Source organism: Rattus norvegicus, chromosome 18 (assembly GCF_036323735.1).
Source record: "Rattus norvegicus strain BN/NHsdMcwi chromosome 18, GRCr8, whole genome shotgun sequence".
Taxonomy (NCBI): Eukaryota; Metazoa; Chordata; class Mammalia; order Rodentia; family Muridae; genus Rattus; species Rattus norvegicus.
Window position 1 is genome coordinate 16,031,993 of NC_086036.1, and position 143,796 is coordinate 16,175,788.

Genomic DNA, 143,796 nt, shown 5'->3' on the forward strand with positions numbered 1-143,796 from the left:
GACCACACACATAAATAATTACTACATATTTCAAGGCCCTCATGGAGTCTAGGCACACACACACACACACACACACACACACACACTCACATTATACACTCGCCCACGCACGTGCACACACACGCACATGCAGAATGAATGGACCCGGGTATTTGTAAATATAAACATTTACTGCTGGGCAAGGTGGCGCTCTCCTGTAATCCCTGCACTCAGGATGATGAGGCAGGAGGAAGGAGTATTAAACTGTCATAAAACAACAGTAGGGGTTGGGGATTTAGCTCAGTGGTAGAGCGCTTGCCTAGCAAGCATAAAGCACTGGGTTCGGTCCCCAGCTCCGAAAAAAAGAAAAAAGAAAAAAAAAAAAACAAAAACAAAAACAACAGTAGTGTGAATACCATGGAGCCCAAGACGCGTTTGAATAACCGCATTTGGCTTTAAGGCTCCCCCAGCACCGCAAGGAGCCTTACCTGGTCCACCATGTTCTAAAGATAAAAGGTCACATGCAAAGAAGAGCCACTTTCCTCTACAGAGTAGGTCACATTCCTCACCTCCCCAGGCCTGGGAAGCAGCAACTGTGCCCTTCAGCACTTCTCCTCATCAGCATCAGCCTGTGCTCCACCTTGGAACTGAAAGGGCCAGCCAGAGGCCAGGGATGCAGGAGTGTGGGGCACAGTGCCCCGGGAGTCCTGCTTTGTTCTGCTGGGCCGAGCTGGGGTGTATGCCATGCCATGCCAAAGAGTAAAAAGAAAAGAAAAAAAAAAAAACCTCTTAAAAAAACTACTTTAAAAATAAGCTTTTGTAACTAGGCAAGATGACTTATGTGCAAAATCCCAAATTGAGAAACTGAGGCAGAAAGATTTGTGCAGACTACAAAGTGAGTACCAGACACCAGTACTTCACAGTGAGACTATCTGAAAACAAAACACACATGTACACACACACACACTCACACACACACTCACACACACACTCACACACATACACACTCACACATACACACTCACACACACACTCACACTCACACACACATACACACACTCACATACACACACTCACACACATACACACTCACACACATACACACACTCACATACACACTCACATACACACTCACACACACTCACACACACTCACACTCACACACACTCACACACATACACACACACATACACACTCACACACACTCACATACACACACACTCACACACACATACACACTCACATACACACACTCACACACATACACACTCACACACATACACACACTCACATACACACTCACATACACACTCACACACATACACACACACACACACACACACACACACACGGATCAGGGTGTGCTCTGCTTTAAGCTACTCCATACTGTATATGGAGTGCATGAAAAACTGTTTCTTCAGGCTGTTTTTCCGACTACGTTGTGCAAGCAGCTTTTGACTCCGTTTAGAGTCTGGGAGATGTCTCTGCACTTGGGTAGATGTGAATGTCACTGTCTGTCAGGCACCACAGACTGATAAATGGCTTATTCCTGGGAATACCCCTTAAGTTTGTTTGGGTGAAATGAGACGTAGGTGTATTAAGATCATATCTGAAAAGCAGGCCTAAGAACTTAGCAGCAGGTGTAACGCCTTCACTTGATCCCATGAAGCAGTGGACAGCTAGCATTATGGCGGCAGGCAACAGCCCCACAAGCTGTCATCTGATCACACAGTGACAAGGACAAGGCAGAGAGTTACCAGCTGTCCCAGGGGCTCCCCTGGATTTGGTCCCTGCTGCTGCTGTGACACCAACTGACATCTGCCTGACGTCGTGTTCACCCACCTGGCCCTGTATATGGAGACATATCCACCCTTTACAGCTCTTCTGTAATCCAACATGTATGTATGGAGACATATCCACCCTTTACAGCTCTTCTGTAATCCACACATGTATGTATGGAGACATAGCCACCCTTTACAGCTCTTCTGTAATCCACACATGTATGTATGGAGACATATCCGCCCTTTACAGCTCTTCTGTAATCCACACATGTATGTATGGAGACATATCCACCCTTTACAGCTCTTCTGTAATCTACACATGTATGTAGAGAAACATATCCACCCTTTACAGCTCTTCTGTAATCCACACATGTATATATGGAGACATAGCCACCCTTTACAGCTCTTCTGTAATCCAACATGTATGTATGGAGACATATCCACCCTTTACAGCTCTTCTGTAATCCACACATGTATGTATGGAGACATAGCCACCCTTTACAGCTCTTCTGTAATCCACACATGTATGTATGGAGACATATCCGCCCTTTACAGCTCTTCTGTAATCCACACATGTATGTATGGAGACATATCCACCCTTTACAGCTCTTCTGTAATCCACACACGTATGTATGGAGACATAGCCACCCTTTACAGCTCTTCTGTAATCTACACATGTATGTAGAGAAACATATCCACCCTTTACAGCTCTTCTGTAATCCACACATGTATATATGGAGACATATCCACCCTTTACAGCTCTTCTGTAATCCACACATGTATATATGGAGACATATCCATCCTTTACAGCTCTTCTGTAATCCAACATGTATGTATGGAGACATATCCACCCTTTACAGCTCTTCTGTAATCCACACATGTATGTATGGAGACATAGCCACCCTTTACAGCTCTTCTGTAATGTGCAATGTGTAACGTATGACCTGAGAGTTACTATGTTCACCTCAGTCAGAGCTACCAAGGAGAGTAGGTATCTGGTAGGTTGGTCCCACTGTGAAAACACACACACACACACACACAGACACACACACACACACACACACACACACACACACACACACACGTTCACATGTGTGGCTGACAGCAATGAGGTTTGTATTGCAGGGTGACACACACAGGAAAGCTCAGAAATCATAATGAAAAAGAGCTAGGACACCCACGGCCCCCCATCCCTGCTTACAGAGCGTGGCCTACCCCCAGTGGTCCCCTTATGCTTCCCCTCGGCCACTCTTCACAACCACTGACACCTTTGACTACCAGGGTCACTGATTAATGAATACAGATAGTGAGTGTGAAGGGAAAGGGTCATTAGTACAAGACCAGAAAATGGGACAGACCCCTGTTACAGCATCTTTAGAAGCTTGGTCCAGACATCTCCAACTGCTAGCTGTGACCACTGTCACCTGACCCCTCCAGAGTAACAGCCACACACACACAGCCCAGGACCCACTAACTAAGGCTGAACTTTGATCAACCAGGACTGCCCATATTCGTGTGGCTCTTACTTGCACGGCACAGACTGCAGACCTGGAAATGCACTGTGGCTCACGCTAACTTCATAGAGCTGAACACTAGCCAGTTGTAGCGTCTCCCTTCACGTGGCACAAATTACATGTCAGGAAACTGAACAGAAATGCAGACACACTTCCACTCACTTCCCTCTAGCCCATTACCCTAAGCCTCAGGTAAAATTACTGGGCAGCCTGCTGTCTTCTCGGAGTCCAGTCAATAAACTACTCTTACTCTGTTCCAGAGGGTGAATTCATTCCCTGCCCACTGACCCTGTCTCCACTACTGCTAATCCCTGCAGTACATAGTGTGTTCAGTTCCTCCTACTCATGCCTGGGAGAGTCATCTACAGAGTGACACATAGGTCCTGAATATTCAGGCCCATTGCTGTACAATAACTGTTTTGCTGTTTAAATACATACCAGTGTGTTGAAAATTGTGCTTTTCTGACACTATGAATAAAGCTTTTATTACCATTTGCCTTAGTTAGGGTTTCACTGCTGTGAACAGACACCATAACCAAGGCAACTTTTATAAAGGACAACATTTAGTTGGTGCTGACTTACAGTTCAGAGTGTCAGTCCATTATCATCCTGGTGGGAACATGGCAGCAACAAAGCCAACATGGCTCTGAAGGAGCTGAGGGTTCTACATCTTAGTTCCAAAGGCAAAGAGGAGAAGACTGAAGACTCTTAGGCAGCTACAAGGAGGGTCTCAAAGCCCACTCCCACAGTGACACACTTCCTAATAGTGCCACTCCCTGGGCCAAGCATATTCAAACCACCACACTGTTCTAGCACATATTTAGGGTATGTGTGTGTGTGTATGTATGTATGTATGTTTGTATGTATTCATTATGTATCTATGTATGTACACTAAATATACCTGTATTACACTGCATTGCTTTATTAGATGTAGCTGTCACGTTTTTTTCCAGAGTAATTGTACTGAAATGTAACATTTTATTTATTCAGTTAAATAAACAAAACTCTTTTAAAGTGTAACGATCTGTGCTGAAGAAGTTGTGGCAGATCTGGTGCTCCAGTGTACACTCTGTAGCAGCTCTCCGTAATCTAATGTCACAGAGCCATGTGCAATAAAGAGACCTGCTAGTTCAAAATGAAGGTCTTAGGTTATAAGTCCAAAATGTAGAGGAGTAAATATTTTTTCATTCCCTATGCAAATAGGAGTACACCACCCGGGCTGTGACCACGATGGGGCTCGGTTTTCCGTTGCCAGCATTTATTGCGGTAAGGAACAGGAAGGGATGCTGTCCTCCAGACTATGGCTCAGTGCTCTGTGGCAGGGCATAGCCAACACATATAGATTAGTGAAAGCATGTAGAGTCTGGCTTAGAGAGGGGCAAAAGAGGAAATCAGTTTATGCTATCTGCAGATGACATGAGCTCACACCTACAAAAAGTGTTTAGCTCTACAAAGCCACCATCAGAGCGGAAGGAGATAATGCAAATCTTTCGAAGCGATAGCCTTCATACGTCAGGGGATGCAAGGCAAGAGAAAATCCCACCCGTAGACAGCAGTAAGGAATGAAGGGAAATGTGGAAGGGTAGGTGGTTAGAAACATCTGAACCTAAGTGAAAAACTTAGGAAGGAGACTGGGACAGAGGGGACTGCGCTTTGGCTCTAAGAAGGAAACTTCACATCCAAAGATGTCAGTTCTCATCTAACTAATGGACAAGGGTAATGAAAGGCCAGCTGTGATGATTTGAAGGAGAATGTCCCCATAAATGCATATGTCTGACCGCTTGTCCCCAGTTAGTAAAGACATCCACACATATAAAATGAAATAAAATTTAAGAGTGGTGTCACCACCCGGTGATGGTACACTTGGGAGACAGAGGCAGACAGGTCTGTGTGAGTTCAAGGCCAGCCTGGAGCAAGTTCCATGGCAGCCAGAGCTACACACAGAGAAATGCTATCTCAAAATGCAACACAAAACAAAAAACCAAAGAGTGATTCCCTATGCCTGGCAGAAGGGAGAGTAGTAGAGATACCGAAGAATGCCCAAGTGGGTCAGCCCGCACTCACTAAGCCCCGGAGAGCTGTGAGCCCAGCAGGACGTTGGGCCCCAGGTAGAAGAGAGGACTTGCCCTGTAGGAAAGAGCCTCTGGGTGACTGTCCTTAGGGCTGCCACTAACCCATGCCGCATAGAGACATGAATTATAATGAGGACTCTCTCTTGCATACACCCAGACCTCTAATAAGGGATACAACTTGGGTGAAGAACCTTGCCTGGACTCACCCTTACTTGTCCCTCTAGGCCTTTGTGCAAGCAGAAACTATGCAGTGGTGTGCAGCTGCCCTCACAGTTTCTGCGCTGCCTGGGTTTGCAGTCCTGCCTTTCTTCATCGGCAAGTGAAACCTAAAACCAGACAGAATAAGGACTCAGAACAGCTGCCCGTGCGCCTAGAGTCTGGAAACCCCACCACGTTCGGTGTTCACAAGTCAGCGCTTCTGTCCCACATCCTAGCCAACAGGCTGGGCCCAAGAACTGGAGCGTCGGCCCGATCTCTGTACATGTCCCAGGCAGATGAACCCAGGGCTGCCTGGCCAAGCAGGGTAGACGAGCTAAGGAGACACAGGAAGGTAAAGAAACCCCTCGCCCGGGGTTGGGGATTTAGCTCAGCGGTAGAGCGCTTGCCTAGGAAGCACAAGGCCCTGGGTTTGATCCCCAGCTCCGGAAAAACAAAGAAAGAAAGAGAGAGAGAAAGAGAGAGAGAAAGAGAGAGAGAAAGAGAGAGAGAAAGAGAGAGAGAAAGAGAGAGAGAAAGAGAGAAAGAAAGAAAGAAAGAAAGAAAGAAAGAAACCCCTCACCCTAGAACTGGCTGCGAGTCAGAAACTTCACCACGCCTCAGAGCTTGGACAGCTTCCAGCCCCAGCATCCCAGTTGCCAAGCCTATTTTTAAGCAAAGATGTTCAAAGCAATGAATGAACCACAGTAGCTTAAGGCCAGGGTGGTCGTGACCTTGAGTGTTACCACCTTAGCACTCCTTTCTCTCCCCAAACCCAAGCGATGCACTTCAAAGAACCACTTCACAAAGAAAAACCCTTAAAGGAGTCAGAACTAGCTCGTATAGGTCTACTTAATTTTTAAACTTAAAACTTAAGCTCTGCTTAACCTTTCAATCTTTTCACAAATTACATTCTTTGCGTAACTTGGCTTAAAAGCTACATAATTGTTTCTAAAAAGCCCACAGCCAAGCCCTGGGTGTACCCTGTCCTTTCCTTAACTCTTTCTCTCTCTGTATTTATCGCCCCCTCTCCCCCTCTCCCTCTCTCTCTCTCCTCTTCTCTACCCTGGGTATCAATCAGAAATATGCGTTTCTCTACCTAATAAACTCGCTAAGTTGGCTCACCCTGGTTCATCCTGAAATTCGTTTCCAGTGTAGTCTAGTATGCAGCTTTACCTGAGAGGCATGGGATCCCGTGGCTGGGACCGAAGCAGTGCTGGGCTGTGTCTCCCTCCCTGAGGCTAATGACAAGACAATCCTCAGAGCCTAGCATCCCTCCAGGTCATCCCTCTGTCTGAGCTGCTTCTGCAGCCCTGGCCTGCCCTTGGTAGCCTTGTTCCTAGTTTGTCCTCCCTGGAGCACCCCTCCAGTGAGCTCATCCCCCCTCACTCCCCACCCCAACCCCAGACAGGCGGTCCACACTCACTCATGTCCAGCAGTGTCCAATCTAGGTGCCCTCACTTACCTTGTGCTGTCACCAAAAGCACACTGGGCCCAACAAACACAGCAGTGGCACCGACAGGAAGATGTGCTAATATGTCAGCAGAAATTCCTGAGAAGGCGCTACCCTCCTGATGCTCCCAGCACCTGCCCCAGTGCTGAAACAGCCTGGGCCTCCTTGGCCTGGTTTTCCTTATAAGGATAATCATCAAGTTCTCAACTCCAGGGTGATGGAGACACTGTGTCCTCACAGCAGTGGACAAGCTCTTGGGATGTCCCCTCACCGGTCAGCACGTCCATTCTTCCTTCCCGGACTGTGTTTTCTTCCTAATGCCAGGACTTGGATATTGGAGCACATTGCCAAAGCTTCAGTCTGAAAAGGGAACTCAGAAAGCATACCCCACAGGCATCATGGTGCTCTGCAAGTGTAGGGCCCCCTTAGAAGCGCTCCCCTTCTCTCCAGCGGGGGCAGGGTGGTGGAGGTAAAGAAAACAGTCCTGAGGTGGGAAGGAACCTGTGTACTGTGAAAACAGATGGAAAAGACAATGAAAAGGAAATCTTTTCAAAATGGAGTCTGGGGATGTGGGAGGCAGAACTCCAGCAGGACTCCAGTCTGAATGCAAACTGCAGCTGCCTCTACCAGATGCACTGGGCCACTGCAGTGAGCCCAGAGGCCCCTGACACAGATGAAGAGGCTTCTGACTCTTACTTCACCCGTGTCTCCATTCTGTCCCCTCAGCCACTACTACAGGAGAGGCCCAGCCCTTCTCAACACCACAGCCCCTCAGCTCTCACTCTCCAGCTTCAGGGAGCTCACACACAGTGCTACCTGAACCCAGGCCTTCTGCCACAGCTTCAACCCCTAAGAAACAAGAAGAGGGTTTTCCTGACAGTTTCTGCGTCCAGTGGTGAGGCACAGGTGTGCTGAGTGTGTGTGTCAAATGTGCATTTCCAGGGTCCCCTTCCCTAGGAAGTCTGATGGTCCCTGACTAGCCATAAAGGGATATGGGGGGCGGCAGGGGGTGAGGAAGAAAAAAGGGGGGTGCTTTGTTTTGGGAGGTTGTTTGTTTAGTTGTTTGTGGGGGATTTTTTGTTTTTGTTTTCTGTTTTGTTTTTTGTTTGTTTGTTCGTTTGTTTTGTTTTTTGAGGCAGAGTTTCTGTGTGTAGCCCTGGCTGTCCTGGAACTCACTCTGTAGATGTGGCTGGCCTTGAACTCAGACATTCATCTACCTCTGCCGCCGCCGCCCCCCCCCCCCCCCAGCGCTGGGATTAAAGGTGTAAGCCACCACTGCCCAGCGGGAAAAGGTTATTTTCTAAAACAAACTGGAATAGACGAAAAAAGACTTCAACAGCAGCTCTTTTCAGAACTGTATGAGGTGCGAGGAGAGGGACACGGTCACATACACTTGTGGAAGTGAGAGGGTATCAAACTCAGGTCACCAGGCTTGGCAGAAAGCACTTTGCTCATGGGCCATCTCGCTAACCAGAGAAAGAGCCAAGATCCAAGTGTTGTTCCAGGTGGCCTGGAAGTGAGCCGGGTTGACCTTGAATCCCCCCTGATCCTCCTGCCTCCAGGAGGTCTCTGGCATGATAAAAAGACAACCTGCAGACTCAGCTACATCCTCAGTACCAGCTTGTTTTGCAACAGGGTTTCCTGTAGTTTAGACTGAGCTAACCTTCCTCCACCACATTCCAAGTGCCAGGACTCAAGACGTGCACCTCCATGCCCAACTCATCTCCTACCTCTAAACACCCTGGAGTGCAGATCTCAAGGGACTGTGGGTGGCTGGTGGGCCCACAGAACTGCAAAGCTCTAGGGTAAGAATATGCAAAGAATGTATGCAAGAAGCTTTACACACACACACACACACACACACACAGAGAGAGAGAGAGAGAGAGAGAGAGAGAGAGAGAGAGAGAGAGAGAGAGAGATTCTGGAAGAATCATGAGGCTCGTTCTTCCTGGAATCCTGGCAGAGTGAGGACTTCCAGATAACCTAGATGGAATCCTAGCTGACAGGTGCACACAGCCTTGGAGGAGCACACTGGGAATAGTCGTCTTCTTCTTCTCTCTTGGAGGAGGGGATGACAGGCCTGCCTCCTACCCTGCTCACCCAACTGTGGAGCACTGAGCTATGTATGGAACGACCATTGGGGTCTCCCAGCTTCACCTGAGCCTGACCTGTCCAGTTCAATCGAAGCATCTCTGCTCGTTTTATTGTGGTATTTGGTCCAGGGATAAATCCCTACAGAGAGAATGGCCCGTGCAGAACACACAGGGTCATGATCCAGCAGCTAGCTTCCAGCCTGAGGGAAGGCTAGCACAGAATTGTAGGTTGATGTCTATATTCAGGTAAAGGCTGGTACAAGTTAAGTCAAGGCCATGATTGGACAGTAAAAAAAAAAAAATAAGGCGGGGACAAAGCTTTTGTAAGAGGGGAGAGAAGGAGAAGGAAGATGGAGATGGAGAAAGATGACCCAGATCCGGGTGGTCTTGAACTGGTTTACATCCTTATCAGTTGGTTGTAAGTTTATTGCATGGATGTATTATGGGTTGAGAATTTAACATATAAATCTGATTGTGGGGTCACAGTTTGTTGAGTCATGATTTTAACAGGTTGTTGGGCGTTTATGCCATAACTATTAGGGGGTGGATTTGGGGAATGTAAACAGAGCAGTGGCAGAGTTATGAGAGGGTAGCTGCCTCTGGGACCAGGGGGTGGATGCTGGGAATGTGAGCAGAGTCCACAGTAGGAGAGCCTCAAGATAGGCGGTCTCTGTATGGAACTGGTGTGGCAGTGACCCGCCTGGTCAGAGTACTGGAGGCAGCATGGAGCTGCTGAGATAAATTAATGCTGGTTCCAGTGACCGGCTGGAGCCAGAACTAGTGAGGGTGACTGCCCTGGCATGGGTGGGAACCAGTCTCAACCTTTTTATTTTTTGCTGCAGTACAGAATAGAACCAGACACGTAGAGAGAGAACCAAGAACCCAGAACCCCGACCCAGCATAACTAGAGCCCAAACAGGTGTGCCATTAAAACCTGGGTCTAAGCTCAAGGCTGCATATGTGAGTGTATTTCTCATAATGGAAACCGGAGGGAGGCAACTAAAATGCCACGTATCCTCTGAATTGTTGAGCAACCATAGAACAGAAGCAGGCTGGGAGATGGTTATCTAACAGGGCTTGCTACGTAAGCATGAGGACCTAAGTCTGAGTCTCCAGCAGTCACAGAAAATGTAGAGCACAGCGGCACACACCTGTCATCCCAGTGTGAGAGATGGAGACAGGAGGGAGCGTGGGACTTGCTGGCCAGCCAGTCTAACTGAATAAATGAACTCCAAGTTCCCACAGAGACGCTATTTCAAAAAATAAGGACAGCAGTGGAGAAAGACGCCTGATATATACATGTGTGTATGCATATATGTATGCATGCATTCACACATGTGCATATACATAAATACATGTGCACATACATGGATATGTATGTGCAAACAAATGAACACATGTGAACATTTGTACACACACTTGAACGCTTGTACATACATGTGAACATGTACACACACACACACACACACACACCATCTCAGGTGATAAACTCTGGAAATGCTGACTGTGAGGGGTTATTCTCAAGATTGACCCAATAAACTACACAGACTATTTTATGAAGTGTTGATTGACTTGTCAAATCATTCATGCATTGTTCTCAACTCTCACACTGCTTGCTCCTCAGAGGATTCAAGAAACCTTGTAAGGGTTATGGAAGCTTAAAAGACTGGCCTATATTTGTGGGCAACTCAAATAAGAATTAATTATTGTGGTGGTTTGAATGAGGCTGGCCCCTATATGCGCATGTATTTGAAAGCTTTGTCCTCGGTTAGTTGAACTGTTTGAGAAGGATTAGGAAGTGTGGCTTTACTGGACAAGGTGTGGCCTTTGAGGTTTTAGACGCCCCTATCAGGTCCAATCCCCCTGCACCCCTGTGCCTGAAGGTCAGGACGTAACGCTCTTCTGCCTGTCTATTCCTGTCATGATGATCATGGGCTAACCCTCTGAAATTATAAGCATCCCATTAAATGTTTGCCTGGATTGTTGTTGTTATTGTCGTTGTTGTTTTAAATAAGAGTTGCCTTGGTCATCGCGTCTCTTCACAGCAATAGACAGTAACTAAGACAATTATCCAGGAAAAAGGCCGATGTACCATGAACCAAACATCAATAATAAGGTTTAGTTGGGATACTCACACAGTTAGCTGGGCACATCCTTCCGGCCAAGAAGAAGCTGTGATCTTCCTATCTGAAAAAGAGAGGAGGCTTTTCCCTGGCAGCCACTTTGTAAAGTTTAGGCCCTTAAATGCTGACATTAGCAGAACCACACTTCAGCTTATCTGTATTTCAAGCGACACCAAAAATGTCAACATTAATCTAAGTGCTGGCAGTGTTCGAATGTCACCGATCCTGGCAGAGAAACGCTCACATCAGCACTCGCAAGAAAGCACGGTGGGCAGCAGTGAGATTTTCAAAGGAAGCATAGCCTGCCAGAGGCAGCAGGGACAGTGAGGTAGTACAGGCTTTAAACACAGGGCGAAGGGGTGGAGAAGCAGGGGACAAGAACAGGGGATAACTCGGGGTGGGCTCTCAGCAGGACTGCTAAGCTCCTGATAATGCAGTGGGAGAGAGAAAGCGGGCTCCATGAGCACGTGTTGCTAGGGGACACCACATTCCCCTCCAGAACCATGGAAGAAATGCAGCAAGCTGCACACGATTGATTGCTATAGGAAGACCTTGTATAATCATAGCTAACCTTGCCCCAAGGTAAGTTTGACGATAACTTAACCCCATTACCTGAACGTGCTGATTGGCTATTTGCCTGAGTTTTCATAGCTAGGAGACTGGTCCGAAGGCCACCCGCTCAGCTGTGTGGCCACAGCCATCCTATCTACCCTTCGGATCTACCCTTCTCTGGGGCAGGTCCTTGTGAGCTGGGCTAGCAGCTCCACCCTTGGCTTCCGCTGAGCCTTTTCACATCACCACATGATCCCTCCACAGCGGCCCAAAGTGCAAACTAATGAGATGCTACACGCAATGGGCACCACGAGCTGATGAGAAACCTGCAGAAGGCTTTGAGAGCCGTTCTGCCCTGGGTCCTCCGCACAGCCCAACCAGAAAACCTTCCCCCGAATCTCCCAACCCCCATCATTCCCGTACCCGCCCCCATTCTCCATTTCCACATAAACCACATGCAGTAGAGCCTCTGCTAGAATAGGAGTGGCCCCCATAGGCTTGTAAATGTGAATGTTAGGTCATCAGGGAGTGACACTACTTAGGATGGTTAGTGAGACCTTGTTAAGGGAAATATGTAACTGGGCTCTGAGGTTTCAGAAGCCCAGGCTAGGCTGGTGGACCTCTCTCTTCCCGCTACCTCCGGATCCGGATGGACAACTCTTAGATGCTGCTCCAGCACCATGTCTGCCTGCCTGCTGCCGTGCTCCCCACCATGATGATAATGAACCTAACCTCTGAAGCCATGAGCCAGCATTAACTGCAGGCTTTCTTTTGTAGGAGCCGCCATGGTCGGGGCGTCTCTTCACAGCAGCAGAACACTAAGTTATAAACTAAAAGAAGACATCCTCACTGAAGAACAAACACCACAGGGAAAACCATCAGGACCCCAGCAGGTCCCGACCTTCGCTGAAGTCACTGACTGTTACCTGCCATGGACCGAGAAGCCACAGAGGAACAGGGCGCAGAAGGAAAGACTCCAGGCTGAGCCAAAGGCAAGGAATTCCTTGGACTACGGCTGCCAAGATACACATTTTCTGAAGGATGACTGTGCTTCAAAGTCAATCCCTGTAGGTGCCGCCAGACCCTGAGGCTGCCAGACAACGTGTGTAGGCCTCAGAAAAATTTATTTCAAAGCGTTCTTTCGCTCCTGGGCAGTTGTGAGAGGCCACTGAGATGGATCTGAGAAAGGGTGCTTAGTTTTCCAGTCAGTGGAGCCCAAGCCTCTCAGTTTACACAGGGAAAAAAAAATGACCCTATTGTAGCTATTAAATATGCAATGGGGGAGGGGCAAGATGTCTGAAGACATGAGCTTCCCCTTCAGGATCCTTAAGGTGGAAGGAGAGAACCAACACACACACACACACACACACACACACACACACACACACACACACACACACATATGCTACTCTGGTCCAAGCAATCTCCATAGCCAAGAGAGGCATAGAGTGGCCACATGACCTGTTCAGGCCTCAGGCCTATTCCCAACTTCCACTCCCACCCTAGACAGAGAATACTTGGGACACAGAAGGAGAGGAGACATGACCAAATAACTTTCTTCTGACTTCATGTTTTATTATTATTATTATTATTATTATTATTATTATTATTATTTCAGAAAGGATTTCTCTATATAGCCCTGGGGAATCCTGGAACTCACTCTGTAGACCAGGCTGGCCTAAAACTCAGAGATCTACCTCCCAAATGCTGGGATTAAAGGTGTGAGTCACATGCCCAGCTCTTTAAAAAGTAATTAAAAAAATAATATTTACAGTATTTTAGTTTGTTAAATGTGGTAACAGTGGCAATAACTTCGGTAGAAAAGAACTCTCAATTTTATAATGAACGTCTATTGAGGAATGTCTTTGGATTGATAGCTAAAGCTTTCACCAACATTTTTAGGGCTGGAGAGATGGCTCAGTAGTTAAGAACACATATTGCTCTTCCACGGAATCTGAGTTCGGTTCCCAACACCCTTATTGTCTCAGCCACCTACAACTCCAGCTCCAGGGATCTGATGCTCTCTTCCGGCCTCTACGGGTATGGGTGCTCAAGTGCACGTGCCCACACACAGCCCACACTCATGCACATCCTTCTTTAAAGGGTCTCAATCTATCCTTTGATAGCTTCGTAAATGTATAAAATATATCTTGGTCATACCCATTACCCGTTTCCCCACTCCTGCTGAATCCCTCACTCTGCCCAGTAAGCCCCAAATTAAGCTTCTTCTCCTGCTGCTGTGAAAAAACACCCCTACAGAGGCACCTTAAGGGAGAAAGGTTCCTTCTGGCCAAAGCAGCAAACACTGAAGCAACAGCTCAAATCACATCCACAGTTAGGAAGCGGAGGATGCTGAATGCTCGCTTCCAATCTCCATTTCTGCCACCCAGCATCCCAGCCAGGGACCACACACAAGAAAGATGGCTCCTGGGAAAGTGAGACAGTTCATGCGATGGAGAAACTTGCCGCCAAGCCTGAAGGTCTAAATCAGACCCCTGAGATCAACAGGGTGGAAAGAGAACAGACTCCTGAAGGCTCATGTCCCAAGTGAGTCTAGATTGTCAGGGTGATAATTAGCACTGACCATCACATCGCCCCTCCCACTTCCAAGTCTCTTTTATTGCTGTTGATGGTGGAAGAACGGTTTGTCTAATTAGGGTTGCTTCCATGAGCACAGTGGGATCACTCACAGGGACATGGGCAACTTACACCACTGGTAAAAACTCCTCTCCTGTCCCAGCAGTCACTAACCTCCAATGGCCCTTAAGGAAGAGGGACAGCTAACTGTTCAAGTAATACTGATTCTACAACCAACACACTCAACTGCTTACACAAGGTGAAATAAAAACAGTAAGGGGATGGCCCCTATTGCTGAGAAATTCTATACACCCTGTCTATTGATCTCACTGTAGCCCTCTGACATGAGTCCTGGAAGCCTCATTTTACAAATGTGGAAACTGAGGCAACAATACACACTCAGGACATGTGGCCAGGAAAAAGCTTATCCAGTTCTCTTGAAGCTCAAGAACACGTCTACCACACCACCGAGACATCCCTCTCTGCTCAGGCATACTCATAAAACCTCGGTGACTACGTTCACCACACTCCTCAAGGGAGCCTATGTCTGGCCCTTCCACAGCCCCATTATCATCAAAACTCACAGAGCTTCATCTCCTGCCACACCTGGCTGCAGAGGGCCGTGCAGACAATGCAGGTGTGGTCGTGACCAAGGCCAGATGACACAAAGCTTGTCCTGCGCACCGGCTGGGAACAGGAGCGAGGTGGCCAGGCACTGTGGCTGGAACTATGGACATGCCATGTGCCAGGGAAGAAGCCTGAGGATGGCACAGGAGGCCAAAGCCGGGTGGGTCTTGTGTCCTATGGGGCTGGGGCACCAAGACCGATGCCTCAGCAAGGGCAGCCGGAGAAGCTGGAGAAGCTGGAGAAGCTGGAGAAGCTGGAGAAGCTGGAGAAGCTGGAGAAGGTTAGGCCTCTGTCATCACGGCTATCCACAAAAAGGACTAGGCTACGGCTTTAACAGCAGCTAGATCCCATAAAGGGAACAAGAAACAGCAAGGCCTTGCTGGGCCTTTCAAAGCATCCTATTGGCCAAAGTGAGACACAGTGGACTATATAGTGAGTGGCAGGACAGCCAAGCCTATGTAGAGAGACCCTGTCTCAAAATACACTAACAACAAACAACTTTTTATTTAAAAAAAAAAAAGAAGCAGGTCATAGAATCAGCTCTGACTTAAGTAAATGAAAAATACACTCCACTTCTTGATAGGAAAAGTGACTTGTGCCTACAGGGGTTATTGGCAGCTATTCTTGCAGACAATAGATACAAGCAGCCCAGGTGTACAGACTTTTCTGCTTTGTTTCTCTTTATCCCTGCCTGGGATGCAGGTGTGGTGGCTGGAACTTCAGCAGCCATCTTTCATCCATGAGGTAACCTGGGTGATGAGAACACACACACACCAAGGAAAGGAGAGAGGGAGAGAAAAGGAGGAAGGTTCCCTCAGCAGAGGATCTGACATACCAGGTACAACTCTTCCCAGGCTCATCTGACATTATAGGTAACATGGCATGCTCCGATGTACATGCAGACAGCCAACAGAAGGAATTACACAGATGGCCTACACTGCAGCCTTTCCCAGTGTGAGAAGTCCGTACCAAGGACCTGGGGTGTTCGGGTGACAGAGTGTTTACCTACCTTACAAGAAGCCCCAGGTTTGAAAGCCTCAGCACCACATAATCCTGGGCATGGTGCTGCTCAACTGTAATCTCAGCTCCCAGAAGGTGAAAGCAGGATGTCAGGATCGTCAAGCCATTCTCCCTAACAATACACGGAATTTGAGGTCTAATCTGAGCTACAAGAGACCCTGTCTTCAAAATAAGGTGAGCTAGAGAGATGGCTCAGTGGTTGAGAGTGGCTGCTGTGCAAACATGAGCATCCCCAGCACCCATAGTAAAACAGGGTGCTGTCGCCTGGACAACACGTGGAGCTGGCTGTGATGCTGCAGGTACGAGTGAGCCAGCCCCAAGGGTGTGGGAGCAGGGGCCAGCCCTTGACTGGCTGCTCTACTTGGGAGAGTGGGCCCCAAGCCTCAACTAGGCAGTACAGTGGACATGGCTCTGGAGGTCTACTGTGCCTCTCCCCTTTGACAAACCAAATGCTTTGAAAGGCCCAGCAAGGCCTTTGATAGCACGGGTGGCTTAGCCAGAGCAGTGCTGGTGAGCTCACCCTGGTGATGTGAATAAGGGAGAGCCAGGAGGCTGACCAGCTCAGACACTACCAAGGCCTAGATTCAGGGCTTCAAATTGGCCCAGGCCAAAAATCTAAATCATCTGTAAACTGTTGGGTCAAGTGAAAGGGTCAGGCTCATCCTACTGACCCAAAGCTGCAGGATCTCCATGACACAGGGCAACAACAGGATAACTGGGAGGAGGCCCAGTGAGGATCCAGTATTGATGGTGTCACAGAAACCAGAGACCTCGAATGATTCATTGCAATGAACGTTTGCATGGGAAGATGTGTGGACAGAGGGGCATATTGTGGGACACACTACAGCTTCCAGGATGAGATGTTTTCTATGCTTTGGTGTGTGTGTGTGTGTGTGTGTGTGTGTCTGTGTGTGTGTGTGTGTGTGTGTGTGTGTGTTTTATTTGGGTAGGGGGAGGTTGCATGGGTTAAGGGTGGACACCGGGGCACGGGGAGATGAGTGAGATTGGGGTACATGATGTAAAACTCACAGAGAACCAGTACAACTAGGTGCTGTGGTAGGCACCAGAATTCCCGAGTGTGTGGTGTGGGGGCAGAGACATGCATCCAGGACTCACTGGTCTGCTGGCCAAGATGAAATAGTTCAGTGTTCGACTCGAGAAAGGAAGCGTGCCGGCAGTGGGGGTGCACACCTTTAATCCCAGCACTTGGGAGGCAGAGGCAGGTGGATTTCTGTGAGTTTGAGCCCAGCCAGGACTACACAAAGAACCCCTGCCTTGAAAAACCAAAGGAAGGGAGGGAGGGAGGGAAGGAGGGAGGAAGGGAGGGAGGAAGGGAGGGAGGGAGGGAGGGAAAGAAAAGAGTGGAGAGTTGCCTTAGTGGTTACGAGCACTGGCTGCTCTCCCAGAAGATCCAGGTTTGACCTCCCAGTACTACAGAACAGCTCATAATCACCTGTAACTCCAGGTCCAGGGGACTCAATGTCCTCTTTTGGACTCCTTGGGCACCGGGTATACATGTGCACAGACAAACATAAATAAGCAACACAAACTCCTACACATAAAATAAATAAATCTCTAGAGAAAATACTGTGAAGAAGAGATTGAGGAAGACATTCTGACATCAACCTCTGGTCTCCACATTCACTGATGGATGCACCTGCGCTCGCTCTCTCTCTCTCTCTCTCTCTCTCTCTCTCTCTCTCTCTCTCTCTCTCACACACACACACACACACACACAAGACCATCCTCAGCTACATAGAAAGTTCAAGGCTAGCCTGGTCTACATGAGTGATATTTACAATACATATTAGCTCTAATCCTGATTGTGAATTTCATTACCGTAAATCACATCCTAAGTTGAGGTTTGAGGAACGCCAGGGTTATAGGACATATATATATACAAGGCAGCACCTTTATACTTTCTTATACCTATTACATGAGGAGAGACTTCCTTATGACCTTTCAGTCACAACGGAGCTTCAGGGGCTCCCAGTATGGCACCTTTTAGGGAGAAACGGCACGGAAAAGTCAAGCGTGATAATCAAACCCACTCCCACATCCCAGGGCTTTCTCACTGACAACCCACTCCCAGCCCTGACCTCTACCGCCACCATCTGAGTAACTTCTCCTTCCAAATTCACACAGCAGGCAGACGGCTGAAGCAAGAGCGGGTGTGCACCGGGGACCCCACAGCTGCCAAGTCAAACAAGAGAAGCAAGCTGGGTGTTGCAGATGAAAGCAGGGCACACAGGAATGAGTCTGCCATGACACGTAGCCCCTCTACCCTCAAACACAAGGGAAAGGCCCGCTGCCCTGAACAAGATTTCTTTTGAAAAAGCCGAACTTGGCTCTGCTATTATTTTACTCGTTTGCCTGTAAAGTTTGGCAAAACTTCTGCATATATTTCAAGTTATTGAAATGTTTTATTGGCCTTATCTATTTTCAAGGAGCACTTAGCTATCAAAAAACAAATGGGCCCTTTCTGAATATATTTAAATATAATTAAGGAGGTACGGCTGCTGCGCATAGTATTACTGAGACTTCGTGTAAACAAATTATTCACTGCGCCGCTTTGGCAAGACCCTGGGGTCCTGACGTCTAATTTTTTAACACTAATGATATTTTAGAAATTCCTCGGGGCACAGACACACAGCACCTGGCGGCCGGCCTCCAAATCCCACAGAGCTCCTCGCCTTCCCTTTCTGTCCCGCCCGGAGCAGACCTGTTGCCTGCGCGCCCCGCCGCGGTTTCTGCTGCCGGGCGGGCCGGATGCTTAAAGCTTCGGTGGTAACAGGTGGATTCCGGACCGCGCGGACTCCGACTCCGCTGCCGGGCGCTGGCGGAGGTGCCGATCCAGCCCGCTGCCTCCAGGTCTAACCTCCCACCCCGCTGCGTGTTTCCGTTCTTTGCTTCCTGTGTGCAATCTAAGTCAGTTTCTGCTCCCATCCCCTGGGTCTGGAAAGGTCCCTGGAGCCGCTCTGTTTCTCCCTTTCCGCAGCTCCTTGACCCAGGCTCTGTCACTGCTCGCCACAGTCCAGCCGACGTAATTCTTCGCGTCCATTCTAATAAAATAGCCGTTCCCCAGTCCCCGCACTGCCCGGTTTACTAGAGTGACTATTTTTACAGTTCATGCCTCAGCCTCTTGGTAGAAGGACCTTTCCAGGATCTGTGCCTTCCTGCCGGGATCCTTCTACCCTCGGACTGACCGCCCAGCCCTGGCCACTACTCGGGGCGGATGGACTGGGCACCAGGGATGCTCCGTGAAGCTGGTGCGAGCTTGCCAGGATCGCGTTCGAACCAGGATTCTCGCCTGGATCGCGCTCGGACCCCAGAGGACGCTTACCTGGTTTGCATTCGGACCCGAATTCGGGTCCCCAGGATTGCACTAGGACCCGGGCTTGAGCTTCCTTGATTGCACCTAGACTCACCTCCCGGGTCCTCCCGATCGAGAGAAGGTTTCGCTCGGCAGCAAAGAAGTCCGAGGCTGGGCGGTCAGCAAGGCGACCCAACCAAGTTATCCATCTCATTTCATTTAAGGGGAGCTGCCGAGACTCTGTACGCTGACCTAGCGGGGCCTGGGCAGTCTGAATGACTCCTCCAGGCCAGTTTACCCGCCCATAGTCCAGGGTCTCCCGGGTGCTCTCCGTTGCTTCTCTTTAGTGAGAGAATTTGCGCCGCGCGGAGATCCACGCGAAATAAAACTACTTTTCCCTCTGCTGGTGACTGTCGGGAACTGCACTGCAAGTGAAGCTGAATGGTTTGCCTCTCCGCTGCCAACTCAGCTTAAGAATCTTCCCTCTACATAGGTTTTGGACCCGGCCCTTCCTTTAAGCAGTTTATTTTATTGTACCGTGTTCCGTTTTATATGTCATATTAAAACAAAGCAACTCATCTTAGGCTTTAGAGTCATTTCTCCACCTTACTTTACGTTAATTTTTTAATGTAGGAGTGTGTCACCTACGTGCTTGTCTGTGCCTTATATGCATGCCTGGTATCCAAGGAGTCCAAAAGAGGGCATCAGATCCCCTGGACCTGAAGTTACAGATGGCTGTGAATTGCTGGTCTGCAAAGCCAGTTCCAGGACTGCCGGGGTTACCCAGAGAAACTCTGTCTCGGAAAACAACAACAACAAAACAACAAACAAACAAACAAACAAAATAAAGCAAAACAAAAAATTAGTTTCCTTCTGGCATTTTTGGCCAGAGACCCAAGGACATCTCTGGAGAAGTCATATTTTTATTTTTGGGTTTTATTTTTTTCCTGACTCACAATGTGTGAGTTAACCCTCTGAGGAAATGCTGGGCCTAGTGGTGCAGAGTCATGGACTTTGTGGCTCGTTGCTGGGGAGCTTTTAACCTGAGGGCAGAGCAGTGGCAAGTAGTGGAAAGAGGAGTTAGGAGTGGGCTGGGGTCCGAGGCTGGAAGTAGACCGGGCATCTGGGCAGTTCTGTGTGGAAAATCAGGAGCGTTATTTCGGCAAATTTGCCACTTTGAAAATGAGAAACAACTCAAGCAAAGCGCTGAGGAGGCATCTGAATACACGAGTGTCTCTCAGAGGAGAGACAAGGGGCCGGTGAAGGGCTGTCTGGTGCAAAGGAAGCGTGTATTTCCCTTCTTTGCTTTATGAGTTGGTGAAACAGATCAAAGAGTCTGGAAACAGATGTAACCTGGTCGCTCACACTTATATATAATCTCAGGCTGTGGCAACAGGGTAAAATCAAGGACAGCCTGGCTTACATAGTTACTCTGAGACTATCCTGGACTACGCGGTGTGACTCGACATCAAAAAGGAATGAAAAAAAAAAGCCATTTCATCAAGATGAAGTGATATTGCTTTTATGCTCGGGGCTCATCATGAGGATTAATGAGCTAGCGATCTAAATTATGTTAAGAAAAGCGCCTGGGCGGGGTGTGGCAGCGCACAGCTTCAGTCCCAGCATTGGGGAGGTAGAGACAGGAGAATCCCTGAGTTCAAGGCTAACCTGTTTGTAGTTACAGGTCAGCCAGGGATATACAGACACACAGAGAGACTCTGTCTTGAGGAAAAGAGAAAGAGAGAGAGAGAGAGAGAGAGAGAGAGAGAGAGAGAGAGAGAGAGAGAGAGAGAGAGATTGATTGATTCCTGGGTATAATGCTCAAATCATTTCCTATTTTATTTCAACAAGTAAAAGCCAGGGTCTGTGGTAAATAACTTGCTGTTCATCTTGAAAAAAATATCAGATGCTCTACTTTACAAAAATAATCACAAAGAATGTGTGTGTGTGCCTGGCATGGTGAATTTGTCTTTAATACCAGCATTCAGGAAGTTGAGGCAGGCAGATCTCCGTGAGTTGGAGGCCAGCCTGGTCTATATGGCCAGTTCCAGGACAGCCATAGTTATGTAGACAGACTGCCTCAAAGAATTAAATTTGTAACGTGCATTCGTTTAAAAATGTATGTGAAATAAATTACACCGGGGTTGGAGAGATGGCTCGGTTACTAATGACACTTGGTGGCTTGGAATTTAAGAGCACTGATTGAGCCTGGTGATAACACACACCTTTAATCCCAGAACTCCAGAGACAGACGAATCTCTCCGAGCTCAGGGCAGCCTGAAACTTGCTACACAGAGAACACAAAACACTGTCTCGGAAAACAAAAACAAAACAAAGAAACAAACACCCGTTGAGTGTTCTTGCAGAGGATCCCAACACCCACATGGCAGCTCACAACTATTTGTAATTCCAGTTCCAAGGGAACTGCACGCACTGCATCCAAGTGAGTCACACATGCATAAGCAGGCAAAACACTCATCCACATCAAACCAAACTAGAAAGTAAAACATCTGGATGATAGTTAATTGATTAACCTTGATTACCCGGAAAATCTTGACCTGATGGTTAGAAGAGGAAGGAAGTCAGTGTTGCCGGTGGAGCCCTGGGCTCCGGAGCCTGTCACCATTCCGGGTACAAGAACTTAGCTCTAGATGTTGTGGCGGGGGTGGGGACAGGGACGGGAATAAGACGACAAGACCCAGGTCATAAGCCAGAGATGATCTCGAACTCCAGACACAATACGGAGGAGACCGGAACTCCTGTGTCGCGAATGCGTGTTTCCGGAGGGAATTTGAGGGCAGAGGCCTAGGATGGTTACACTGAGAAAGCCGACTTCCGGCGTGGCGTTCAATCGCAGCGTTTGGGCGACTGTGCTCTGGAGCAATGCGGCAGAAGTATTATATTGAAGCGGCTGCTCGGGGTCTGGTGGGAAGCTGCCCTGGCCAGGCCCGCTACCTCCTGTAAGAGGGGCGGAAGATGGGCGGGCGGGCTGGCGGCCGCGGTGCTGCGGCCTCACGCCCTTTTCTCTTTTGCAGGTGGGCCTACAGTTCGACACACGGTAGGAGAACGCCGCCTGCGGAGGCTTCGGCCCTTGTCACCCCAGTGGTCCAAAAGAGAAGGGTGATCGATTTGACTCATTGAAAAAAAAAATGTCCTAAACTTCTCAGTTGCACGAAAACCCTAAATTCTTTAATATGTCTTAATCCTTAGCATTAGACACATTAACCAGTCTTTGTTTTTAAAAGTGTTCTGGTGCTTTGCCTGTTTGTTTGTCTGGGCACCAGGTGCGTGCCTGATGCCGCGGAAACCAGAAGAGGGGGACGAATCCCCTGGAACCGCACTTAAAGCCGTGGGTGCTTGGAATTAATCCTGAGTCTCTGCAAAGAGCAACAAATACTCCTTACCCCTAAGCCATCTCCCCTGCCCCTCGGTCAGCTTTTATTTTAAAATTTATTCTACGAAGTGCATAAATGTTGCCCTCATGTCTGCATCACTTGGGAGCCTGGTGACCAGAAGAGGGTGATGGAATCCCCTAGTTGTACAGACAACTGTGAGATGCTCAAACAGGGTCCTGGATATTGAACCTGGGTCCTCTGGAAGAGCAGCCAGCAATAACTGCTGAGTCATCTCTAGCCCACACGTATTTTTGTGTTTGTGTGCCCAAGCTAGTGGGTCTGGAGAGAATGTCTGGAGGGCAGAGAACAACTTTTGGGAATCGTTTGGGAAGTATTCTGGCTTCCTGTGGATGGAACTCAGGTTATCTAGCCTAGTAGAAGTGCCTTGACCCCCTGAACCAACTCAACAGCTCCACATTGGTCAGGGTTTCAGTAGTCCCTCCTGTTTCCAGGCATCTAGCTTTTACTCCTCAGTGTACTTGGTTGGTTTTCCTAATCTTCCAAGATCCAAACGTCGTGCTGTTCCAGAACTCGGTTCATAGATGACATTTTTTTCATTCAGCCTTGGGGCTGGACACAATATACGGAGACCTTCCTGTCCTCACCTCTCCTTTTTTAACAACTAGGTCTCACCTTAGTAAACAATGATCTTGTCTTTACCTTGGAGCTATTTCTTGATACCTTAACAACAACTCTCCTCCTTGGTTCACCTTGTACCAGCAAATCACAGTGGCTTTAAAATACCTCCCAAACGGACTCACTTTTTTATATCCATTGCTTGCAACCTGGTCCTAACAACTTAGTGCATCCCTGCTGGATTGCTGCCAGAGGGCACTCTGCAGTCTCTTTGGAAGCTGGAATTGCCACGGAATTCTGTGACATGCTTCCAGTTGGTTCACTCAACTCCAGCCTGGGCAGACCTGCTTGCTGTTGTGTTCGGGGCTTTTGCAGATGCCTTATCATGCCTGGAACTCTACTGTCTACTGTCTTTTCTCTCTGCAGTTCTCATTTGATGAAGCTTCCCTAGACATCCTTCTTTAAATTACAATAACTTTACCAGCCTCTGATCCCCTTCCTTAGTCCCATCCCTTGGCCCAGCATTAGCATGTGATGTTGTATGTCATCTGGTTGTCCTCTGTTCACAGTACACGAAAATGTACTGGTTGTACCGATGGTGAGGGGAAGGAGGGAAGAAGGGAGGGAGGGAGGACAGGAGGGGAAGAAAAATCCCGGCAGACTACTCTGTGGTAAACGTACTGAAAACTAAGTATTAAATGAGCAAAGAAGTAAAGGCCCGTGGCCCGCCCGCCTCTCTACTGTTGAAGGAGTGGGTGGGGAAACCAGAGAATTCTGTAAAGTACATAACTGCCGGTTTGCTTTTATAATTTTCATATCTGAAGTTTGCTTTAAGAGACTTTCTGCTGATATCAGTATGTTTTTCTTTTTCCCCACTTATGATACCGGTTGTTTGAGGTAACAATATTCTGACTTGCAAACTGAATTTTATTTATTTATTTGTAGAGGATAACAGCACTTTTCAGGAAACATGTCCACACTGCTTCCAATTGTTGGTTCTGGATAATTCTAGAGTGCGCCTCAAACCCAAAGCCAAATTGACACCAAAGATACAGAAACTTCTTAATCGAGAAGCAAGAAATTATACACTCAGTTTTAAAGAAACAAAGCTGTTGAGAAAGTACAGAGACTCCGCAAGTGTGCTGGTAAGGCTGCAGCTCTGTCCTTCCCCTTAGGGGGAGCATCAGCGTGACCAGAACAGAGTTCTAGTCGTACATTTGGACTGTCTGAGTGCACACACCATGTTTCTGTGATAGTGGTTCACCAAGGGTATAGTTTAATTTCACCTTATTTTAAGACAGGGCTTCTCAAAGCCCTGGCTGTCTTCGAACTTGCTTTGTAGACCAGACTGGTCTTGAAATCAGGGTCAGCCTGCCTCTGCCTCCCTGGTGCTGGGATTAAACATGTGCATTATCCCACTGGCTAATTCTGATAATTTCCACCAAAACCAAGGATTGAGGCTCTCACCTCACTGTTAGTTTTGAGAATTCCTTGTTTAGCAGTGGAACTCACAAGCTGAGTCACCACTCCATCGTTTCCTCAGTAACAGATACTTTCCTCCACACCAGCCTTGTGTGTGAGGCCCCAGGGTCAACATGTAGGACCTGTCCACCCAGCAAGTGTTTAGTGTATAAAATGGAATAAAAAAACAATTCCCAGGGGTTGGGGATTTAGCTCAGTGGTAGAGCGCTTGCCTAGGAAGCGCAAGGCCCTGGGTTCGGTCCCCAGCTCTGAAAAAAAGAACCAAAAAAAAAAAAAAAAATTCCCAAAGGTTTACTAAATGGAAACCTATATCAAATATATTTTCTATCCTGTATGCTCTTTGTATGCCTACTCAAGTGCATGCAGGCATTGAGATAGGGTCTTGCTATACCCCAGACTGGCCTTAAACCCACCAGGTAGCTTAGGCTACCTCAGCCTATGAGCTTCCTGCCACAGGAACTTACTAGAAAACAGTGCAATATATTGGAAATATATTTCCAACCGTGGGAAGATTTACAGTGTTCTGACGGTTTACTTTGCTGAAGTTTATTTTACTCTACTGTATTTTAGTTAGAGATTACCTGAAAGAAAGGTTCATGGGGGATGTTTTACTGACTTTTTTTTTAAACATTTATTTATTTATTATGTATACATCATACAGCTTTCTGTCTGCATGTATGCCTGCAGGCCAGAAGAGGGCACCAGACCTGATTATAGATGGTTGTAAGCCACCATGTGGTTGCTGGGAATTGAACTCAGGACCTCTGGAAGAGCAGTCAGTGCTCTTAACCTCTGAGCCGTCTCTCCAGCCCTGTTTTACTGACTTACCCTCATCTGTACATAGCCTTTTTCCAAAACCTGTAAGGCAGCAGGCCTTCATCTCTGCAGAGTGCTGTAGTTACTTTTCTGTTGCTATGATCAGACACCCTGACTAAAGCATCTTATAAAACAAAGTGTTTAATTAATTAGGCTTACTGCTTCACAGGGCCAGAGTCTATGTTGGCCAAGTGAAGGAAGGCACAGCTGAGGGCTCATGTTTTGATCCACAACCTTGAGGCAGAGAAAGAGACACTGGAAGTCACCTTCTTCTGAAACCTCAAAGCCTGCCCCCAGTTACACACCTCCTCCAACCTCCTAATCTTTCCCAAACAGGTATACTAACTGGGGACCAGGTGTTCAAGCCTGTGAGCCTAAGTGGGCTATTCTCATTCAAATCGCCACACAGCTCTTTATTTGAATTTTTGTTTGTTTGAAATCTGAGTGCCTCTCACCTCACTAGCTTACATGGTGCTGAGACATAGGCTATGTAGAAAGGCATTTAGGTGAGGAGTGAACCTCGTCTTACCACTGTATCCTACTGGGGCCGCAGAGATGGCTCAGCAGCTTAAAGCACTTGCTGCCTGCTCGGTCCCCAGCAGCCACTGGCATAACCAGCACACCTTCTGCACCTTACTGGCCTCTTCAAGGGGACCAGTCTTGTATATGGTGGATATACTTTCATGCAAGCAATCACACACATAAAGTAAAAATAAATATTGATGGAAACGGAAGGATTTTATTAGACTAGCATTAGAGTCACTATGGATTCAAAGTGATCATGTCATGATCAGCCATGTTTCATTGGGAAAAGAACTAAAGTTCACCAGTTAGAAAATAATCAAATCTCTTCTGCTGTTACAAAGAGCATCCAGATGTTAGTGAATGCCCTCCTATCCCTAGTTCCTTCTCAAATCAGTTTCATAATGAGCATTATCTTTTTAAAATTATTTTATTTTTGAGATTACAATGTAATTGCACCATTTCCCCCTCCATTTCCTCCCTCCAGGCCTCCCATATACCTCTCATTCCTCTTTCAAATTCATGGCTTCTTTTTTCTTTGTTTGCTTACATGAGTGTATGTGTGTGTGTATATACATATATATACACATATATATCCTAACTATAACCTGCTCCATCTGTATATTACAATGTATGTTTTCAGGGCTAGCTGTTTAGCATTGGATAGCCAATTGGTGTGCTCTCCCTGGGGAAAACTATTTCCCCTGCTTTCCACATTCCTTAGTTACCTATAGTTCTTTCTATAGGATTAGGGTCTCCTCCACTCCCAACTCTATTGTCTTTTTAAAGTATTTAAATACGAATGTGTAGCCAGTACCTTCCTGTTGGCAGTTTTAATTATTTTTAATTAGTCTTATCTGATTCCTCCTGGTACATTGCAAGCTCCCAGAGGATAGTCTCCGTGCTAACTTGTCTCTGTCATGCTCACATAGGAATTGAGGAAAACAGTTTATTGGGTTACATACCAGAGAACTCATGGGACCAACTTCTTTTTTGTGGTAGCTGATTACCTGCAGAACATGCAACAGAACGGTGAGACACCACGGTAAGAGTAGAAGCTTCCTGTCGGCACTGAGGAGCAGCCGTGCTGCCAGTGCTGCAAGCAAAGCCAGCCCCAAGACGCCAAAGAGAGCGGCTGCAGGCTCTACAAACATCAGTCAGAGTGTGCATGGCTCCAAAGGCAGGAGCCCCTCCTCGACCGTCAGGTACTTTGTTAGCTGTGCTGAAACATGAACTGTGTGCTTCCTGTGCACTCCCGAGTACGCCATGGATTACAGGTCGTGGCTCATTTTCCTCCCATGCCCCTGGGGTGTCTAACAGTTCCAATCCTCATCTTGTGCATCAGTGCATATGGCTCCCATGCAGTCTCCCAGCACCTGATGTACGTCCACAGCCAACTTCCAAGTCTTCCCTTCCTCCTGTTTCTTTTTTTTTAAAAGTCTTTATGTGAGTGCACTGTAGCTGTCCACAGGTGCACCAGAAGAGGGCATCAGATCCTATGACAGATGGTTGTGAGCCACCATGTGGTTGCTGGGATTTGAACTCAGGACCTCTGGAAGAGCAGTCAGTGCTCTTAACTGTTGAGCCATCCCTCCAACTCCCTTCCTCCTGCTTCTTAACTCTGAACAAACTGTCCTTTTATCCACCCTTACCTAAAATGGCAGAGGGATTGGCAGCTTCTGCACTGTAGTTGTCAGTTTCTCTTTGCTGCTGCTGCTGTCCTGGGCCAGGTAACCTTCTGTTTGGCCTAGAGCAGAGCTTCCCTCACGCTGACCTGGCTGAAGCCCATCTCGGCCAGCGTCTTTAACCCCAACTCCATGGCCTTGGGTAAATATGTGACCATGGCTTCCCAGCCCCGCCCCTGCCTGTCTGTTGTGTTGCCTCAATTTACCCTGTGTTGTCTGAAGCCCTCACAGTGTTTCCAAAGGGTTTTACTCTTTTGCCTGTTACAAATTCTTGTTGAAATCTAGATGAATAAATATTTGCCAGAGGCTCCAAGTTTACATTTTAGAAATCCTCACTATTATTATGATCGTCATGAGTTTGAGTGCAGTCCACGGCTACTGTGTGAAGAATTTATTTTTATTATAAATTATTTTAATATTTTATTATAAAAGAAACTGAATATGGTCAGTGTCCTGAACATAAACAACAAAAATCTAGCCAGGACAGGATTATTTGTTTAATGATTGAAATTTTATATTGAGCTTGAAGTTTATGATATTGGGTTAAAATGTCTAATCCAGTTTTCTGTATATAACTGATTTTAGTCAATATTTGGTATAAATTTTCACTTTTTGTGTAAATGTGGATAAAAGAAAATTTTTGTGTATTTAAAGCAATTTAGTTGCATTTAGGGGTCCTGAGGAAAGGTTCAGTTGGTGATCCTTGCTGTGTAGACACAACTGAGTTGAGATCCCCAGCACCCACATGCAAACTCATACTAGATGGTGAATGGCTGATTATTCTGTGGATGTTTGTGGAGTGTGTCCTATGCACCTGGCAGAATCCAAAAACACCAGTAGCCTAGTGCCTGTCCTGTGGCACTGCCACCCTAGTGGGGAAGACATGGAGGGGGAACAGTGCCCCCTCAGGGCCTTTCGCTTTAGAGGAATGCAGTCTTCAGTTATAAGAGTTGTCATGAATGCTGATGTCAGGTGTAAATTCAGCCTGATAACGTTTTACCTCTAGTTTATCTTTCAGGTATTTGGGTGATTCTAGAACCACCCAGTGTGCCTCCTAAATGGTGCCAGAATTGGATATTCCATGAGGCTTTTGTTGTCGTTAGTGGAAATTACTATGAGGACAGCCAGTGTCCACAAACGGAGCCATAATGCAGTGTGGTGTACAAAGCACAAGATGTTGGGCACAGTGCTTCTTAGCAGGAGGAACACTTTGTCCTTTGACAGTGATTGACAGTAGTCTTTTTCTCCTTTCAGAACACCTACATCTGGACAGTCAACACCCATTTGCTCCTCAAGGAATGGGAGCAAAAGAAAGAAACACTTCTCTCAACTAAAAGCACTGCTAAGTCAGAGTGCATCTGACAAGAACCCAACGCTAGACTTCAGGCACTTCTTATCTTCTCTGTGAAGAGAATGGCCTCTGAAAGAAGGAACTGTCTAGTGCAGCTTCTGAAATGGAAGTTAACAGCTTTTGTCCTCTGTGAGAAGCAAGCTGTTCTCGCCATCCTTCGGTGCTTAGGGGAAACACCTCATTAAATTGAGCAACTTGTGCCTCCCTGGGTGAATGCGAAGATCAAAAAGTAAATGAGCACAGGTGGAGGTGCTGCTGCTGCTGCCAGGCCTACAGCCTGTATTTCATCTCCAGGACCGGACCAATGGAGCAGAAAGAATCCTGTTCTACAGGTTGTGCTCTGAGCTCCACACGAGTGCCCCTCACAGAAGATGAATAAATGTAATAAAGGGTTTTATAAACTAAGACAGTTTTTATGATAAAAGGTATAACGGGCACTGAATGGTGGTATTTATTTTAGTTTTTGCAGTTTTATTACCATTTCTTTCAGAAGGAAACAAGGTTTCTCCCATGTGTCAATAACCATTGCTAATATAGAAAAATCAAATGTATTTCCTCAGCCATATGCATAATGATATTAGTAAACTCTGAAAGCTAAAGTAAATACCTGCCCCCTCCATGCCTGTTCTAGAGATTAAGCTCGGGGCCTTGCGTGCTGAGCGAGCGCTGTACAAACCAAGGCTAACAAGCGTAGGCACTGCAGCAGCAGCCAGGCCAGGCCTGCCTTGTGTGTCTGCAAAGTCGACCCTGTTACTACTGAGCCTCTCCTGACTTAGATCTGAAAAGGGATTGTGCAGTGTGTTTTAGGCAGCGCATGCCTCCGTACTGGTCATTAGAGATTGCTTGGCACTGCCCTGAAATCGTGAGCAATCCATCACACCTTTCTCCCAGACTGACAATAAACACGTTAGTTCTGTTCAGCTGCACTGAGTGGATGGGACTGCCACAAGAGCTGCGTTTATCTGTGCGAAGCACGACCCCTGGTCCTTCTAAGGGGAGTATGATAAAAGTTCGTCACTGGGGAGTCCTTCAATGCACTGTTTTCTTGTCTTTAAAGAACTGGGGTTAAAAAAAAAATTGAGTATTATGTTGGATCTTTGTGATAATGATAGGATGTCTTAGGAAGATGTAAAACTTCTGCAAATAGTTACTGAAGAAATGGGGTTTTCCTTTTGCGAATGAAAGTGCACTTGGACAGCTTCAGAGATCATAAAAAAAATGAAGGACAATTTCATTTGGCAACATACAGAAAGCTTCATTTTTAAAAATTTCCCCTTTTAAAAGCAAGATCGTATCTCTAGTGCCGTGTTGTCTGAGGAATAAAGATGAAGACCAAGCCACGAGACCCCACAGGGTCATTCACAGCCACTGGTATCTGGTAGGGCCGAGAGCTTTACTAGTGCAGGGACTAGAACTGCAGGCCTGCTGTGCTGGTGTATTTGAAAAGGTGATTATTTCACTGACTGTTGAGATGCTAAAAATACTGCAGAGGGCTGGAAGGGTGACAAATAAAAGCACTTGCCGCTAGTCCTCAGGACTGAGTAATTCCTCCGATGCACACGGTGGAAGGAGAGGAACAACTGCAAGCCCATCCCTTGACCTCCACACATCAACCTTAGTGTGCACAAGCACGTGAGGCCTGGAGAGCACTGCTGCTCTCGCAGAAGACTCAGTTTTGCCAGCACCTACATGGTGACTCACAACCATCTGGGACTCTAGGCCCAGATCAGATCCCTGCCCTCTTCTGACCTCCCTGGGCTTCAGGCACACATGAAATACACATACATACAAGCAGGCAAAACACTAATAAATACACCTAGAAAGGTCATAGTGAAAATACTTTCCCTAAATTGTGAACATTTCCTTTAAATACTGTTACTTAAATAAATAGTATGCTTTGAAGTGTGTACTGTTAAAAATGTTACAACTCCAGCACCACACCATATTACGAACAGTGCTGCTAAGGGAACCTGTAGGAAAATGCACGTTAATGAACCAGTAAGCTCAGTCACTGGAATTCAGCTTCCGATAGGCTCACAATTGGAAGATCCAGATCTACCAGGAAAGGCAAGTTTTATGCTACTGATTTAAAATTTACTACAGCTATAATTGTTCTGTCCCATTAATGGGCATAAAAAGAAGCACAGAGGCAGGGGCTGACAACAACTTCCTTAGTGCTTGTAAAGGCACTCAGACCAGCAGCTCAGTGAAAAAGCATCAGTGACATTTGCTGCCAACAACATTCTCTGAACACCCATGACCAGTAGCCTGGGATGGGTCATGAAGCTCACCTGAGGCCCTACAATGCTCAATAACAGCTCAAAAACAAGACAGTGATAACTAAGGCTCAAAATTGGAACCACAATCAAACAGGTTCCCCCTATTTATGGCAGTATAGTGCATATAGTGAAATTATACACCATAAATAGCATTTCAAGTGGTCTAATAGTTTGGTCCCAACATTCAGGAAGAACGAGTTCAAGGCCAGCCTGCACTGTATAGTGAGGCACCATGCCAACAAGCACTAGAAGACAACTCATGACAGTACTATTTGGGAAAAGCCATATATTAATGTATGATGATCCCCCACCCCAACTTGTACTTCCAAATAAGTAAGGTAACATTTTATTAGCTGAGCAAAGAAATGGAATATACCTTGGTGGTAGTGGGCAGTTCTCATGGGCAAGGTACTGGGTTCCATCACCAACAGCATATACACGCAGAGACTGAATTAACTGAATATAAGTATTTCTAGATATGTTTGAATTAGCCAAAATTCCAGTTTTGTATTTTTTTTTTTTTGGTTCTTTTTTTCGGAGCTGGGGACCGAACCCAGGGCCTTGCGCTTCCTAGGTAAGCGCTCTACCACTGAGCTAAATCCCCAGCCCCCAGTTTTGTATTTTTCCACGAAGAACAGAATTCAAATGTAATTCTAAAATGTGTTACATATCTAACTTTATAAGTTATGCACTTGGATCATGTTGGATGCTTAGCACAATTAAGACGTGTACTGCTCTTGTAGAGGACCCAATAATTTACACTCCACCTCTGACATGTGACTTACAGGTATACATACACAGACAAGCATGCACAATAAATATTAAAGACAAAATGTTCATTTAAAAAGCAATCTTTAAAAATCTTAAATTACCTAGAGGATTTGTTTAAGAGGTGTATGTCCCTAACTTTGGATATTGTGACTAAATCTGGGCCCAATAATCTGCACTAAGAACATTGCTGTTCCTGGCCAAAGCTAATGGCTGTGATCTAATGCACTTAGGAAAATGCAGCTTCAAAAATTATACTATTCCGTCCCCACTAGCTTTTGCACATTTGAAGACACACACAGCTGAGTAGTGACCTCTGTGTCCCAGAAGATGCCCCATCAAACATCACCTGAAAACACCCATCTACTGCTGTGCTGATTCAAGAAAAAAATTAAAAGTACCTTTTCAACTTGACTAACTTGGGAGGGAGTAAAGCAATGTGGACAGTGGCTGTTAAAGTGGGAACAGGAAAGAGATGAGCAGAGCAAGCCCATCAATTAATATCAGAACAGAGAAGGTGGAAGAGGAAGAGTAAAGAAAAGAGAGACTCAATAAAGACAAACAAGGTGAAGTGAGCTAAAGTGAGAATGAAGAAGAGATTAGAAAATGTGACCCGTCCAAATCAATACCAGCACGGAGCAGGCTCAGGAAGAGACACTCAATCCAGCCTGTGTTCTTTGAGAAAGCAAACAAACAAACAAAAAGTCAAACAAACAGAACAAAGCCCCAATGGGTACAAGAGTGAGGCAGGCAAAGCTGGCTCACTGAACTCAACTTAGGTATAAAGGAGGGGAGGTCAATGTGAAGGAGAGACCTGGGAAGGTGCAGAGCCGGTGTGCAAACCCTTGGGGGTCCCTCACATGTCTTGGGCAGGCTCTGGCTACAGGCCAGCGTATGAAACCCACTCTCTAGAGTAATGTGAACAGGAAACATGAGTCCAGACCAAGTGGACAGATGTCATCTAGGAATGGGAGGAACTCGGCCCCAGCCAGAGGACTGTTGTCTCCCGAACTTTCCAGACTGCAAGAATCAGAACATTCGGATGCATTTGATTAGTCCTTTTTCAGTAAGCCTCAACTAAGCCCCTTCACTCCGTGTGTGTGTGTGTGTGTGTGTGTGTGTGTGTGTGTGTGTGTGCGCGCGCGCGCGTGTGTTACATCGCAGGTCTAACCAGGGCCTTATGCTTATGTACAAGTGTTCTACGACTGCACTACATTCCCAGGTGCAGCTGAGTCTTAAACAAGCTCTAGCTGACACTGCCCTACGAATCCCAGATTTCTGGTATCTCCCAATTACATTAAATCCAAAGCGTAGGACTAGGGTGTTGGTTAGTTAGCTGGACAGCACACACCTAGCATATGGGAACCGATTTTGAACCCTAGCACAATAAAAATTAACTTGGGTTGTCACAAGGAAGCTTCAGGTATCACCCAAATCTGTGAGAAAGGAACCAACTATGTAATGAACTGTAAAACCTGTACTTCATTATTACCCATAATTGCTTAACTATTTGAGCATTTGTGTGTATGCAAGGTACATGTGCCCAGGTAGAGGTAGAAAAGGATGCTGGCTTTCTTCCTCTGTTGCTTTCCCCGTTGTCTTGAGACAAGGGATCCTCTGAAGCTGAAGCTACTTTAGCTATCATCGCAGCTGGCCAGGGCGTCCTGCAATGTGGCTGCCCCCACCCCCTAGGGCTTGCAGCTATGCTCAGCTTTTATGCAGGTGCTGGGGAATCAAACTCAAGGCCTCATGTTATACAGCACAGGCTCTTACCCACTGATCTATTGCCCCAGGCCCTACTTAAATATTTGAGAAAAGAATCAAGTTGGTGCTCAGCCATCTGAAGTTTAATAAATACCCCTGATGATTCTGATAGTCCTACAAGCCTGAACCATGGCCAAGTGAAAGCCCTGTCCTGTACTTTCTGTTTCACTCCCTCCCATTAGTCTACAACCTTCCTGTCCTTTACCAATGAATTGGATTCATAAAATAGCACACACAAAAACTCTTCAAAAAGAACACAAAACTTTATTAAGATCTTACACTGTCATCAGATACAGCCAAAGAAAAGGGTTTATAAAAGACGGAGAATCCCCTTCTCATGTGCTCCTGCCATCTGAGACTCGATGGCAACGAATGCTGTGTATAAACAACTCCATTGAGTAACCCAGTGTTCCCTTTCTGTACAGAGAAGAACTGAATTCACACTGTTAAAAGCCTTTTCTGGCACAACTGAGAAGCAGGGCTCATCTTTAGGAGTAACTCCTAACAGCTAGTAAAGCAATGTGGGACTTTACGTTACTTCACATCCTGTCCATTTCAGAGTGGGAATTCAGGAAGGCCCTCCTACCTTCCCAGTCACTGTCCTCTCCAGACTTCTCAGACCGTACATGAGCCACACACCATGAAGCTACTCATGACAGTGGCAGCAGACAACATTCTCTGAACTGACAATCATGATGGCTGGATCATCCTAGACTTTGTTGATGCTAAAGGATTTCTTAGAGAAAACCCTGATTCAGAATGCTGTGAGCAGCTGTCACAACAGCTAGGTGGGGTGGCTTTCCTCAGGGAAGGCTGGCTATAGAGCACAGCTCATTTCCAGGCTCCCAGCTCCCCATATAGTTCATTTACTTACTGTAGTGTTGTAGGAGCAGAGGGAGCACCGGGGAATCTGCTCACATTGCCACTCCGACAGCTCTCTGCACTGTTTGTGGAGAAAAGAGGAATGGTGTCCAATCACAGCACAGGACCTTGCTACAATGAGACACGCTTTCCCTTGAGGGCCAGGCCAGGTTGCTCTCATACTTGTAATTTACCTCAGGTACACGGTAGAGAAACTGTGCATGATTTAGAGTTTGGTATTTTATACCCCTCACCTAAGCCCATTCTTATTTCTTTTTCTTAATGCAGGGTCTCACCATGTAATTAATGGCATGGGTCTCACTCTACAGAACAGACTGGCCTTAAACTCACAGGGATCTTCCTACCTCTGCCCCCCAAGTACAGAGATTAAAGGCATGCACCACCACGCCCAGTTTAAGCCCATTAAGTTCATCTTCCTTTTAGAAAGGAAGGCAATCTCCTGAGGCTGAGAACCTGACTTCTAGAACAGACTGTACAGTTTGTATTCAGGTAGCGAGCTAACCAACAACTTGAAGTTTGGGGGATTCGGGTTTTGAGTACTAGCATTTAATCACAGATCTCATCACGCTCTTTAAAAAAATAATACATTTATCATAAATATTTAGATCAGATAGTGGCATCAAAAGAGTATCTAAGTCTGTCTTCATGGTGAAAATATTCAGGAAACTTCTAAAAGATTTTATATCTTCCCAAGAGTATACCATTTATAAATTAGTTTTAAATGGAAAAGTATCTATTTTTAGATGGATAAATCACTGTGTCAGCAAATCATAAATAAGTTCAAGATACTGAAAATAAGTTAACACACAAAGCTTTTGCTTTCAAAGACATCAACAACAAAAACTAACTTACTTGGCATACTTTCAAAACAGGCATAGTCAGGGTGCGTCATGTGCAGCATCCGTGCACCCTCCTGCTGAGTCCTTTCTTCCACCCCTACCCCCTAGGAAAGGACAGCAGCACTGGCAGACACCCCAGCATGAGGAGGACCTTGCTGCTGCACACAGACCCCTTACTGTGACAGACAAATGCTGCTCAGGACGTGCTTGAGCCACTCGTTGCCCACGTTATGAGTGTATCCGTGGTCAGGTGGTTTTGGCTCCCCGTTGAGCTTCAGCAGTGTGCACAGAGAACAGCTCTAAGTTCTGTGAGGAAATGTGTCCTAACTCCCAAATGTTGTCTAAATCCTTGGAAGACAGGACATGCAGGGGATGGGTGATGTTATACATGTAACTCTGTTTGAAGAGAGGTCAGTGTTTAAAGCACTGTTCCCAAATCTACTGTCATTTCTTCACATGTAAATTCACTTCAACTATAACCTCGAATACTGAGAAAGAAAGAGTGAAGCCGTTCAGAATAGTGAGTATAATTGGCCTGTGAAATTTAAAAAGTGTTCTATTAACTATTTACTTTGACTCCGATTACATGAGAAATGCAAAGCAATAAAGGAGAAAAATATCCCCCTTCTGTCGTTATGAAACACAAACCTGCAGGCTCACAATGTAACTTAGAAGAAAGCTGGAGAGGAGCATGCAACTGCTCTCCCACACCAGGTTCAAGTAAAGGTACAGGTACATTTGCTGTGTATTTACATCTGTAAACATACAAATATAAAACTCACTACATCTACCCTGTAGTACAGCATTGCGTAATTCCAAAATATACAGTCATTCAAAACCTTACGGAAATAAAGTGTTCCGGGCAACTTAATTGGACATTATGGATACTGAGTTGTTGAGCTAATCAAGCTAAGAGCTATTGTTTACATTACATCACAGGGATTAAGCATGTCGCCATCTGATGCGTCCTTTCTTTCCTCCCCACGGCTGGTGTTTTGTTAAAGGGATCTGATGTAAAGAAAACTGACCTGACAGAAGCAGTCAGCTGTAGGCCTGGAGTTGTCCTCTTGGTAGGATGTCAGAACTTGCAACATTCTCAAAGCATTAACTGCACTTAGTTCTAAATAGTGTGATCAAGGGACTCTATTTAACAGGCCTCTTATTCTGGGATGGCATTTGGGATGGAACTACTATAGTGCTATCGGGGAAACATTCTCTAGGCTTTAATTTGACCCTGCACATGGCATCCATGTCTAGCGTTAAAACTCAAAAGGCATGAGGACACACAGAACCAGTATTTGGTGGCAAGAGTAAAGGTGAAGTTCAAACACTTAAGTCTCTTCTATAATCAAGTCCTAACGATCCCAAAAACAGTCTCACATCAGCTCCTGATCAGTTCTTCTCATTAGGAATTAGAGAGTGTACAGTGATTAGATACTGAAAAAAAATAAAGAAAAATAATTGAAAATACATGAAGAAATAGAAACATGGAATTTTTCACAAGGCCTTGGATCAAAAAAAAATTTACAAAAGATATTTTGAAAATAATCATTAAGTTCATTAATACACAGAAATCACTTGGTTTTAACTAAGTCGTGTTAACTCACCAATAAAATAGTAAAACAAACCAACATTTTAGACATTTTATACTGCCTTGTCATTTCTTGTGTTAGTACCATTCTCTCAACAATGTACAAAAATAACTCTACAGGACTATTCACCTAACCTGTCTCCATGTCTGGCAAAGTCCTGGCCCTGGAGGAGACTGGCCATCAGTCTTCACTGTAGATGTCCCCAGCAAAGGGCAGGTGCATGTGACTGCCAGTGACATTGGGCAAACGAGATAAATCTGGCAGGCTCTGGATCCGGGCTCTGAGTTCTTTTCGTACCAAGGAAACTCGGGCTAACTTGCGCTTGTATTCCTGCAACAACAAACCATTCGTGTTAGCTTTCTAGCTCTCTGCTGATTCTCTGCAGACAATTTGTATTATTTAGTCAATGCCAAAAAGATGATCGTTCCACCGTGAGTTTAGTCAAATGGGCTACAGAGGCAGTAGAGGGGTGAATAAAGGTGCATGATGTCCATGCAGCAAAGTGTCACAATGAAATCATTAGCGTCTACTTCCTTAAACTGACGCTGAAGTCTCTAAGTGTTCTGACTGCTAGCAACACACCGTTGCGACATTGTCAGTGACTGGGACTTTGTCTCTACTACAAGCCAGCGGCTTCATAATACATTGTAACTTCATTGGTGGTAGGTTTAAAACAGTTACACTGGCCTTGGATTCCGTATGAAGCTGAAGATGTCCTTGTAATTCTGATCCTGTTGCCTAAACCTCCCCACTAGGATTGAGAGCAATGAATCACCACACTCAGGTTATGTGGTGCTGGAGAGGAATGTGGGGTGCTGTGTACTTTAGGCAAGCACTCTACCACTGAACCTAGGGGTTGCGGTCAACCCCTAGAGTCCTTTATTACTATCTATATTACTGCCTTAAAATTAATATCATGACTACCCCCCCACTATTATTAATAATATATACATTTTGAAATTCTGATAGCCTATCTTCAATGCCACTTGCAACATTTACAAATAGTATGCATTTTCTTTTATGTATTAACTTCAAATGGGGAACACAGATCACCAGACTGGCACCAAAAGCAGGAAAAAGAATTTTAAAAGGCTGGCAACCCATAATTCAAGGAATAAAAGACAATAAAGTGAGTTCGGGTGATCCTTGGTTTAGCAGGACGAGCCCATTGTCTGTAGAAATTTCTCACCCTAAATGACTCCTCACAATCCCCAGGCAAATCCTCCCCAGGAGAGCTTGTGGAAGTTCTTATACTCTTAGCTTATAGAGATGAGGCCTGAGGGGGAACAAAAGTAGATATCCAGAACCCTTCTTCTGTGTACCCCAGTGTTGGCTGTATACCTGAATTTCCTTAGTGATTTCTAAGGAGAACATACCCCCCCTTTTCTTGTTTGCTTGCTTGCTTGTTTTGTTTTTAAGAGAACTACTGGCCCCACTACATATTAGTATCTGAGAACATCCAGAAAAGGGTCCAAAACATATGCATTTTATGTCTCCCAAATGATGCTACCACACAACCAGATTTGGCACTCACTTCCCTATCAACCAGAGTGTAGTCTTAGTACTTATTTCTAAGCCTCCTCTTTAAAATCACAATTGCCCTGGCAGGGCAGAGGATCTGTCAGACGAGTACGACCCACAGCTCTAAGCTGCATTAGCTACAAAGCACACTGATAGCCACAAACCTGAGAGGTTTCAGTGTCCTTGCTTTCCCACCAATTCTGATGACAAGGTGCACTAGCAATGCTCCAAAGACTACAACCTTGAGGACTGACTCCCTTTTGCTTGCCAGGACAGTCTTAGCATGACAATGGTGCACCCCCATGGCAGCTCGAGTGGTTTACAAACATTTAGAAGCAGAGGAGGAGGTCTCTTTAGGTTAACTACACACTTCTAAAGAGCAGGAAGAAGAAGGACGACCTCAGTGAAAAGAATGCTTGTCTAGCATGTGGAAGCCCTAGGTTCACTCTTCAGCAGCAGGTAAACTGTATGTGAGGGAGGGAGATGTACTACAATCAATTAGAGCACCCTGCTATTCCTGACATTATCTCACCATGTAGGCTAGACCCCAACCCCAAGGGCGATGTTAACGGAAGAGAAAAACAACTTCAATTCTTTTCCATCCTATCCTGTTGTGTTTAACTGGTAGCTAGTTTTAAATACTGATGCACAGCCAGGAGTCATGGCACCTTTAGTCCTAGCACCCAGGAAGTGGTGGCAGACGGATCTCTGTGAATTCAAGACCAATCTGGTGTGCCCTCCAGTTCTAGGCCAGCCAGAGCTACAAATACACACACACATGCACACATACATAGTAAGGTGTAAGATAACACTATAGACTACGTACCTGAAATCGGATCTGTGTGTGAAGTCAAAGTAAGAACTGAACAGAAGCAAAAAAAACTGGCATTTTTGTATTTGACATTCTGGGGTTTTACAGCCCCGAGTATTTTTTAAAAATATTTTTATTCAAAACTGAAAATTACCTACTAGAATAACCAACTTGTTTCTTTTCTGTGTGTCCCATTAAATTACTCTGCAACCTTAGTACTACAAACTGTTCTCTGACCTCCACATGTGCAACCTGGCACACAAATACACACATGCACAAAATACATTTAGTTTTGAAAGGATACAGGCTTTTTTCAGAAGCCTAGACAGCTTCCTCATAACATTCTCCCTAATCTAAATCACTATCTGTCAAGCTTTGGCTGGGTCATCCTTTATGACTTTATCAAAAACCAAGCATACCACTCCCACATATCTAAGCCAACTCACTAAAAAACTCCCACTGTAAGAAATAAAACTATGAAACCATATGTGTGCTAATTTGGGCTTCAACCCACACAGTAAGAATGGAACCGACAGGTTCTGGGGAAGCCTAAAGCATGGGACCACTCCTAACCTTGGTCTAAGTCCCCACCCAGCTGCTCCCTCACAAAGGCCCACATTTCCAACCCCGCCCTCTCATCTCCACTCTACTTCCCAGTATCATCCCACAGAAGCAGTCAAGCTTCATTCAAACACAAGTGCACTGGTTTAACCCACACCCTCCATTCTTAAAATGTTTAGCCCTAAGTCAGGCATGGTGGTGCCCACCTTTAATCCCAACACAGAGGCAGAGGCAGTTGGAACATGGAGCTTGAAGTCAGCCTGGTCTACATAGACAGAGTTCCAGGTTAGGCAAGGATACTTAGAGACCCTATCTCAAACAAAGGGTTGGGGGCTGGAAGCTGGCTTAGCTCTTAAAGGCTTGGCCCAAAGGAAAACAAACAAAAACCCCAAACCCATAAAAACATACCATTGTTACAGAGCTGTTTCTGTCTAGAACCTTTCTGACCACTCTTCCTCCTTCCGCTTACGCACTAAAATGCATGTCTTAACCAGAAGGAGGCTTCACCTTGCCATGCTTCAACACTGCGTTAAGGCCCAGGTTTAAAGATTTATTTTTATTTATTATATATATAAGTACACTGTAGCTGTCTTCAGATACACCAGAAGAGGGCATCGGATCTCCTTACAGATGGTTGTGAGCCACCATGTGGTTGCTGGGAATTGAACTCATGACCTCTGGAAGAGCAGTCGGGTGCTCTTAACTGCTGAGCCATCTCTCCAGCCCAAGGCCCAGGTTTAAATCTGAGGTAAAACACTTTTTATCATGTTGAAGTCCTGGGCTCAAGCCTAGCACCAAAGGTAGTGGGGGTGTTGAACCAGTCCCTTAGAGGATGTGATCAGCCCTGTATGCACTGCCAAGTTAAGTCAAGACTTCAAACTGGAGTTTTTCTCTGTAGCCAATCCTTATGTATAGATGACTTCATAAATGCTCTTGACCAAACATGGCCACCAACACTGCCTGCTCCTACCTCAGCAGACCTCTGTGCTGTGCTCACTTCTCAAAGCTCGTTCTAACCTCAAGTACTACAGGATTGTTTCCAAATTTCCTACTTGTACTGGGGAGGACAGTTTTGTATGGTAACATGCAGAGCTGACTACTAAGATCAAGTCAGGACACAGATAAACTCTGCTTCGGCAATCTCCTACCTCCATGCCCTTGAGCAAGGATTAAAAGAAGGGCAGTTTTACAGATCTGTAATGCTAAAACTGTGATTGCCATTCTGGGATAGCATCGGAATAGCTCAAAACAAGCAGCTACAGCAGCAGCTCTCAACCTTCCTAATTCCTAATGCCTGGGCCCTTTAACACCTCATATTGTGCTGACTCCCAACCTTAACATAATTTTTGTTGCTACTTCATGACTGTAATTTTGTTACCGTTATAAATCATAATGTAAATATCAGTGTTTCCCCATGGTCTTGGGCAACCCCTTAGAGAGGGGCATTCAATCTCTAGGTCTGATCACCACTGAGCTAGAAGAGTGAACTTCCCAGGCTGGGTGGGGTCACACACACTAAAAATCATAGCACTTGGAAGGCATAGGCAAAGTAGCCTAAAGTTTGAAACTAGCCTGGTCTATATAGTGAGTGCCAGGCCAGTATGAGCAACAAGTTCTGGAGACCCTACCTTAAGAGGAAAAATAAAATAAAACAAATCAAGAGTTATTTTAGGCATTAAGCAGTTGTTCTAAAACTCACTAATATAAAGGTTTTTAAACGTGTACATTCATCTTTCCTTGAAAATGATTCTATTCCTGCTCTCTCTTTTCTACACAATTGTGACAAAAAACAAAACAAAACAAAACCAAAACCCCACAGAACTAGGTGTAGTGCTTGTGATTTCAGTACTAAGAATGAGGCTGGGAAGAGGTGGAAGTCAGTCTGAGCCAGTCTCAAAAACCTATCCAAATAAAACATGTATTTAAAAACAAACAAACAAAACCTATCAAAACAAAGATGAATTTCCACTACATCTCCAAGATACCAGAAAGGCTGGGCAAAGAGAAGGACCTGCCTATTAAAGCCCACTCACTTCCTGGAGCCCTCTGCTGTAGCGTATAGCATGCCACACCAAACCAGAAACACTAGGATTAATTCTTTTGAACTGTTTTTGTGACCTATTGGAAACATCTTGAGCAGATTTCAAAATACTATAAAAACAGGCTTAGACAAGTCACTCCGTCCTCCTTGCGAGGGCTATCTCTAGGGTTCAGTAAGTATAACACAACTAGATTGACAATACCTGTTTATCAACACCTATTCTTTCAGAATAGTAACATCCTAGCACAAAGACTTCTCTCCACAAAAATTCTTTTCTTTTCTTCTTTTTTTCAGAGCTGGGGACCGAACCCAGGGCCTTGCGCTTGCGCTCTACCACTGAGCTAAATCCCCATCCCCACACAAAAATTCTTAAATAGAACACTATTTCCATCTAACTCCAGAAGCTGCATCTATGCAAATATCCAAGCAGTTTATCTCTGAAATCTGTGTATCATTATGATAACTGACCACTTAAATTCTGCTATGAACTCAAGATACTTCATCTAGCATATTCTAACCCAAATGAAAAATGCCAGTTATTATTCTAAATACTCCGTATAGAGACTACATGCTCTACAAGATGAAACTTGTCTTGGTTAGGGTTTTACTGCCGTGAACAGACACAATAATCAAGGCAACTCTTAGAAAGGACATTTAATTGGGGCTGGCTAACAGGTTCTGGGGTTCAGTCCATTATCAAGGTGGGAGCATGGCAGCTAAAAGGCAGGCATAGTGCTGGCAGAGCTGAGAATTCTACATCTTCATCTGAAGGCTGCTAATGGAAGACTGACTTGTAGGCAGCTAGGATGAGCATCTTATAGCCTACACCCACTCCAAGAGGAGCACATCTTCTAATAGTGCCAACTGCCTGTGCCTAGCATATACAAACCATCACGTTCCACTCCCGGGCTTAATCAAACACGAGTCTATGGGGGTCATATCTAGCCATAGCACATTTAAAAAGTACGCCTAGTCCAACTTCCAAAAATCCCCATAGTCTAAAGCAGTTTCAAAAAGGTTAAAAGCCCAAAGCTCAAAATCTCTTCTGAGATCCATCCAATCACTTAACTGTAATCTCCAAATCAAGACGGGAAACCAACCAGCTGGACAAACTCCAAACTCTGCATCTCCATGGCTGATGTCAAATCAGTCTTCAGATCTCCAGCTCCTTTTTCATCTTTGTTGACTGCAACAAACTTCTTTTCCTGGGCTGGATCCACTCCCTGTTAGCAGCTTTCCTCAGGAGATAGCCTATGACTTTGGCATCTCGAAAATCTTGAGGTCTCTAAAGCAACTTAAATGTTACAGTTTCTTGTTTCAATGTCTGGGATCCACACATGATTTTCTGGACTCCTCCAAAGGGCTGGCATCACTAGTCCAGGTCTTCCCTCTGTAGCACTCTAGGTTCTAATTAACTCCACTCCACTGCCACTGTTGTTCTTGGTGATCATTCCAAGGTACTGGCATATCCAATAGCTGGGTCTTCTGCAACTAGGCTTCGCCAATAGCTTCATAGGCTCTGTTCATGGTGCCAAGCCTCAGCTCCTTTGCATGACCCCTTCAGTCCTGGGCCATCAATGCAACTGAGGCTGCACCTTCACCAATGGCTTTCCAGAGCCTCACAGCGCCAGGCCTCAGCTGCTCTTCATGACCCCTTCATGCCTTCAAAACCAGTACCACCTGGGTGACTCTGACACATTACCAAGTCCAGCTGCATCATGATGTACAACCTTGGCTATCTCTGAACACTTCCCAGATTTCACCTCATTGATGCTGGTCTCTTCTCATCTCCAGCTAACCTGCATCAATTGTCCCAACAGTCCCTTCTACTTTTCACTCTAAAGCCAGAGACAGCCACGTGGCTGAAGCTACCAAATCCTGCTGCTTGCTGGGGCTGGAACACGGCTCCCCTTACTCTATTACCAGCTTTCTTTTCCGACTCCCTCTCCCTACGCCTGGCTTTCCTGGAACTTGCTCTGTAGGTTGACATTGAACTCAGAGATCTGCATGGCACGGTCTCCTGTAAGGCTGGGATTAAAGGTGTGGTCCACCAAGCCTGGATTTAAGCTTTTGTTTGCCTAAAACCTACTTTGCTCCAGGCTGGCCTTGAAATCTGAGACCTGTTTAGCTGTCTCCTGGGACTATAGGTGCATACCACTATGCCTGGATCTAAATTTAGCTGGGTAGAATCTTACCCCAAATTCCTTAATCTGTTATCTCCTAGAAGATAGGATTCACTTCCATTTCACTTCCTGGTGCTCCTTTAATACTCAAACTATACATTTTCTATTTTCCTTTTTCAGTTTGCTATGCTTATTTAAAATGCTGTTCATGAGCCTTAACCAGAGAACAAAGTCTCTGCTGGGCTTTTTTGAGATTTCCTTTGTCAGTGCAGTTAATATAAATCTTTTCACCTTAGCCTTGGGTAGACAGGAGCAAAAAACAGCCACATTCTTCACCAAGATACTACAAAAACAGTCTTTACATACTGAAATTCTCCTCTGAAACCTCTTGGGCCAGGTCTGCACAGTTCAAATCACTCACAGCAACAAAGTCTTCCATATTCCTATTGGGATAACCCATTAGCCCAACTTAAAGCATTCCATGGTTTTCCAAATCTGAAGTCCCAAAATCCACATTCTCCCAAACAAATGCATGGTCAGGCCTATCACAGCAATACCCCAGTCACTGGTACCAGCTTCTGTCTTAATTACGGTTTTATTGCTGTGACCAGACACCATGACCAAGGCAAAGTCTTATAAAGGACAATATTTAATTGGTGCCGGCTTATAAGTTCAGAGATCCAGTCCATTATCAAGGTGGGAGCACGACAGCATGTAGGCAGGCATGGTGCAGGCATAGTGGAAGGCTGCTAGTGGAAGACTGACTTCCATGCAGCTAGCATGAGGGTCTTATAGCCTATACCCACAGTGATACACCTATTCCAACAGGGCCACACCTTTTAACAGTGGCACTCACTGGGCCTAGCATCTACAAACCATCACAAAAGTTAAGTCATAACCATTAAGAACCTTCACTCGGGGCTGGGGATTTAGCTCAGTGGTAGAGCGCTTACCTAGGAAGCGCAAGGCCCTGGGTTCGGTCCCCAGCTCTGAAAAAAAGAACAAAAAAAAAAAAAAAAAACCTTCACTCAACGTCAACAGAAAAATGAAAAACAAAGGTTCAAACTTGGACTGGCTCAGTCCTGATGCTTCCCATTACGCCCTCCTGTTTCTTGAACCCTGGAATTAACTGAGCAATGGGTATTCTCAATGCTCCGCACTGAAAGCCCCTACACCACCACCCGATCATTGCTGAAAAAGGTGAGCGACCAACCAAGGAGAAAACTGCCATTTTAAACACCTCTGTGTCTAAGGGCACATACATCATTGAACACCTCTGTGTCTAAGGGCACATCATTGAACACCTCTGTGTCTAAGAGCACATCATTGAACACCTCTGCCTTTTTCAGTAGTTGAGTCACCATTTCCACCTATGTAAATATTCAGGTGATTTTTACATTCATTAACAACAACAAAAGAATAAAAAAGATGGCCATGAGGGCAAGTTCATTTAGAAATGGTGCCTAGTGCTCCAGGAAAGCTGAATCCACTGGCGAGTCTCAGTTTTAACCTTAAAAGAACAGAGGTATTGGTAAGATATGAGCTGACAGGCAGCATACAACACTAGTGACTTCTCCATTAACCAGGCAACCTCAAAAGCAAGACGATGCAACTTTAAAAAAAAAAAATGACCTGCTTCTACACATGCTGATGACTAAGTGGAGGTGGAGCTGATATAACTTGTTAGCTTGAAGTTTTATTTTCTGAGTAATATTACATCACAGTATCTCTGGGCTGTTAAATATCATGTGACATATAAATAGGATGTGCCACTGCTCTACAGCTTCAAAGAAGTATGCCAGAAAGACAAGTCTGGGCTAGTGTTTGGGATAAAATTACAGAGTGGTCTATGTTACATCTGTTATATCCTCAGTGGGCTGAGACCATGAGGTGCACACCAAGAAAGTTCCGCAAAGAGCTGCTTCACTCACACAGGTCTCACTTAGGTCGACACTGCACCCAACTTCCCCTCACCCTTGTTATGTACATAATCCGATTGCACCATCACCTCCAGCATCAGACTTCCTTCACTTTCAAACGTCTTTTGACATAAAACCCCAGGTTGGTGGGTTTTCACCCTCTCTACCAGTCTTCCTGGGATGCTGTGCACCAAGGACAACCAGGCCCCTCCATCTTCTTGCCCACAGCTTTGTCCAACCCATTGCAATTCTGCTGCACTGCAGGAATTCCCCTCTGGCTTAAGTCTCCTCTCTGGTGTCCTAGGATGTAAACCGGATCCGCCCAGGTGTAGACTGTACTTTGTCCCTCAGTCTTGCCTGACATTCTAGTTTCCCTAGATCAGGATTTGGTTTCTGCCATTGATTCTGGAAATCCTTAGTCATCGGGGCTTCATGTCTTTCCTGCTTCTCTCTTCTGGTATTCCAGGCATGTAATGAAACCGTCTCAATCCTTGGATGTACTATTTGTGGATGTGTCTTTCCGTTCCTTTTCCACTCTGCATCTGTTAGGGAAGTTCCCATTGGCCCTCACACCCTCACCAAGTATTTTCATGGCTGCCCTTCACTGCGTCAGATGCCTGTCTGAAGAACTAGGTGAGATTCTCTTTTGGTTTTTTTTTTTTTCCTTTTCTTTTTTTTTTTTTTTTTTTTTTTTTTGGAGCTGGGGACCGAACCCAGGGCCTTGCGCTTGCTAGGCAAGCGCTCTACCACTGAGCTAAATCCTCAATCCCTCTCTTTTGTTTTTATTTGGGGAATTTTTACCTCTTTACTTGCATTACCTGTCCAGTGAGGCATTGTGTCTGCTTTACCCACTAGAACCCTTAGCTATCGATAAATTCCTGGCCTGGACATACAAAACAAAACAAAACAACTTACCCAAACAGGTTAAGTTTGGTTCTGATGCTTGTTTTGCCTCTATGTTGTTTTCCTGGAACAATGTACCAGGTACCAGTGAAGAGTCATGCTAGGGTGGGAAGCTTTATGTTAATCTCACGAATTAGGCTGTGTAATGTTGAAGTAGATATAGGTGTCAGACACTGAGAACCCAACATTAGCAGTAGTGCTCCTAGTTCTGCCCTTGGAAGTAAACCGAAGTCTTGGGTTAGCTTCCAAAGCACCTGAAGGCAAGTATTCACACACGGCATTTAGTCCCAGCTCTCACTCTGCTCGAGCTCTACTCTGAGGCATTGTTGGTACATCTCCTGCCACTACCGTGGCCCTGGCTTCTGTCCTTGGATGAACTGTGGATGGCTCATTCACTTTGTTAATATGGAATCCCATGTTTACTAACTAGTTCAGCTCAATGCAATACTATCTACATTGACTAGTACTTTCCTTTATTTGGCATTACCTAGTAAAGAGCAAATCTTAACCATGGGTAAAAGTTAGCTAATCTTGGTTAAGTTTTCAGAGCAGCTCTAAGTAACTTCCTATGAAGCAAATGTGCACATACATTTGAAATAACTGCATTCTCAAAGCTATTGGCAACAAAAGCTATCTCCTCCTAATTATTCAATATGCTTATGCTGTGTATCTTTCTTAATCAAGAAAAACTAAACAGTCATAATCTCAACATTCCATTAACTAGAATACTCTTTGGAATTAAAATAATTAAAACACTGCTGCATAGTAAACTTACTGAAGTCTTCTCACAATTAGCTTCTACTCAGTTCTGCATTGTGACATGCGAGTTATCTCAATTTTGAAGTGTACTGATTTTTCCTATAAACTCCCAAGTGCATTACTGTATGCTGGAACGAGACTCACAGAGGCTTCAAGAAAGAAGCAGACTTTGTTCCACAAGTTATTATTCTACCAAGACTGACTATATATAGGCCAGCAAGCCTGACCAAATTCTACCTGAGATGACATTACTCTAAACACCACTGGCCACCCTTCAACGCCAAATCATTACTGTTTAAGAGGCTCATGAGTTACTGGTCAGAAAGGCCCCTCAAACACCACTCGCTGTTGCTCTCACTCTTGGCTGCACACTAGGACCACATTGTAAAATCCTATTGCTGCACTTTGCTAATTGCTGTTACTGCTTTGCTCCCTTGTCTCATTCATGCTGAAGTTCCACACAAAGTTCACTTTGCTACGGTGTACACTGGTTAGCAAACAGGTTCTTGAGCTGTCAATTTGGATTCTACAACCCTCACTTCACTTCTAAACAGCAGGTTCTATGAGAGATTGAAGTGCTGGCACTTGGGAATGTCTGGAAACAGACACTGTAAGTAGCAAATGTTGGTTCATTCACACTGACTTTCAGCTGCTGTTACTGTGTGCAAACCACAGGAGAAGTAAGGGACGTGATACACCTGGACTTGCTGGGATTCAGCATCAAAACTCCAATGACACAAGTGGAAGGTTTGTGGATTCAAAAAGAAATCAAGAAACAAAGATTTCTACACATCTGTTGTTTGACAGATAAGTTCATGAGATGGACATACCCATCAAAATCAGCACACAGAAACATTTAATCTACCAAAAATTCTTACATTTTACTCTTTAGCTCCAAGGGGAAACATTTAAACTACATTCTCTTTATTTTATAATTCATTTATTGTGAGCATACAAATTTTATACCTTGAATACTAAAGGACTTATAAGCCAAAACATTAACTATTTTGTAATTAAAACCTTAAAAAAAAACCTCTGGGGAAAAAATCCAATCCTGTGCACCATACATAGATGTTAGCACACTGTAGGGGTCTCATACAGCTCGGGCTGGCCTCGAAGTCACTATGCAGCTAGTGCAGCTGGAACTTCTAATTCTCCTGGCTCCACCTTCCCAGTGCTGGGATTACGGGTATAAACCACTGTGGTGTTGGGAATCAAACCTAGGCCTTCATGCACACTAGGCAAATACAATACCATCTAATAATCTCCAACCTAACCATCCATCCAGAGAAAGGGACATGCATGTATCAGGGCATAAATATAGAGGCCATGGAACAAGTTGAAGGAGTCAAGCTCTTGCCTTTCTCCACAAGGGTTCTGGGGATGAAGCTCAGGTCAGGTTTGGCAGCAAAGTGCCATTACCTGCTGAGCCATCTTGCTGGTCTGCCAATACTTTGTTCTATACACGTTTTAAAATAGTTAATTTATTGTGTCGGTACACTTGTGGAGACTAGAGGACAGCTTGTTTTTCCTTTTCTTTTTTTTTTTTTTCGGAGCTGGGGACCGAACCCAGGGCCTTGCACTCGCTAGGCAAGCGCTCTACCGCTGAGCTAAATCCCCAACCCCTAGAGGACAGCTTGTAGGAATCAGCTCTCCCCTTCCAGCATGTAGGTTCCAGGGACTGAACTCAGATCACTAGGCTTGGCAGCAAGTGCCTTTTCCCACTGAGCCACCTTGCTAGTTCCTGTCAAACATTTTTACAACTGTACCCTGTTCGAATGTAAGTACCACATTAACTTTAAACTACAACCAACCACATCTCACTTTGCTATCTGTGCCCCATTCGTAGGTCACAGCCACGACGTCTTTGCTGTGGTTGCCTGTGTTGTTTCTTTCTTGCCTTGCCTAGAATACTCCTTTGATGACCCACCCCAAAAAAAATTAAAGCGATTTCCTCATACATAGCACCTAGAGCACGTGTCTTACGATGGACACTAACTAGTTAGGGTATTTCTTAGTTACTCTACTGTGACCATTTTCCACCACACACACCCCTCCTCCAGCTCCTGTAGAGCTGAGATAGCAGTGGACGGATCCCAGGGCCTCATGCACGCATGAGCTACAAACAGCTCAGGGCCCAGATGAAACTGCTGCCAGAGGAGGCAACCATTCTTCAGTGTAAGGAGTAAGAGGGCAATAGTGATCAATGTGATCAAAAGAATTGCATACATGTATGTAATTGCTATAATAAACACTAACAAAATTCTTTTAAAGGTCAATGCCTAGAAGAAAAAAATGCCATAACATGCCATAGAAAAGATTTATTCACTAGAATATTTGAATATTCTCTAAAAACTAGAAATGAAAGAGTCATTATATATTTTACAAACTTCCTTTCCTTACTTAAGATTTTCTTTTTCCTCAGAGGCTGTAACTTGTCTATCAACCATATAATTTAAAATGTTGACTTCCCTAATTCTTCAATCCATGGATTAGGTAAAGTGGAACATGGGAGACAGAAGCAGATAGACCTCTGAATTCCAGGCCAAAACTGTATACATAGTGAATTCCAGGACAGCCAGGGCTATGCAGATTCCCTTTAGGGAGGGGAACAGAGGGGAACAGAGGGGAGAAGAAAGGAGGAAGAGAAAGGGGAGGAAAGGAAAATGCTTTAAGAAAGTACAGTGTTAGCAATCCTAAGTTTAAGGAGTTAGCAAACTAAGCAAGAAGCCCACAGTCACATCTGTAGAAAATGCACAAGAGCTAAGTAAGCTGCATTTCACATGTATGTAAACAGGCCTGACACTGCTGTAGTCTCTACCCAGTTCTGCAGAGTCATTGCAAACATTCATAACCCTTGCTAACTCACTTCATCATTTTTAAAAGGAAGCCTGTACTTCCTGTGGCTCTCCAAAGCAAGATAAAATAGTAAAGGCCATGACAATAGTAGTCACCATACACTGGGAAAACCCACTTCCAGTCAGCTCTAGGTGAGTCCAGAAGTCTTGACTTCTGACTCCCTCTTAGCTCACCCTAACAACAGTTTGCAAACTAATTAAGCACCTGTGATAGCAAATCCCTTTCTTCAACAAAGACCTAAAGCAAACTGATGGAAATCAACTCCACTCCTAATTAATCTGGGGATAGTGGGAAAGGCTTGTAATTCCTCACTTGGAAGTCTGAGGCAGGTTTCAGGCCAGACTGCATACAGAGGGAGATGTCATTAATGCACAACAAAAAGAGGACAATAATGAGACAACCACTAAAAACACTAGACAAGCAAAGAGCAAAGCTTTCTAAAAAGAGTAAAACAAACAAAACCCAGCATAAATGACAGAACATAGAGGAAAAACCTGTTAGAAATGGTTAAAACGGAGAAAAGATAAGCAATATGGAGTTGCAATTCAAAACATCTAATGTATGTAATAAGAATATGAGAAACTCGGGGTTGGGGATTTTGCTCAGTGGTAGAGCGCTTGCCTAGCAAGCGCAAGGCCCTGGGTTCGGTCCCCAACTCCGGAAAAAAAAAAAAAAAGAATATGAGAAACTCTAAGTAATTCAGAAGCAAAACCAAAACTCAACAGTGGTCTTTCTGCAAAACAACAGGTCTCCAAAACCAATGAGAGACCAACATCCTGGTCCATGCAGACAAAGTGTGACCCTCTAATGCAGAGAAGGAAAGGGTTGCTCAGCAATACTGTTTACTGAGGACAATGTTGACACAGTCAACTAGATCCACCTGCCTCTGCCTCCAAATGGTGGGATTAAAGGTGTGTGCCTCCATGCCTGGCCAGAATAACTTCATTAAGCCAATCAACGAAATTCTGAAAACTAATAAAAACCACCAATAAAAGGAACTGGTTTTTGGCAGAAGCTAGAGAATGGATAGGCCTAGAAGTTGTAATGCAAATTAGACAAACATTTCACTACTCTAGGAGTCGGGGTTACTGACAATGGGACTGGTAAGCTAAGCAAAAGGGGAGCTCTTCAGTCAAAGTGGTTGAAGAGTTTCATCTTTCTAAGAGTCTTAGAAGCAGAGCATACAACGGTGGAATGTATTTCAACACTACCAAAAAGGCTGTGAAGATGGGAGGCCTCAGAAAAAACAAGAGTGTGGAGAGGCTCACTTGTTAATTCCAGCCCTGAGAAATAAGGGATAGGGAGAGCTCCGAGGCTCATCAGACAACCAGCCTAGCCTACTTGGCAAATACAGGGCTAATAAGACCCTGTCTCAAAACACCAGGACAATGGTGCTTTGGGAAACAGTAGCTGATGTTGTCCAGAGGCGTATACACACATAAAAACTGTGTGTCTCCTGTTGGCTTATTTTTTTTCTTAGACCTTAAAACTATCACAAATAAGCAAAGATTTAACTTGAGATTCAGAGCAGTATTTCCCAACAGCAAGAAGTTGGATGTAATTTGGGATCAAAATGTTATTTAAGCCAATAGTTTTCAAAAGTAAGAAAGTGAAACAAAGGTAGACAGATACTATTTTACAAAACAAGATATAACATAAATAGAAATCAAGAAAGAATAGATGGCAGAGAGCTTGCTTATCACAGGTGAAGTTTAGGGTGCCATCCCCAAAAATAAAGGGGGAAGTGTGATAATTATATGAAAATGTTTACAGTAAATGTGCAAAGACAATATACAAAACAGCTATAGGTACAATAATCTCATCCTGTTAAAAGTTAAGGAATACTGGAATTATAGATCACATCTATGCCTTTAGCAATGAATGTAAAACTTTGATGACCACACACACTACCTTTACAGCATTAACAAAACCTCACCTCAGGTAGGCAAGGTGGTGTACACTTGTAATCAACAGGGAGGTTGCCCCAGGCTTCAGAACAAGATTGTCCAATCCTTCATTGCTACCACTCACAGCTCACACTGATGCCAGCATACTGTTAGATGAAGTCCTGTTAAGGACTCAGCACCCAGAGTACAGCCAGTGTCCTGCTCCTTCCTGCACTCTGAACTTCCGTAACCATCTCTTTAGGGACATTCACGTGAGATGGACTCTGAGTGCCATCTCACTTGTGAGAACCTCGGCTGTGCTGACTGTGGGTACTCTGCCCCTGCAGCCAGCATTCCTGTTCATCGGCCCATGCCCTCCATGCCATGTAAGACACAGGGCAATTCCAGCCCAAGGATCCAGACGCATTCGGCACTGTCCCCTTTCAGCCTCAGCCTGCTCAGTATACAGCACGGTTCACTCTACAAGTCATAGGCCGCTCAGGTGTTCCTCTTTTAGCACGGGGAAAGGACAAAATAGGAGCACTTTCGAAATGTAAAAAGTGGCCACTTTCACCTTGTTCAAATTACTGAGCCAAGCTTGTAAGCCACTGTATTCCCTGGACTGCTTTGTAGTAAGCAATCCTCTTCCAGCCTCTCTTTCCACTGTGTCAGTCATCCTCAATCACCAGGGTGCACAAATCTTACTACAGTGAACTAAGATATCGAGAGGTAAAGAAACCACATCTCATATGCTTATTTCAATATATTATTTTAATGTAGTGCTATTTATTCCTTATTATATCTACCTCATACATTAAACTTTACCTTGGGTATAAATGATAGAAAAGTGACCCATAACAATGTTAAAAGAATAAGCACTCAATTAAAATGCAAAGAATAATGAAAAGAAACAAAGCTTTACATACACAATAACCATGACTGTTGAAATGACAAACATGAACAATATTAGAAAGCAACCAAAGTCACAATTTGCACAGGTCACTATACACATACAGGAATTAAGCTTGGCAGAATGGCATTTCAAAACACTAGTAAAAAAAGATTCATTAATTTAGAGTTTTAGGAAGGCTGGGGCAGAATCTCACTATGTATAGAAAGGCAGTCTGGCCTGGAACTTCCTACAAGGATCAAGCTGAACTCAGACTCATGCTTCCTGCTTCAGTGTACAATTCACTAAGAGACACGAGCTACTATACCTGGTCTGTTAATTACTGATCAGTAAAGGCATAATTATCGCCTTCAATTTGTCACATCTCTATCTCACATGCAAAACAAATTCCAATAAAACGGGTTCAATCTCTGCCTGGAATCAGTTTCACATCACTTACATATGGAACTTGCTTTGTTCAATGCTGGCCCTGAACTCAAGAGATTCGTTTACCTCTGCCTCCTGAGTGCTGGGATTAAAGGAGTCAAGCACTTTATAAAAGCGTATTTCTTTCCACAAACTGTGCTGTGGAAGCTGAGCAGTCAAGGATATCGCTGATACAGAAGAGTTTCTCATCTGTATATCATTTCCTCTCCAAAAACGGCAAATGAAAAAGTCACTACTTCAAATGATCCTGCCGTGGTAGACACATACAATCCCAGGACTCCTGAGGCTGAGGCAGGAAGCTTGAGGTTCCAGACCAAATCAATCAATCTGTCTATCTGATCAAATCAATCTACCCATCCCATTTCAATCAAATTAATCAATCAATCTGCCTACCAATGTACCTAGTGTATATAACAAAGTATCTAGTGTGTAACAATTTACCTAGTGTGCAAAATTTTCATTGATTTCAAGTGCTTTAATAGTGGCTTTCACAAGACATTAAACAGCCACTTCTTAAACTGATACTTTTGTTCCACTTTCAAACAAAGAATAATTGGTGACAGCAATACATAATCAGTTTAATTGGGGCTCCTGAGGACTATAACCTGAGACATCCCAGCTGATACAAAACTATACACTCTCAACTTTCAGTCCTTAGTCGCTAGCTCAGGGTGATGGTGCCTCCTAATACAAACCATTGTTGGGGTAAATGCCAAGTCACTGTCACATCTTTCAACAAAAATGACACCTGCCCAATGACAATTTATAAGGACTTCTTGCTATTTTAAACATCCTAGTTTATATAAGTAAATAGTATCCTTAAACATATGATTAAGAGCTGGGCATGGTGGCACACACCTTTAATCTAGGCATTCTAGGCAGAGGCAGAGGCAGAGGCAGAGGCAGAGAGAACTGAGTTTGAGGCCAGTCTGGACTACAAAGTAAGTTCCAAGACAACCAGGGCCACACAGAGAAACCCTGCCTTGAAAAACCAAAACGATTTAAAACAAACAAACAACAACAAAGTAAAAAAAAAAAAAAAAAAAAAAAAAAAAAAAAAAACTAGTCATAACTGAAGTTGTTTTTTTCAATATAAAATTCTATCATGCTGAAAACTCCGTACAAGACTTTATTTCAAGCCAGTAATTAGATGGAACAGAAAGATTAGAAAGAGCTGGAGAAACACTTCTGATTTTGCAAAGGGGGTATATTTCTTACTGTAAAAGCAGGAAGCTTTTTAAGTAGAATGCACTGATGCTACAGACTTTCTCTGGGCTCTAAACAATCCCATAGCGCTTTGTGAAAACGTAGGAGCTACTTTACCTCCCTGTGCCTCACTTCCATGACTATAAAGTGTGGATAATAACGCCCCTGCTGCGTAGGACTAAGTAAGGTGATTATGTGATGTGCCTAGAACAGGACTCCTGAGACATGGTGAATGTCAGTGTTACCACCATCGGCTCTGTGTATGACTATCAACTAGGAAATTGGCTAGAATGCAACGGCAAAAGGGCTGGGGGTGGGGGTGGTGATGATCTATTTTCTACATTCACACATTAAATATAAATTCTATTTTTGAATCCAATGATAGCTAACATCAAAAGTGAGAAAGCAGGTACTAAGTAGGATAATGAAGCTTTGGCTCTTCAATTTTCAAAAACATGAGACAATACAGGCTTTGGAGTTTGATGTTTATTTTTAGCAGGAAGAATATGCTAACGGTGATGGCATCAACAGAAGATACGCCGTGTCCAATATCTGCAATAGAAGCTCAACAGAAGTTAAAGAAACTGTACCAAAAGGCTGAAGACAAACACTGCTGACATACTCACCCTGAGTGCTGCAAACAGTGAAAAAGCAATGATGCGTTAAGACTGAAGACCACTACGACATCACAAACAGGTAAGTCAACTATGAAATTCATGTTCTAAGAAACTCTATTGTATCTTCTCCATTTCAAGTGGGCAACCTCTTCCAGGACAGAGCATAGCAACAATAACTGAAGAACAAGTTTATGTGAACAGAAAGGGAGCAAATGGAAAAAGGACAGTGCAAAATTAGGAGTTGAGCATTTGGAGTGGAATAATCAAACAGCTCTCTCAGAACTGCAACAACAAGCCAGTTCAAACACCACCTGGGGCTTACTGAAAAACGAATGAACCAAGAGCTAAATAATAAAAAATAAACTTGAGGCAGTACCAGGATACACCTGCAAATTCAGAATGAGCTGTCTGTAAGTAAAGGGACTCAAACAGAACAGTCATACATAGCATTGGAATTAGAACAACTCAAATAAGAACTAGGAAATCCAATGGTCTTTTAAATAAAACCAAACCCAGCTTTCCTATATTGACAATGGCTACTTTGCTCAAAATATATTAAAAGACTACTTCTTTATTAGCTCCTGAGCCCCCAGACTCATTACCAACAGTGACAGCCATACCTCATCTTTCAACAACCTTCTCTGGAACAGCATGTGTAAGCCCAAGGAGTGTGTATGTGTGCAGGAAGATGTTAAGTGTGAGAATCAAGAGGTGGAGAGAATACTTCAAATGACAGACCTACAGATGGTGGTATGTGCTAGACTAAGTGTTCAAAAGACCCAACAATTTATTGCCACTAACATAAGACTTCAAGAGAGTTGTTATGTCCTTATTATTTTTTGTGCTTGAAGGGTTTACTATTTTCTATTTCATGGAATTGAATATAAATCATTTTAAATGTAACAAATTCTGCTAACACCAAAATTTCAGAGTTACTTAATCAGGCTGCTGTGGTTCAAGGGCAGAGAAAAAATTCTTGATAGCAAGAAAAAGCTTACCTGAGCCAATGGCTAGAACAGTCCATGATCAAAGAACTCTAAGATGCACAGATACATTAAAGTATATTAAAATTAAATGGTATGCATTAAAGAAGGAAAAGGTTACGCACTTCCAATTTATGTTCTTTCTCTGCAAGGGCTTCCTTTTGACAACGAAGAAAGTCCGCTAACATCCGAGTGAGTTGCTTTCTGTCGTCTATTTCTGCTGCCAGTCTGCCATTATAGTCTGCCAGCAGCATACAAGCGTCTTCCACCATCTTAGAAAGCCTTTCTCCAGATTCTTTATCTAAGAAAAGCAGAGGGTAACACAACCATTACACAAGAAATGATGCTGTGCTGTTCCCATTCCCTGCCTCCCAAACCCTGTGGGTCTCGCTTTCTCTGCTCACCTGTTATTTTCTCGAGCAGGGATACTTCTTGAACTTCAACAGGCAAAGAAGCTATCCTTTGATGGACTGCTGCATCACCTGAGGCTGCATTTTCTAAATCTTGTAATGCTCTAACAAGGTCGAGAGTCTAAAAGATTACACAACTTCAGAACCAGAAGAAAGAAAGCCCTAACACACACGCACACACGCACACACACACAGAGGACTTGACACCTCTTTCATATTTCTAATTCTTATGAAGCATTCACTAGTAAAAAGTCTGCAATGTATAACATTCTTAAGACAACCCTTTAAAAATACATTTTTAGACTAATTTTTTCATTTGTTTCGCCTCTGTGTCATGTCTGTCTGCAACATGATCATGCCTGGTGCCACCAGAGGCCAAAACAGGGTGCCAAACGCCCCAGAACTGGAGATGCAGATGCTGTGAGATGACTAATGGGTGCCGGGACCAAACCAAATCTAGCTAAGAGATTAACTGAGTTAAGAGGAGCAGCACTCTTAACTGACAGCCATCTCTCCTCCCCCCAATCTCTACGTGTTAAGAAACTGGCCAGGTGGTGCTAGTGCAACCTTTAATCCCAGTACTTGGGAGGGAAAGGAAGGCAGTTTTTTGTGAGTTTGAGGCCAACCTGTGTCTGTATAATGAGTTCCAGGACAGTCAGGGCTACACAGAGAAACTGACTCATAAAACAAAAATTAACAACAAAATCTTACACACAGACAGACACAGAGGTGGGGGGGGGGTGACAGTGGTGGGTGGTATATGCTACTTCAAACAAAAGCAATTTGTTATCCAGGAAAGAGAAAGAATAATTTAGAGTTTTCTTATACCCAGAACACTGGAGTCCTCAAAGCCCAAAAGTAATAGAGTAAAAATCCCAGCGCTGTCCTGGGTTTTTACCTGTGGTGGTTCACTTGGGGACCCTAGAGAGGAACAATTTTCATTCTCATCCACCTTTATTTGCTCATAAGTCCTCTTCCTCGTCTTCTTATCTCCATCTGATTTAAAAGACATGAGATTTTAATGAGATGTTTTCCTGAGAGGATCACACAAAGAGATCATCTCCATCTGATTTAAAAGACATGAGATTTTAATGAGATGTTTTCCTGAGAGGATCACACAAAGAGATCGAGATCCTGTACTTACACAGAGCGTGCTTAAGTTGTTCTAATACATCGTTTTCATAAACAGACCGCTCTTCCCAAATGGATAATACTCTCCCAAGGTGCTTCTTACAGCTTTCATCAGTTTCACTAAGAAGAAGAAGTAAGACACTCAGAGTGAAAACGCAGTGAGTGCTACCATGACTTACTGACTTAATGGAGTACATGCTGGCTCCCAGCAGGAGCTCCCAAATATGCTGAGCACCACTGCAGCAGCTCAGGTGAGGCTCAGGCCAAACACTGCCTTCACCTCCCCTCAGAACTCAGTAACAAAACTGTACATCAGAATGGTTTTAATTGTCAAAGGCTTCAGCAGTAGATGCCAGGGGTTTACAAAGATGAGGTTCCCAAGTGAAAGGAGCTAAAGGACAGTTCCAGGCCACATTTTTAAATTAACTGAGCTCATCGATATCTGTGGCATGGACAGGAAATGGGGCTCACAGCAGCTCTTGCTCCTAAGCGCTATGAATGAGAAAAGCATGGTGCTAAGATAGCACCCTCAGAGACCTAGCCCAGTTAGAGCAATCAGGAGGACTGTCTGAGAAGTGAGAGCAAATCTGCAGACTGCCTCTACATAGGACTTAAGAGACTTTATCCCTCAGCACTACCTAACCTGGGTTTTGCATTTGTCTCACAAACCTAGAGCCTGGAGTTCAATCCCTTGGACTCACATGATAGAAAGAATGAATCAAGCCTAATATCCATCTGTGCACAATGGTACATATGCACACACAAATAAATGAAACAGGAACATTTTAGAGTGCATAATCTAGAAGATTTCCATGCAGAAAATTACCTGAAGAAAATCTTTTCAAACAGTCTTTATTTCTAAAGCACTTAAAAATGTTAGGAAATACACCCGCACACTAGAAAACCAAGAGCCACTGTGGTATTGATTCCAGCATATGTGACATAAGATGGAGGTCTACAAGCATACATTTTCAGTTCAGTTCCCTCCTTTTTTCTCTCAGTGTTGTTCATCCCAGCAGTCTGTAGCAGGACTTCTGGTCTCTTACAGGAAAGCTGAGATTCGAGCACTCTAAATGCCCCCTTGGTGGCACCTTAACTCCTCACAGAAAGCAAAACCATCACATACTGTATGAAACCTTTAAAAGAACGTAATCTGTTTATCTGCTGATTCTAAACCTTACCTCATGTACAGAAAAGATCCTACCTTGAAACATGCTTGAATGCCTCCACTATTACTGGTGCAAAATCTTTTGTGAACTCTGGCCCCTTCCTTTTGCTGTTTTGAATGACATCATTGGCCAAGTAGAGAAAAGTAAGCTTCCTGTTGGGTTTGGCTAAAAAAATTAGAAAAGGAAAAATAATTAAGATACTAAAACATCCTCATTTAACTTAGCCAAACTTTCTTAGCACACGAACAGCTCCAACTCCTAAGTCATCAAATCACTGCTGCTAACTCTGCAGGGTAGCTACTCAACCACTTCCAAGGTCAGTCTCTCGTGTGTGTGTGTGTGTGTGTGTGTGTGTGTGTGTGTGTGTGTGTGTGTGTGTGTATAAAAGTATCCTTAAAGGGGTCAGTGATGGATCTCTCTGTCTCCTTACTTCATTTCTGGTCTCACCATCATTCCCAAGCTAAATATACTTTATATACAGAAATGCTCATACATGCACAAAACTACACCTCCGTAGGTCTATATGCATTAAGCTTTACAAAGGAACTGAATGTAGCTATTTAATACGATGGTGACTGAGTCTAAACACTGAGTCAAATGTATTAGGGGACTCAAAACCATTGTGAAAAAGCAGAATACAAATATAGAACAGGCTGCAAGATATATCACTTAATTATGTTGATTTGCCTTATGCAATAAATATTTGCCATTTAATCAGTGAGACAAAATGACCAAAGGTTAGACTTTTTCTTCTTTAGATTACATGACCTTGTATCATTGAGTCCATCTTGACAAAACATCCCTCTACTTGCTATAGTCTGTGGTATGCTCATCCTTCTAGGGAAGCCACAAGACTTCAATGGCTGTGGCACAGTATGTTTTTCCCAGTTAGTGTTGACACTAAGGTTCAGAAGCAGAGGATTTTGTTTAATTTTTATCAAGACATTTCTAGGTTTACAAGTTGAAGAGTTCTACAGACTGGGAATAGAGCTCTATGGAAGAACACTTACTTGGTATGCATGGGGGGAAGGGGGAACAGAATTGATTGGATAACTATGAACAAGAATTCCCCCCCCCCGGGGGGGGGCTGTCTGCAAAAGAGTGTTATAAAGAGGTTGGAATGTTATAGACCCAGGGTCTAAGGACAATTTATCTTTAACTCCCTTGCTCATCCTTGCCCACCTCTGTGCCAGACCTAATGTCCTGTGACTAGCAGAGAAGGATCCCTTGAAATGTATGAACAGATCCCCTAGTTTCCAAAGATTAAAGAACCAAGAGAAGTTAGGTGTGATGACACATGCCTTTAGTTTCAGCACTCAGGAGCCAGAGGCAGGAAGATCTACTTGAGTTCAGGACCAGCCAGCCTGCTACAAAGCCCATTCTAGTACAGTCAGAGAAACCCTCTCTTGAAAAACCAACCCCTCCCCCAAAAAAGAGCTAAGAATGCTGTCAGGTAGCACCAAAAGCCTGTAGCCGGGTTCTCCCTATTTTGCGACCATCTGTTGTTTACCGGATGTACTCACCAAGGCACTTGAAAAGTATTGTGATTTTACACCTTTCCTCGTTCTGTCACTACACAGATTCATGAACTAGGTTAGGCATGGAGGTCTTTACTCCCCCAATTCCTAGGCAGAACAGAGGATGTGGGGGGTTTCAGGCCATCCTTGTCTACACAGTAAGTTCTATCTCTAAACAGACAAGTGTGGTGCTGAGGAGGCCAGCACAAGTACATCTCTGCAGCTCGGGGGCTGGCTTAGACTGGACGGTCCCAACACCAAGGGTTTTCAATTGTTCCTCTTGTGGAACCAAGGTTAAAATATGAGAAATTCTGAGTACTCCCCATAAAATCAGATGGGATGGCGCACACATTTAATCCCAGCACTTGAGAGGCAGAGACAGGCAAATCTTTGTGAGTTCAAGGCCAGTCTGGTCTACAAATTGAGTTAGTTCTAGAACAGCTAGGGGCTGTTAAACAGAGAAACCTGTCTCAGGGCAAAGGGAGGGAAGGAGAGAGAGGCCGGGTGAGAGAGAAAGAGAGGAGAGAGAAAAAAAGAGAGGGAAAGAGGAAGGAAGATGGAGAAAGGAAGAGAGAGAGGGAAGGTGGGAGGGAGGGAGGAGGGAGAGAATGAGAATGCTAGGAGAAAATTGCAAAAACTATTTACAAATAAATTTAGACAGTTTTTAACATAATAGCCATGAATACTTTCACACAGGCTTGTAGCAGTGGCACCTGGGAGGCAGCTGCAAAAAGACTGAGAGTTCAAAGCCAGCGTAAGATGCAGAGTAAGACCTGTGTCAAAATCTAAAACACAAAACAAAAAAACTAGGGTTGTGACTCAGTAGTCGAGTACTTGCTTAGCGTGCATTAAACCTGGTTTTTGTCTCAAATTCCTGATTCTCTAGAGAAACTCTGGGGTGGCAGATCATCAGCCAAGGCCAAGAAACCGACCTAGTCGGTCCCTATGCTTCTGCTGTTACGAGATTCCGTAAAGATACCTACTTTCCATATCTTCTATTCAAATTAAGCAGTTTTTAGTGATGTGTGCTGTGTGCCAGGGATCATAACTGGCACACACAAAGAAAGTCTTTCCTACCCAGTGCATGCGTTAAGAATTTTTGCAAGTTACTTACACACTGGCAGATTAGAAGCCCAACACTAAAATGCATATTCCTCCTTGTCATTAACAGTCAGGCCAACACGAAAGCAATGATGAGCACAACACCCACTGTGCCTTGTGTTTTGCTGTATTTTCATCAGTAAAAGTAAGTGTCACTCACTGTCATGTAGCACTACCTCTGGACATCCCTCTTCCCCGAGGGAAATCATATGGACAAGTATACACTCTTTCCCTAGAGCCAGTATACCAGCACATCAACGCACGCACGCACACACGCGAGCGACAGGGAGTGAAAGTCGATTACAAAGAAAGATTTGCCACAGTCATGCTTGGTAATCCCACACTCAGAAGAATGAAGCGGGAGGACCACAAGTTTAAGGTCAGTGTGTGATGAGATTTTAGATTATGAGACCTAATCTAAAACAACAAACAAACTATACTGGGTTGCAGGACAGATCAACATGTAAAGACAATTGTTGACAAGCCTGACTATCTGAGTTTGATTCCCCAGGATCCATGTTGTCCATGGACCTCCACAGATAGAATATACCCAGTAAATAAATGTAGTGATATTGTTTTTTTTTTTTAAAGCTCTATTAAGCCAAGTGTGGTGATGCTGACCTATAACCCTGGTTGTTGGGGGCAGAAGGCAGGATGATCTGGAACTCAAAACCTGTCCAGTAAACAGCAAGTGTAAGACCAAACTGAGCTGGAGAGACCTGTGTCAAAAAACCACAACAATGTAATTTAATTACATTTCCAGAATGAATTTATTTTGCCAAAGAATTAATTATAAATGATGAAATGATGAAGAGATCATGCCGTTTCTTCCTTCACTGGCTCAGGTAATTATTTAGTGTTTACCATATTCATGGGCACTGCACTAGGCACTAGGAAGAAAAGACGACTTGGCAGTCAGGCACACACAAACCTACATACACATCGCACACAAGAAAATAATTAAATGAATAAATTAAAATATAGTATTTAAAATGCTTACAGTGTTTCAGCAAGTGGATGGTGGGCAGGGCACACCAATACACCTTCTGGAAAGCTCAACCAGGGAAGATTTGTTATCTATTGTGGAAACAGTGGTCCTAAGGAAGGTAGTAAGAAACTTCAGAAGGCAGGGGTCTCAAAGGATGAAGGTCACTGGAGACATTCCCTTAAAAGCTGTACTTGAATCTGGACGCCCCTCCCCCTGCTTCCTGACAGCAGCTTTGTCACCTCAAAGTCACCACAATGCTGCCTCTCCACAGTTCCAAAACCAAAGGAGCCAACTAACCATGGACTGAACCATAAGTCAGTCCTCCATTTCTGCTTTTGGTTTGTGGGTGTTGACAAGACAAGACAGGCCATAAGCTTGGGGTTTTCTTGCCCCAGTTGACTATCTCAGATACTGTGTTGCAATAGTTGCAGGTTACAACTAACCACTGAGAATACTGCAAAGGGCTAGACAAGAGGAGGAGGTTCCAAACTGGAGCTGAGGTTTCCGTCCTGTGTTCTTGCCCACTGTAACCATCTCTATCAATTACCTTGCTTTTTAGAGGGGCAATGTTTACACAGAAGAAAAGGCATTCTTTTCACTGACATGATGCTCTGCCTCATCCAAGGGCCAAAACAATGGAACAAGGGACCACAGACAAAACCTGTGAAGCCATGGGCCAAACCTTTCCTCCTTAGACATTGTTAATGTGAGGGATTCTGTGGCACTAATAAGAAAGGCTACTAATGCAGTTTGAGCCCCAATGCTATACCCATTTCACACAGTTCTCAGATGATACTGATGCTATCAGTCTGAGGGCTATATTTTTTTAAGGCAAAGTCTCACTCACTATGTAGCCCTAGCTAGCTTAAACAGAGCCCTTATATAGACCGGCTAGACCTTGAACTTGGCTCATTCTACTGCCTGTCTCCAGAATCCTGAAACCACAAGTTGACACCAACATGCCTAGCTGAAGACAGACATGAGAGGACACAATCTCTTCAGCAAATAAATTGCATGGAATAAAAAACAATGCACAAACAAAAGGAGGGGAAGGATGCCAGGCATGGTGATTGCACACCTTTACACCCAGCATTCAAGAGGCAAGGCAGGCAGATCTCTATTAGTTTGAAATCAGCCTGCCTGATCTACACAGCAAGTTCCAGGTCAGTCAAAGCTACATGGTGAAATCCTGTCTCAAAGTTAAAGGAGGAGGGTAAAGTGAAGAACTGTCAACCAAATTCTGTGTAGATTCTACTTTATAATATTATTATTCAAGATGTATCTAAGGGGACTTGATACTAAACATAGAGTGTAGGATGAAAATAACCAGTTATGGGGCTCATAATTATGATGATAGCTCAGTGGGGCACAAACGAGCACACACAGATAATTTAAAAAGAATTATGGCTAATGTTATGATCGCACCCTATGGTAGTATTAAAAGTTCAATATAGGTCTTAGTGTGTGGTAAATATATCCTGATGTGTTAGGATAAAATGGCTCTATATCTGATATTTGCTTTAAACCAGAGGGAAGAATCAAGCAGCAAAATGAGGACGTCATAGGCATGAAATAGAGAAGACTCAATGTCACTAATACTGAAGCCAGATTTGGGCTCCAGAGCTGAAGCTACCGCTCAGCTGGAAGACACTGCCTAGCACACATTCACAAACCTTGCTTCAATCCCAGAACCGCATAAACCAGGAAGTAGTGGTGTACACTTGTGATCCCAGCACTTGGGAGGTTAGAAGCAGGAGAATCATATGTTCAAGGTCATGCGTGACTATAAAATGAGTTGGAGGCAGCCCAGAATATACGAGAGCCTGTCTCAAAAAAACAAGAACGATAATGAAAACTGAATGGTGTTCATGCAGCATCTGGCCATTCCTTACGCTTGTATATGATTGGTCCACCACCCTTTTTTTTTTTTTTTTTTTTTTTTTGAGACAGGGTCTGTGTAGTCCCGGCCACCCAAGAACGAGTTGTGTAGACCAGGCTGGCCTCAAACTCACAGAAATCCATTTGCCTCTGCCTCCTGACTGCTTAACTTAAAGGTATGTGCTACTATACCTGGCCTTCAGTAAGACTCTGAAAGTTTATCACAGGCAATGCGCTAGTTAGCTGTCCTCATCTCTATGCCCAATTCAGACAAACATGGATGAATAACTCAGTGCATGTACCTTTCACCACTGTGTGAAGTCAACACACACATAGACTTTTCACACAAATGAAATGCTATATATTATGCTTTAAAAAGAGCCAACTCGCTCCTGCTATCTTGCTCCTCCCTTCCTGCGTCCCCTCTCTCCCCATCCCCTCCCCCTCCACGTGCTCATGGCCAGCCTCTACTTCTCTCTCCTCCTACCTCTACTACACTCCTAACTCCCCTCCTCATGCCCTGAATAAACTCCATTCTATAACTAAAAAAAAAAGCTAACACACTTCATTTAGACAGTACCTTCTGTACTGAAAAACAGATAATATCACTTTTCAACAACCTCCATTTCTTCAGATCATTTATACCTTTTATCCCATAAATCTGAGCAAACATTAACACATGATGGATTCTAGAAGGCAGGGATGGTGTACTGAAAGGTATACAGTAAATTTCAACAGATGCTGTCATGTCCACCACGACACACTCCCTGTAACAACACACTACACAACCAACAAGCAGTTAACATCTTTGCCAATTTATGCAGCAAACGGTATTTTATCTGTAATTCCAAACTAGTGAGGGTTCCAAAAAGTGACAGGTTTTTGTTTGTTTATTGAGTTTGTAGACAAGGTTTCTCTAAGTAGCTTTAACTGTCCTAGACTCAGAGATCTGCCTGCATGGCTCCTGACTGCTGGAATTAAAGGTGTGCACCCCCCACACACAGAGTGAGGCTGAGTTCCTAACACATTTATATTCCCTCTTTAGTGAACTTTCCATTCACATCATGTTGCTTGGTTTCAGCTAAGATAATTGCTTTTTCTTATTAATTTACATTTATGAATAGATTATCCTTTTTCATGCTTTAGATATGTTCTCTGGAGCTGTTGCTTAAGACTGAAATTTGGCATTTCCTACATTCACAAGCTTTAAGCCTGTTTAGAATAATAGGCTATCAGGAAGTAGTGGGATTCGTTCACACAGAATTGGCTTTCTCTATGGCATCGGGTAGGATAAAGCCTACTTGTTGATACTCTATTGGTTCTCAAGGATCTGAGTGACCACAGGCCTCCATCTTCCTTTGCCACAGTTCTGTTCCATTCTGTGGTCTTCTAACTCCTGTGCGACATCCCTGTTTTGAGTAAAACGAGTTTACAGTCTGCCTAGAAAACTCACAATGGGAACCTAGGCTCTTCTCCCAAGTCTTCTTTTCCCAATAATCTTTAGAATTAGTTCTAAATTTGTTTTTAAAAAGATCCTGGGGTCAGCAAAATAGCTAAGTCTGTAAAAGTGCTGACTAAACTTGACAACCGGAATTCAATTACAGAACCTACGTGGAAAAAGAAAACAAATTCCATCATATTGTCCTTGCATGTGTGTGTGTGCACACACGCACACACATGCACACACACAATGTCTCTGCATTTACGAATTAATCCAGAGATCACTATACTGACCGCTCTACAAGGGACTTTTATTAAGCAATTTTACATACTGCTTTGCTATTCTAAATTTTATGTATATGAGTGCATTGTTGCTCTATTCAGACACAGCTGAAAAGGGCACCAGATCCCATTACAAATGATTGTGAGCCACCATGTGGTTGCTGGGAATTGAACTCAGGACCTCTGGAAGAGCAGTCAGTGCTCTGAACCACTGAGCCATCTCTCCAGCCTGCCATTCTAAGTTTTAAAGCAAGAATTTCAGGACAACAGAAAGTGACAATTAGTGTCTAGCATGGCATCACATTAAGTTAGGATCATTAAACACTAACATAACCAGCCAGAGCACAGCAAGGTGCTTGCTGCTAAACAGTGCAAACCTGATGACCTGAGTTCCATGCCCAAAACCCGTGTGAAGGTGGGAAGAGAGAACCTCCACAGTTGTCCTCTGACTCCAACTGGTGCTCCACAGCACGTGACCCCCACCTTCCTGCCAATCATACACACACAATAATAAACTTAAATGTTTTAATTTTAGAGAGTACCAACACAGCATGACCACCAGAAAGTATCTGGTACTGACAGACAGAGACAGAAAACACTAGCCTGGCTGAATGTAGCAGCTGTTACAATGGCACCCTGGACCCTGAGAACCATCAGTTCAAGGCCAGCCTAGCTGGTTAATGATTGGGGGGGGGGGGGGTGTTTTATTTTGCGGGGAGAGAGAGAGAGAGAGACAGAGAGGGAAAGAGGGAGGAAGGGAGGGAGGGAATTGGGTCCCCTGAAACAGCCACCATGCAGGTGCCTGGAATGGCATTAGCCCTCTAAGAATAGCCATTGTTCTGAACTACTGTTCTCCAGGTCCCAAGACAAAAAACTTTTAACCAATAACTGTTATACTCCTGCCAAATACCACAGAACAAACCTGTAGCCGTATTCCAAAGCAAAGGTCAAATGGGAAACCCAGAATTCTGCCTTCATAGGCCCCTAACTTGGAGTCCCACAGCAGTCACAGCAGCATTAGAAGGCAAAGTGGGATGGACAACCCCATCCATTCCTAGTAAGACGCATCCCAGGCAGAAAGCCTGCGCTCCTAAAGCCCAGCAGTAAGGGGCAACACACCCGTTCCCATTGTCCTTGTGAAGTCAGGGAAGACCTAGTGAATCCCCACTAGGTGATCCCCAACAGCAGCCATGCCTCCATCCTAGGACACGCCTTGTCTAAAATCCATCTAAATCAAGACTGAACAAAAATAAGTTTCATAATATCATGCAGTAACTCTATAAATCAAAGCCAGATGTGGTGAAGCTTACCTTCAATCCCAGTGTGTGTGTGTGTGTGTGTGTGTGTGGAGTGTGTGTGTGTGGAGTGTGAGAGGGTGTGTGTGTGTGTGTGTGTGTGTGTGTGTGGAGTGTGTGTGTGTGGAGTGTGTGTGTGTGTGTGGAGTGTGAGAGGGTGTGTGTGTGTGTGTGTGGAGTGTGAGGGTGTGTGTGTGTGTGTGTGGAGTGTGAGGGTGTGTGTGTGTGTGTGTGTGGAGTGTGTGTGTGTGGAGTGTGTGTGTGTGTGTGGAGTGTGTGTGTGTGGAGTGTGTGTGTGTGTGTGGAGTGTGAGAGGGTGTGTGTGTGTGTGTGTGGAGTGTGAGGGTGTGTGTGTGTGTGTGTGTGTGTGGAGTGTGAGGGTGCGTGTGTGTGTGTGTGGAGTGTGTGTGTGTGGAGTGTGTGTGTGTGTGTGTGGAGTGTGTGTGTGTGGAGTGTGTGTGTGTGTGTGGAGTGTGAGAGGGTGTGTGTGTGTGTGTGTGGAGTGTGAGGGTGTGTGTGTGTGTGTGTGTGTGTGGAGTGTGAGGGTGTGTGTGTGTGTGTGTGTAGGGTGTGTGTGTGTGTGTGTGTGTAGTTAGCAAGCAACTCTGTGAGTTCAGGGACAGCCGGGGCTACACAGTAAAACTAGGTCTCCAAAACAAAACAAAATATGAATCAACTTTTTTGGGGGGGTGGGGTATCTGTTGTTTTCTGGGAGGCTCTCACTGTCCTTTGAACCTGGGGTGGTAGTGTTTCTCAAGTGCTGGCAGAGGATTAGTTTTTTTATTCTCCAACTAAAGGCAAGAAGCTCTCAAACAGAATGAAAACCACAGTATCAACAGATGCCAACACCAAGGAGCTGTGAGAAGTATCTGACAAAAAGCCTTAAAATAGCCATCATAAAAAGGCAAATCAGCATGAAAATATGTTTAAAAATACATTTCCTATCCATGGGACACAGGTGAAGCGGTGCCAAGAAAGGAAACTGAAACCATGACTGCACACTGCAGAAAGCATGTCTCAGATCACCAACAGACTCAGAGCTCAAAATCTAGGGAGGCATGGGGGTTCCACAAAACAAAGCTAAGCGAACAGGAGTCAGGATCATCACACTGGAAATGACTGGTGAAAATGAAGTCTCATCTCGGAAAACAATCAATCCAACAGGAAAGTCCTAGCTGTAGCCAGCCCAGAAGCTGTCGTAATGTCCAGCAAGGTGGTCTTCAACTGCAACAGATCCACTGGAGCTTAAAGCACACACCACCACACCAGCCAACTGAAAACTCTTTAGCTTGAGCGGCCAAGAAACAATGAGGGAAGCACCAGTCATGAGTATCTAGAACTATGCAAGGACTCATTATCTGAAGAGGTCACAAGTTCCTTATGAGATCTTTACTTTTAAAATGAAGAAAACAAAATACTGTGCAACTCATTTTATTCTCTGAGATCCAATCAATAATTCATTTAATACATATCTATAAAATATCTAGTGAGCTGTTATGTTGAAAAAAAAAAAAAGGACAAAAGGCTCAGTCTTTCAATACAAAGAGATTCAAGCCTGACTTGTTATAACACATATAAATGCTATAATAACGATATAGGAAATTGATGCCCTCCACTTAGTAATATCTACCTAATAAGAAAAAAAAAAATCATGTGCTCAAGTTCCTGTGGCTTATAGTAAGGACGTCTACTACTCCCAAGGCTTTAAGGACTTACACTGGCTCTACTGCGACATCTTTTTTTTTTTTTTTTTTGTTTTGTTTTTTTTTTTCCGGAGCTGGGGACCGAACCCAGGGCCTTGCGCTTCCTAGGTAAGCGCTCTACCACTGAGCTAAATCCCCAGCCTACTGCGACATCTTAAATGTACGTTATGACACATGTGCTTTGCTGAGATGGAAAATCCATTAATGTCTCTGTGCATCTGTTTAAGGGGGAAGCACTGAGCACAGGAGTCAGTGCTTTGGGAGCCATGGTGGTAAATCTGCCCTGTGGGTAAGTGGGACTACTGTAATGGCTGAAAATGAAGATGGCTTCTAAAGCTTGAGCAGACATGGGAATCTAAAAACCTCATCTTAGTGAACTCAAAAGAACTCACAGAGACTAAGTGCGAAATGACAACAGTGAGGTGCTCACACAGAGACAACTAACTAGAGAATGACAACCATGAGATACACATAGCAGTAAGTTACTCTCTTCTCCACAAGAGACTAAAAGCCAGTTTCTCATCAGAAACAACAGACACGAGAAGACTGAGACACTCAACGTCCTGAAAGATGGTAGGTATGGTGTCCCATTAACCAACAGTTCTGGGTAGGAACAGCTGTTCCTGCCTGCACACAGGCTTCGGTGGGATTACCATGAGTTAAGGCACAGTCTTACTCTGAAACACCCTTAAGAATGTACTCTGTGTTCCTGGTGTATGGGTGTTTGCTTGCCTGTATATCTGCACCACTTGGGTACCTGGTACCCAGAGGCCAGAAGCATCAGCAGCTCCCCCGGAACTGGATAGTTTGTGAGCTGCCCTGGGGGTGCTAAGTACTGAACCAGGTCCTCTGAAAGCATGGCCAGTGCCCTTCACCTCTCCAGTTCCTCGAAGACTGCCCTATAAAGCTGTTAAGAGAACCTAAAACCTTTCAAGCTACCAAAGCTAAGGTAAGTTAGGTCAACACTAGTAGACCTAACTATAGGCAGGACATGAAAAAAGTTCTAAGATATAATACTCAAAAGGGGGGCTGGGGATTTAGCTCAGTGGTAGAGCGCTTACCTAGGAAGCGCAAGGTCCTGGGTTCGGTCCCCAGCTCCGAAAAAAAAAAAAAAAAAAAAAAGAAAAAAAGAACCTAAAAAAAAAAAAAATACTCAAAAGGGCATATATGAAATCAAACACAAAAGTTAGTATTACTTTTATCTTTTTATTTATAATTTATAATTGCTATTTTTTATTTATAATTGTTGAATACCTCTAAAGGGTCACTGACTTGGCTAACTTAATTTTCTTTCTTTTATTGGGGGGTTGCTTTGTGTAGCCTTGGCTGTCCTGTAACAAGTTCTGTAGACCAGGCTGGCCTTGAACTCAGAGATTCACCTGCCTCTGCCTCTCCAGTGCTCGGATTAAAGGTGTGAGCCGCCGCCACCGCCACCACCACCCAGCAAGATTTTACTTGGCAATCCCTCCAATCCCTTTCCTATAGTGTCTTCCCAGCCCTTCTCCTCTATTTACCTTGGCTCTCAGGAATAAGAGATCTGAACAGTTTTTTATTTATTTTAAGTTTGAATCAAGAAGTGAGGCAAAGAGAGCCCAGGTTTGGACAACTTGTAGGACTCAATTTTCTCCTTCTATCATGTGGGTTCAGGAGCTCAAACTCAGGTTGTCAGGTTTGGCGGTGTCTTTACCTAATGAGATATCTGGGAGGTCCCTTATTAATATCTTTAAGACAAGAATGGGCACTACCCTCTATGGAACAGAGACATTGGCACTAATGAAGGCCTGCACAGCAGAACTTCTGAGTAAGCCTACAGGCCTGGAAAATACCTGGATAACTACTGTGGAACGCTTCATCCTGGCCTTCTTTTCTTCCTGACTACCTGAAGCATTCTGGTGATCCCATCACTAAATCTCTGGACTTTGAGCTAAGCTCATGGGGTGATCAGTACACTGATTTACATTTAAGAGGCTGGGGAAACAGTGGGGTTCTCAGGAAGTGAGGCCTACTTAGATGAACCAGGTTGGGCTTGGAGAAGACACCTTGTCCTTAGCCAGTCACTTACATGCGCTTTCTGTTTCTTCCTGGCCACCATGAACCGAACTTTGCTCTACTACATACATGCACCTTGCCCTGATATTCTACCTTACGTTGAGCCCAAAAGCAATAGAACTACTGATCATAGACTGAGACCTCTGAAACCATGGACTCTAGTAACACGTGCCAAGAGTATTTTATCACAGGGATAGGAAGTAAACTATAGCTTCCACCTGCTTCCACACTACTTTGGTACAACATGCCTGGCAAAAAAAAGCAAAAGTGCATGTGTTTACGGATTCGTGCCCAACAGGGAAAGATGGAAAGTGTGAGGACAACTGATTTCATTTGGATGCTACTTAGGAAACTGGTAACAAAACAAGGAGGCTATACACTGCAGAGAGGAACTGTCACCAGAGCATGGGCTGGGGAACAGGAAAGAGAGAACATGGAAGACACTCACATTCAAGTGAAAAGTGGTAGTGTTCTTTTTAAGGCAAAACTCACTTAACAAAATAATCATATTTGTCTCTTCCTGTTGCCTGCGGATCCAGATGTAGAACTCTCCTCTCCCTCTACAGCACGGTGTCTACCTACATGCCACCATGCTTTTCACATGACAAATGGACTAAACCTCTGTAACCTGACCCAATTAAATGTGTTCTTTTATGAGAGTTGCTGTAGTCATGATGTCTATCACAGCAATCAGACTCTAAGACATGTAACCAGCACTTCTAGGTAGTTCCAATACATTTTCAGTTCTCCAAAGACCCAACATTCCCATTTCCTTCCTCCCCTCACACCCGATCCTTCTAATCTTGTATTTCATATGAACAGAACTATACAGCATGTGGCCTTCTGTGTGAGGCTTCTTCTTACTTTCCATGATGCGCACACGGCCCATCCATCCTGCTGTATGCATCAGCACTTTCTTCCTTTTCATGGCTGAATGTAATGAAATCCATTTCTTCAGTAAACGTAAACATCACATTTGTTTATCTACTCATCTGGTGGTAGAAATTCCGGTCCATGATTAAGAAAATCACTGAGTTTGGGGCTAGAAGCTCAGAAACTAAGAGCCCTTGCTGCTCTTACCGAGGACGCAGGTTCACTACTGAACCAACACTAGGTTGCTCACAACGGCTTGTAATCCCAGCACCAGGGATCTAATGCCCTCTTCAGGCCTCCACAGGGATCTGCACCCACAGGAATACACCTTTTTTATTATTATTTTTGGGGGAGGTTGTTGTCATTTGGTTTTTGTTTTGTTTTTCAAGACAAGATTTCTCTATGTAGCTCTGGCTGTCCTGGAACTAGTAGACCAGGCTAGTCTTGAATTCAGAGATCCTCCTGCCTCTACCTCGCAAATGTTGGAATTAAAGGTGTGGGCCACCACCACCTGGCTCATAACTTCTTTAAAAAAAAAAATCTAAAAATTCATCTAGTTATGAGTGTGTTAAGGTATACAGCAGAACTAGTATCATCTAAACTATCAGCTGTAAGCATATCAGCTGACTAATATCTGTTTAGACAACTCTCAGAGTAACACTCAGGATATACAGAGAAAGACACAGCCATTAACTGTGAGAAATCAATCAGCTCGTGGGATTAGCAAACACGGTAAGCTGTAGCTGACAAACTAGAAACACAACAAAGCCAACACTGTAGATGTAGTCGAGTCTGAGTCAGGAGTGCTCAGTGTTCTGAAGGCTGTGGTCTGCAGGCTCACAATGAGCAGACAGATGTGCCTGTTCAAGTTGAAAAGCAGGGAAAAACACTGCCCAGGGGCTTGACGAATGTCTCAGTGGATAAGAGCATAAGCTCTTGCAAGACTAGGAATTCGTTCCCAACACCCACATGGTGGCCTCACAATAATTCATTAACTCCAGTTCCAGGGATCAAACACACTCTTGACCTTCATGGGCACCAAGCACTCATGTGATACACAGACACATGCAGGCAAAATACTCAAACTTAAATCTTTAAAAAAAAAAAAAAAAAAAAAGGTAGGGAGGCCTTGTCTCAAACAAACAAACAAACAAACAAACAAACAAAGATAACACCTTGTATCTTCAGAGTGCCAGAAACTCTGAAGACTGAGGCAATAAGACTGCCAAAAGTCAGGTATCGCCAAAAGTGAGACAGACAGACAGACAGACAGACAGACAGACAGACAGACACGATAGAGCCATGTTACAGCAAGACTATTAACTCAAAACCAATACTTTATAATATAATATACTTCTAAGAAAACTGGGTATATCTGGTAGTTTGAAATACAGTCCTTGACTACTCAAATAAATTAAATTTTTTTAAAGACTAATCTATAAAATTGCTCGTAGGAGATAGAGACAGGAAGATCAAGAATTCATGATCATCCTCAGCTACAGAGCAAGTAACTCAAGGCCAGGCAGAGTTACAGAAGACCTACCTACAAATAAATAAGAAATGAAAAAATTGGGGCTGGGGATTTAGCTCAGTGGTAGAGCGCTTACCTAGGAAGGGCAAGGCCCTGGGTTCGGTCCCCAGCTCCGAAAAAAAAGAACCAAAAAAAAAAAAAAGAAATGAAAAAATTTAAACTACAACCTAGGAACAAAAGCTAGATTCACACCTTCCTTCTTCCTCTACATTGCCTTCGAGGTGGCTGCCATCTGTTGTGTGGCATCATGGCTGCCCTTCGGCCTCTGGTGAAGCCCAAGATCAACAAAAAGAGGACCAAGAAGTTCATCAGGCACCAGTCAGACCGATATGTGAAAATTAAGTGAAACTGGCAGAAACCCAGAGGCATCGACAACAGGGTGCAGAGAAGAGTCAAGGGTTACCAGAGTAACAAAAAAACCAAGCACACATTGCCTAGAGGCTTCTGGAAGTTTCTGGTGCACAATGTCAAGGAGGTGAAAGTGCAGCTGATGTGCAACAAATCTTACTGGACTGAGACTGCTCACAATGTGTCCTCCAAGAACTGAAAAGCCATCATGGAAAGAGCAGCACAGCTGGCCATCAGAGTCACCAATCCCAAACGCCAGACTACACAGCGAAGAGAATGAAGAGATGGCATGTGTGCCTGTTGTGTTCAAATAAAACCACAAAAACTGCCACAAAAAGCTGAGCTTTACTAAACTGTCTCTGAATCACAGCTATGTTCCTAAACTGGACCAAAGTGCTACTGCTACAATACAAACCATTTTTTTAACTTGCAAAAACACAATTTTTTTTCAGTTTAATTCTGATTAAAAAAAGAATAAATGAATGATTGTGTGGAGTTGAAGTGGACGATGTCCTGAAAGCCACGAAAATCCCAGTGTGGCCTAAGAACACAGACCAGCAAGGGACACACAGTGGAGAAGCCCATGAAAGGCGCATATAAAATGCATGTTTCCCTTCCTTCCTTCAAAGCAGAAATTATGAACTGGAAATGTCCCATGAAAACGTCAATGGCAAGTGCCTACATTCAGATGACCAGAGTGACTGAAGACAGAGAGTGGCAAAGCATTTGCTGCAAGACAATGAAAGAAAACAAACATTTAAAGCGATAGTAAAAATCTGTATGCTTAAACCAGTTTCTAGCGGGGCTGGAGAGATGGCTCAGTAGTTAAGAGCACCGACCGCTCTTCCAGGGGTCCTGAGTTCAATTCCCAGCAACCACATGGTGGCTCACAACCATCTGTAAAGAGATCTGATGCCCTCTTCTGGTGTGTCTGAAGACAGCTACAGTGTACTTATAGATAATAAATGAATACATCTTTAAAAAACAAAACAAAACAGTTTCTAGCAAAGTCTACTCACACTAACAAACTTCAGTGTCCTCTGATGTCCTAAACTAAGCTAGGCCCCTCACAGTTAGTACTCAGCCGCAGAACCCACTTCTCTGTCTGCCGTGTGAGCCTCATGGAGACAGCTGTGCACTAGATCTGCTCGATCTTCTCAGTCCAGTAAGAAGACCGCACAACAATTTACCCAATAAAGTGTACATTTCAAATGAAAAATTCATTTGTTAAAAAAAAGATTAAGGCTGGGGAAATGGCTTATGCTTGGTATGTAACCTGAATCCAATCCCCAGAACCATGAAAGTCAGGCAGTGCACCCAAGCTACAGGAGGCAGAGTCCTAGAGCACACTGGCTAGCCAGCTTGGCCTATTCAGTGAGCCCCGGGTGAGACAGCCTATCTCAAACAAGGGGCTGGTTTCTGAGAAAGGGCATCGTCCTCAACCTCTGCCAGTGACATGTACACACACAGGTTACACTTACATCCACGCCCACGAACACACATAAGAAATCTTTACTATTATATAATACATTATGCATTCGTGTACTTACATGGGCATGTGTGTTCTTCAGTGTTCAAGCGGAGGTCAGAGGACAATTCTGTCCACCATGTAGGTAGCAGAAATATAACTCAAATCATCAGACTTGGTAGCCAACACCTTAATCTACGGAGCCATTTTATAAGTCCTTTCCCCTAACTTTGTTAAACCTATAAAATTATACTTGTTTGTTTAATGTAAGAGCATATGCTTATTTTTACTAGAAATTAAAGCTAACTTCCATAACCAGAAACAGAAATAACAAAAATCGCCATTTTGAAAAAGTACATGTCACAGGGAATAAAAAACTAAAGATTATATTACAAAGCAGAGGGGAATTTCAGTAGAGAGGAATTGGTATTTTAGAAGGAGCATGTCTGCTTAAGGCACAGCAATGCATCTTCTGCATTATCTAACGACCAGTTTATAGGAAATACAAATATTCCTTAGAAAATATTCTGTGGGTCCCTTGGGATCTTCAAAACCTGGGGGTTAATGTGGTCAGAACTACCTTTACAATAATGCTAAACTCCTCTCCATCTTGTCCTCCTCTTCTCACACACATCGCACCAGGAGGCCCTGAACTGCACCTGCATCAGCACAAATAACAGCACAAACAACAACGCAGAGTGTCCACTCCTCGGCCTGACATTCTTTAAGAAAACACACTTTCATCAAAAACACTTTGTTACACGAAATCAATTTGGTAATTTCTAAATACTTAACAAATGTAGTGAATACAAATATACACCCCACTCTAAAAGAAAGAAAACCTAGCATGGAATTATAAGATTATAATCCCAGCCCTTGGGAGTCAGAGGCAAGAAATTAAGGAATTTAGGGCCAGCCTAAACTGCCTGAGATTATTGCAAAAAACAAAATCTTAAATTTAAAATAACTTGTGCTAGTAAAGGGATCCTCAACCCAAGAAGCCTGGAAAATGCTGACCCTAGCTAGAGGGTACAAACCGTGAGCAAGCAATGTGGCTTATCTGAATAGACCAGTAAGAGGAGCCACAGAGAGAGTAGGAAAGTAACAGTGACCTGTAACAACCACAGAGAGAGTAGGAAAGTAACAGTGACCTGTAACAACCACAGAGAGAGTAGGAAAGTAACAGTGACCTGTAACAACCACAGAGAGAGTAGGAAAGTAACAGTGACCTGTAACAACCTTTTGATACTGAGCCAAAGAAAAACGGGAGGCAGTGGAAAGATGACCAACAAATACTGGCTGTGTATATGCATATTTGTTAAAAAATTAGCATTTGGGGGCTGCAGAGACGGCTCATCAGGTAAAGATGTTGCCACCAAGCCATAAGCCATGGTGGATGATTTCCAGAGACTGTCCTCTGACCTTCTTCACAAGGGTGCCATGGCAAACCCAAACACACACAAAGATGAAGGAAAAAACAGGCTAACATGTTTTAAGTGTCAGTAAAGATTATCTGTTGAAGCTGGGTGATATCTACATGGTGTTTATATTTATGTTTCATGATCTGCTTTTCTTGATCAGCCTACAGGTTGATGATTTAAATTTCCCATCCCAAAAAATGTTACAAAATCACTTTATATTAGTTTATTCCTGAAAAGGAATATAAAAGTGAGGAAAAAGTTTTGTAGCTACAACTCAACAATATCTTCAAAGATATAGTTCATATGAGAATATTAATTATTTTTAACTATGAAAACTACAGTGGAAACTTTCAATTCTAACTCCAAAATACAAACAATTAACATTATCACACAACACAGATAATTATCAATTTATAACAGAATCTCTTCAGAAACATATACATATATTGCTGTTTTTTGAAGCAAATGCTGTTTCTAAAACCAAACAAATCAGAACACATAATACACAATACTTATTTTAATAATGTCACTTCTTGCAAATCTAAAGCATTATCTGTGAATACAAATTCAACAAATACGTAAGGACTTCCATCAAGACAACAGGTTGAGCTAAAAATTGAAACAGAAAAACCTAAAGGAACCCATTATCCACTTCATACAAACATACCACCACTCCCCACCTACAACACGAAATAACAGAGCAACGTTCCCTGTGGATGCTCACGTGCTGCAGCAGGTAAGGATCCTAGAGCTGATGAGCAAAACTGGATGAAGTGGAAGGGCACTCAGGTGAGCCTTCCCTAGGCTGAGGAAAGAACACGCAGGCAGACTAAGCCAGCCCACTGTGAGTTACTTAGTTACCACTGCCAGGGTAATGGCAACTAACTTGGAATACGGTGCTCGATCACTGCTTTTCACAGTTTAGGTTCTTGTCTGTTTTGAGACAAGGTCTATTTATGCAGCCAGACTGGACTTGAACTTTTAATTTACCTACCTCAGCTTCCCAAGTTGGAATTGTAGGTAAGTATGACGTGACCAGAGATAAATGTATCCTCTGTAACTGGAGGTATATGTAAACACTAGATTCTGCTCATTTTCTAACTTCTCTAAATGGCAAATTGGTCTGTACCTGACTGTTTAACTCAAGATCTGGTAATTTCTTAATTCGGTTATGCTGTTTCACATACTCAGGAGTGCTCAAGATTTTGACACTGTAACATACTGTCATCTACAAAACTCACAGGCAAGAACCATGCAATAGGGGGCTGTAAAGATGGTTCGCTAGTTAAGAGCAATTGTTGCAGAGAACCGGAGTGTAGCACCCTACAAAGTGGCTCACAACTATCTGTAACTTCAGTATCAGAGGAGACGGCCTCTTATGGCATCCTTGGGCACTGCATGCACATGGTGCACATATATAAATGCAAGTGAAAGAAACACTCATACATATAAATTTAGTAATTAAAAACACTACACAATAGGGCTGGGATATGACTCAGTGGTCATGAGCACGTTCTGCTCTCGCAGAGTTGCACTCACAGTGCTAACAGCCATCTATTCCTCCAGTTTCAGGTTTCAACACCCTCTTTGGGCCTCCTCAGACACACAAATGGTACACAACATACATGTGTACCCAAACACACAAAAAATTTTAAATTTTTTTCTAAAGAATGGTGCAACAGAATGACCAAAGAACAACAAAACCATTCATTTAAAAAAAAAAATCAATACTGTCATGGTCGTGACTATACTTAGCCTTGACTGGATGGTGCCCAGAATGCACACAACTATATCTAGGTCACTGATTAAAAACAAAACCAAAAACCTTGCTGGGCATCACTAATTTTCGTGAATGTCACAATTTAAAGGCCATCTTCTAACTACAAGAATGTCTCTTTCTCCTTTTTAAGGGCTGGGAACAACTCAATGGTCTTCTCTCCTTACCGTACAGGACCCAGACCACGTGTCCTCTTCACTTGCTACTGTTTTGTTTATCAATGTCAGCATGCTCATCTCTTACAGCACAATGCTAATGGCAATCATTTAACTATTTATTGTGGACTAGGAGACTATCACTGCAGACGATATTTTAAGACTGGGGCTTATGTTGGTTATGAATAAAACAATATGGTGTGCAAGACCTTGGGTTCAATCCCCCAGAGTATACATCCCCAAAAGTAAAAGATTTTTCCATTTTTGTGATAAGGTTTAACACACAATTCTGTGCCCATGAACTCTGTTTCAGAATATATCCCTGGTAAGAGAACACTGACATATATATATAATATATATGATGTCTATATTATATATATTTTACACATACATAATACATGCACGTGTGCGCGCACACACACACATACACACACTCAACTTCACTAGGTCAAGTTCATCTCTAAAGCAAGTATACCTCTTTAACTCTTCCACCAATCAAGTAGTGTGGTGAATGTTTCTCACCCCACCTAGCTTATCACACTTTTTAACTGCCACACTAATCAACCATTGATATCAATAGTCTATTTTTTTCTAATTACTGTCACTGACCTTTTCAGGTTTCTTCACGCAAGAAGTGTATAAACAATATTGTCACTTTTCTATTGATTTTCTTCTTGTCTCAGCTCTGTGTAGGTTGCATGTGTTTATAAATGCTTCCCTCTCTACCATAAACCCTTCGCTGACTTTGAAATTTGACTTCTCAAAATTCACAACTACTTCCTAAGCCCTACTAGTTTCTCAAAGCTTTTGATCCCTCAGCTGAAACCCTCACTGGACACCAATCCATGTAATCAAACCAAAAGTGTGAACAGTAGCTCAATTCTTTTTTCAAAAAGTTACCTTTTTAACCACAGCAAACACATGAGACAATCTATCCTCCACAAGTACCCATGTCCAAGTAAGAACACCAAGCACATACAAACACTCAGTATAATAAGAAGGGGACTGGAGAGATGGCCAAGAAAAGCACTTGGAGTTCAGTTCCCAATACTCACATCAGTAGGCCCACAATTACTTGTAACTCCAGTTCTAGGAACCTCAACGCCCTCTTCTGGACTAGACGTGCACTTGGCACACAGCACATATATTAAGGCAAACAATCGTACAGATAAAACTATCTTTTAAATGTAATAAAAATAAGTTAAAACCCAGACATACTATATAGGAAATCCATGCAGATGTCTGAAACAATAAAGAACAGTGCCACGATTCCAGGATATAAGAATTAAGATACAATTCAGATTAAGCCAATGAAAACAGACAGGATCTCACTATGTAGCCCTGGCTGATCTGGAACCCACTTTGTAGATCAGAAAGACCTGGAGCTCTGAGCCCATGTGCCACCACACCAGGCCACCAATACCTTCCTTATGTTCTGCGTGTCTAACACAAACTAGCTCTTTACAGATAGTTTCTCAGCACGGATGAACTGAATTCTTTTGTTTGTCAGTGATCGAAAGACGTGTTCAAAAAAGTTCACTTCACTTTGGGGATCACTATTAAAATTTTGTAAAACAAGGACTCTAAACTAAAGGATCCTTGGGTTACTAACTCCTGTCATTTTCAGGTAAGGAATTTACAATCCAAAAGCTAAAAGAAACATGCCAGCCAAGATTCTCTTTCCTGCCAAGAAAGGGCGAGCAAGTTGATCTATCATAGAAAGGGCACAACAACCAACCCCATGTACCTTTTTCCTTCTCCTATCCTCCATGAAAAACTACAGGATGAGAAAAACGCCGACTGAGTGAATTTCCGACTCTTGCCAGATGCTAGGCCTAAACCTCGATACTGACTCAACGTTAGATTATAGAACTTTTGGTTATTTATACTTTTAGTCTGTCATTGCGGACCAAGCACCGGCTCTGTGGGACGCATCATCAGATGAACGAAGAGGCGAACACCACTCCCCGGTCCCACAGACCCCTCGACAGTACTAGCAAGCCGTGGCGGGGAGCGCGGAAGGGACGCGCAGAGCCAGGGCTAAAAGCCGAGCACCAGGAGCACGACTCGACAGTCGGGTGGTTCACTGAGTGCCAAGGGCAAGACGCCGGGAGCCCGGGAAAGAACGCGGGATCCAGGAAGCCGGGCTGAGGCGCGAGATGCCAGGAGCCCGGCGTGTAAAACGGGGAGCCTGGGGCAGGGCGCGGGATCAAGGGGCTCCGGAACATTACCCGGAACCTAGGGGAGGTCGCAGGGAGACGGAGCGGGAAGCCAAGGAATCTGGATAGAATCACCAGGAACCTGGGGAACACTGAGGAGCCCGGGCTGAACTCAGGAAGCCTGCTCAAGGGGAGTTGGAGGTGGGGAAGCTAGGCACCTGGGGAAAGACTGAGGAACCTGGAGCAGGATCCTGGGTCCAAGAACCCAGGAGCGGGGTAGGACCGGGAAGCCCGAGGTAGGACATGCGCGGCGGGACCGCTCACCTTTGCGTAGCTCCCGCTCCCACACCGTGACGATGGGCCGCGAGTGTTTGCGATGGTGGATGAGCCACAGGGACAGGGTCTGCACGCTCTGCTGCGAGTTGCTCAACTCGGACAGCTTCTTCTCCAGCGCCGCCTCAGAGAAGGCGGACATCCCTCCAAAACCACGTTCGCGCCGTCCCACGCCGTGGAGCTGAGGGGAGGAGAGTGTCGCCGCCCTCGTCGCCGCCTCGCCCCCACACCCCACCCTTCCCCACGCCCTCACCACTACCACCCCCGAGTCCGAGGCTGGTCGCAATCTAGCAAGATGGCGCCCAGCCGGCAGTGACGTCACACATCGGGCCCTGCCCCTCGCGCTGCTCTCCCTGGGAAAGGAGCCGCCGCCTGGAGGCGGGAGTGGGAGCGGAAAAGGAAAAAACAATAGAAGTGTGGAGAAAGGGGGCGGGGCGGGGCGGGGCGGGGCCAGCATCCTCGGGCGTGGCCAGGCCCAGTTCTGGGCTTTCTGAGTCTGCCTTGTTTCTAGGGAAAAAGTGTTCTGCTACTTTAACTGTAATGACAGAGCTCTGAGCAGGTTTGTACGTTGATATAAGTTGATGTAGCCACTTTGGAGGACAATTTGCATAATTGATTACATTAACTATCTCATAATCCTGTCAGTAACTGCAGCCAAGTGGTGGGGGCCAGTTTAGGTAAGATAGTATAAAACCCTATCTAAAAGTAAACTGGGGTTGTAGCTTATTTGTACATTTGCCTAGCATTCATGAGACCCTGGGTTCAAACCTCAGTATGGTAATTAAATAAGCAAATATACAAATGTGTGTCCCTACCTCAGTTGGTTGAGTTTTGGCCCAGCAGCCTAGCATACAGGAAGTTCTGCCTTCCCCAGCACTGCAAAATCAACCTAGCCATCCACAATCCCATGCCTGCAATCCCAGCACTTGGGAGTTGGGGGCAGAAGAATCAGAAATTCAAGCTCCATAGTGAGTTTGAGATCAGCTTAAGATAATAAGACCCTGTCTCAAAAAAGGGGGTAGGAGGCTGGAAAAATGGTTCTGCAATTAAGAGTGTTAATTGATTTTGCAGAAGACCTGATTTCAATTCCCAGCATCTACATAGCTCTACATAGCATCTACAACTCCAGCTCCAAGGAATCTAACACTGTCTTCTGGCTGCCTAGAACACTGTAGGTATGCATACATGCATAACACATAAAAATGAAAAATATGTTTTAAAAACCAAAACAAGGGCTAGAGAGATGGCTCAGTGGTTAAGAGCAGCGAATGTTCTTCCAGAGGTCCTGAGTTCAATTCCCAGCAACCACATGGTGGTTCACAGTCATCTGTAGTGGGATTCGATGCCCCTTTCTGGTATGTGTTAAGAGAGCAACAGTGTACTCATATACATAGAGTAAATAAACAAATCTCTAAAAAAAAAATCAAAACAAGAATCAGATGGGCATGGTGGCACATACCTTTAATCTCAGCACTCAGGAGGCAGAGGCAGATGGAACTCTGTGAGTTCCAGGACAGCCAGGGCTCTACACAGAGAAACCCTGTCTTTAAAAAAACAAACAAAAAAAACCACAAGAACCAGTTTAACTCACCCAAGAGATCCACAAGGTTTGGCTGGTTTTTCCTTTTCAGACTCAGCTATTGCCAACTTGGAATGATGGTTACCCTTTCAAGACTGTGAACACCGGTCATCATTACTCTGTGGCCTACCTAGGCCAAGTCCTATCCTCAGTACTTGCTTTTCCTGATACTCCAGGTGTCTTGAATTTCAGAAGCCCAGGACCTAGAAGGCGCTTTGGGTCCTCGATGCTAATTGCCAATCTTCCTGTTCCCAGGGAAGAGTGTGCATGAGGAGTCCACAGTGTGCCACTGGAGACATGGGTCATGACCTCCCCGACTTCTTTGTTGTACTCTGCACACATGTAAGAGCACACAGACCCTGAAGGCTTTGACTACATGAGCTACAGTATGTGTATGTGTTTGTATGTGTGTGTGTTGTGTGTAAGCTGTACAGGATGTGTATGTAACCTGGCCACACATACAGATGGGATCCAGGCTTCTGCACAACACTAAAGAAGGAATGGGTGATGGCTCCCTCTAGGCATTTTCTTACCGTCAGAAAGCTGTTCCTGTGCGACCGCTTCAAGCTCATAAAAAAAATGAGGCAGGGACAAAGCTCTTGTAAGGCGGTAGAGAGGGAGAAGGAGGGAGAAGGAAGATGGAGACAGAGAAAGATGACCTAGATCTGGGTGGTCTTGAATTGCCAAGGTAGTTGGGATGGATTTCTGCAGACGAATTTATCTTATCTAGGTGGGCGGTTTACAACCTTATCAATTGGTTGTGAGTTAATTGTGTGGATGGTGTATTGTGGGTTGAGAATGTAACCTATAAATCTGATTGTTGGGTTGCAGTTTGTTGAGTCTTGATTTTAATGGCTCATTGGGAGTTTATACCGTAACTATTTAGGGGCAGATGTTAGGAATGTAAACAAAGCAGCAGCAGAGAGTTACAAGCGGGTAGCCGCTCGGAGACCAGGAAGTGGATGCTGGGAATGAGAATAGAGTCTACAGTAGGAGAGCCTCGAGATAAGCGGTCTCTGTCGGAAACTGGCGTGGCAGCGGACCAGCCTGGGTCGGGAGTACTTTGGGGACAGCATGGGACCTCTGAGATAAATCAGCACTAGTTCCAATGGCCTGCTGGAGCCTGAACTAGTGGGAGTCAGACCACCAGGGTATGCGTGGGAACCGTTCCACCCTTTTTTTATTTTTACCGAAACTCCAGCTCTTCTGTTCCATACACATCACAACATGAACATAGGATGTGAAAGATGGAGATAGTGGACCTGTTTGTTTGTTTGTTTGTTTGTTTGTTTGTTTGTTTTAAGTTGAAACAAGAAAATTACCATTTAACACCATTTAAAAAAAATTTTTTTTTGAGATAGGATCTCATTGTGTACTCCTGACTGTCCTGGAACCTGCCACCTAGCTGAGATTAGCTTTGAACTCATAGAGATTTGTCTGCTGCTGCCTTCTGAGTGCTAGGTGAAAGGTGTTCACCACCACACCCAGGTTATTTTTAAATGTGTATTTTATATGAACTGAGAAGTACTTAAGTGTGCTGTTCTGTAACTCTCACCATGTAGACGAGGCTGGCTTTGAACTCACAGAGATCTCTGCCTGCCTAAGATTAAAGGCGTGAGCTATGTTTTTCATCTCTTAACCACGAATTAGAAAGGAACAGTAAAATCATTTATAGTAATAGAAATCTTGTTGGGTGTGGTGGTGGCGGTAGGGTGTGTCCACTAGAGAAGATGACTCAGACGACGGTTTAAGCCAGTTGGAAGTCTTTATTAGACAGCACGCTAGGATGTCTGGTGTAATAAGAGCCTTTCTCAGGATAAGGCTTTAAACACGAAAAAACATGCCCTGGGCTGACATATTTCAGTTAACAAGAACAGCTATCCAGAAGCAGAGAACTACAGAAGCCAAAAAAAAGTAAGGTCAGTACATTTAGAACTTTGATGGATCAGGTGTTTGTTTTCATTTTGGCGACTGATACTGCCTACGTGCTGAGCTGTACGGCCGGAATGACACTTCCCGTCGTGCAGTCAGTTGTACTAAGGCCTGAGATAAGGGATCGTGGATTTATGTAATAAATTACAGGTCAAGACAGACTATGAAATAAGACCCTGTCAAAAACCAAACCAAAACACATAAACCAGGACTAGTGGTGAGCACCTTTAGTGCTTGGGGCGCAGAGATAAGTAAATTTCTCTGAGTTCCCAGCCAAGCTGGGACATACAGTGAGATTATGTTTCAAACCAAAACACCATAATTCTAACAAAAAGAAGACAGATACAAAAGGCTGGATATTTTGTGATTTCATTTATCTGAAATATTCAGAATAGATTAGCCCAGAAATAAAAAGTGGTTACCATAGGGACTGGGGGAATGGGTAACTATTCAATGGAAATTTCTTTTTGGCATGATGAAAATGTCCTGGAACTAGATAGAATTGATGACTGCATTGGAGTCTTGATGTACTAAACACTACTGGCTAATTGCTTAAAGACAGTTAATTAAAGAATTAAAAATTAAAGTAAATGGTTATTTCTCCATTATGTGAATTTTGCCTCAGTACAAAAAAAAAAAAGAGGAAGGAAAAAAACAGGAAGAATAAGTTTATTTCTTATAGGATATAATGCAAGCGAGGGAAGGTCGTGGGGTCCCTTTCGTGCCCATACCAAGGTTTACCCCTGAGAAATTACGCATGCAACAGGTCTAGTGTAAGAGGTTTATTGGGGAAGGGAAGCACAAAAGGTTGTCACAGAGTGGGAACATGAGAGAAAGATAGAGGCAGGCAGGCAGGCAGGCAAGGCAGGGCAGGCAGACAGACAGGCAGGCAGACAGACAGACAGGGAGAGGAGACAGAAACAGAGGGAATGAGAGAGGCAAGAATGAAGAAAGAATGAGTGATGACATAGAGAAAAATAAAAGAGAAGGTAAGAGGATGCAGAGAGAGAGAGAGAGAGAGAGGGAGAGAGAGAGAGAGAGAGAGAGAGAGAGATCTGGGGTGGCTGTGGCTGGGGTGACTGGGGACCCTTTTATGTGCAGCACCCAGCACACCTGGTGCACCTCGCCGCAGCAGGTGAGGACATAAGCTGCTGCTAGGTCCCTGAGAGCAGGCCAGTGGGAATGCCTGTTTACTAACAATTTTCCACTTATCAATTACACGTATTTGTTTATTGGGTGCTGAGTCTTGAACCCAGGGTTTCATGCGTGCTAAAGATATACCACTGAGCAACACCTCCAGCCACATTTCTCAAACTTTAATTAACACCAGATTACTAGTGAGGGATTTTGTGTTTACCAAGTCTAGATAAAAGAGAAAGAGGTATGTCTTAGAGTTCCATTACTGTGAAGAGACATCAAGACCATGGCAACTTTTATAAAGAAAAAGTTTGGGGTTGGGGATTTAGCTCAGTGGTAGAGCGCTTGCCTAGCAAGCGCAAGGCCCAGGGTTCGGTTCCCAGCTCCGAAAAAAAGAAGGAAAAAAAAAGTTTTCCCTGGGACCGGCTTACAATTTAGAGGTTTAGTCCATTATCGTCATGGTGAGAAGCTTGGCAGCATGCGGACAGACACGGTGCTGGAGAGAGAAGAGAGCTCTACATCTAGGTCGGCAGGCAGCAGAGCCACTGGGCCTGGCTTGTGCTTCTAAAGCCCCAAAGCCCACTCCTAATTACTCACTTCCTTCAATAAAGCCACACCCACTCCAAGGCCACACCTTCCTTTAGGAGCCTGTAGGGTTCGTTTTCATTCAAAGTATCAGAAGGTAGTCTGCCCAGCATGCAGGGAGCCCTTGATACACTAAACATGGCATCACATGCTTGTTATCCCAGCACCAGGGAGATGGATAAAGGAAGATCTTTCACTGTCATCTTGGGTTATATAGAGAGTTGGAGCCTAACTTGGGACACATGAGAAGCCATCCACATAAATAACAAAAATAAGAACAAAAGGAGAAGGAAAAAAACTGGCATTCTAAAGTAAATCAAATCTTTTCAAATTAAGAAATGTGTGAACAGGGGGTTGGGGATTTAGCTCAGTGGTAGAGCGCTTGCCTAGCAAGCGTAAGGCCCTGGGTTCGGTCCCCAGCTCCGAAAAAAAGAAAAAAAAAAAAAAAAGAAATGTGTGAACAGGGCTGGAGAGATGGCTTAGTGGTTAAGAGCACTGACTGCTCCTCCAGAGGTCCTGAATTCAATTCCCAGCAAACCACAGGGTGGCTCACAACCATCTGTAATGGGATCGGATACCCTTGCCTGGTGTGTCTGAAAAGAACAACAGTGTACTCAACATACATAAAATAAATAACTCTTAGAAGAAGAGGAAGAGAAAGAAGAGGAGGAGGAGGAGGAGGAGGAGGGGGAGAAAGAGGGGGAGAAGGAGGGGGAGGAGAGCAAACATATATATAAATCAGGGTCTGTGAGGCCAATGAGATAGCTCGGCTAATAAAGATATTTGTCATTGAGCTGGAATTCAGCCCCTAGGGCTAGTAAGATGGCTCACCAGGTAACAGTGCTTGCTAATGTATGAGTAAAGCTGGTAGACCTCATTCAACCTCTGAATCCCAGCAAAGGTCAGGAAGTAACTTCACACAGTTATCTTCTGATCTTTGCATGTATTCCCATTTCTCCCTCTCCCACCCCTTCTTCCTCTCTCTCTCACACACACACATGCCACATAATATATGTTTTTATTTTAAGGGGGAAAAAAAGTTCTGTACTTCCCAGAGATAAAGAATCATACAAACATTTACCTACAAACACTATGAGTAGAAACCCAGAGAAGATTTTAGTTACAGGTGTCCAGGTTTAAACACCCTTGTCAACTGATATCATGGTGTATGTTTTATGAATTAAATTAAGTCTTGGAATTTTAAAAGATAATCTCACTATCTATGATATAACAATATTCCTAGACTAAACTTCTTTGGCCCTTCTCTGCTTTGATAATGCACTGACACGGTGAATTGGAGAAAGCAACTGGACCTGAGTGTCAGTAGATGGGAACCATCCCAGTCCTCGTTCGTCTTAATCAGGCTCACCAGGCCCTTGGACTGAGAGCTTCTAGTTCCAGAGGCAATCAGAGAAGAGCCTTAATGGAAAGGACTTCAATAAATGTTGACTTCAATCAGATAAATGACAGAAGATTCCGGAGTGTTGATAAAATATTGGTGTCTAAATATTGGAGCCTGTGTGTGAGGCAGGAGAGACAACTGATCAGTCTTGAGTGCTTACTGCTCTTGGAGAAGATTGGAGTTCAATTCCCAGCACCCACAGCCACAAGCTCACAACCAACTTCTAGTTCTAGCTCCAGGGCATCTGGTGCCCCCTTCAGGTCTTCTCAGGCGCCTGCGTGTGCATGCCCATATTAACGCACATACTTACAACATACTTAAAACTAGTAAAAATACGTTGTCTTTAACAAAAAAAGATGGAACCCGTGCCATATCAAACAAGGAAATCCGTTGTACTTCCAGCCCCATGGATGTCTACAGAATTTTCGGTATTGCTAAGTAAGTTCTAGGAAACAGAAAATGGAGGTGACGCCTTGGTTGAATCTCCTGTTCATACAAATGCTATTCCACAGCCAGGGTGACACTGGGTAACTGACAGTTCATGACACGACCATGACACGGTGATGTTAGATGGATAACATGTCCACACAACCTTCTGATGTTGGAATTCTGATTAATAGGTGTTATCTTTAACCTCCTGATTCTCCTTGTTCCCTCCTCAGCAACCCTGAGACTTCTTACATATGAATAAATGCCTAAGCCAATAGCTTGGCTCTGTTTCCTAACTAGCTCATTACTTAATGACCCTTTTAGTCTGTTCTAAATAATGAATGGAGGAAGTACAAAGATAGCATTGGTTGTCCCGACTAGGCTGCAATGTCCCTAATATAATCTACCCTTAAAGGCCATAAACAGTAGGGAACTACATTCGGCTGTCCTGAACTCAACTTTCAAAATGGAAACTGCTAACATCCAAAATGAGTAAGAGTAGTTATAACTCCTTTACTTGGACAACCTTAGTTCAACTTTTACCTTCTAGTTTTATACATACAAATGATCAACTCTCTCCCCAGTCACCCACCCTGCTTCTAACAAAATAACACTGTTGTCCATAAAAACATCCACATGGTGGCTCACAACCATCTGTAACGGGATCTGATGCCCTCTTCTGTTGTGTCTGAAGACCGCAATGGTGTACTCACACAAAATAAATAAATCTTTAAAATAAATAAATAAAAACATGCTAGAGTTGTAGTTCTCATAGCTTTGCAGCCCACAGCTCTCTAAGCCACTCCTGAGCCTCTAGCAGTGGAAAATGTCTGTTTCCCAAACCTACTAATGCTTCTATCCATTAAACACCCAGATAGCATGTATTAAGATGGTCTGAACTCTAGACCTTAAATTTCCTACTCTGAGATCTCAGTGAACCTGGCCAGATCACTGAAAAGGACAGTGGTGGTTCATATCTATCTTCCTCACACTAAATGGCTTCTCTGGTTTATTACATTAACAGCATTATCAAAATAAAGGGACAAAGAATATATAAAGGCTACCATAATTATTCTAAGAATATTGATATTAACAAATAGTAGGAATTTCCTTTTTAGAATAGTTCTCTTTCTCTCTGTGAGTATGAGCGTGTGTGTGTGAGAGAGTGTATGTGATTGTGTGAATGTGTGTGTGAATGTATGTGTGTGTATGAGGGAAAGTGTGTGTGTTGTGTGTGAGAATGAGAGTGTAAGGGTGTGAGTATGTGTGAGTGTGTGTATTGTGTGAGTGTGTGTATGTGTATGTGTATATGTGTTGTGTGTGAGAGTGTGAGTGTGTGTATGTGTGTGTGATTGTGTATATGTGTTGTGTGTGAGTGTGTGTATTGTGTGAGTGTGTGTGAGTGTGTATGTGTATGTGTATATGTGTTGTGTGTGAGAGTGTGAGTGTGTGTATGTGTGTGTGATTGTGTATATGTTTTGTGTGTGAGAGTGTATATGTATTGTGAGAGTGGGTGTATGTGTGTGTGTATGTGTTGTGTGTGAGAGTGTGAGTGTATTGTGTGAGTGTGTGTATGTGTGTGTGTAAGTGTGTTGAGTGTATATATGTGTTGTGTGAGAGTGTGAGTCTGGGTATGTATGTGAGTGTATGTGTGTGTATATGTGTGGTGTGTGAGAGTGAGTGTGTGAATGTGTGTGTGCATGTGCATGTGTGTGTGTATGCGTGTGAGTGTACACACATACACTGTGGCATACATGCGCAGCTCAGAGAACATCCCCAAGTGCTGTTCACCACCTTCCAGCAGACAGTGTCTCTCATTTGCTGCTGCACACTGTCTAGCTTGCCCCACAGCTTACAGCGACTGTCCTGTCACCATCTCCCTCTCACTGTAGGAGCATTGTGATTACGGGAGTTCTCCACGGTGTTTCAATCCATTTGAGCAGTGGACGCTTACCTACTGAGCCACTTCCTTCATCCCATGAGGATTTCTTTTTAATATTTATTTGGGGTTGGTGAGATGGCTCAGTGGGTAAAGGTTCTTGATACCAAGCCTGAGGTCCTGAATTCAATCCCCAGACTCCACATGGTGGAAGGGGACAACTGTCCTAGAAGTGTCCTCTGACCCCTAAACAAGAGCTGTGCCAGGCATACATGCCCACACCTACACCCACAGTAAGTAAACGAATAGATAAATGTAGTAATTGGTACTACTGGTTCCTGTTGATTGGAACGAGCATATGAGGATGATACAAATAAAGAATGTGCATATAAAAGGAAACTGTTTGATGGTGCAACGTGCGTGAGCCTTGAAAACATCACACTAAGTGAAATAAACCAGATATCATGTAACGGAGACAGAACAAAATGGGAGTGGGGGGGGGGGAAGAACCTTATGAATAGATGCAGGGTCTCTGTGTGGGATGCAAATAAGTTCTGTCTGTCAACCGTGGTGGAGGTTGTATGACATTGCAGTGCATTTACCCCTGATGTCCACACTGGAAAAGAACTAACTGGAAATTTTATGTCAGCTGTAATTTCCTACAAGAGAAAAACTCTACGTTGAATATTTAGTTTGAAAAATTCCAAGAATATACAACGTTTGATATACAATGAACCTGTATAAGGGTGTGTGACATAGCAATGCACACCCTTAATCTCTGTAGGCCAAAGACTGAGACAGGAGGATCACAAGTTTGGGATCAGCCTGTAGCAAGACGTTTTCCAAAATAAAAAAATATATATATATATACATATATATAGTATAATATAAAACAATAGAAATACAACAAACTTCCTTCTGTCTGTTACTAGCTTCAATAATTATCAGTTCCTTGCCAAATCGTTACACACCAAGTCCCTCCTGGACCCCAGGACAACGGACCTCAGACATTCCATTGATACATCTGTCGTTATTTCAAAATGTTTCTCGAGAGTAAATAAAGTGTTTTCATACCAGTCAGTTTGTATTTCTCATTAGGAACTCAGATTAGGGATGGGCTGTGGCTCAGTGAGTGGAGTACCTGCCTGCAGTGGTCAGGGACAGCCCTTGGATCTGTTCCCTAGCACCACATAAGCCAGAGGTAGTGGTAACACACACCTGTAACCCCGGCACTCAGGAGCAGCAAGCAACAGAGCCACAAGTTCAAGGTCATCCTGGCCTGGGGGTGCCTGTGAGGGCAGCCACAAAACACTGATAAACACAAACAACAAAACCCTCAACACTTCAGATCAGATACCAGCTCCTGTCAGACTTTTCCGAATTATCCTAGAGTGAGCAGGACACATCTCTCTACCTGTGTCTGTGACTGCCTGTCTCTGATACACTGTTTCTCAAACATTGGCAGAGCTGATATTTTTACATAATAAAAGAATAAATAAGGGTCCCATGAGGGTGGAAATAAGAATCGTTAACCGGGAGGAGGAGTCAAATCGTGAATGGTACCAACTTTTAGATTCTTCTCATTCTCTCCGGTACCTGTCCAGGCTTTTCTGTACCTCAGCAATGACTCACGGATGACTCCGGGATGGCTAACATAGAAGCAGCATTCCTCATGCACATAGCCCTCCTCATTGCAGGAAGACTAAGTCTAGTTCCCACCTATTTTGTTAACATCACTTCGGACAGAGAATGTACGTTGCGCTCCAGGTGGGAAATGGATCTTTCTAGGTGCTGGATGTCTTCATCGGTGTCTGCTTTTAACCTGTTATAGTTTGTTTTTTAACAAAGAACTGGGATAGCTGTAATGCCAGTGCAGCTATCCCAGTGCCAGTTCTGGCTAGTCCTGCCTGTGGAATCAATGCTAAAGTCAAAGAAAGGCTCTCCCTTTGTCTCTCATAATCCCTTGATTTGTCCTATTAAGGCTCTCAATACCATTTCTTCTGAATAATACATTATACAGGGCACTTATTGAACCAAAATACAGAACCCGTTTGGGGTAGAAGAATCAAGAACTACCCCATTCATGCAAGAGGTCAGTCCTGTCGAACAGGCCCTCCATACCTGTTCTGGGGGAATAACCCATTTAGAATGACCTATGGGAACGGTCTAATTGCAGAGGTGTTGGTGTGACAAGGGGACTTTGCCCAGACAGATACACTGTCCCGATATAGTCTGGACCTTCCTGTGACCATCGACTTGCAGAGTCCCCTTCATAAAAGGGGGCTACAACAATATATACAGTTAGCAGGGACAGCAAACTCAGGACTGAGACTGAGTCAACTTTAACGTGAGGTTGGTGCCCTTTTGACCCCTCCATTCTGGTTTACCTACACAGACTATTCAGAGTACTAGGAATGCCCTTTAGAGTCGCTTCTCTATGGCGCCCTCTGCTGCACACGCTTCCTCATTGCAGGGCAGGTTTAAATACTCCTTGGTTGTCCTTGTCAGAGAGCACGGACCTGCTCAATAATTAATATGGTTCAGGCTTTGGGTATACAACAGCAGCTAAAACAGACAAAAATTCCTCAAAAAAATTTTTTCTCATCTGGAAATGAAGAGTGAGATGTACAGTATTGAGTGTAATATATGGCATCAGTTTATGCCTGCTGGTTTGAGGCAGAACACATGTGGGACAGAAGATGGTTCCTATGGGACCTGCAAGGGCTTCAGCCTTTACTCTGAGACAGACAGAAAGTTCCTTGAACAGGAGAACGGGATGGTCTGGCGTTTCAATTAAAAACAAAAGCACTCTATCTGTTCTGTTAAAAGGAACCCCATGGAGGTGGGACAGCATAGATCTAAAGAGACCAATTACTGCTAGCATAGGAAGAGAGGAGCAGGCAGGCTCCAGGGGAGTTTAGAAGGGAGAACAGACAAGGCTGACTGATGAGGACAGAGACGAGAGACAGTGAGGTCAGAGACGCGAGACAGTGAGGTCAAAGATGTTAAGGTTTTCAGCTGAACTAAAACCGGAAGGCTGAAGTTATCATTAGCCGCTGAGACAGAGATGACAGTGGGAGGGCAAAGATCTGGGGAGAAAAAACAACAGGAATTCATATTAAATTTGCAATTTAAGTGGGCAATGTTGGGTAGGTAGGTGGATTCAGAGCAGTCTGGGCTGCTGCTATAGTTTGGGGATTGTGAGTACAGACAGTTGGATCTACAAATGACACAAGCAGGGCAGTGTGTAGACAGATGGGGGTCCAGGGCTGAGTTCAGGCTGAGGGCAGTGAGAAGAGATGAACTGCAAATGTAATAACCTCCAGCATCAGGGAACCAGCGGTGTGGAATCTCGGCCCCTGGGAAAATGCTATGGAAGGCAGGAAGCCAGCTGTTAAATTCTTTTGACAGATCAGTAAGCCAAGATATCTAAGACTCCACTATCAAAACCATAAGTTGAATCACAAATCAAATACCTTGTTTGAGCCTTTTCCGGAGAAACACCTGATTTCTTCCCCCCTCCCTCCCCCCCCCCCCCCCCCGGAGCTGGGGACCGAACCCAGGGCCTTGTGCTTGCTAGGCAAGCGCTCTACTGCTGAGCTAAATCCCCAACCCCAACACCTGATTTCTTAACATTATATTTTCTTTGTATTATATAGATAGTTTCATAGGACTATAAAATGTACATTGAATATGTTCTACCCCATAATCGTTCTTTTAAAATTTAACTTCCTATTAATTCCCTGTGAACTTCACATGCGCACCCCGAACCCCTCATCTCCCCATCCCTTCACACTCATCCTCTCCCCCTGAAACCTTCCTCACAAGAGAAAAAGGAGAAGTCGCACTGAGGAAGCTGCGGTGTGTCACAGTGTCCCACAGTACACCTTTGTCCCCTCTTCTTTTCTTGCGAATGTAAGCATTCATTACAATGAGTCATCAGTCTGCTCTGAGCCTCTGGCTTCTGCGGCACTACCCATACTGGGTCCTCATAGAGACCCCTCTTGGATATCCTGTTGTCCTGTGTCGTGGAGATCCTACAGCTTTGGATCTACAGGACTGGCCCTATCATGTGCTCCAGCAGTTCATTGGGGTGGATGCTGGGGAGGGCTAACTCAAAGCCCTGCATCTGGGCCTGGGTGGAAGCTATGCTGGTTAGGTCACCAGCTCTCCCACACCCACACCGCCAGGGCGTGCTCTCCAGCACTGTCCCAGACAGCTCACCCAATGTCCCAACCGGCTAGGGCCAGCTCTTTCACTTTCATGCCTTCAGGGCCAGTTTACTCTTGCCCTGCCAGCTGGCTCAGCTCTATTGTGCTACCTGGGTGAGGTGCTGGGCCTGCTCTCCCAAGGGCTGCAGCCAATGAGGGGCAGGACCAGCTCTCATACCTGCCATAGGTAGTGAGGGGTGAGGGTGGAAGGGGACATCTCTCCTTTGCCCACACCACCTTGGCAGACAAGTGACAGGGCCAGCCCATTCTCACGCTCTTGGGGCTGGCTCGCCCTGGCCCCCACCAACGGAGTCAGCCCTACTGTGCTTCCTGCGAGAGGTGCAAGTCCAATGAGCAAAACAGTGTGTTTCGGTGTGACGGACCGCTCGTGTCTATAGTCCTAGCACTCGAAAGGCTGACGTAGGAAGGTTGCTGCGAGCCTGAAGCCAGCTTGGCCTCGGAAGTTCAAGGCTAGCCTGGGTAATGTGTTAGGACAACTTCCCAGTCATGGAAGGGGGTGTACTTTTTTACTGGTGACTCCATCACCGTTTAACTGTAATCAGATTCTGACACACAAACAACACTCTTCATGGTTCAAACTCTGTGGGATGCCAGGTTATTGGCGTGTTCTTCCGAACTGCTATTAAAATGTTTCTAGAAAACACAACGTGCTCGCTTCGGCAGCACATATACTAAAATTGGAACGATACAGAGAAGATTAGCATGGCCCCTGCACAAGGATGACACGCAAATTCGTGAAGCGTTCCATATTTTTATTGAAGAGGTCGATTAAGTCAAAGTAGAGGGTATAGCATTGTTCCACAGGGACCCAAAACAAGTAACATGGAATAATAAAACTATTTAAATTGGCAAAAGAAAAAGAAAAAGAAAACACAACAGGACGCCACCAACATAGAGGTCTCTGGCTCCAGTAGGAGCTCAGAAGACTTGTTTTGTAAATCCACCTTGACAGTGGTTCATCCATTCTTTTGACAGTGTTCCTAAATGTTCAGGCCATGCTTAGCTAAGTCCTGGAGTCCTAGGTTGGCTCCTCTCTGTGCAAGGCCTGGTGTTTTATGGTGCAGCCAAACAAGTCCAGCCTGTTTGACCGCCGCACCTCCTAACTACTTCATGCCTCACCACTCAGAGCCACACACTTTCCTGGGAACTGAAGAGAGAACAAAATCCAGGCGCAGCGGAACCCTCACAGCACAGGATGTGTGCTCATCTCCAGCGGAGGCAGCCCAGGCGGCAAAAGAAATCAAATAGAAGAAAAACCAGGCTTTAGAGCAGGAAGTCTCTCTCAAAATAAGGATGCCTAATCTAAATTCCCAAAGTGTTCAGCTTTGGGGGTGATCAGTAGGCAGGAATTTGAGCTGATACTTTCTGGGAACTTCGTGAAAACAATTAACCCCATAGAACTTCATTCGTGTGCAATGTAGAACTGATGGGGTGAATATTATTGGGCTCTTTGGAGAGCTGGGTGGGGGGATTACGTAGAGGACTCCAGTAGACTTTAATAAATTACATGGACATGTGTACATGTACAAGTACATGTGTATAACACATATGTGTGCAATGTGTTCTTTTTATTTCATGATCTTATCCAATATTCAATTGGCCGCTTTTTTTTTTTTTTAATAATTTTTTTAAGATTATTTACTATATATAAGTACACTGTAGCTGTCTTCAGACACACCAGAAGAGGGCATCGGATCTCTTTACAGATGGTTGTGAGCCACCATGTGGTTGCTGGGAATTGAACTCAGGACCTCTGGAAGAGCAGTTGGGTGCTCTTAACCGCTGAGCCATCTCTCCAGCCCCGGCCGCTTTTTTTTTTTTTTTTTTTTTTTTTTGGTTCTTTTTTTTTCGGAGCTGGGGACCGAACCCAGGGCCTTGCGCTTGCTAGGCAAGCGCTCTACCACTGAGCTAAATCCCCAACCCCAATCGGCCGCTTTTGTTGTTTGTTTTTGTTAAGAAAAATTGAGGGCCACTGTCTTAGTTAGGGTTTCTATTGCTTTGACAAATAACCATGACCAAAAAGTGAGTTGGGGGAGGAAGGGTTTATTCAGCTTACACAGTACTGTTTATCACCGAGGGATGTCAGAATAGGAACTGGCAGGAGCCTGGAAGCGGGAGCTGATACAGAGACTCTGAGGGATGCTGCTTGATCCTTATGAACCCAGGACAGCCTGCCCGGGGATGGCCCCACCCACCATGGGCTGGGCCCTCTCCCATTCATCACTAATTGAGAAAATGCCTTACAACTGGTCTCATGGAGACATTTCCATTCCCCTGGAGGCTCCATTCTCTCTGATGACTCTAGCTTGTGTTAAGTTGATATACAAAATCAGCCAGTACGACCGGTGAGAAGGCTCAGCAGGGAACAGGATTACAGCTAAATGGGACAACCTGAATATCCGGTGTAAGAGGAGAGCAGCCATCCGTAAGTTATCTTCTGCTCCTGCCACAAAGAAGAATGATCATGGTAATAACGCATGTTCTTTATTCCCACTCGTCTTAGGGCTTCATGGCTGTGAAAAGACATCATGACCAAGGCAACTCTTTTTTTTTTTTTTTTTTTAAAGATTTATATATTTATTATACACTGTAGCTGTCTTCAGACTCACCAGAAGAGGGCATCCGATCCCATTACAGATGGTTGTGAGCCAACATGTGGTTGCTGGGAATTGAACTCAGGACCTCTAGAAGAGCAGTCGGTGCTCTTAACCACTGAGCCATCTCTCCAGCCCCAAGGCAACTCTTATAAAGGACAACATTTCATTTGAGCTGGTTTACAGTCTGAGAGGGTTAGTCCAGAGAGAGAGGCGGGTTGGGGGAGCGGAGGGGAAGAGCCCTGATGGGGGATTTTGAAGCCTCAAAGCTCACCCACAACAAAACAGTCCACACCTACTCCGATGAAGCCACACTTCCTAATCCTTCTCGAACAGTTCAGCTCCCTGGTAACTAAGAGTTCAGATATATGAGCCTGTGAATTCCCATTCAAACTACCATAGTTGCCTTGGTTGTGGTATTTTATCACAGCAATAGAAAAATAACTGAGTTCACAAGCACGACAGCCATGCCACGCCCGGATGATGCATTTCATAGCATCCTCTGCATCCTTTGACTCAATCCATCTGCCCCTCTTCCATGGCATGCCCTGAGCCTTGCCGGGGAGGGTGTAGATGTCTCATCTGGGGCTGAACACTCATCATTCGCTTGTCCTCAGTACTTAGGCCAGTTGTGAACCTCCGCATTAGCCATCACTCACTTCATGGAGAAGCTTCTCTGACTAGGGCAAAAACAGAATAATCTCTGGGCATAAATGTGGGATGGTGTCACAGGCGAGGCAGGTACAGGATAGAAGGAGGCCTGTCATTGGATGAGAAGGAGGGATGGGCGGGAAAAAAGTTTGAAGGAAGAGGAGGAGACTGGAACGGAAAGAGGAAGAGACAGGAGGGACAGGGAGAGAAGCCGTGGCAGGACAATATGGCGGGTGACGTTAAGATTCCACGCTGTGGGGCTGGAGAGATGGCTCAGCGGTTAACAGCACTGGCTGCTCTTCCAGAGATCCTGAGTTCAAATCCCAGCAGCCACGTGGTGGCTCACGACCATCTGTAATGAGATCTGATGTCCTCCTCTGGTGTGTCTGAAGACAGCTACAGTGTCTTCAGTGTTTATATATAATAAATGAATAAATCTTTTAAAAAAAGATTCCACGCTGTACCTTTACAGGTTATTATGAATGTCCTTAAGGGATGGATGTGTACAGGGTTTAGGTGGGCAATTATATCTTACCAATTGGGCTATAGGTTATTGTGTTGTGTGTTCTTTCATGTGTAGATTTAAGTGTAAGAAAGTGTGCGGCAGCTGGTCTGGGCCGCCACAGAGTTGGGATGTGTGTTTCTGGCATGGAAACCTGCCTTGGGAACTAGATAGGCAGAGAGATTGCTGCCAGGCTCAGAGAGAGGCCTTCGGCAGTGTGATACGGGATGGAGCAGAGCGGGTGAGACGCTTTGCTCACTGAGACTTAAGATATCCAGCAGACATCTTGGGGCACTGCGGTGCCAGATCTAGAGCAGGATAAAAGACTGCGTTTTATTTTTTAAATTTTTACAACAACACATAAACATTAAGAAGGCCATTTAGCAATGGAGTGGTAGGTTCCCTCCTTGACCTATTTTCAGTATTAGGCAAGACTTCCATCCTGTGCCTCAGGCCTTGTGGTGGTTTGGCCCCCAATAGAGTCATAGGTTTGAATGCTTGAACATAAGGAGCGGCACTCTGAGGAGGTGTGGCCTTGTTGGAGGAGATGCCCCACTATGTAGGTAGGCTTTGAGGGCTCCTGTGCTCAGGTTCCATTTAGTGTGGGACCAGCCTCCGCCTGGCTGCCTGTGGAGGACAGTCCCCTTCTGCTGACTGCGGATCACCATGTAGAACTCTGGGCTCTTCCAGCACCACCACATCTGCCTGCACACTGCCATGCTTCCTGCCACGATGATAATGGACTGAACCTCAGAACCTGTACGCCAGCCCCAATGAAATGTTTTCTTTGTAAGAGTTGCCTTGGTCATGGTGCCCCTTCACAGCCATGAAACCCTCACTGAGACAGGTCATAAATCCAGAAAGCAGGTGGTTACCCACATAACAATTATGCCACTAGTGGACCAATGAGCACATCCTGCCTGGCAACTTGATATCACAGCTTTCATAGCTTACAGCTGGGTAAGACCATTGGCGATTTTCCTCCCTTAGCGGACTGGGTAGCACATTTTAGCCACATGAATGCAGCCGCCTGGCTCGTGTTTAATTTACGTGTCTTTTTTCCCCTTTAAAAATCACATTTCCCCTCACGAGAGAGCTGAAATCCTGTGATGTGAAGTTAGTCATCTTTTCCCCATCAGTTCTCAGATTGTTTCGTTAAAGGATGCACCATCCCAAGCCAGCTCCAGCTACTCTCCAGCCCCAGTGGCGCCTCCATGGCTAGCCCAAGGCAGTGACTGCCCATCTCGTGGTTAGCTGTCACGAATCCCTGTAATCTGGTAAAATCAAAACTCTAGAGGCTTATAATTTATCAGTCAGATTTATACCAGTAAATTCTCAACCAACAAAATGCCCAAACAAAGAACTCAGAGCCAATTGTTATTGATATAAGCTGCCCACTTCAATTGGACTAATCGTCCTGTAAAAATCCATCTCTTATATGACATTCATAGCTACCCGAGGCTGCTTAAGGCCACACGGATCTGGGCTGTCCTTCTCTTCCTCCATCTTCCTTCCTCCCCTCTCTCTCTCCTATCTCCCCCACCTCTCAAAAACTCTCAGCCCGCCCCCTTTTCTACTGTCCAATCACAGGCTCTAGCCTTGTCTTTCAGCTGCCCTTACCTGCTTACAGACATCAGTCACATCAGATCATGTCTATAGTCCCTTCCTTCTATCTATAGGGGGAACACCTTTGCATACATGCGAATATTTATGACTAAGTTCTCTCCATATAGCTCTTGCATATCTATGTTAAGTGAAACTAGTTCTTTTGTGTATATGTGGGAGGCGGATATGGAGAGTTGAAGCCTCAGCCAGTGCATTCTAAACAAGCACTCTATCACAGAGCTGGATTCTTAGCTCCAAATTAATTCTTCTTTTTACTAGTTAAATTTATTTACATGTTAGTTCTCATTTTTCAATTTTCACTTCATTTTGTAAAAAAAATATTTATTTTACTTATATGAGTACACTGTCACTGTCTTCAGACACACCAGAAGAGGGCATCAGATCCCATTACAGATGGTTGTGAGCCACCATGTGGTGGCTAGGATTTGAACTCACGATGTCTGGAAGAGCAGCCAGTGTTCTTAACCACTGAGCCATCTCTCCAGTCCTTAGTATTTTGAAAAATAAGTTTTCAGATTCACTTTTCATTCCTTCCCCCATATTCCCCACCCCCACACACCACTCTTCCCTCCCAACTCATGTGTGACCTTTTTCTCTCCTCCAAAAGCCAGTGGGTCCACCTAGTGCTGACAGTGAGAGGGAGGGAGCAGCAACTGAGAGGCACAGGTAGTGGCTGTCGGGGTCAAAGCATTGTTTTTTGCACTTGACAAAGCTGCTGCACACATGAGGTCAAAGAGGCCGTGACTGCATCCACAGGGCAAATGCAAAATCAAGACAGTCAAAATCCCAGCAGGGGTCGGGGAAGGGGTTACAAAGTTACAAACTTACTTATCAAAAGGGGTGTGTGTGTGTGTGTGTGTGTGTGTGTGTGATAGTTGGGCTGTATATATCATTTCTTAGTCATTTTATCAGTTTATAAAAATCCAAAGTTTAAATTGTACAAACTCTCTACCAGGACATACTCAGGTCCATGCTTAAACTATTATAAATTATATAATTAGATCAAGAGACAAACATACCCCATCATTTTGTTTTGCTTTCTCAGACAGGGTTTCACTATGGACCAGGCTGGCCTCAAACTCACAGAGATGTGCTTGCCCCCTTTCCTGAGTGCCGGTATCAAGGCGTGCATCACCAAGCCCAGGTACCACATCCTTTTGGTTTTTTGAAACCGTGTTTCACTATGTGGCCTTGACTGTCTTGGAACTTACTCTGCAGACCAGGCTGGACTCACACTCAGAGATCCACTTGTCTCTGCCTTCTGAGTGCTGGGATTAAAGGTGTCTGCCACATCCAGTTTTATAAATTTTATAAAGTTTTTTAGTAGTTTTTTAAATGTGTATGTTTGTCTGTGAGTTTGTGTGTACCGGCTGCATGCAGAGACTGTGGATGACAGGAAAGGGTGTTGGATGTAATTGTGATGGTTTGTATATGCTTGGCCCAGGGAGTGGCACTATTAGGAAGTGTGACCTTGTTGGAGTAGGTGCGTCACTGTGGGCGAAGGCTTTAATACCCTTGTCCTAGGTGCCTGGAGGCTAGTCTTTTCCTAGCAGCCCTCAGGGGAAGATGTAGAATTCTCAGCTCCTGTACCAAGCCTGCCTGGATGCTGCTGTGCTCCCACCTTGATGATAATTGACTGGACCTCAAAACCTGTAAGCCAGCCCCAATGAAATGTTCTTCTAAGAGTTGCATTGGTCATAGTGTCTGTCCACAGCAGTAAAACCTTAGGACAGTAATAAAAATTTAATAAAAAAAAACTAGAAACAAGTCAAAAAACACTAAACTTCACAAGAACACTAAACTTCACAAGAACATTACCAAGATGTCAAAGCCTGATAAGGGGCTTCAGAGAATGGATGTTATAGATGGTTATGAATCATCATGTAGGTTCTGGGAACTAAATCTGGGTCCTTTGTGAGTGCAATAAGTGTCCTTATTCATGAAGTCACCTCTCTAGTGCCCTTTACTTATATTGTTCATTTTTAAATTTATATATCTCTATATGTACACACTTGGATCCAGGTGCCCACAGAGGCCAGATCCCCTGCAACTGCAGTTACAGGCAGTCGTGAACTCTTTGACAAAGGTGAGGGGATCTGGACTCTGTCTTCTGCAGTAGCACCAAGCATTATTAACCTCGGAGTCATCTCTCCAGACTCTCTGCCTTTCTCTTTCTCCCTTACTCCCTCCCTCCATTCCCCTCTCTGTCTCCTCTCTTTTTGTAGAAAAAACACTTTATAGGGATTTTTTTCTGCAGTAGATTACTTGATCCACATACAGATTTGTGCGATTATCACCCAAATTGCTGTGGATGGCTCCATCACTCCCAAACTCTATGTTGCTACTTCATGGCCTCATACAGTTTCACAGTAACTCTGGAAACCCCTGCTTTGACCTCCTGATCAGGTATCGTTTCTAGACAATTATGTGACTGAAAACCTGCAAAACCAGCCCTCCTGAGTGACATCCCCACAGACTGCTTTTATTATTATTATTTGAGAATCTTACATTGTGTACGCTGATAGCACTCACCTTCCAGTATTCCCATGTCTGCCCCCCTCCTTTGTGCCTCCCCTGCCCCCTGGCCCCCAAAGGAAAAAGCAAGTCCATTTTGTGTCCTAGTAGCCAGCACCACCCAGTCCCTAAGAGAGGATGAGTCTTTGTCTGCATCTACATCACAAGCCAACAACTGAGGACAGCCATGCCCGGTAGAGCCTACTTCACCTCGAGGGGCAGAGCCAGCTCCCCAACACACTGTCAGCCCCTACAGGCTGTTTTATGCATCGACAGTTGCTTTGAAGAGAGTCCTATTGCACTGCACGAACACCATAGTACTATTGTACGAAGCTGATGGACACACATATGGGTTCTTTCTACTTTCCAGTGGTTATGAACAAAACACATTTTTGTGTAAATGTGAGTTTTAATGACTCCAGGTAAATACACAGGAGAGGAGTCGCTGGGTCGTCGTGTAGATAGCTGTTTATGCTTGTCAGAATGCAGCAAATAGCTTTTCACTCTAGCTGAACTGTGCTGCATCACCAGCAGCCATCTGAGAAGTTTGTTCTCAAGTGTGACTATCTCATACGTCATTTTCTCGGATTATACTCAGGAATGGCACCTGTAAATCAAACTTTATTTTAAATTTCAGCTTCCAATTGCCCTATTGTCAATAAATACAGATCTGATGTATTTCTGTGTGTGCCATCACTGGAGCCTGAGTAATAGATGGGTTAAGAATCACTTAAGAGGTTAAGATTACAGATGTGTCTGTGACGGCATTTCCAGATGGAATAATGGAATAGTGGGGGGAGGCCTACCCTGAACCTGAGCTCTGCCATCCCCATGGGATGGGGGCATAGACAGAGGAAAAGGAGCAACAGAATAAAGTTGGTGTCCTCTTTCTCTCCCATTCCTGCCCAGTCGTGATGCGGTCCGCCTCATGCTCCTGCTGCTATGCTTCTCTCTCTCTCTCTCTCTCTGTGTGTGTGTGTGTGTGTGTGTGTGTGTGTGTGTGTGTGTGTGTGTGTGTGTAGCAGGCCCTCATAGATGGAACATGATTAAAACTGAGCCAAAGGGAATCCTTGTTTCTTTCAGGTATTTTGGTCATTGCTGTCCCCAAATGTAACTGATACATTTCAGTTACAGGTAAACACACAGGAGAGGAATTGCTGGGTCACCATGTAGAGAGCTGTTTATGCTTTGTTGTGACAAAGTAACTGATACAATTCCACATCCCAGTATTGGAGGGGGGTTTGGGGTTTGCTTGTTTTTTTGTACCTTTTGTTGAAACCTTGGGACTGACTTTCTTCCGTGACCTTGAGAATTGAACTCAGGGCCTTGTGCATGATCTCCAGCCCCTATCCTTGGGGTTTTCTATGTGTATGTTTATGCTGTCTGTGAATAGCAACACCTTTACCCTTTCAAACCTACATGCAATCTATTTTCCTAACTGAGATCTAGGAGTTCCTGAGAAAGCAATACGCTAGGCTTACACTCTTGCCTTATTTTCCCGGGACTAATACTTCTCAGACTCTATGTTAGCTTGTAGTTTTCTGTCATGGCTTATTTCCATCTAAGGATCGTGTTACCTTGATTTGTAGTTTAGTTTCTTCACATTGTTCTTATCAGAGTTTTTCCCTGTAAGATTTATATTTTTTTAATTAAGTGTACACGTGTTGATATGGTAACATGAGGGCAGTACCTGCATAGGCCAGAAGAGGGAGTCAGATTGCCTTGAGCAAGAGTTACAGAAAATTTTAAGTACATTTCTCTTTTTTCCTGTGCACATGCACATGCACATGCCCTGATCTGAGTGTAGAGGTGAGAAGACATCCTGTGGGTATCAGCTCTCTTTTCATCACGTGGTGTCAGGGACTGACCTGGGTAATTAGGTTTGGCTGTGTTTATGTGCTGAGCAGTCTTTCTGGCCCTATTCTTATTCCTAAGTGGTTACATACTGTTGTCATTACTATATTTACATATTAGCTCAAGTTTGCCAGTGAAATCATCTCAGTCTGGAACTCGTTCTTTCAGGAGTATTAACAATGAATCCTGTTTTCCTGATAAGTACAGTATACTTGATATTAGTCAAAAGGCCAAGAGGTCACAGTTCACAGCCAGCACTATGGATGTGGCTTATTGGTATTGGGGAAGTTTTAGTAATTCTTGTTTTTTTTTTTGTTTTTTTGCTTTTTTTATGAACTTGTTCCATCTCGTCTAACTTGCTGGATTTACTTAAGTACAGTATTCCTCTATCCTATTAGCTTTAAACTGAACAAAAATTAAAATATATTAATTTTTGAGATCAGTTAGACAAGTACTGTGGAGGAAACCATACTGTGAAACTGTATCAGAGGGAAGGGACAGTCACTTCCTTCAGTGGTCTCGCCACTGGTAGGTAATCAGTCACTTGAACATCGACTTTGGCCTCTTCTATGTTCCTGGTTTTCCTTTCTGCTTTACACAGAAACACAAGAACTAATTGCTTCAATGCTCCACACATGCTAACATGTTCAAACTGGATGGGAACTGCGGAGGGGTCCTGTTGTTCCCATGGGCCAGGCTCACATGCTCTCTCTCTCTGAGTCTCAGAATAGACAAGGGACATTTCCAGTTAGGACAAGACCCCTTCTCCTTGCACAGCTACAGTAGGAACAGCACAGGTCGCCTGTGGCTCTGTGGAGCAGAAAGGTCAGCTAGTCAAGACAGCACTTTTCTCTTTCCAGCAGGTTCCCTAACAAGTAATTCTGTTACCCATAACCCTTTGCAATAGGAAAAAGAAATGATGGTTTCACAGTCTGACAACAGTAGGAGGTGGGGTATTGCTCACTTGTTCTGATTCTATTTAGAATGTAGCTAATAATACTTTGAACACTCCTCCATCTTTAGGCACCGTTTCTTTTTTTGTTTGTTTGTTTGTTTCAAAGTTAGGGACAGCTGGGGTTGGGGGATTGCTCAGTAGGCAATGTGCACCACAGAAGCATGAGGACCTGAGTTAGGATCCCCAGTAACATGTGAGAAGCCAGATGTGGGGATGCTCACCTGTAGTCTCAGTGCTAGCAGGATGGAGACGCAACCTCTGCAGCCAGCTAGCCTTGCTGAACCCAAGATTCCAGGTTCAGTTAGAAAACCTCTCTCAAAAAGTACAGTGATGACTTTGGAAGCCACCCAAGGTGACTTCCCTGGCCCCACATGTGTATGCACAGAGCTGTGTGTATAACCATATGCTCAGGTGTACCCACCTACCTTCCCCTTCAAAGTTAGAGAAAGCTGGGGTCAAACTACGGCTCACAGTTCTTTAAAACGTCCTTTGAAATCAAGAATTCAGAAACTGAGTAAAGTTATACAGTTGAGCAATATATAAGTGAACTGGCTGGTATATTTTACTCTAGATTATTACATAAAAGAATGATATCTTACTTTTCTGTTGTGATAAAATACCCTAAAAAGAAGCAGCAATCTAATGAAGGAAGGGGTGATTTTGGCTGAGTGTCAAATGGATGGAGTCTATCATGGAGGCCTGGGGGACATGGTAAGAGGCAGGGAAGGTTTGGTGACAGAAGCTGGAGGCTGGGTGTCACACTTTGTCAGTCACACTGCATCTGCACTCAGAAAGCAGAAAGCAAACAGGAAGTGGGGTTAATACAAAGCCTCAATGTTAACCTTGAGTACCCCACTTCCTTCACAGTCATCCCAAAAGGCATCACCAGCCATTCAAACACATCACTATGTGTTCAAACATGCATCCCATTCACACCACAACTACTAGACATTGTAATTTTTGGCGTGTCTGCACATGTGTAGGTAAACATGTACACCCACGTGCACGTAGAGGCCTGTATGAGTCTCTTACTGGACTTCTGTTTGGGCGAGGCTGGTGGCCAGCAAACCCCAGTAATCTTGCTGTCTTTGGCCCTTGCACTTCTGGGGTTACACAAGAGTACACTGCCATGCCTGCCTTTTCATATGGTGCTGGGGCTGTGACTCCTCCTACCGTGCTTACAGTAAGGGCTCCTACCCTCAGATTCATCTCCCCAGTCCTCAGACACTTCAACTTTATAGAAATGAAGTAGAATAGTTACCAGGTGGGTAGGAGGAGATGGGGAGAAGTTTTGTATCAAAATAGGGTCTTACTATGTAGTCCTGGCTAGCCCTGTATTTACAGGGATCCCTGCCTCTGCCTCCCAAGTGATGAGATTAATGGCACGTGCCACTATGTCAGGCTGCAAGTTTTTAATGGGTCTAGTTTTCATCTTGCAAGATGAACGAGTTCTGAAGACGGTGCTAACAGACTCAGGACTCCTCAGCTGCATGCTTAAAGATGGAAAGAAGAACGAGAACAAAGCCTGACACTGAGTGGACACTTTAATTTTTTAAGAAAGAAACATCTAGACAGTGCTACAGACAGTCCTAATGTATCTACAGTGTCATACATAAAAGGACAGCTGTTCACAATGACATTTTAAAGCACTGAGAGAGGAGGGGAGGGAGGACAGAGGGGGAGGGGGGGAGGAGGAGGGAGACTGAGAGCGTGAGAGCCAAGTGCTTTCTGAATCCAAGAAGTCAAAATATTTTCAGAACAGGTCTTAATGTCCTCTCACAGATCAAGGCTTTAATATTCGCCATCTGGGAGCCTAGAAACCAGAACCTTCCCATCCCCACACTCTTCGAGTGTAACTTACCTTGGTGAAAACCATGTCTTCTGGTGACACACACTACTTACTCATCTGGCCCATGGCCACACACCGATTTAAACTCCCCATTTCTCAGCCAAGTGACACACTGCTTGGATTAATATATTTAGACTTCTCTATTACACAAATGTACAACCAGAGGAAGTGTATCAAAAGTGCTCACTTGTTTTACAGGAACATTAACAATCCGACAGATGTTCATGAAGTACGCTGAACTAAACACGCCCCTTTAAAACAAATCTACATTATAACCAATCTTGTGATTTTTCGAAGCAATACACACCTCCCCAATCCTTTCCTTCCGTTTCTTGGCTACACTGTGTGAACTGTTGGTGTCTTGGGTTTTGTGGTCATTCTTGCTCACCATGAGCAGGGGCCCAACTCCAGCAGGGAACCAATGCTAAAGCTGTACAAAGGAGCATAAAAGACACTTTCTCTAAAACATACAGAACATGGCATGCCCAGACACACAGTAAACCGGGCAATACTGGTGGATCGCACATGTAATTTACATTTCCAAAACAGAATAACTTAAATATTAACACGTACCGCTATGTTACCCAACGGAGCTGACTTGATAAGCATAACAAATGGCAACATTTGATAGAGAAATCGCAAAGCCCACTAGTTTTAACTGCTGTGTCACAGCGTGCGAACGCATTTCTACCATCTATCCAACTACAGACAACAATACTTCTATAAGCTGCTCCAGGGTTTAGAACCTAATTAGAAATTTATACGAAACACAATTTTATGCTCAAATATGGAAATGAGTAACATAATTCCAAAACCCAGAAGTATCCCAGCATTCTGCAGGAAGAAATATCCCCAGCGGCTGCATCCGTGATCACTGGCATCATTGTGCAGCATCTCGGGTACCTGAGGGAGGAAGCAACCGTTTAGCTTTCAGAACAGAGCTCAGAGCGTCTGAAGGACAGTGTGGCTCGGGCTGGATAACGTGTTGGTCAGTGTCCTGAACTTGATGGCGACACTCTGATCGGGACCAAGCATGTCCCAGCAGCTGACTAGGACAATGACGGCTATGTTCCACGCAGGTAAACATTCACCCACTGTTCAGGAAGAGCGATGCTGGCTTCCCTGCTTCAGGTCCGGCAGGCAGGTCTGAGGGTCACTTCTGATGCAGAGGTGACTCTCATACCACACAATGCAAGCGTAGCAGGAAGACTGACTGCTTTAGGGGTATTGTGTGGACAAGGGAATTTCACTTTGTCAATAAGGGCATTTTAAGTATAGCAACATGTGGTTTGGGCTGGGCTCACTGTGAGTTTATAGACAATTAAGGGCTTGAGTCTACAAAGGGAGGAGTTTTCATGTGCTTCCTGGTAACCCTGGGAAGGAGAACGGTGTATAAACGGCTGCTGACATGGGCTCAGAGGGCATCCAGTGTTAACCACCATCTCTCTGGCTCCACAATCCTGTCTCACCACTGGAATTAACACCAGTTTTGCGATGATTTTTTTTTTTTTGTTCTTTTTTTCGGAGCTGGGGACCGAACCCAGGGCCTTGCGCTTCCTAGGTAAGCACTCTAACCACTGAGCTAAATCCCCAGCCCCGCGATGATTTTTTAATAAAAAAAGATTAATTTTACTTGTGTGTATGTGGGTTTGTGTTTGTGCATTGCCTACAGAGGGAAGACATGGAGGGGGTGAGATCCCTGAGATGGAGCTCCCTGGGTTGAGTCATAGGATGTGGGTGGGTGCTAGGAACTAAACCCATGTCCTCTGGAAGAGTAGCTCTTAACAGCCAAGCCATTCCCCGGCCCCTGCAATGACTTTTTACGGCACACTTCTCTTTAGTCCATGTCCTCTGACTCCCTGGAAACTTACCATGTCGACCAGAGCGACATACATGAACAAGCCAGCAGTGAGGGCAAATATCCACATGGAAACATTTTCTGCATAATGCCCGATGAATATCCCTGTTGCCATTCCAAGATAGGCCAGCATGGCTGACAGGGCATTGTAGAGCACTGCCTGCTTGACGGTCATGCCAGCCTTTAGCAAAACAGCAAAGTCACCTTTAACAGAAAACAAAAGAGGAGGCAAAGTCACTGAAGACAATTTTGACACATCTAAAAGATTTTTCAGATATAAGAAAGTTTGATTTTTCTCCAGGGGAATAAAAAGAAAGAAAATATCCAGGGCTAGAACAGCATGAGCAGGCCCACCAGTTTCACAAACTTAACGACTGCTTCGTGCAGCAGTGTCTGAAGGCTTCTGTGTCAGTGATGGCGTGTGCGTGCACATGTCCCCTGCTGTGTTCTCGTACTGTCTTTAAGGGGGTTGACACTGCAGCTGCAGGCAGGAGCAGCAGTAGATCTGTTATCCTAAGGCTCTCCTGGGCTCTATGAGACCCACTCTGAGAAACACTAAAACACACAATAACACACCGGGAGACAGACGGGGATGGCGTGGACTCACATGCAATGGTCAGCCACTGACCAACACCTAAGGGCCACTGAGTCATGGAATGGAAGAGTCTCACAGGGCAGGAAGTACTGAGAATGGGGAAAAAAGGGAGACACAGGCTTACATAGCATGCGCCAGGTAGACAGACAGGAGGCCTGCTGAATGGCGGGGCGTGTGCCAAGGAACAGAAGTGAAAACTGTCTGATTGTTTATGAGTAAACGTGTACCCATGAGAAGAAACAGGAACTGGGGTCCAAAGATGGAGGAAGGTTTCAAATTGTAGTAAAACGAGAAGTGCCAGTCACCAACTCCTTTCCTTCAGCTCCAAGACTTCCTGCTGTCATTTCCCCCTTTACCCCTGAGGCAGTCCCTTCTTGAACCCTGAGCTAACCTGGCAGTCAGCAAGCCCCAGTCACCTTCCTGTCTCCATTCTCCAAAGCACCGGGGTTCCGAACTCAGGTCTTCAGGCTGGCACACAAGTGCTCTTACCCACTGAGTGTCGACTCACTCGGTCTCTTAGGTCAGGCAATGTAGGCAAGTGCCCTACCGTGGAGCGAATACCACATAAGCTGGAGGTTCTTTTCTAACATCCTGATGTAATTTAAGAGATATCCCTGTATATGCTGTAACTCTGGTTTATTCGGGTTTTGGGGGTTGAGAAGCAGGGTCTTACTTAGCCTGAGCTGGCCTCAAACTATGTGGATGAGGATGACCTTGAACTCCTGATCCTTCTGCTTTTACCTCCCAAGTGGTGGGATGACAGTCACGCACTTGTAGGACCCCAGCTATTCATGTCCCCAGTGTGCCAGCACAGAAAGGAAGAATACAGAAGGGACTCAGGTATACGGGGACCCACACAGGTATTATGCACTCGTAGGGTCAGAATTCTGGCTGGAAACAAATTTGTGCCCAGCGAGAAAGAAGGGCAGTTTGGTGAGCAGACGACAAGAAGGAAGGCCTTGGCAATGAGGGACCACCAGTGACAGCAGCATGGTCCATTCTCACAACAAAGGCTGTGTACGCTTCTCTTACCGAGTTCATGAGGCAGCTCATGACAGAACACAGCGACAGAGGTGCTTAGCCCGCTGGACAAACCCTCAGTGAAAGCAGCACCTGTGTAAATGAAGTCAGCAAAGGTTAGCCAGAAGTTCCGAAAGCTTGTGAGGACACAGAATCGACGAGAACACGGTGACATTACGTTGTGCACAACACCATCTTTCTAGCTCAACCTCCACCTCATTACTTAAAGAAACAAGGTGGGCATGGTGGCCCACACGTGTAATTATAGTATCCAGGAGGCAGAGGCAGAAGGATCTCTGTGAGTTCTAGGCTGGCCTGGTCTACACAGGGACCTCCAAGTAAACCAGAGCTACACAGAGAAAAACCCTGTACCTAAAAATAAATACAAATAAAAGGTTATTTTACTTGTGTGTGACCACGGCACTTGTGAGGTCAGAGGACGGCTTGTGGGGTGCTCTCCTTCCCCATGTGGATTCTAGGGACTGCGCTCAGGCATGCGGTTTTGTGAGCAGTGTCCCCCTCCCCGCCCCCAGTCATCTGGACCTCAACCCTATCTTCATTAGGAGGAATCTCAGGGCACATCTCCCTGGGCCTAGATGCCCCAGGAAGCACAGACATATTCAACAGGGAAGGAAAGCTTCTGCTGTCTAGCAATGAGCTGCCATCTACAAACCTGAGAAGAGACTGCTACCATACAAAACCCTGAGCTGAGAATATAAATTACATCAGCAGAAAGCCCTCTGCAGTCAGAGGTACGTAAGCATTTCACTGGACTCGGAAGAATTCATAAGGTCATCAGACTTGTGGACCTTTCCACGAGGAGACTCAAGACAGAACCCCTCCCATTTAAAAAGCTAAGTCTGCTGACCGGTCATCTACCAGCTGCACACGGCAGCTTTCCTCCTGTCAGCCTAGGCAGACGCCAGCGGGCCAAGGCCTGGCTGAAAGGCAGCACTGCCTCTCTGCCCTCTGCTAGTCTCTGCCACCTGCTTCCCAGTACTTTCACATTTGGAGTGTGGAACCCAGGCATTCACGCATGCTAGGCAAGACCTAACACTCAGGTTTAAACCATGATCTCAAGAACTCATGGACAAAGAAGGACTTCTGTGTGTGTGATGCAGGGCTCACACCCAGGGCTTATGCACGCACACTATGTAAGGGCTCTACCACAGAGCTAGAGCCCCAGGTAAGCACGGCCATTGATAAGTGCGTAGGCAACACCTGGGGCGCAGACCTGAGACTGATTTGTAGGCCATGTTTACTAATGTAACGTAGCACTTCATCGTCACAAAGTAGACAAAAAAGTATTGTGATAATTTTAAAGTCAGCATCCTCACATAAACCAACCTATGCTTTTGTTAAGTTTGAGAGAACATTTAATGTCCTATTTCCAGGCTGATCAGCAAGGACCAGCCACGTAGTGGCATACCGATGGCAAGGCCGTCGCTGAAATTGTGCAGCCCATCGCCCATGATCACCATCCAGGCCAACGTGGCAATGCCAGCATCCTTCAGCTCCTCCCGAGAGTAGCGCTGGCTGTGGCTGTGGGGGTGGTGGTTCTGGTGGTGGTGGTGGTGCAGAATGTGGTGGTAGTCGTGGTGGTGGTGAATGAGGTCGTCAGACTGGCCCAGCGTGTCGTGGAAGTGTGAGTGGCACTTGTTCTTGCAGCCCCTGGGCACGTATTCGTTGTAGACTTCTTGTGGGTGTGCGTGGGCTATCATGACCTCTTCCTCTTCCAACAGCGTGGGCTGCTGGGAATCAAAGGGGGAGGGCTCTTGGGAGTCCGCTTGCAGATAGCTTTCAGGTCCTGGGGGTAAACACAGAGAAGGCTGAGACCGAATGAACATTCGCTGGTGTTCCTGAACAGTTCAGGCGTTCCCACTGATGAGCAATCACCCCAGAGCCCGGTGGTCCTCAGGCCTGCAGATGTAGGCTGCAGAGTAGTGTAGATGAGGCACGCCAACGGGCTCTAGTGAGCTCCTCAGATGTGAAATACGTCATGTTTCCAGGACGGGTTTCAAGTGCATACTGTAGCACTAAAGCCGAGGGAGGGTTACTCGAGCTCAGAGCTCCAGGCAACACAGTGATAGTGAGATCCCAGCTCATAAAATGAAAGGGTTTATTTCAAAGTTTAATTTTTAATTACACTTATTTATCCATCCATTCATTCATTTGGTGTGTGCGGCTTTGACACATGGTCACAGCATGTATGTGGGGGTCAGAAGACAACTGTTTGGGGCCATCTTCCCTTCCATCGAGTGGGCCACCAACTGAACTCAGATGACCAGACGCCCAGCACCCTTGTGCACTGGGCCCTCCGTCTCACTGGTCCTACTTCCTCTTAGTCCCTCTCTCTTTCTCCAGTTAGTTTTATTAATGACCCATTTAAGAAATGATTTATTCATTTATTCTATGTGTATTGTTGTTTAGCCTGCACGCTTGTCTGTGAAAGGGAGTCAGATCCCCTGGAACTGGAGTTGTGGACAGTTGTGAGCTGCCATGTGGGTGCTGGGAACTGAACCCGGATTCTCTGGAAGAGCAGCCAATGCTCTTAACCACTGAGCCATCTCTCCAGTCCATTAATGACTCATTTTTTTTAAATACAGGAAAATTTTCAGAATTGTTAATGCATTTTGATTTAAAACTCATTAGAGTTTTCTTTTTTTTTTTTTTCATTAGAGTTTTCAAAATGGTAAAAAGCTAGTGGGGTTTTTCTTTTTTTTGTTTTTTTTGTTTATTTATTCACTTTCTCTGAAGTATTTGTTCAATAGTAACAGTAGATGTATGGCACTTTTACAAATTGGAACTGAAAGAAACTGTCTCCTGAGAGTCTCTACTAGACCTGACAAATACAGAGGCAGATGCTCCTATCCTGTGCTAAGTATTCTGGGTCGTTTGCTTTAGATTTGTTATGTGGCCCAGGCCTCACCCTCCTGCCTGGAGATCCTAATGCTGGGATTATTGGCCTCTGACCCCAGGCCTGACTGGACCTTCTGTTCTCACAGGCCCCAGGGATATGTGACTCATTAGAAAACAGCTGCCTTCAACAAGTTTAAGTTGAGTCTAGTGATAGAGTATGGATTTGTGAAAATCCCTAAAACTATACTTAAAACTGTGACCCTCAGTGAGTGGAAAGCAAAGAAACACAAGTCTCTTCATCAGCTAAGAGGAAGTTTGCTTGTCTGTGTGTAACAAGGGTACTTCCCCCCTGAAAACTCTCGACCCATTAAGATTTCCCCAGAACGCGACATGGAGCAAAGCAGCACTCACATGGCCGCAGGACCTCATTTCAGAAGGAAGTGAGCACCGTGTCACTGGGTTCATGCCCAGTTCCTGGAGGCATAGCTCTGGGAACTAGCACTGTGGCTTTAAGCTAAGACCCTCCATACTGAGCTGGTTGGTAACTGACAGCAGGAGGCACTGGAGTGCGCTGGTCTCTCCCTGAGATGCCAGCCATGGGTGTGCTACTCTGCCTTAACTGCATCTGTCTAGCCTACGGTCTGGAGCTGCTGGAGTAAATGGAGGTGGAAAGTGAACTGAAGGAGGATTCCATCTGTGTAGCTAAGGGGAGACCATCACTCACATGGGCTGGGACTCTCGGGTGGGATGGCTGCCTTGGGGCTACCCGTGCTCCTATAAGAAGCTCACTGATTCTCCAAGTTAGGCTCTGGTGAAATCCCTGCTTGGGTCTGTCGTTGATGCCCGGTCCTGGGTAGGTAGGGAAAGCGAGCATTTGTTTCTGTTTCCCCGGGGAAAGAATCCATTGAACAGATAACCACACAGGTACCCTCCAGCAGTGACTCCTTGCGGCAGTTCCTCATGACTCAGTGAGAGGGAGACATAGTGACCCATATTCTTTGGCTTACAGCCAGCACCTGCTCACATGAATTCAGTTCTGAATAAACAAATAAACAGTCCCACATGCACGGAGTGTCTTTAGGAGACTGTCATGCCCGAAGCCTCGTACAGGAGTACCCACACCCCGAGGACCCGGGATCTCTGCTGCATGCGCGTGCCCTCCACTCCCTCCTCATTTCCAAAGTTTACAGTGTCTTCTCTACTCCATGCTCCTTTGCCACCCGTGATCCCAAGCCTGCTAGAGAAAGCCACTCCTTAGACACTAGAGTCCTGCCTCTCAGGTGGCTCCCAGCACACACTGCAGATTCTCTCTGAGCATTCTGGAGATAATTTTTAAAACCACGAGATTCTTTAGGAAACGAACAAATGAAAATGTCACCAAATGACCCCAGATGCCCTGTGTCCCAGCATCATCCAGTCAGAGTTGTGGACACTTACGTTCACCTGTGTCCACCTTCTCTTCGTTTGTGGAAAGCTGAGATTCGTATTTGGACAGCTGCTTCTTGCTCTCCACATCCTCATCATTTTCAGGTTTCTTCTGATTCTGAAACAGCCAACAAAAACAACATTTTGAAATAGCTGATTTGCTTCTGTGGAGAGCTCTGTCTGTGGAGAGCTCTCAGTGCAGCTGGGCCCGAGGCTCAGTGCTAAAGCACTTGCCTAATGTAGGTGGGACCTTGGGTCCCAGTCCTGACCATCACAACCAATCAAAACCCAGTAAGCAAAAGACACAGAAAAGGCAACCTAGACTGAAACAAGAGCCACCCAGGATGGGGCCTCTGTTTGTTGAGCACAGTATGGAACTTTGGCCATAACAGCTGTCAAGAAGGCAACGAACACCCGAGTCAGATTAACCAGTTACTCTCCCCGTGTAACCTCACTCCAGCTACTGTAGTATGGAGTCACGTGGTCAGGGTCAGACACACACACCTTGGGGCACGTGGGGCCTGGCGATGCTGTGGACTTTAATTGGATGCTGGGGTGATTCATCCACAGACTCCACCGGTTATGACTGAGGGACAGTTACAGCCATTTCCTTCAGGTGTGCTTCCCTGGGGCCACTTCTCCGGCTCTGAAACCCACCTTTTTCATACGTTTTTGTTATGCAGACTAAAGTACTTATCCCCAATAAAACACCATTAACATAAAAAAGGTTTACTTTTATTATGTCTGCGTGCCCAGAGAAGCCAGGTAAAGACACTGGAGCTGCCTGACACAGGTGCCGAGGCTTAACCACCAGGTCCTCTGTAAGAGCGACAAAGTGCTCTTAACCACTGGGCCATCTCTCTACTCCTCATGTTTTACTTGAAATTATCATTTAAAAAAAAACTTTGATCCTTAAAAAAAAATCTTAATCTATTTTAACCATCTTCTTTTCGTGTACATTTTTGTGCGGCGATGGGGATGGAACCCAGGTTTTGGAGCATTCCATCAGAATTCCCTTTCCTTCTTTCGTTCTCCCCCACCCCACCCCACCCCGGCTTTGAGACAGGGTTTCCATCAGCAGCTAAGGCCGCACTGCGCTCTGTCTACCTCACCCTCCGTGTCCTGCGATTGGGCGTGGGCCTCAGGGACTGACTCTGGCTGAGCTTTGTGGCCACTCCCAAGGTGAGGCTCCCTGTGTGAGTCTGAGTGACAGTTATTTATTCCGTGAGGGAGACACGCCAAGTCACTACTCCTGCGTAGTGCAGCTGTTACCAGAGGACCAGAGCTTCACTCCGGATGAGGATTATGCAATTCTTCACTTGTAATCATTGATACGTTATATGAGTAAAGCCCACAGGGTGCTATTAGAGTGTGCAACAACAGGACCTGAAGAAGTTTCAGGACGGGCTCTTTAAAAATGCAGCAGTTAGGCTGGGGATTTAGGTCAGTGGTAGAGCGCTTACCTAGGAAGCGCAAGGCCCTGGGTTCGGTCCCCAGCTCCGAAAAAAAGAACCAAAAAAAAAAAAAAAAATGCAGCAGTTAAACCAAAACCTAAGGGTGAGCAGGACTTTGTAGTGAAAGATGGAGAGGTGGTAATCTAGGTGGTTTCTTACGTGTGAGAGAGGGTCCTCAAACAGCAAAGAGCCAGCTCTCTTCTGGAACTAAAAGACACTCACGATAGCCCGAGAGGCCGTTCTCTCTCTCAGGGTGGCTGGGTGAGAAGACTGGAAGCTGCAGCTGAAGGAAGCCAGGCACCACTGAGCATGCTGGGGTGGTCTGTCTAGATAGCACTGGGAAGTCACTGGAGGACGCGGAGCAGAGCTGCAGAGCGCTGCTGCTGTGTAAGTAGAGCAGGTGGAAGAATGGAAATTATGTGAACGGGCTGGGTAGGAGGTGACTTTCCCACTCCAGGAGGGAGATAACTAGGCCTGGACTACACAGCAGCAAAAATGGAAGGGTGGAGGGGGATAGAGAGATTGTGGACATAGTGTCCTGGCTGGATCTAGAGGAATGATGGGTGTCACAATGGTTCTCTGGTTCCCAGCGAGAGCCACACCTACTTAAGGAAAATGCCCTGTCAGTCATCATAGATACTGAACTTTTACTTTTTTACTTTATCTTTATGAGGGAGAAAAGAAATTAAGACATCACACTAAGACCTGAACGCTCTTAAAAATAAACGCAACACTGAAACCTAACACGGGGCAGAACAGCTAATGCTCCCTTCCAGACTTGGTGAGGCTGTCTGGGGTAGTTTCTGCGGTTCCGTGCTGTTTCAGGTTTCCCCTGTTCCAAAAGCATTTATCCTCGTCTGCCATGTGCCAAACCCAACCCGGACAGAGGGAACTGCACAGGACACCGCTACACCGGATCTTCCATGTATATATTACATTCTACTGCGTGTCTTAAAATAGAGACACTCAGCTGCCCTGTGGCAATCCACAGCAGCACTCTAAGATACTTACTGGCACAGCGCACATTCATAGTTCACTAGTGACCTACAGTTGGTAAGTAAACTGCTATATTTTCACAACAGCCTGCCTGTCAGAAGCTCAGGGTATGGAGTGCCAGGTTAGGTAAAAGTCAGGTGAAGACTGAAACCAGGGCTGATGAGGTATCGCAGTGGAAGACACTTTCTGCCATGCCTGATGACCTGAGTTCTAGCCCTGGGACCCACATGGCATACGGCTACTGCAAGCTCTCCTCTTTCCTCTGTGTGTGTCCTGGCATTCATGTGCCCTCCCCCACATAAGCATAATTAAGAAATTGAAATTAATTGAAATAAAGATATTAACAAATTAGGGTGTTTGGAAAAAAAAAAAAACACTCCGTGGCCAGGGCAGAGGTGAAGCACACCTTTATTCCCAGCACTCAGGAGGCGGAGGCGGAGGCGGAGGCGGAGGCGGAGGCGGAGGCGGAGGCGGAGGCGGAGGCGGAGGCGGAGGCGGAGGCGGAGGCGGAGGCGGAGGCTCTCAGAGGCAGGCAAATCTCTGAGTTCAAGGCCAGTCTGGTCTACAGAGAGAGTAGACAGCCAGGTGCTACACAAAGAAATTCTGTCTCAAAAAAGTAAGTAAATAAACAAACAAACAGGCACAGTAAAAATGAACCAAAATCACACAGGGCAAATTCCGAGTTCCACTAAGTAAAACAATGAACACATTTTAAAATATTCTTATTTTCACTTTTCCAGTTACGTGTCTGTGTAGGCATGTGTTCGTGAGCCTGCAGACACCCGAGGAGGGTGTGGGATTCCCTGGAAGCTGTAGTTACAGGAAGCTGCCTACATGGACGATGGAAGGCAAACGTGGGCCTCAAGACAGTATGCACTCTTAATGTGCCCTCTGGCCCCACGGTCTTACTTTTAAAGCTAAGAATAATTCCAAAGGATAAAAGAGAAAGGGCATGTCTTCGAACCAGTATAGCAATGGAAACAAGCACATCGAACATGACTTTGGACATTAAAATGAAATGGCTGAGCTGGAGAGTTGGCGCAGTGGTTAAAGCATTTGTTCCTCTTGCAGAGAACCCGGGTTCCATTCCCAGTATCTGTATGGGTGCTCACAGCAACCTGTAACTCTAGGCCTGGGGAATCTGATGCCCTCTTCTGATTTCCACTGGCACCAAGCACACATATAGTACACATACATACATGCAGGCAAAGCATTCATACACATAAAATAATAAAATAAATTACATATTTAAAAAATTTTTTAAAAAAGCAAGAAGCTCTTCTTTGTGCTGCTCTTTGAGACCCACATGGCCCAGGCTGGCTTCAACCTTGCTATGCAGACGATGACCCTAAGATCTTAACCTCTCTGCCTGCACCTTCCAGGAGCTAAGAGCACAGGCATGTGACACCATGCCCAGCTCAGGAACAAGTTATTTTTATTTACGTTCCTCTCCTGATAGGGACATTAAACAGAGGGTTCACATTTGTAGTGTATAATTTTTTTAATCTGTTTTTTGAAACAAGAGTCTCCCTGTATTGTCAGACTGCCATGAAATTCATTATGTAGTCCAAGCTGGTCTTGAACTCACGATACTCCTTCCTCCAAGCCCTAAGCATGGGTTTACAGGTGTGTGTCACCCTGCCCAGCTTAGCACAGGACATTTTCCTGAGTGTAAAATCCCCAAGACTGAACACTCATAGGATCGACGCGGCCCTTCTGCTCACACGTGTGCTTGTCTGCCACTGTGAGCCTGACAGTCAGGCAGAGCCAGCTACACTTAATGTTTAGACTTTCTGTGCCAGCTACGCCGGTTGTGTAATTGCACAACTTAATTACAGGTTGCTCAAACTCAAAATGACGGTGAGCATAGTTTCTTCTGTGAGCACAGAAGCTGAATGCCTTTAAAAGACGCAAAGGCAAGTTCTGACCAAAAAAAAAAAAAAAAAAAAAAAAAAAGGCTAATTTACGTAAGGTGTCCATGCAATGTTTTCAAAATGCAGCACCTATGTTCAGAGTAGCTCTAAAAGTATGCAGACTCTTGTTCAAGTCAAGAAACCATACGAATCCAAATCGGAGACGCAGATGAGCTGCAGCACAGGCATGAAGAAAACAGGTCTTGAAAGCATCACCCCACCCCGCTCCACAAAACTCTGAATCGGGTGACGAGCATTTATCTGGCTTTGATTTAAACTGTTTTTGAGACAGGTCTCACAGCCCATCTGGTCTCCAACTGACTCTGGCAGCTGAGCTGGCCCTGAAGTGCTGGGTTACAGTCAGGCGGCCCCATGCTCTTCTGAGAGCCCTTCTGTCAGCCTTCTGACTGAGCTGCCCACGTCCATCAGGTTACAGGGACAGCACTTCATGTCTGGAAGGTATTATTATTTATCAGAAAGAAAGGGCCTCTACTTGGCCCTGGGCTATTTTATAGCACAGTTTGCAAAGGATAAGCAAAGAAGTCATGTTTCCTTTGAAACACAACGGAACCACAGCAATAGACCAATTAACCTAAAACCAACGACATTTCCTGATCATAGCCCCGACACACGCTGATGCTATAGCCACAGCATTTGTGCTCACACCTGCTTTTGCTCTGGTTGTGTGCATGTGTACACAAGAAAATAGCAAGTATACGGGAAAAGAGCAGATTGGAAACTATGGTTGAAGCTTGGTTGGTGGCTGAGTTGACAAAGTGAATGCTGTGCACCTAGGAGGACGTCCCGGACCCCAAACTGAGTGTGGTGATGTGAGCCTGTGGTCCTAGTCTAGGGAGATGGAGCTACGAGGATCTCCAGGGTTTCCTAGCCAAGCTCGGCAAAGTCCAGGCTCAGCATACACTTGTCTCAAATAATAAGTGGAGTGGGACTGAGGAAGACACTGATGCTAACCTCTGGTCTCCATTCAAACCCATGTGCACAGCAGGCAGGCAGGCAGGCAGGGAAGGAGGGAAGGAGGGAAGGAGGCAGGGAAAGAGGGAGGGAAGAAGGGAGGGGAGGGAGGGAGCCAGAGAGGGAGAGAGGGAGAGAGGGAGAGAGGGAGGCAGGCTTCTCCTTCAGGGTTATCAAGATGCAGAAGTTCTACGTGAATACCTCTGGGGTCCAAAGCACCTTAAAGGTACCAAATGCCTCCCACAAAGGTTACAGAGTCTGGGCAGGCTGTCCTAATGACAGCCAGAGTGCCACTCGAAGTGCGTGCCTGACGCATAGCAGGTCCCCAGCTACTGGGTAGTCTTACCTTCTTCTTCTTATCTTTAAATTGCTTGATCAGCGTGAGGACGTGTTCCACAAGAAACATGAAATATAAGCCCCCTAGAGCCGTCAGACCTTTCCACGTGGAATCAAAATAGGAGCTTTCTTCTAGGTTCTGAGCCGACAGGTGGCTGAACAGGGGACCTCTTTTCATTTCCATTGCTGGTTCTTCATGGCTATGACTGTGGTGATGACTTGCATGAGACTAAAGGGAAATGATACACAGCTTTTAACTCGCTGGTTTCTTCTGTCAGAATATGACAACATTTAGATGTTAGCATAGGACATAATTCAGAATTAAGCTATTGGTGGAATACTTTAGTATCAAGGAGGCATTGAAAAAATAAAGAGGACAATGGGCAGCTAACTACCTAGAGCTTAGTGAATGCTATCTGCTATGCACTTAACAGGGTGGGTCTGTTCAGTGTAAGGGCAGATACACTCCAAATTGAATACCATAACTTAGAAATAGATAGTCTCAATGTCTGCCAAGTTACCATGGCCACAATGAACAGAGACTTAACATGCGCAATATCTATGACTTAAGGTCTAAGGTCCCACCTGAAAGGCCCACATCAGGTTCATCGGATCAGCCTTGTGAGCAGCTCAGTCAGCACCCAGGGGTGGGCTCTGCAGGGATCTGAGAACCTGCACACCACATCTGCAGCCTGCAGCAGACTGTCACAGTAACAAGCTGATGCTACTGGACAGGAAACGAGTCGGGCGTGCAGCACCCTCACAAAAGCATGGTGTACCGGCTATGTCCAGGCTACTTCCTGCATCCTGCAGATGGTATGTCTAAACACCTGTCATTTGGTAGTCAGGGAGACTGCCACTCAGAATAGTTTTCATTTTGAATCCAACATGAGATTGCCAGTGTTCTAGAAAGGAATAACTTCCCCTTTCTACCAAACTGAAAAATCTGTAGGCTAATTTTTCTTTTTTTAGTATTGTGTATTGAAGCCAGGGCTTTATTCATTTCCAGAAAATGCTCTATCAATAAGCCACATCCCTCTAAGAGAAATAAAAAAGGGACCCCCAGGGGCTGGGGATTTAGCTCAGTGGTAGAGCGCTTACCTAGGAAGCGCAAGGCCCTGGGTTCGGTCCCCAGCTCCGAAAAAAAGAACCAAAAAAAAAAAAAAAAAGGGACCCCCCCAAACACTTCCTGCCTGGGATTTATCAAGCCTGTTTATTGAAATAGCCATCAGGTCATGAAGAATGAATTTCTAAACACACAAATTCAACTCTGAAGAAAACCTCTAAGTTTTGTGGTACCTGAAGAGGCATCCACACTTCTGGTCTGTGGCAACAACAGGTAAGCAAGCAGCTCCCACTGTGGCAGCTGTCACAGTGCTTCAGCCAAGCAGCATTTCTTTCTCTCCTTTATGAGTTCAAAAAGCTTAGTCTAACTTGGTAGTGTATAACAGACACAGGCAATAGGGCAAAACAACGAAGGCAAAAGTCCCCCAACACGTACTAGAGTCTTGCGTGTCACCAGATGTCACCAGATATACTGTAAGATCGATTCCAGAATTTCCAGCCTCTGATCAGTACCAACAGCAGGCGTACAAAGGCGGTGCTCACACTGTCAACTGGTAATGATAAATCACAGCAGGGTGGACCAGACACGGAACTTACATGTGGGAGAAGATGTAACAGAGCGTCGCCACTCAGAGTCCCCACGGCCAGCGCCACGAGGAAGCTCAGCAGGAACTTGAAGAACACTCGGTTCATGAGTGGCACCAAGATGACTCCCAGCAGAGACAGGAAACTGATGATGGAAATGGCTATGAAGCCACCGAGCCAGGCTGGCAAACCAATCAGAGCAGAGGAAAGCCATGTAAGTGGTACCTGAGAGGCTGCCCACAGTGGCATTATACATCATGCAAGCCAAGCAGCTGAATCTGGGGCGCCTAGGACCATGTTGCCCTCACCTAATCCTGCTGCAGGCACAGATGGAGACCCTCACACACAAATGGAGAGGCTTCAAGATCAGGATAAACCTAGTCTACATAGGGTCTCAATACGTAGATCAGGCTGGCCTGGAACTCAAAGATCCACCTGTTTCTGCTTCCAGAGGGCTGGGATTAAAGATGTACGCTTCCATGCCTGGCTATGGTGGAAAAATCTTCAAATGGGGGTTAAAGGAAGAGAAAAACTTACAAGGATGAACTCTCTCTTACTTGGGACCCAATATGTGCTTTCATTCCTAAAACAGCTAAGCTATGAAACAGGAGAGGGAAGCAAACTAGGAACTCACTAATTTCCTTGAAAATAATTTTTAAAAAGTATTTCTTTCTCTCTTCCTTAGCATAGTGTTTTTCATCCCCACTCCGTTTCCCTTCTTTGAGACAGTCATCTCTTTATCATTCATATATATATACATATATATATATATATGTATATATATATGAATGATAGGCAGACAGACAGACAGACAAGGCTAGTTTTGAACTCACAATCCACCCATCTCAGCTTTCCCAAGGCGGGGATTACAGATGCTAACATCCAAGGCTTTATTTACTTAAAAATGTATTTATCTTATGCATATGTGTGTATGTCTGTGCACCACATGTATGCAGAAGCCCTCTGAGGTCAGAAGAGAGCATTGGATTCCCAGGAACTGGAGCTACAGATGGTTGTGAGGCAACAGGAGGGTGCTAGGAGCTGAACCGGCACTTTGCAAGAGCAGTCAGTGCTCTTCACCTGAGCCATCTCTCCAGTGCCAAGACAACCCCCCCAACCCCTTAAAAGAGGCAAACAACTTTTAAAATTTATATTCAGAACATTCAGGTCACAGAACAGCTAAGATGTTATTTCTAGAGTTACACTGAACAATATAAAGAGAAATACAAGGTAAGTGTAGCTATTAGAAACTGTGCTTATAGAACAGAAGCAACTGTACCTATTTGTAAAGAATAGGTCTTTGGAGGGATTTCCGCCTTCTTCTCACTTGCTGTGTGAATCAGACAAGACCGAGCATCAATTTGATTGATAATGGCTGGACAGAGATAGTTAAACTCTGTTGCATTCAACAGAGCCTGGACGCTCATGCCATGGGATGTCAGCAGTTTTGTTGCATTGAAGCACTGAAGGAAACAGGAGGAAGAAAAAAAAATCACAGACAGAAATTCCCACTGGAAGACTGGAAAATGTAGTCTGACTCATCACCCTTACTCTCCCAACGCTACTTTGTTGATAAAATTAATGCCAGTTAAAATCAGCTCCACTTTCAACACTGTGGAATTTGCTTCTGGTAGTCCGAAGACCATTCGATGTCACTATGATGTATGTCATTCTCCAAGGGAGAAGCCTCCTGGGGAACAAGCTTGGGGGTAAGTGGAGATTCACAAGCCTGTTAACTCATTGTATAAAGTTATTAAGGAAATGAGCTTTAATTTCGAAATGGGGTTCATTAGAGATTGAGAAATAGGTTTTGGGACTAATGCTCTCTGAGTTGGTCTAAACAAGCCCAAGGCATGTTGTTCCTCCTGTTATGACACTGCTCGCAAAAACTCAGCTCTGTTCTGTCTACGTGCCTGGCGGAATGATTCCCTGCAAAGAGAGATTATTAAAGCATACAGATGACTCTTGTAGAGGGCAATGCTGGTTAATGAAACAAACCTGCCCCAGCAGGCAGATGCGTTCAACAGTTTAATTGGATGGCAAGCTTAGTTTGAAGAGAAACTCCTCTGTGCAATTTAGCACCCCCCTCCCAAAAAAAGCTCACCTGGTTAAAAAGTATCTATTTCTCATCTGCAAGCACATTTCCGACTCTCACAATTTTTCACCAACACTACAGTGTTGCCAGGGCTATGACCAGTCCTACAATTACTCCAAGCTTTATGGTCATATACTGACGTAGCTACATTTTGATCATTAAAGACTAACAACTAATACTTTTGCTGTTGTTATTGCCTGATTTTGACCAGCCCAAGTGACTTATGTAGCGTTGGAAAGTCTAGTCTAGGAAAGTCACACGATCTGGGACTCTCACTACCTGACATTCTTGGTCCAACTTGTTCTAAGTTCAATCACTTCACAAGTCACCTTTGGCTGTTTCTGCCAAGGAGAGACAGAGAGTGGCTCTTGTTGTTTTCAGCACCTTAACTGTGCTTGTCCCTAAAACTTCTTCAGATCCCCCACTCTTATTACTCATCCTTAAAGACTTTCTCCACAATTAACCTTGGCATCTTCCTATAGTTATAATAAACCCTGTATTAAGAAAACCCAGGGGTTGGGGATTTAGCTCAATGGTAGAGCGCTTGCCTAGCAAGCGCAAGGCCCTGGGTTCAGTCCCCAGCTCCGGAAAAAAGAAAAGAAAAGAAAAGAAAAGAGAAGAAAAGAGAAGAAAAGAAAAGAAAAGAAAACCCAGCAGGCAGCATTATTCTCCTGCAGAGCTGGTCCTCAAGGATGTTTACAACACAGTACAACCCAGGACTTTTCTTCTGAGCTCTTCTTCAAGGATGTTTACAACACAGCCTGCACACAGTGAGCCAATGCCTTGCTGAGAGGGAAGAAAAGCTCCCCTTTTTATAACTACCATTTTATTTTTATCTCACACTCACCCCTGGAGGGGACGAACAGGCGCATTAAAGACTGCACAGCATTGATCTTACCTCCTGGATATTGTCATTTGAGGTTCTGGAATACATGAAGCTCTTCCTGGGCTCACTCACAGAATCGTTGCCTTTCCTCCTAGCTAGTCGGCTCAGCCGGCCCACTCGGCTCTTCTCTGTGATGCTGGGTGGGGTAGAAGGGTTTATATCTTTGGTGCGTCTCCCGGGTTTTGGAGTCTCTATTGTCTCTAGAAAGTGAGTTCCTTCAGAGACAGTGTTGTAAACTGCCGAGGTCACTTCACTAGAGCTTGCACTCTCCTTGCCATTCCTCCTGCCATTCACATGCTCTGCTGGGCGAGATCCTTTACCTTGGCTGGTGTTCGGATTTTTACCTGAATTATCAGAGTCAAGGTCTGGGCAAAAGGCTTTCCGACTGTTTTTCCCAGCGGCAGCATGACCTCGGTGGGAGTGGCGCTCGTGGTCAGAGTGGCGCTCGTGGTCAGAGTGGCGCTCGTGGTCATGGTGTATGTGGACTCTTTTAATCTTATCTATGCCTATGTTCTGAAGTAATTTTCTGAAGCCTTCAACTGACAAGGAGTCATTCTCTCCATAGCGGTAGAAAAGCTGTTGCAGATGATGTCGCTGCATGGTAACTGCCACGTCAACATTAATGCCAGATTCCCAATTTGAATTAATTTTCTCAGTGGTCTGAGAGAAAGCAGCTGTTGATTGTAGTTCATGAAGGGGATTTGTAACCCAAAGGGCAAAGGTCAAGATCATGATTACAGATAAATTTGTGGCCATTGCACCTTCCTAGAAAAGATAGGGCAGGAAAGCCTTTACCATACTTCTAGAACAATTTAAGAAACCTCACGCTGAAGACTGATGCCTAATTATACCGTCATCATCTAAACAGCACTCTCAGTTCTGACAAGGATAGCATGAGGTACTGTGGAGACACGGGGAACAACAGGTTTGGGGCGTTCTGAAGCAGATGCAGCAGAGTTAACGCTGCAAAAGCTACAGGAGGAGGAAGAGAGAACCATGTGCTCACTGCCACACCATCAGCTTCTTCCTGAGAACCATGGCTCAAAGCCACTTCCCCTGCCACCATCGTTATACACATAGAAAAAGTAGAAACAACAGTCTCAACTGACAATCCGAATTTTTTTTTTTTTTTGGTTCTTTTTTTTCGGAGCTGGGGACCGAACCCAGGGCCTTGCGCTTCCTAGGTAAGCACTCTACCACTGAGCTAAATCCCCAGCCCCCGAATTTTTAAAAAATGGTTTCATTCTTTTTTGGACACATATCATGTCCTGTATTCCCTACATAATTTTATTAAGTTTGTTGTTGTGTGAATCAGGTAATTTCCAATCCGTCTTCAAACAGACTACACACACACACACACCCACGCACACAGGAGATCTCCACACCCACATTAAGCACTGAATCAGACCTGATTTCCTGACAGTTCATCCAGATTTCCCAATTCTTCTGAGTGACCGCAAATAGTTCTTTGAACAAGTAAATTAAGCTTCTTGAAAACACAGCATTGTTCTTCAGTTGCTACACATTGGCTAGAGAATGTTTTCTCAGATAATGTTTGGAACTCAAGGCCTGACCTCCTTTTCAAGCGAACTTGAAAAGCAGAATTCAGTTGAGCAGAGGCAGTCTAGTCTAGTCTAGTCAGATTTTTGGATGGATGTTCAACACGTCTCTGGTAAATGATACCGAAGGATTTTGAACTGTACAGGAGCACTGGGAAACAGACCACCGTATTCCGAGCTGTTCCCCGGCACACTTTCACATTCATGACCTCATCTGAAAAGCCGGTAATATGTATTTGCAAGGATGAATACAGGGTGGAAGTGCTTGTTAAACTACTCTGTTGCCCAAGTGCTCATTATCATACTAGGTGCACAGGTAAATGGAGGTACACCCAACCATATAGGATCAGAATCCTGCCAACAATCTTTGGGCCCTCACATTTGGAGAATTCACGTTATAGCGAAAAAGAAATCCTTCCCAGGGGGAGAAGAAGTGAGTCACCAGATGGGTGGGGCAGATCTGGCCTTGAGCCAGGATAAGATGCTGAGGCTGGAGACCCGGTCCCCGGATCTCCTCACAGACCAAGTCTGTGTGGAAGAAACAAGCAAGCCACATGAAGAGGCCTTAAAAGAGAGGAGAAACGGAAAACCGCACAAAGCTTGCTTATGAAGGCTCCTGTAATGAGATACGTTAGTAAGCTTCCTTGAGAGCGAAAAGTTAAACCATCGCAGAAAGTTCTTAGTTTGGGGCTCCCAAACCTATATGGGGCCCCCAAGTTGGGAGGGGCAGCTATCCAGGGCGAGTGGGGCGTGAGGCGGGGCCCTCGCAGCATCCCTTCTCCGTCGCCCGGCTGGGTCCCAGCACCCGGTCTATATGGATCCAGCCCTGCGGGGCTCCGTCCTGCCGCCCCGCTGCAGTCTTGCGGAACTCACCTTTCCTGGTGTCCCGCCGCCCGGCCCCGCGCGCAGGTTCGGTTCCCCGCGGGCGGTCCGAGGGGGCTGGGAACCCGCGCAGCTCTGGTCTCTGAGAAGCCTTTACGAGGCGTGGAGCAGCGGCAGAATCATGAGCCCGGCTACCCCTCGGCCGCGGGTTGCCGCGCCTCCTCCAAGCAGGACAATCGGTAATTACCGCCGCCTCCCGCTGCTAGCACCGTGGCGCACGCGCAGTGCAGCTCCGAAGCCCGGTCTGCTAAGACCGATCCGCTTTTCCGCGTGTTCTCAGACGCCACGGGCTCGCCGCGATGGAGGGGCGGGCGCGGGTCCTTTCCTCGCGCCCTTCCGCTCCACGCCAGGACCGCGGCCCAGTCCGGTTCTCTGTGGGCAGCCGGGCGGGATGGAACCGTCCGGGACCACGAGCTCCTTCGAGAGCGCCCTACATACAGTGGTCAGGCCTGGCTCACGCGCGGAGCAGCGGTCAGAGAGATGCGCGTGGCAAGCAAAAGATAAGGGAGAGAACCACGCCAGCGGACGGGGGCGTGACCGGGAGGCGTGGTCTGCGGAGGGGCGTTTTAGCCCCGCCCCGGCCCCTTCGAAATACGGACCGGCTGGCGAATGCCGGAGTTTCCGCGGCTAGCTAGAGTAGTTCCGCTCTGGGGCGGAAGTGCGCGGGAGTGTCTGGGCCAGTGACCATCTGGCATCATGGTTTCTTCTGTGTTGGAGGTGTCTTATGTGTTTTGCTGCCCGAACCGGGCTCGAGGAGCTTTGAGTTGGAATTCCGGGCCCGGAGGGCTCCTGGCCTTCGGCACATCCTGCTCCGTTGTTCTCTATGACCCTCAGGTACGAGGGATTAGGTGGACTTCAAACCTCTAGGATGCGCGCGTACGGGCCCTGCTTGCAGGCCAAGTGCGCGAATCTGCACACTCCAGGGGGTCGAGGAGGAGAGCCCTTCTAGACACCTGGACTCCGCTCTATCCTGCGCCTCGCAGGGTCAATCTAGGGTGACCGTGGCTTGTGATCCCCAAGCTGAAATCCCAATGGTGACACCCTTCTCAATACCTTTTAGAATTGAAATTTAGACGTGGGTTAAAGCATTTGAATTCTTTATTTACCCCTCTGTATAGTTAAGGAACTTATATTGAATTGCAAAGAAATGTTACGGATATTTTAGGTATGTGAATGCAGCTTTTAAGGAACTATGGGGTAAAGAAGAGGATGGGAATCTTAACCCCTGGTTATAAGGCAGGACTTAGCCCATTTTTTTGAACGTCAGCCAGATGATTATTACTTGGCCGTTTTCCTGTTCAACTTCTCAAGTGAGTAATGCACAGTATCAGGTTAGAACCGTTTTCCCCGGTTACTTTAGGATGGTGCAGTTAAGTGTTGCATGGGTCCTTGTGTCTGTTGAAACGCTGAAAACTATATAGAGTTGACTTTCTCACAGTGCTGCATTGTTAAAATTTGATTTGAAATCCTGTTTTCTTCAACTTTGCAGATGTGAAGTTCTATATGAAAAAAATTATTTCCTCTTATCTATTAACATGCTGGTCTTATTATCAACTTGAGATATATATATATATATATATATATATATATATATATATATATATATATATTCATTTTTGATTGGCAAGAAGAAGCACATCAAACCAAAGGTTAACTTTACATTGACCTTCAGCCAGTGGTTAACTAAGCGTGTAGAAGCCCATCTTTGGGCAGAAATCAGTGGATTCAGTGGATTTGTTCCCGAATAGCTTCCATCATTTTTAAAATGTTTTTAAGGTTTAGTGTTTCACTTTGTAGCCCAGGCTGACTTGCCTTTGAATCTAGTGTTGGTTGAGGTTACCCTCAAACTCACCATCCTCTTGCCTTAGCCTCCCAGGTGCTGAGACTACAGACCTGAGCCACCATGTCCACTTCTGTTATATTTTGTAATGATAACCTGATAGTCATGTTAGAGGATTTTAAACGTATATTTTAACATATTATAGAACCCCCAAAATGCTTCGTTAAGTATTTTTCTGGTTGGGTATTTAATTAAAGGAGTAGGAACACTTGAAATGTGGGGCTGGAGAAATGGCTTCTAATGGGTAAAGTGCTTGCTGAACAAGCAAGATCTAAATTCAGATTCCCCAGCACCCATGTAAAAGCCAGGCATGTCTGTATGTAACTCCAGAGCTCACTGGCTACCCATCTAACTGAAACACATCTCAGGTTCAGAAAATAAGGTGGAGAATTAATGAAGAAAGATGTCAGCCTATGGCACGTGCATGCACACACATGCACACAAATGCACACACAAGTGTGCACACGAGCACACAGGAAATGCTACAATACAGATTTGAAGACGATGTTTATTCAACGTGTTGAGCCTCCCCACCCCCCAAGCTTTCTGTAGGGGTTGCGACGCCACAAAGTTAATGAGTAATTACTTCTCAGCATAGAGGGAGAGACAACGAACTCCATCCAGCCCCAGAGGGCTCATTCGTTAAATATATTAGTGTATGTGTATTTACCTGTTCTTTTATCCAGACCATGAGAAATTCTGGCACACAAGCTGGCAGCAAGTCAGTACTGTTGATAACGAACATGGGAAGGGCTCCAAAGAAGTCAAGTGAGCACATCTTAGCTGTGGGTGAAGTAAGGCTGCCCAAGGGTGGCTGAGGATCTGCTGGGAATCTGTCGGTAGAACTCGCAGGGATCAGATTTAGAAGGACTATGATAGTTGTGGCCTCATGACCTTGTGTCACTGGTCACTCAGGCTAAAGAACCTACCACTTGACTAGCCACAACTTTGAATACATTGACTGCAGATTTTTCTTTCTTTAAGCCATTAACTCGGGCTGGAGAGATGGCTCAGCAGTTATGAGCACTGGCTCCTCTTTCAGAGGATCTGGGTTCAATTTCCAACACCCAGCAGCCTTACTTCACCCACAGCTAAGATTTGCTCACTTGACTTCTTTAATTCCAATTCCAGGGGATCCAACACCCTTATACAGACATGCATACAGGCAAAACACCAATGCACATGAAATAAAAATAAATGAACTAAATATTCAATGTAATGCATTTTGATAGTATTTTGCTAAGGACTGTGACCCACAAGGAAGGGACTACTTGCTTATCTTGGAGAGACAAGACAGGCTTGCTGACAAGGTGGGTTGTATGAGCAGAGCGATGTAGATGAAGATCCAGGGAGCTGAGATCTTCAGTTATTAATAGGATTCTGGGTGTGATGTGTGGAAGACCGGAAAGCTGTCTGGTGAATGGTGGCTGTAGTTAGAGGTGTACGGCTTGAAACGCAGCTCTATTGATTTTGTTGATAGGATTCTGCTGTTTTTATTGCGTCAACAAATGATAACTGATTTTTGCTTCCCGATTTCTTTGTAGGCTACGTTCCTCTAATTGTTTTTTTTTTTTCCTCTCTCTAAAGAAAAAGGTAGTTATTACCAATCTGAATGGTCATACCGCTCGAGTCAACTGCCTACACTGGATACGTACAGAGGATGGCTGTAAGTATTAAGCTGAGAGGGTTGATCTCAAATGCTTTTCGATAAAGTATGGTTGGTAGTTTTTCTTTCATTGTTTTTTCATAATTTTGCATTTCCTTCACTGATGTTATATGTTTGGGGAAAAAATTTAAAAGTCTACCCAGTGAAATGGCTGAATAGTGTTCTTACTTGACCTCAGGTAAAGCATGGGTATACCCTGTGCCTTGGCTTTTGATTGAGAAACCTGTGAGCAGGGCATGGGTGCAGTCGACCCATGTCTGTTTCTGCCATAGATAAACTATTGCTTTATTTGATAAGACCTTGTTTCTCCGTTGCACTTGATGGCAAAAGTAAGGGACTGTACTGGATCAAAGGACCCTAGGTGATCCTGAGATGTGTGAGGCCCATGTTGTTTTCATAATACTAAGAAGTGTATTCATTCACAGGCTGTCATGAGTATGCTGTGTGGTTTCCTATCAACCACATGACGTGTGATACTTAACAAACTAAACAAAGAGGCAGATAGGAAATTCAGCTTTTTTTTTTTTTTTAATTTATTATATATAAGTACACTGTAGCTGTCTTCAGACACACCAGAAGAGGGCATCAGATCTCATTACAGATGGTTGTGAGCCACCATGTGGTTGCTGGGATTTGAACTCAGGACCTCTGGAAGAGCAGTCTGTGCTCTTAACCGCTGAGCCATCCCTCCAGCCCCTTCAGCTGTTTTTTAACATAGCCAGACATTAAAGAGCCTTGTAGACATTCAACATTGTGCTTTTGTTCTTACTAATTTTTTATGGTTCTAGCATTAGAATTCTTTAGCTCCCATGAAAATTTGTGTTAACCTTTGTCTGAGTTAGGGCTTCTATTGCTGCAATGAAACACCATGTCCAAAAGCAAGTTGAAGAAGAAAGGGTTTATTCAACTTCCAAAGTACTATTCACTATTGAAGGAATTCAGGACAAGAACCCAAAACAGGGCAGGATCCTAGAAGCAGGAGCTGATGTAGAGGTCACAGAAGGGTGCTGCTTACTGGCTTGCATCGCCAGTTTGCTTAGCCTGCTTTCTAATAGAACCCTGGTCCACCAGCCCAGGGATGACACCACCCATGAGCTGACACCCTCCCCCATTGATCACTAATTGAGAAAATGCCTTACAGCTGGATCTTACAGAGGCATTTCCTCACCTGAGGTTCCTTCTTCTCCAATGCCTAGTTTGTGCCAAATTGACACAAAACCAGCCAACGCAACATATTTTGTACATCAGTAATTAAATTACTATTGTCAGTGGGGTTACAGTACATGCCACACACAGTGCATGTGGAAAAAGTCCATCCACTTTTGAGGCTTTGGGGATTAAACTCAAGCGATAGGTTTAGTTTAGTGAAAGGATAGCAGGTGCCTTTACCTAATGAGCTATCTTGATTGTGTAATTATTATTATTATTGTTTTTTAAAGACTCAGTTTTACTGTGTAGCCTTGGCTGGCCTAGAACTCACTATGTAGACCATACTGGCCTCAAGTCCCTAGCCCTCCCCCTGCCTCTTTCCTGCATTCTGGGGCTAAAGGTGTGTGTTCCCAGACCCAGCATCATTGTAGTTTTTAGGGGAACTACTAAGCAGTATTAAGCAGTATTTGACTTCTAATGCTGACATACATGGCCCACATTCAGAGCTTCTTAGGGTTGTAAGAGTGTGAAGTAGAACACCGGTTTAGAGTGCTTGACTGCCTTGGATTATCCCCCTCATTCTGACTCCAGGGCTTTCTGTTCTTCTTTTCTTTTCTTTTTTTTTTTTTAAGATTTTTATTTATTTATTTAATGTATATGAGTACACTGTCGCTGTCTTCAGATACACCGGAAGAAGGCATCAGATCCCATTACAGATGGTTGTGAGCCACCATGTGGCTGCTAGGAACTGAACTCAGGACCTCTGGAAGAGTGGAGTGCTCTTAACTGCTGAGTCATCTCTCCAGCTCCAGGATTTTCCACTACCCTATTGGTTGCTGTAAACTCTCAAGCCAGTGGAATCCCCCTGTTGTGTTTCTGTATCTACTGTACTGCTGTCCTGTACTCTGAGTTCAGTTCCTTTCCATTCTGCATTATGATCCAGACACAAATGCAGAATTTGCTTTAATTGTGAGACTTTTCTATGAAAAGAAGCTTAATATACACTACCTATCTCAATTGCCAAATCAGAGTAAGTCTTACATCAAGTCAGTAAAAGCTACTATGTAATACAGAGGACAGCTCTTACCATATGTGCAGAAACACAGCTATAACTATATTAATTGCCACCACTTGACATCAAAGACTACTCAGATGACCTCATAGGATGTTGCTGTGACATATTTATTTTACCTTCCATTTTAAAATGATGTTACATAAAATGAATTATATATGTTACACTGTGATCCTCTAATAAAGTTCTCTCACCAGATAGTTTAGATTTTCTAAAAACTTGATTATTTAAGAAAAGGTGGTAGCTCATACCTTTAGTCCTAGCACTCAGGAGGCAGAGCCAGGGGGATCTTGGTGAGTTCAGGGCCAGCTTGGCGTATGGAGGGAGCAGACAGCCAGAGGCTACACCTGGAAACCCTGTCTGGAGGAACCAAAAAAAAAAAAAAAAAAAAAAAAAAAACCAAAACAAAAAAACCCCAAAAAACAAAACCAAGAAGAAAGGAAATAGCTAGGTAAAGAAAAGGTGTGAATGCAAATATTTACTGAGATACAACTTTTCCAGCCCCGTCCACAGAGCTGGTGTCTGGAGCTTCTGACAATCGGGTGATTCACTGGGAACTGGAGAACAATCAGGTCAGTGGCTGTGTCCTAAGAAACAATGTTTACTTCTCACGACTGAGCTCTCTTTCCCGGTGTGTTGTTTTCTTTATATGAAGTGCCCTCATCTCTTTCTTATTTATGAGCTTCCTTTATTTGCTTAACTGTAACCCATATACTTAATTTTTTTTTTTAAATCTTAAGATAAAATCCAGCACTAAGTCCCACGTGTGACCAAGAAGCTATTTGCAACTGCTACCTGCTGGGAAAGAGAAAATCGATTTTCAATGGGATTTCACTGGATTTTTCGTATATACCCTCAACACAAAACAGACGTATGCACAGATACCCACAAACAGCATACACAGACACACCCTCTGGGGCAGTGTCACTGTGTGTCCTAATACAGCCTTATGAGGCTGGGACCACAGCTGTGTGTAGTCGCCCAGCTGAGATTAGTTATCCTGTGCACTCGGGTCCTGTACCCTTCCTCCAACTTCCTCGTCCATGTACATGAGTTCCTGTGGATTCTCTCCTTCAGACTGGGCTCGTGCGAGCTGTTCTGTCTTTAATAATGACAGACTTTCTGGTGTGTTCATGGGCAGTTGCTGCCAGGTGAATACAGATCTGTAGCTGTAAGTGATGTTCCTTCCGCACACTGTGGGATGACACACACATGGGCCTCTTGATGGACAGATGGACTGTTCCTAGTTTTAGGCAAAGGTTAATAAAAGTGAAGCGAGTCATTGTGCTGGTTTTGAACGTTACCCTGCAGAGAACTTACAAGAGTCTTCCTGCTGTGAGTCAAGGACATGTCCTGAGGGCAGACAGTACTTGAAACTTGAAATCCAAAGTGGTCTCAGCTCTGGCGTGGGAACTACACCACGAACCAGCTTTTTAGTTGCAAAGTGGAGGGTCATTGTCTTGGGAAAACTTTAGGGGTGAGGAATCCAAGTAGGAAAAGCATTACAGAATGAAGCTGCCATTCCCATCTAAAATCTCCCAGCATCCTGTTGAATTTGCAGGAGGCAGTTTTGGAAGTGTTACTGATAATACATGTGTGCAGGAGAAGGAGAGAAAATCATATTTGAGCATTAGCCTTAGGAGTTTGCGATTAGACTGGTCATGTGGTGCAGGCTGTATTCTCAGCACTTAACAGGCTGAGGCAGGAGAATTATGAGTTCAAGGTCAGTATAGGCTATATAGCACAACATTGTCTCAAATATTTTTGTTTTGGTTGGGCTGGGTTACAGATGAGTGGCAGAACAGCTGCCTGGTGTGAATGAGTAAGGATTCAATCCTTAGCTTTGGGGCAGGGTATCTTTTTCAGCAGGCATTTGGAAGTCAGCGAAGGGAGTTCATCAAGTTACTGTGACAGCAGTGCTAACTAAGCATAGGAGAAACAGCAAGAAAGAAGGGGTCTAAAAAAGGCTCTCAGCACTGACAGGTTAGTTACAAAGTAAATTGGGACTATGATGGACAGGAGGTGAGTAAGTAAAACTTCAGTTCTTTCTTAGGGCCCTGGGAGAAAGGTGCTTCTGCAGAGAAAAATAGGCAAGTAGGAAGATACAGAGCCAAGTGCAGTCATGTCATGGGAGAGCTGCTAGTTGTATGACCAGACTTACTGCTCTATGCCCCCATCATGAGATACAGGAATAGAGAGCCAAGTGGAGATGGGTTTTGGAGCCACCTGCATTTGAATGAGAGCAGAATGCTGCCCCCACTGGGCTCAGTCTTAGCAGAAGAATCCAGGGAGGAGAAGTGAACTCTTAGTTTTGAGACCTGAAGAGACAGACTTGCCAGACTTTTCCTCATTGCTTCCCTAAGCTCCCAGTGGTGAGACAGTCAAGTCGAGGGGAGAGTGAGGCTAGACTGAGTGGGCTCTGGGTGTGAAAGACCTAAAAGAAGGGTGAAAGATGTCTTAGTTAGGTCTTTAGTGCTGTGAACAGACACCATGGCCAAGGCAAGTCTTATAAAGGACATTTAGTTGGGGCTGGCTTACAGGTTCAGAGGTTCAGTCCATTATCATCAAGGTGGGAGCATGACAACATCTAGACAGGTATGATACAGGCAGAGCTGAGAGTTCTACATCTTCATCTAAAGGCTGCTTGTGGAAGACTAACTTCCAGGCAGCTAGGATGGATGAGAGTCTTATATAGCCCACACCCACAGTGACACACCTACTCCAAAAGGGCCACAACTTCTAATAGTGCTACTCACTGGACTGAACATATATAAACCATCATATTCTACTCCCTGGCCCCATGATTCTTTGGGGACCATACCTAAACATAGCAAAAATAATGCAAAATACATTTAGTCTAACTTCAAAAGTCCCCATAGTCTTCCATTTCATTTCCTGGGCCCATTTAATACTTGAACTATACATTTTTTTTTCTAAGCTTGCTATGCTTGTTCAAAACACTCTTCATAACTGGAGAACAAAGTCTCCATTGGGCTTTTTTGAGACTTTCTTTGTCAATATAATTTGTATAAATCTGTTTACCTTAGACTCAGGTAGACTCTTCAGACAAGGGCAAAAAGCAGCCACATTCTTCACCAAAATACCACAAAATAGTTTAGGTCATATACTGAAATTCTTATCCACTGAAACTTCTGAGGCCAGGTCTGCACAGTTCAAATCATACTCAGCAACAAAGTCTTCCGTATTCCTACTAGGATAGTCCATTAAGCCCAACTTAAAGCATTCCACTACTTTCCAAATCCAAAGTCCTAAAATCCACATTCTTCTAAAAAAAAGCAAGGTCAGACCTATCACAGAAATACTCCACTCCTGGTACCAACTTGTGTCTTAGTGAGAGTTTTACTGCTGTGAACAGGCACCATGACCAAGGCAACTCTTATAAGGACAACATCTAATGGGGGCTGGTTTACAGGTTCAGAGGTTTAGTCCATTATCATCAAGGTGGGAGCATGGCAGCATCCAGACAGGCATGGTGCAGGAGGAGCTGAGAGTTCTACATCTTCATCTGAAGGCTGCTAGTGGAAGACTCTATTCCAGACAACTAGGGTGAGGGTCTGATAGCCCAAACCCACAGTGACACACCTAATCCAACAGGGCCACTTCTAATACTTCTAATAGTGCCACTCACTGAGCCGAGCACATACAAGCCATCACAAAAGGAATTGGTGTTCAAGGGAAGGGCAGAGCATCTTAGGGATTGGGTACCCCCATGCATTTCTTTGTGCACAGTTCTCAGTGTACCTCTCAGTTTGTGTAGCATGTGGACTAATGATCTTCCTGTCTCTACCTCCCAAGTGCTGGGATTAGGAATGTACAGCTATCATGTTCTATCTATAGCCTCCTGATCTTGATTTTTCGAGACAGTCAGCCTCAGACTTTATCAGCCTCCTGAGTTCTGGATCAAAGACATGAGCCACATGCCCAGTTTTATAATTCCTTTGTTCTCATAACACATGTGTCATTCCTGATTCAGGTTTTAAAATCAGTCCGTCTCCAAGGCCATGAAGGACCGGTTTATGCTGTGCATGGTATTTACCAGAGCGGGCCATCCGATGGCGAGCAGCATGCCCTGATAGCTTCTGCAGCTTCCGATTCCACAGTTCGACTCTGGTCTAAAAAGGGGTCTGAAGGTAGGTTTGGAGGCTCTAATCTGGGGGAGAGATGAACATTGTGAGATGAGTAGCAGCTCCAAGAGCACACGTGTTCACATTGCCAGCAATTTTAGAATGTTACCATTCTAATATGAATGTGTTCTCTTTGGCTTTTTTCAAAATACCCCTTAACCAAACTGTTTGACTAAGTAAATTCCTCCTAATTTTTAGATGAGCTATTTTGTTCTCTCTAACTTTGTTGAAATTTAACAACTTAATTTCTCCAAATCTCTGAGGCTTGGGGTTGACTTCTGTCCATCTGTCTACTGACACCCTGACTAGTGATACCACAGCTTCCTTAGATAAGCTGAGAGGCAGTTGCTCATGGTGAGTTTTGTTTTTCAGTGAAATGCCTTCAGATCTTGAAATTCGGGGATGGATTCGTTCTGACTGTCTGCCTGTCCACTTTGCCTGATACTGATGGTGAGTGTCCTGCCATTTATCAAAAGAATGCCTAAGGAAGTGTTTGGAGCCTGGACTTTGTATCTGTTACATCTTTTCTCTTGTGTTGGTGATCCAGCCGGTAGCCCTCACACAGGCTAAACTATTCTCTAGCACTGCGATCCCAGCCCTTTATCCAAATGCGCTTATGAAGTAAACTGGGCATTGAGATAAAAGTCTATAACCTCAGCATTAGGGGACGGAGACGGGAGGAGGATCAGGAGGTCAAGGCCAGCCTAGGCTACATGAGAGTGTCTCAGAAACAACAATAACTGAGATGTTGGTAACGTAACAGTTACTACAGTATTTAACATGCAAGTCTACATCACAAAGTTAAGGACAGCTGTCAGGAACTTTGCTAGCTGAGATTTTATTGATTTAATATATGCTCCAAATTGATATGGATGCTTATGGAATTTATCATAGATGTATCTAAGCCCGACTTTGAGAAAGTTCTTTGAAGGTTGGACTGAGTGGAAAAGTGCTTAACTGTGGGAGCTTCTCAAGATGGCAGCTCTTCATGCCCTCATGATGAGTTGACTTTCCTGCCTGTTTTATTTACAGAAATGGCAGTTGGTGTGAGACTGATATTCTCTTTACCCCCTCCTTTACCTGGAGGACAGGCCCACTTGCCAGAGACCTGTCTGGGAAACCCTAGCCTCTTCTGCTCTCTGCCCGTTGGGAGTCCTTCTGTCTGTCTACTCAGTTTCTAAGGCAGGATCTCTCTTCACATCCTGTATTCTAGGACAGATGGCCTGCAAACTTTCTGCCAATTCTGTCTGTCTCTTATCTTGCCAAGGAGTGCTGGGATCATAGATGCATATCACCACATCTGACTTTTTTATGTGGGTTCCACGGATTGAACTCAGGGATTAACGTCAAGCTTATGTGGCAAGCAATTAGCCTGTGCTTTCTCCCACCCCCTCCTTGTTTGTCACATCCCTTTCTCTCCCCTTCATCATAATGCAGAGTGGAGACACTCACTGTCTTAGAGTTTGTCAACAACCACTGACTAGAACCATGGAGAATGTCCAGTTATTCCTGGAGACCTTGTATTGATTGCGATGGTATGGGGAGCAGGAGGCAGTTTCTGGGCCTGTGACAGTAGCTGCAGTATTCTCAGCCTTGCCTGTTTTCCTTCCCAGCGCCAGTGTTAGCATGTGGTGATGATGGCGGCAGAATTCACCTGTTTGTTCAGCAGGATGACTGGGTAACCAGTGTTTGTACTTGACTTTATTAATGTATTCTGTCATGTATTACATCCTCCCTCCCTCTGCCCCACCTTCCTCCATCCACACACTCCTCCATCTTCCTCCCCATCCACTCCTCCTCCTTTTCCCTTCAGAAAAGGGCAGACCTCCCAGGGATATCAACCAAACACGGTATAGCCAGTTGCAGTTAAGAAGCTAGAGTTAGGTTTTGCTTAGTGGTATGTCTTAATTAGTCTACTTCTCAATGAGAACATTTTAGGGATGTTACAGTTCAAACCCGAGCAATCCTCAGGGTGGTCTTCTCGACAGTTCTGCTGGGTGCTCTCTCACATTATGAACACCTCATAACTACTACTGTGGTCATCCGGCCCAGAGTTATTAGAGGAAAACTGATAACTAAAACCCATAAAAATGCCACATGGGGGAGGGAGAGAAGAAAGATGCCATGCTGGTGTTTCCCCTTAGATCTCTGGGTGCCTATGGTACACCTGCTGCAGTACCCTGCGGTCCTGTTTGTCCTCTACACAGAGTGTGTGCATTTTCTGAGCTAAAGGAGAGCGTCCCAGGACTAGGCTTGGTTAGTTCTAGGTCCTTGTTTCCTTTGATTCTGTAAGACATTTTGAAATAGTTATAAAGTCCAGGTAGCCAGCATTGTCAGGGCTGTAGCCAAGGCACACCTTACTGACTGGTATCTTCCTAGTTTCAGAAAATGCTTTCTCTGTGCGGACACGAGGACTGGATAAGAGGCGTGGAATGGGCAACCTTCGGTCAGTATGAGATTTTATGAGGAGTGAACATAGTGGGACAAGTTTATGTTATTTCTGTAACACAGCCTTTCCGGCTTTAGCTTCTAAGTGTTCTTTGTGTGTTACATTGTCTGCTCTCCCAGATAGACAGGGGTCTTAAAAGGAGCAAACACACACACATCTGGAGACTGAAAGACAGCATTCAGAGTGGGAGCAGGTTTTCTTTTCACCTTTGAGTCCTAAGATCAAAGCCACAGGGGCTTGGCTGAGTCCCTTTGTCCACTGAGCCATCTCACTGGCCCAGAAAAGGGATTTCTTAACCTATTTGCTAACTGCTGATTGGGTGGCAAAGGATGAAATAAGTTGATGTCTGCAGAGTGACAACAGTTGTCTTATTAATATGTATATGTTCTTGGAGAGTTCTTTGTAGAACCTCATGGCCTAGCCATGGAGAACCACTGTTATTTGCATATTTATTAACATTGTGTGTATGTTTACCAGTGGCATTAAAAATGAATGCCAGTCAAATAAATGAAGGGTAGGGAAACAAAGTCCAATGTTTTCAGATCTAGAAATATATATATATCATAGACGAAAAGTTTTACACCTAAATTTACTGTTTTAAAAAGTAGTGTAATATTTATTTCCTAATTAGGTAGAGACCTTTTCCTGGCAAGCTGTTCACAGGATTGCCTCATAAGAATATGGAGACTGTATATGAAACCGACATCTTTAGAAACTGAGGACGGTAGCATAAGACTGAAGGAAAATACATTCACTATAAAAGATGGCGGTGAGTAACAGTGAAGGGTGTGATGTAGCAGAACCTCACTCTGCTAGCGCTTCCGTCTCTCTGTGTCGCCACACATCTGTTTATATAAGATCTGTTATTTTTCATGTTTAAAAGATTTTTATAAACTGTATTAGTCCAGTCTTTTTAATTACTGAAAGGTATGCTTAATGTTTGTCAGTGAGTTAATTTGTGAAATGTTGCAAGCATAGCATAAGAAGACCTAAAGGAAGAGTATGAGCTCTGGTCCTGTTGGTGTACATTCATAAGGGACAAGCTAAGTTATTTGCATTTGAGTGGCATATGTAATTCAGATTTTCTTGCAGTAGATGTAGTAGACTGTTACATAATTACGGTAATAGACTGACTTCTCCACCCACAGATCTATTGGATGATGGAGATATATTCTGATTTGTCGGTCCACATTAGACCTCACTGTCTAGGTGTGCTGTTCTTGGTTAGTCTTGATTACAAAGCTGTTAGAGTTGTGACTTTCCTAGTAGTTAGGGAAAACCAACAAATGATATAGCCAACATAAGTAGCTATGCCAAAATATGAAAATTTTCATGTATTTGTTTTTAAAGTCTACAATAGGAATTTAGTTTTCCTTATTTTTTCATTTATGTTGTTTTTAAAAAACTGATAAATTATTAAGTAGGGAAATAAGGAGGCTGGCTTACCTGTTTTGCTATCAGTCTGTCTGTTTGTCTGTCTATCTATGAATGAATGACAGGGTTTCATACATCCCAGGCTAGCCTTAATTCCTGAACGTCCTCCTTCTACCTTCTGAATGCTGTTAGAGGCCGTGCCACACTGCCCTGCCAGTGTCCAATGGGCTGGAGGCCAGGGCTGTTGCAGTGCAGGCTTGCACTCCCTCCCTCCTGAGCTACAGCCCTAGCTTTGCTTTATTTTAATGCGATTAGTAGTTGCTGCTGTTGTTGTTGCTGTTGTTGTTGTTGCTGCTGCTGCTGTTGTTACTGTTGTTGTTGCTGCTGTTGTTACTGTTGCTGTTGCTGCTGTTGCTATTGTTGTTGTTGCTGCTGTTGCTGTTATTGTTGTTGCTGTTGTTGCTGCTGTTGCTGTTATTGTTGTTGCTGTTGTTGCTGTTGTTGCTGTTGTTGTTGTTGTTGTTGCTGTTGTTGTTGTTGCTGTTGTTGTTGCTGTTGTTACTGTTGCTGTTGCTGCTGTTGCTATTGTTGTTGTTGTTGTTGCTGCTGTTGCTGTTATTGTTGTTGCTGTTGTTGCTGTTGTTGTTGTTGTTGCTGTTGTTGTTGCTGCTGCTGTTGTTACTGTTGTTGCTGCTGTTGTTGCTGTTGTTGTTGTTATTGTTGTTGCTGTTGTTGCTGTTGTTGTTGCTGCTGTTATTGTTGTTGCTGTTGTTGCTGTTGTTGTTGTTGTGCTGGAGATTAATTCAATCCAGGGCTTTGCACATGCTAGGCAGAACACAGCTGATCTACACTCCAGCCCTGGTTCTGAGCTGACACATAAGAGTTGTACCATGTGATGGTTCAAAATGTAATGATGTGTGATTTTGCTCTTTAATTGTGTGTGACAGCCTTTTTTAGGAATATTTTAAAGAGTAAAAATATTCTTCAATATCAATGCCCAGATAGAAAAAAATGTATGAGAAAATGTATTTTTAGTTCTTTTTATCTAATTGGGAAGGTTAATGAAGTTTAGGGGTTTGTTTGTTCTTTTTGTTGAATTTGGATTATTATGTTTTGTTCTAATTTCTTGACATAATTACACAAGACTGGATTTTACAAATGTTCTTTGGACGAGCCATGAAGAAAGGGTCCCTGAGTTGCTTCTGTTTTAGGTGTTAGCACGACGGTTGCAGTTATCCTGGAGACAGTGCTGGCTGGACATGAAAACTGGGTGAATGCCATTCACTGGCAGCCTTCGTTTTACAAAGGTAGGAGGACACTGGGGGATTGCTTTGAGTGTAACTAAAGTTCGTAACTGTGAGGCGTGCTGACCTGTGTAGTCAGTGTGCTGACAGCAACTCTGTGAGAGTCAGTCGGGCTGGCTGGCTGCTGGGAGCTGACTCTGCCATCCTCCTGCTAACTGTGTTTCTTTGTGATATATCTGACACCCTCTTTGGACTTTAAGGGCACTGGCACTCACAAACATAGATGCATAATTAATAGGTTTTTTATAGTTAAAATATTCAAAAGAGGACTGGACGTAGTTCAGGGACTAAGATCCAGCTTTGCTCTTGCAGAGGACCCAGGTCACTTCCCAGCAGCCATGTGTTTCTTTAAAGTTCCCGTGGCTTTCAGGAATTTAAGGAAAATTGACTGAAACCAGCCTCACTGGGATCTTCACTGTCTTGATAGTGTGGAGGGAGTGATATTGAGGGCAGTACATAGGAAACACAATGGTTTTCCCTTCTTTTTTTGCCCTTCCCTCCTGTGGTGTCTGAGGGCAGGGTGCCACATTGAAGCTGGTGCTGCTGTAAGGCTGAGGAAACTACAGGCTGGTTCTCTGACCCAGGAGAAGCCATCATTAATTCCCAGTGCCCTCTTAGGTTGGACATGCCTGGCACCGAGTCTTTTTTGTAGGGAGCGGCTAAAGATGGCGCTGACATCCGGTGGTCGTTTGTGGTAAACACCTACAGCGCATGTGTTGGCAGACCCCCAGCACCTACAAGGCCAGGGTGATATTCATGCTAAATAGGTATTTC

At 44.7% G+C, this 143,796-nt stretch overlaps 4 protein-coding genes, 1 non-coding gene and 1 pseudogene across 8 annotated transcripts in view; 4 read left to right on the forward strand and 2 right to left on the reverse strand.

Annotated features, from left to right (window-relative positions):
* The first annotated feature begins 22,045 nt into the window (after positions 1 to 22,045).
* Positions 22,046 to 30,653, forward strand: C18h18orf21 (similar to human chromosome 18 open reading frame 21). Of its 2 annotated transcripts, NM_001024905.1 has the most exons (5): positions 22,108 to 22,259; positions 22,335 to 22,357; positions 24,216 to 24,415; positions 27,093 to 27,295; positions 29,030 to 29,531. In NM_001024905.1, exons 1-5 carry the CDS (start codon positions 22,183 to 22,185, stop codon positions 29,181 to 29,183), a joined length of 657 nt encoding a protein of 218 aa, NP_001020076.1. In that variant the 5' UTR covers positions 22,108 to 22,182; the 3' UTR covers positions 29,184 to 29,531. The 2 variants fall into 2 exon arrangements, with proteins under 2 accessions (XP_063133584.1, NP_001020076.1); XM_063277514.1 differs by lacking the exon at positions 27,093 to 27,295 and having other exon boundaries at positions 22,046 to 22,259; positions 29,030 to 30,653.
* A 3,523-nt stretch (positions 30,654 to 34,176) lies between these two features.
* Rprd1a (regulation of nuclear pre-mRNA domain containing 1A) lies at positions 34,177 to 82,110 on the reverse strand. Of its 3 annotated transcripts, XM_214609.9 has the most exons (8): positions 81,795 to 82,110; positions 59,521 to 59,650; positions 58,330 to 58,436; positions 58,084 to 58,181; positions 57,180 to 57,306; positions 56,901 to 57,076; positions 37,385 to 37,580; positions 34,182 to 37,095 (listed from the first exon to the last, which is right to left on the reverse strand). In XM_214609.9, exons 1-7 carry the CDS (start codon positions 81,943 to 81,945, stop codon positions 37,431 to 37,433), a joined length of 939 nt encoding a protein of 312 aa, XP_214609.6. In that variant the 5' UTR covers positions 81,946 to 82,110; the 3' UTR covers positions 34,182 to 37,095; positions 37,385 to 37,430. The 3 variants fall into 3 exon arrangements, with proteins under 3 accessions (NP_001292108.1, XP_214609.6, XP_063133326.1); NM_001305179.1 differs by having other exon boundaries at positions 34,177 to 37,580; positions 81,795 to 82,095; XM_063277256.1 differs by lacking the exons at positions 34,182 to 37,095; positions 37,385 to 37,580 and adding an exon at positions 55,470 to 55,727 and having other exon boundaries at positions 56,897 to 57,076.
* Positions 74,360 to 74,804, forward strand: Rpl32-ps6 (ribosomal protein L32, pseudogene 6; annotated as a pseudogene).
* Positions 82,111 to 95,625: 13,515 nt separating the features above from the next.
* Positions 95,626 to 95,732, forward strand: LOC120098423 (U6 spliceosomal RNA). Its single transcript, XR_005496584.1, has one exon. It is a non-coding gene; the product is annotated as a U6 spliceosomal RNA (small nuclear RNA).
* An 11,896-nt stretch (positions 95,733 to 107,628) lies between these two features.
* Positions 107,629 to 128,171, reverse strand: Slc39a6 (solute carrier family 39 member 6). Its single transcript, NM_001024745.1, has 10 exons — positions 128,015 to 128,171; positions 125,595 to 126,347; positions 123,881 to 124,064; positions 122,614 to 122,783; positions 120,962 to 121,180; positions 115,293 to 115,398; positions 112,426 to 112,803; positions 111,009 to 111,089; positions 109,395 to 109,585; positions 107,629 to 108,426 (listed from the first exon to the last, which is right to left on the reverse strand). Exons 2-10 carry the CDS (start codon positions 126,336 to 126,338, stop codon positions 108,274 to 108,276), a joined length of 2,226 nt encoding a protein of 741 aa, NP_001019916.1. The 5' UTR covers positions 126,339 to 126,347; positions 128,015 to 128,171; the 3' UTR covers positions 107,629 to 108,273.
* A 522-nt stretch (positions 128,172 to 128,693) lies between these two features.
* Positions 128,694 to 143,796, forward strand: part of Elp2 (elongator acetyltransferase complex subunit 2) — a 35,622-nt gene continuing 20,519 nt past the window's right edge. Inside the window, exons 1-9 of the mRNA NM_001034145.1 lie at positions 128,694 to 128,857; positions 131,451 to 131,529; positions 134,252 to 134,322; positions 137,745 to 137,901; positions 138,268 to 138,345; positions 139,509 to 139,573; positions 140,275 to 140,341; positions 140,976 to 141,113; positions 142,930 to 143,025. Coding sequence (NP_001029317.1) covers positions 128,720 to 128,857; positions 131,451 to 131,529; positions 134,252 to 134,322; positions 137,745 to 137,901; positions 138,268 to 138,345; positions 139,509 to 139,573; positions 140,275 to 140,341; positions 140,976 to 141,113; positions 142,930 to 143,025 — 889 coding nt within the window. The 5' untranslated portion in view covers positions 128,694 to 128,719. The remainder of the gene's footprint in view (positions 128,858 to 131,450; positions 131,530 to 134,251; positions 134,323 to 137,744; positions 137,902 to 138,267; positions 138,346 to 139,508; positions 139,574 to 140,274; positions 140,342 to 140,975; positions 141,114 to 142,929; positions 143,026 to 143,796) is intronic.

Bases quoted from the DNA above. Each gene is read 5' to 3' on its own strand.
- C18h18orf21 (NM_001024905.1), top strand. From the start codon at position 22,183: ATGCGGCAGAAGTATTATATTGAAGCGGCTGCTCGGGGTCTGGTGGGA. The intron at 22,260-22,334 runs GTAAGAGGGGCG...TCTCTTTTGCAG, and splicing joins GGCCAGGCCCGCTACCTCCT to GTGGGCCTACAGTTCGACAC. The intron at 24,416-27,092 runs GTAAGGCTGCAG...TTTTTGTGGTAG, and splicing joins GAGACTCCGCAAGTGTGCTG to CTGATTACCTGCAGAACATG.
- Rprd1a (NM_001305179.1), bottom strand. From the start codon at position 81,945: ATGTCCGCCTTCTCTGAGGCGGCGCTGGAGAAGAAGCTGTCCGAGTTG. The intron at 58,437-59,520 runs GTAGGATCTTTT...TCTTCTTCTTAG, and splicing joins GCATTCAAGCATGTTTCAAG to TGAAACTGATGAAAGCTGTA. The intron at 57,307-58,083 runs GTAAAAACCCAG...GTAATCTTTTAG, and splicing joins CCCCAAGTGAACCACCACAG to ACTCTCGACCTTGTTAGAGC.
- Slc39a6 (NM_001024745.1), bottom strand. From the start codon at position 126,338: ATGGCCACAAATTTATCTGTAATCATGATCTTGACCTTTGCCCTTTGG. The intron at 121,181-122,613 runs GTAAGTTCCGTG...ATTTCCCTTTAG, and splicing joins TGTTACATCTTCTCCCACAT to TCTCATGCAAGTCATCACCA. The intron at 108,427-109,394 runs GTAAGTTTCCAG...TTCCTCCCTCAG, and splicing joins ATGTCGCTCTGGTCGACATG to GTACCCGAGATGCTGCACAA.